Source organism: Sminthopsis crassicaudata, chromosome 5 (genome assembly GCF_048593235.1).
Source record: "Sminthopsis crassicaudata isolate SCR6 chromosome 5, ASM4859323v1, whole genome shotgun sequence".
Taxonomy (NCBI): domain Eukaryota; kingdom Metazoa; phylum Chordata; class Mammalia; order Dasyuromorphia; family Dasyuridae; genus Sminthopsis; species Sminthopsis crassicaudata.
The window spans coordinates 184,996,313-185,140,491 of NC_133621.1; the positions used below are offsets into that span (position 1 = coordinate 184,996,313).

At 35.2% G+C, this 144,179-nt stretch overlaps 1 protein-coding gene across 1 annotated transcript; it reads left to right on the forward strand.

Annotated features, from left to right (window-relative positions):
- The first annotated feature begins 80,760 nt into the window (after positions 1-80,760).
- Positions 80,761-84,517, forward strand: KCNA6 (potassium voltage-gated channel subfamily A member 6). Its single transcript, XM_074268996.1, has one exon. It carries the CDS (start codon positions 80,833-80,835, stop codon positions 82,450-82,452), a length of 1,620 nt encoding a protein of 539 aa, XP_074125097.1. The 5' UTR covers positions 80,761-80,832; the 3' UTR covers positions 82,453-84,517.
- The last annotated feature ends 59,662 nt before the right edge of the window (positions 84,518-144,179 follow it).

The following is a 144,179-nucleotide window of genomic DNA, read 5'->3' on the forward strand; positions in this document are numbered from 1 at the left end:
CTCTTCCTACAACAACCTCCCTTTTGAGGCTACTTAGTTATTTTAAATTGCAAATTATAAGCATCTTTGAGTAATCAAGAGTACATAGCAGGTGATGTCACAATGTTGTAGAGCTCACACAAATACAAAGAAAAATTTTTTGCAGAAAACATGGCTCACTCAACCCCAAGCTTTGTGGGCCAAATATGGACACATAGCCCTTCACAAATATTTCATTTGTTTGAACTCAGATTTCTTTGATAGCTCTTCTATATGATCCCAACTCTAATCATTTCCATTACTACCCAGCTGACTCTTGGTCTTTTCAGGTTGTGAAGCTCCAGATTAAGTATCAGATTCTAACAGGTTCTGAAGAATGGTTTTATGATTCCTCCACATTGTATCTTTGTTTAAACAAAGTTCTTTTATAACTTGAAGACAATTTTGTCTTTGTAGCAATTTCAGCTTTAACCCTGTGTATCTCAAAGTTTCAATTTAGGCAAGTCAAGATAGTTCTAACTAGCATACAATGTAATCAGAGAATGATCTTGCTGTGTCCCAAGAGTTTTTACTCCTCCCATTCTTGAAACAGATAATTTGTTTTACTTATCATCAGATAATGCTTATTTTAGACACCACTTCTCTGGGATTCTGACATTTTAGGGGGACAGCTTTGGGAGAAAGTAGGTTCTGAAGAAAATGAATAGAAAATGATATAGGATAAGGGGTTTCCAGGACATTTCAAATTGGTTCTGAAATGGTTGACATATTGTGAAAACAAGAACTAGAGTAAGAAAGATAGTAAAGCAGATGAAAAATTAATTGTTTAAACAGACGGTAAGAAGTGTAAAAACAGATGTAGATAGTGAAGAAAATGATTAAATCGAGTTAGAGAGGAGACAATAAGTGGAGAAAGGAGGATATTTGAGATTGGAAAGACTGTAAATGCATTTGACTTTTGTGGCACTGAAATGTCCTTTAGTCCTTAGAATAACTGAATATTATTGTCCTCACCTTAGAGTGGCATCTCCCATTGAAGGACCTGTTGGCAGAAAGATAAGGAGTATTACATAGCACTTTAGTGAGAGGAAGATTCTTTATCAATAAGGTTCTTCTCATATGATTTTTATGTCATTTTATATCATTAATATTATAAATTTGAGTTTGAGCCGGTACATATGTACTAACTCAACTTTCCATTCCCCTGCTTATTTTCATTTGAAAAAATATTGATAATCTTTCATCTGGTATTCTGAGGAGATGCTTTATCAACTATCATCTAATGCAAGGGTCAGAACTATAATCAGGGCAGGGTATTGAAATTTAGAGGGTACTGGCAGGTCTTATCCTCTGTTAGCAAGATATGAACATCTGAGATTAGTACTTAGTAAGGATGAGTAATTAAAATAAAAAGCCACTAGATAATATACTTCCTTGTGGTTGTATCCCTGACCTTGTCCCTCCAGAATTCTATATTGGGTGGCAAAGCAGTGGTTCTATGGGATACCAGGGAATTCCTCATCTATATCAACTGATTTCATCTTTTCAAATTGATTTGATAAAGGAAGACTTGTATATATGAACTAATGCTGAGTAAAGAACCAGAAAAGTAATATTCATAAGAATTACAATGATGTAAACCAGGGGTGAGGAATCTTTTTTTCTGCCAAGATATATTTGGATATTTATATTATCATTTACTTATATTATTATTTATTTAAATATATATCATATTGTTAATATAATATAATTCATATTATATAAACAAATATTTATTTTAATATAGAACTATTATTTATATTATATTTATAATATCATTTGCAGACTATATAAAAATTATCAGCCTAAAAACTCAAGTAATGAGAGGTGGTTGTATCTAGCTTTCAGCTCATCATTGTTTTGGCAGGGCCAGACCATATGATTTCATGAGCCTTATGTGGGACACAGGCTGCATATTTCCCATCCCTGATGTAAACAGAAAGAACAATAAAATGAAACTAAAAGTCAGATGATGATAATAACAAAACTTGTACTTAAAGGAGAGTTGAGAAAATGCATCTGTCTCATTGCTTTGCTTAGGTGGGAAACCATAGATGTGGAACATTGAATATAATGGCTGATGTGTTGCCTGCCTTTGCTAAACTGATTCTTTTTAAAAATTTTTGTTACTTTTGTTACAAAATTTTAGTGTTTTTTGTTTGTTTTTTTGTTAGGGGAATGAGAAAGCACACATTTGGAAAAGAATCGAATATAAAAATAAGAAAATATATTATAGCAATGTATTATAGCAATTATATACTGTTTGTATTATTATTTAATATATTTCATATTTGTCTTTCAATTTCATATTGCCTTACTAATTACAATGCAAGATTCCCAAGCTGATCTCCTTCCTTCCTATTTCTTTTCCTTTAATCCACCTTTCGTCACAAGATCATAGATTGGAAGAGACTAATTTCACAGGCCATCTATTCCTGTGACTTTGTTTTATGTATATAAAACAGAGGCCCATGAATGTTAAGTGACATAGCTAACTTCATATAGCTTGTGCTCAAAATAATATTTAAATCTAGGTCTTTTAAATTTGACAGTATTATTTCCCCCATTTTACCATGTTCCTCAACCAGTAGGTATTTTCAAGTATAATGTAGAGCAATGAGCTAGGTGTCTAGGATGACACAAAGTGAAAAGGAATAATATCTAAAACCATTAAAGTTAGTAATATAATTTTACACAATGATTACATTGGAAAGCTCCAAAATATTAGGGACAAATTAAGTAAAACATACATCTAACATAGCTTTAAATGTGAATGAATTAAATAATCCAGTAAGATGAAAAAGTAACAGATTGGATAAATAAACAAAACTTCACAATTTGTTGCTTATAAGAAACACATTTAAAAAAAAACCAAATTGCCTAGAATAAAAATAAAGAACTGGAAAAGAAACACATTATTTATGATATAAAAAAAAAAATCTAGGAATTTTAATCATGCTATCAGACAAACCAAAAACAATCATTTAAAATATTTAAAAAGGATAAACAAGAAAACTGCATTATGCTGAACAACCCCAAATCCATATTATACCTAAATTCATAAAGGAAAAATTAACTTAACTACAAGAAGCCATAAACAATAACAAAGTAATGGTAAGAGATTCCACTATTCCTCAGTTTTCTCTAATAGAAATAAATGAAATAAAAATATAGAACTGAACAAATTGGAGGAAAAATTAGATCCAAAAAAACTTCTGGCACCTTCTAAATGAGATTGTTAATATGTATGGATGTATATGTGTGTGTGTGTTTGTGTGTGTAAACACAAAATTTAAAGAAGTCATAAGCTCTCTGCTCAAGAAGCTTGTAGTCATCCAGGGGAATCAAATATCAGCAGAGATAGCTATAATAAACCATCTTGTGTGATAGTTGCATTAGAAAGCTTCAAAATATTAGAGACCAGAGGAGAAAAATATGAACCTAATTTTCATAACTTTAAATGTGAATAGATTATACAATCCAGCAAAATGAAAAAGTGATAGATTGGGTAAAAAATAAAGCCCCACGATCTGTTGCTTTTGGGACACACATTTAAAAAAAAAGACAAATATAGAATAAAAATGGGGGGTTAGATTTAATGATGATATTGAGACAGCTTCAAAGATTTACCAACAAACTATCCAACTGATTGCTTTATTTTCCTGGCCATAAGCTCCCTAGGGTTTACCAATACTAACAGAATAGAGTCCAGAGAAACCTGGAATTTAAGGATCTCCATAATGTATTATCAATCTGCTTTAAATTGTATGCCTTATTGCTCCCCTATACAAACTCTTTACTCCAATTAGACTAGTTCATTTCCTCTCTAACACAATCAGTGCTTTCATGCCACTCTTTTGCTTTTGCCATTGCATTCTCCTGGCATGCCCTCCCTTCTCAATCACTGCACAGCTCATGTTCTCTATTTCTACCTTCCTCCTTAACCACTCTAGTTTCTGAACACTTAAGAGTAATTATCTATATAATTCATTAAGTAATTGATGTATTTTATGACAGATATCCTATTATTATTTTGAACCATTATTTATATATTTTTTTCTCACTGAAATTTTTGTACATGTGCCCTGTAAAGTAGAGACTATGTCTATATATATATTTTAATCTCACTATAAAAGCTTGCATAAAGAAGACACTCTGATATTTGTTGCTTGGGTTTACTCAGATTCATTTTCTCAAACATGGTGATCATTGGAGAATAATAAATGTCAATGACAATAGTGATAAACATCAATAACCTAGGGGGAAAAAAAAACAACACTTAATCAACATATGCCCAGATGAAGTTTAAAAACTGAACATGAGTACAGAGTGCCACACAGTTCTCTCCCTGATCCCTACACAAGAGGTTCTGTGAGTTACCTTTTTTTTTTTTTTTTGGAATCCGTGGATCCGTGGCTTCTTTCCACTGGGATTGTTACTGGAGCTATGAGCTGGGTTGACTGTCCCTGCCAGCAACAATATGAACTTTGACTCTCTAGAAGCACCCAATGCCACCTTCCTAGGCAGAGGAAGGTGACTCATTCAAACTTACCAGGATAATCAAATGAGACACAAATGAGGAAAATAATTAATGAGTGGGGCAGGGCTATCATTTGGTTGCTAATATGATGTCTTTTAATGTCTAAATAAGAATACTTTTCACACTGAACATTAAGAATGATGGCACTTGAATTTAACACTTTCTTCTTCCCACTAAATATAGGTGAGCTCAGTTTTGCCTATCTGAATAATTAAATGAAAGGGAATTAAAATTAAAACTAAAAAAAAACAAGAAATAAAGTTGTTTTCTGTTTCGGTTTTCAGAGTATTTCAAGGCACTGATATTGTCAAGTAATAAAAAGGAAAAAAAAAGCTTCTAATTTTTAACTAGAATTAATGTTATATTGTTTGCTCACCAGGTATCACTCATCCTATCTTTTTTTTTTTTTTTTTTTTCATTCTTAAGATTTTGTCCTTTGACCGAATGACAGAAAAGAGTAAGGGAGGGGCATTCCCAGATGTACAGCCAGAAGGACTTTGACCTTTGAGATAGTTTATCAGTTTATAATAGTCTTTAGAGGTCTAGCTGCTCTTGTCTATAGTTGAAGTTAAATGTGGGACTGTGTAACATGCCTCCTTCTGATTTTTATCTGTTGTGAATGATTGAATGCTATAGTACATATCTTCTGTCATTTTCCTTTTGGCTTGCCCAACTATACTTCTTCCCATTGCTACATGACAAATATCTTGCTTATTGTTGGAGGACTTGAATACTATCTTTTCTGATCAAGATAAATATAATGTTTGTGATTCAATTATATCAAAAGGAATATGATATCAAGGTACTGGCATGATATATATGGGCATTCTGAAAATGTTTCTGGTTTGTGCCATTTTGCTCAGATTTCACTCATTACAATGCCAATGCACTCAAATGATCAAGTTACTTAGACTGTGTTTTCTGAGAATCAGAGCCTTCTTCCCTTAGTCCCTCCTATCCAGAGGATGATAACTGAATTAGCCTTAAATAATCAATGAAGATCCAGACATCATACCTTTTACCATTTGATCTAGGACCAGTCCTAAACTCCTAGTGCATACTCTTCCACAATTATAATGACTTTCCCTCAATCTAGAAAATGAAATCAACATCTCATTTTGGGGCCTAGGGCTCAGCTATCATTGTTTTTTCTAGGGAATAGTGCTATAGATTACTCTTCTGTCAATCTATTAGTCAAGCAATAAACATTTATTAAGTGTGTATTATATGTCAGGAATTATGCTAAATGCTAAAGGTACAAAAAAAAAAGTCAAAAGATAGTTTCTGCCCTTCAAGGAGCTTACAGTCTAATAGGATAGACAACATAACTACTAGTATATAAAAAGCATACCATATTGAAAAAAATTTAACAGCAAATCCCTTAATCTCTACCTGCTTCAGTTTCTTCAACTGTAAAATGGGGGCAATAATTGTATCTCCTTCAGAGGATTGTTGCGAAGATCAAATGAAGTATTATTTATAAATAATACCTATACTTGGAAAGTTTTTCCTCTTCTTCTCTAAATCTTTGTGATTCAAAGACTCCCAAGACAAAAATTTCCTTCCTGTAAGACTGATTTCTTACATCATGTATCAAAATAAAGTTAAAAAATGGATGTAGGACCTAGATATAAAGATATTATAAGAAAATTCAAAGAACAGAAAACAGTGCTTATTAGACTTATTGACAGGCAAGCAACAATTTATGAATCAACAGTGATAGAAAGCAGGAGATGGTATAAAATGGTTAATAATGATTACACTAATTTTAAAAGGTTTTGTTTAAATAAACAAATGTAGATTAGAGGAACAGAGAATAGTCTACCTCTCAGACCTGTGGAGGAGGAAGGAATTTATGACCAGAGGAGAACTAGAGATCATTATTGATCACAAAATAGAAGATTTTGATTACATCAAACTAAAAAGTTTCTGTACAAACAATACTAATGCAAACAAGATTAGAAGGGAAGTAACAAATTGGGAAAATATTTTTAAAAGTAAAGGTTCTGACAAAGGTCTCATTTCCAAAATATATAGAGAACTGACCCTGATTTATAGGAAACCAAACCATTCTCCAATTGATAAATGGTCAAGGGATATGAACAGACAATTCTCAGATGATGAAATTGAAACTATTTCCACTCATATGAAAGAGTGTTCCAAATCACTACTGATCAGAGAAATGCAAATTAAGACAACTCTGAGATACCACTACACACCTGTCAGATTGGCTAAGATGACAGGAACAAATAATGATGAATGTTGGAGGGGATGTGGGAAAACTGGGACACTGATACATTGTTGGCGGAGTTGTGAAAGAATCCGGCCATTCTGGAGAGCAATTTGGAACTATGCCCAAAAAGTTATCAAACTGTGCATACCCTTTGACCCAGCATTGCTGTTATTGGGATTATATCCCAAAGAAATACTAAGAGCAGAAAGGGACCTGTATGTGCCAAAATGTTTGTGGCAGCTCTTTTTGTTGTAGCTAGAAACTGGAAGTTGAATGGATGCCCATCAATTGGAGAATGGTTGGGTAAATTGTGGTATATGAAGGTTATGGAATATTATTGCCCTGTAAGAAATGACCAACAGGAGGAATACAGAGAGGCTTGGAGAGACTTAAATCAACTGTTGCTGAGTGAAATGAGCAGAACCAGAAGATCACTATACACTTCAACAACAATACTGTATGAGGATGTATTCTGATGGAAGTGGAAATCTTCAACATAAAGAAGATCCAACTCACTTCCAGTTGATCAATGATGGACAGAAATAACTACACCCAGAGAAGGAACACTGGGAAGTGAATGTAAATTGTTAGCACTACTGTCTATCTACCCAGGTTACTTATACCTTCGGAAGCTAATAATTAATATGCAACAAGAAAATGGGATTTACACACATATATTGTATCTAGGTTATACTGTAACACATGTAAAATGTATGGGATTACCTGTCATCGGGGGGAGGGAGTGGAGGGAGGGAAGGGATAATTTGGAAAAATGAATAATAATTAAAAAATAAATAAATAAATAAACAAATGTAGCTAAGATAAGAAGGAAAGCAGAAAATTGAGAAAAAATATTTTTATTTATAGACATTTTCTTTAAGGTTTCACATGTCAAATCTATAAGAATATGTCATTCCTCAATTGATAAATGGTTAAATGATATGAATAGGCATCTGATGAATACAGTTTATAATTATATGAAAAAAATTCTCTAAATCATTATTGATTAGAGAAATGCAAATTAAAATAATCTTGAGATGTCATTTTATACCTATCAGATTGGCTAAAATGTTGGAGGAGACATGGAAAAATTGAGACAGTAATTCACTATTGGTGGACCAGTGAACTAACTCAATCATTTTGGAGAGTGATCTGGAATTATGACCAAAGAATTATTAAACTGCCTATACCTAGCAATACTACTACTAAGTCTATTTCCAAGGATGATTAGGAGAAAAGGAAAAGAATCTATATTTTCTACAATATTTAAGCAGGTCTCTTTCTGGTGCCAAAAAACTGGAAATTGTGGGGTTATCCATCATTTGGGGAAAGGCTAAACAAATTATAATATATGTTTGTGATGAATAATACTATGCTACAAAAAATGACATTAGAAAAACATGGATTAATTTGCTTGAAATAATGACTAGAAGATTGACGAGCAGAACCCAGAGAACATTATTTAGAGTAACAACAATATTGTTTTAAGAATAATTTTGAGTGAATGCCATTTTAACTATATTATATATCTATATATATATCTATATATTATAATCATTATATATATCTAAATTAACTATAAAGGATACTTGAAGGAAGATGCTATCTGCATGCAGAGAAAAAACTGATAGAGCATGCAATAGAATGATTTCATGTATGTATATGTAAACACACACATATTTGTGGCTAAAATTAGCCGTATTTAGGTTGGGACTGGGGGAAGAAAAAAAAGAAAAAAATTTGCACAATAACTTTATTATATATTTAAAAGGAATTTCAAGTTGTATATAATGTTCATATTTTCATGTACAATCATTTTTGTTTTATCATACTGACATGGAAAAGCTTGTTTTATTCTGTAAAATAAAATAAGATATTCTAAAGGGAAAGTATATATCTGAGACAATGTTCTCAGAATTGCAAGATAAATCAATTTATTTTTCTCAATATTTCTTGGAATTAAGTGGCATAGGAGTACTTTTTGCTAAGTGTATATTAGTTGAGAAATTATTTCCAAAGGTTTAATCTGAGATTGTTTTTCTAATTTCTTTCACAAGAAATAACTTTAATACAAAGCAAGCAAATCCTTCTTGGCCCTGCTCTCCCTCTTACCTGCACACCCGAACCTTAACAATAAAAGCATTAAGGAGCAAGAAAAAAAAAATCCTTCCCCAAGAGTAATATTGCCAACACTTTCATTATGGCTCCTGCAACTTCATTCTTTGTAAACAAACTGCTTCTCCCATTAAATATTTTTATATTATATTCTTTAAACTTTCCTGAAACAGTGGAAACATGGCTCCACCTAAAAGATGCTGAATGATTTATCAATCCCTTCTAGTACTGGATGCACATGCACATTCTTTCAGGATCACAGGACATTTGCTCCTCTCTGTTACTTACACACACCCACTTATTCTCTCCATTACTTCCCAATCTTTGTTTAAGCTTCACTACAATTATATCCTGGTGGCTAGTTTCTAATCTCTAGATATTACCCCTCCTTTCTCAGTACTTGGCTCACTGTTTTCTTTTCTACATCATATCCTGCCCTCCTACTTGGAGATTTCATTATAAATATTAATATTCCCTCAAAAATTCTTGCTTCTCATTTCATCAGCTTCAGATCCCATGATTTGCATCTTCACTGTCCTTCAGTGGTTCCCTTGGGAAAGTCATAGTTCTGATGTCATCATCACTCAGAAGTGTTCCAGCTCTATTATCCAAAACTCTAAAATTTCCCTGTCTCCCTATAACTTCCCATCATTTCATGTTTGCCTGTGACTCATTATGACTTCTAAATTCATTCTTAATGTTCACTATCACACTAGTCATTTGATTCCTCTTTCATTGTCTTTATTCTAGTTTTACTTTTTCAATCTCTTCCTAATCTTGAAACTCTAGTTAACAAATTTAACCCAGAATCATTGCTAAATCATTCAGCATGTTCAAGTTCACAGTATTGTCTACCATCAAGTCCCTTTCCCCCTTTTCTTTTTGTTGCCCAGCCCTATTCAAACTCCAGAACCAGATTACATTTTTTCTCAGTCTTTGTTCAACTGTGGTAATAAATGATCAAAGAGTCATAGAGGTTCTGCAACTGCTGTTAATTCTAGGACTGTTTTGACTTACATTTGTCTTTGTATCTAGTATTTAACATAATGTCTGACACTTGGTTCAGGGAAGATTTGGCTTTAAGTCCTCATTTCATCCCTTACAAGGTGTAAAATTTTACATGAGACCCTTGGCTTCTCTTTCAAATGAAGAAATTAGACTAGATGATCTGTAATTTTTCTTCTACCTCTGGCATTCTATAATTCTGGCAGATACTCAGTAAATATTCATTGATTAGTTACTAATATTTATATTATCTCTTTGAATCTCAGCTCTAAAATATTTACCATTGTCTTGGAATAAAGGAGTCTACACTTTCAGGTAAATGAGGAACCAAAGGCACCTATGGAATTTTCTCTGTCATTAAAATTGTAAAATGTATATTCTGCTCACAGGAACAATTTGCTTTAAGTTGGCAGTAAAAGGGGTAGGGAAAGGTGGGGAGGCTGAATAACCACTCTGTATGCCATGCTTAGACAAGCCACCAGATGGCAAGGCAAGCACTAAGTGATCAGCTCAAATAACTATGCAGGTGAGAACAGTGTCTTGTTGCTCTCAGTGCCTCAGGCTCCTTTTATTTTCTCTGCACATGTGTTTTTGAAACCTATATTCTCTATATGGTCCCCAATGTTTTCTTTAAATGCCTTACTAGTCCTTATTTAATCTAAAGGTATGAATTTATCTCCTTAAAATTTATAATTCACTTGGCTCACTTATACTCTGTCCCATAGAATCTTATTTTCTTTTTCAATGTGGTTATGAAAGATTCATCTTTCACACATAGATCAAAATACTTTCACTAAGAGAAATTGAAATATAAGCAGTCTAGATTTAAAGCCAACTATGCTTAAATGAGCCATAGCCAATACAATTAGGGTCTGAAATTTCTATTGACTCCCTCTTTTAAATTTCCACTAGGGAACATGACTTCTCATTTCTCTGTAGTTTGGTCCTTTAGAGTAGAAAAACTCTTAACAAGTTTTTTCCCTGCCCTTTCTCTCTTTTTATCTTCTACCTTGTAGAAAAGATAACTGGGGTTGTGAGAGGCTATACAGTTAAATAATTCTCTAGGTCTAGAGTCTTTGGGTTTTCCCATCTTGTTTACCCTTAGTGTACCAGAATCTTGACTGTAACATCCTGGGGCAGATAAACTCTGAGGGGCATACCTGTTGTAATTGGGAGAAGAGAAGGTGAGTTCTACACTGAAAAAAAAAAAAAAACAACAAAAAAACAAAACTGCAGTATTGGAAAGCTGTTTGGAAATGGGTACATAACTTAATTCAAGGGATAGCAAGCAGATAGTGATACCATTATTTACATAAATAAGAAAGTGACCACAATGTGCAAAACTGCCCATTCAAACATGGTTCTTGCCATGAAAAGCCTTACCTAAAAATGGTTTCTCATGCTTGTTGCAGCTTTACATAAGGTTTGTCACAATCAAAGAAATTGTTTTACCTGAAACTTCCCATGACTTGAAACAAGTTTGTGTGACTATATTTCCACATCACTGGCACTTTTTCCCTTCCATCCATACCAATGAAAATTAAGTTATAACCAATGGATGACAAAGGATATCACTTCAGTGTTCAAGTTGACAGAGTATTTGAACTATGTGAAAGTTTCAGGATTTCACAATAATTATTAAGTCCCTTTAAAAGACAGAACAGGGGGCAGCTAGGTGCTGCAGTGGGTAGAGCACCAGCCCTGAAGTCAGGAGGATCTGAGTTTAAATTTGATTTCAGACACTTAACACTTCCTGGCTGTGTGACTCTGGGCAAGTTACTTAACCCCAATTACCTCAGGAAAAAAAAAAGAGAGAGAGAGAAAAGACAGAACAGTATGGTCAGTGAAGAATAGTGTCTTCTTTATGAAGTGTTTTCTGGCTTCAGATCACAGTATCCTTTGTTGTCTCTGAAATCTTATGCCAATTTTGACACCCAATTGGACATTTCAACACATATTATTTTATGCATTGTATAATTGTTTTATTAGTCTTTTCTTCCCAATTAGATTGTAAACTCTTTAAAGTTAGAGACTATTTCTTATACTTGTATAACCTTCACAAGTGTGGTGCAGTGGTGGGTATAAGTGAGTTCTCAATAAATGTTTGTTGGTTAGACTGTTATTGACAAGTAAAATTCAGATACTATAAGCAAATTAGGAGAGCAAGGGAGTACTTTGCCCATCAGATCTTTGGAGAAGGGAAAAATTTATGGCCAAAGAAGAACTAGAGAACATTATGAAAAATAAAATAGACAACTTTGATTATCTTAAATTAAAAAGCTTTTGCACAAACAAAATCAAAATGACCAAGATTAAAAGAAAAGCAGAAAATAGGGAACATTTTTTATTACAGCCAGTGTTTATGATAAAAGGCCTCATTTATAAACAATACAAAGGACTGAGGTAAATTTATAAGAATACAAGTCAATCATCAATTGATAAATGGTCAAAGGATACGAATAGATAATTTTCAGATAAAGAATTTTAAAAAAAATTTTAAAAATTAATTTTATAATTATAACATTTTTTGACAGTACATATGCATAGGTAATTTTTTTTTTATACAACATTATCCCTTGTACTCCCTTCTGTTTCGAATTTTTCCCCTCCTTCCCTCCAACCCCTCCCCTAGATGACAGGCATTCCCATACATATTAAATATGTTATAGTATATCCTAGGTACAATATATATGTGCAGAACTGAATTTTGTTGTTGTTGATGCAAAGGAAGAATTGGATTCGGAAGGTAAAAATAATCTGGGGAGAAAAACAAAAAATGCTAACAGTTTACACTCATTTCTGGGTGTAGCTGATTCTGTCCATCATTGATCATTTGGAATTGGATTAGCTCTTCTCTATGTTGAAGAGATCCACTTCCATCAGAATGCATCCTCATACAGTATCATTGTTGAAGTGTATAATGATCTCCTAGTTCTGCTCATTTCACTCAGCATCAGTTGATGTAAGTCTCTCCAAACCTCTCTGTATTCATCCTGTTGGTCATTTCTTACAGAACAATAATATTCCATAACATTCATATACCATAATTTACCCAACCATTCTCCAATTGATGGGCATCCGTTTATTTTCCAGTTTCTAGCCACTACAAAAAGGGCTGCCACAAACATTTGGCACAAACAGGTCCCTTTCCCTTCTTTAGTATTTCTTTGGGATATAAGCCCAGTAGTAGCACTGCTGGACAATGTATCAGTGTCCCAGTTTTCCCACATCCCCTCCAACATTCATCATTATTTGTTCCTGTCAAATCTGACAGGTGTGTAGTGGTATCTCAGAGTTGTCTTTATTTGCATTTCTCTGATTAATAGTGATTTGGAACACTCTTTCATATGAGTGGAAATAGTCTCAATTTCATCATCTGAAAATTGTCTGTTCATATCCTTTGACCATTTATCAATTGGAGAATGACTTGATTTCTTATAAATTAGAGTCAGTTCTCTGTATATTTTGGAGATGAGGCCTTTATCAGAACCTTTAACTGTAAAAATGTTTTCCCAATTTGTTACTTCCCTTTTAATCTTGTTTGCATTAGTTTTGTTTGTACAAAAGCTTTTTAATTTGATGTAATCAAAAATTTCTATTTTGTGATCAATAATGATCTCTAGTTCTCCTTTGGTCACAAATTCCTTCTTCCTCCACAAGTCTGAGAGGTAAACTATCCTATATTCCTCTAATTTATTTATGATCTTGTTCAGATAAAGAAATTAAAGCCATCTATAGTCATATGAAAAAATGCTCTAAATCACTATTGATTAGAGAAATGCAAATTAAGACAACTCTAAGATACCATCTCATACCTCTCAGATTGGTTAATATGATGGAAAAAGATAATGATAAATATTGGAGGGGATGTGGAACAATTGGGACATTGCATTGTTGATAGAGTTGTGAAATGATCCAACCATTCTGGAGAGCAATCTGGAACTCTACCCAAAGGACTATAAACTGTGCATATCCTTTAACCCAGCAGTGTCACTACTGGGTATGCATCCCAAGGAAATCAAAAAAAGTGGGAAAAGAACCTACATGAGCAAAAATGTTTATAGCACCTCTTTTTGTGGTGGTAAAGAATTGAAAAATGAGTAGATGCCCATCAATTGGGGTATGGCTGAATAAGTTGTGGCATGAAAGTAATATTATTGTTCTATTAAAAATGAGGAACATTTTAAAAATGAGGCTGATTTTAGAAAGGCCTGGAAAGAGTTAAATGAATTAATTCTGAAGTGAAACAAGCAGAACCGGGAAACATTTCATACAGATTGTGTGATAATCAACTATGATATAATGGACTTGCTTCTTCTCAGAGGTTCGGCAATCCAAGGCATTCGTAATAAATTTTGGATGGAAAATACCATCCAAATAGAGAGAGAAGTATGGAGACTAAATGTAAATCAACACATGCTATGTTCACTTTTTTTCTTTTTCTTTTTCTCTTATGATTTTCCCCTTTTGTTCTGATTTTTCTCTCCCAACATGATTCATAAGGAAATATGTAAAAAATAAATGTACATACATAATTCCCCAAAATGTTATTTCTACATGTAAATGGAGAAAATAAAAATAAAAAAATAAAGTAAAATTCAGGGGACATCTAGGTGTTGCAATAGATAGAGCACTGGTCCTGATACCAGATCACCTGAGTTCAAATTTGATCTCAGACACTTAATATCTGTCTGATCCTGAATACTCATTTCACCCTTATTACCTAAGAAAAGAAAAGAAAAAAAATTTCAGAAAGATAGCACAACGAAACATAAGTATAGGTATTGCTTCAATTTTCAGAGGTAAATTATGGTTATCCCATTACCACCACCAAATATTCTTTCAGTTTTCCTACATCACTTTGTCTGATTCCTGCCTTTGTGCTATTACACCTTACTTTATATTATGCTTATTTTTGTCTATTTCACATCTCTTAGAATAGAAGGTAAGCTCCTTAAGGGTAGGGTGTTTCAGTATTTCTTTGTATACTTAATATAATTCTTTGTAGTTCCATAGTAAGTTCACAGGACCATTGATTTAGAGCTAAAAAGGATTGCAGAGCTAAAAAGATTGAGTCCTCTCATTTTACTGATGGAGAAACTGAGGTATAAAGAACTTCTTTTGCAAAATGAAAAGATTACAGACTCTGAAAGATGCATATATTTTATCTTATATCCATAATATATATATATATGTATATATATATATATATATATATATATATATATATATATATATATATATATATATATATATATATATATATGCATACACACACACACACACACACACACACACACACACACACACTTTGATTGCTGAGTTATTACATGACTGGAAGCAATCAGAGGGTTCATCATCCTGAAATATCATCATTAAATGCTGAGTCACCACATCCCTGGAGTCCCCAGAAGTTTCCAGGGAGAACTCTAGGCACACATTCCATAGGATGACCCCATGGGGTAATTCACCTATTGATGCACAGATATGGGGGAAATCTTATATAAAGCCATGGAGATAGAAGATGGACTGTTATATTTGAAGATAGAAAATAGGCTAATTTATACACATAGAGTATATAAAAGGAGATAATGTGTAAAGGTCTGGAAAGCTAAGACTGAAGACAGATTATAAGCTTTGAATATTAAGAAAAGTATTAGAAGCAAAAGGAAACTATCAGACCTTTCAAAGAAGGGTCTAAAGTCCAATTTGTGTTTTAGGAAAATCCCTTGGGCACTTATGCAAAGAATGAATTATTGATGCCTTCAACTTTCTTGAGATATTTTGACATAAAATAAATCAAACTTTTTTTCTTAAAAATGGCTGTAGAAATTCATTAAAAGGAAAAAGAAAAGTATATGCTAATTGTACTCCTTAAGTAAATAAAAAATACAAAAATAGACCTCAAGAATTTTAGACTAAAGAAAATAGTTATCTCTTAAGGAATAATTATTTTGTTTAATATTTATTTTAAACTTCCTGCTTCAAATCAGTTAACCTTAACAATGACAGCTGTCAAGAAAATCCCAGAATACATTAAATAAAAAATACAGAAGAGGAAACAGTATATTTTCAACATTTTTAATAGTTCTCATGATTACATGCATAATTAAGAACATCTACTTTCTTGCAAAATTTGCTCATTTAAAGTTTGCTTTTTCATCTTTATTCTTCATGTGGCAAAAATCAATTCATCAAATCTTGATTTAACTTTTGTAATTTGTTCATATGTTGAATTTGGGGGCATACACGGTAGAGAACATGTCATGATCATAATAAAGGAGTAAGCCAAAAGAGCACTGAAGAATCTTGTGCTGGAACCTAAGCAGAGAAGAGTGGAAAAATCGTACTGTGTTTTACAGCTTGTGACTTTCACCTTTTTAGCTGCCTTGACAGGACTGTGATATACTCCTTGGACTTATCCATTTTTCAAGGGATATAAAAATTGCATTCAATGCACAAGCAAAAAAATAGAGTTGGAAGTCAGAGAGGAAAGCCAGATTACCTGAGAATGAAATTGAGCTTGAAGTCATCCAGCTTGCTCAGTCTGTACTACCAAAAGAAGTTGTTGTACCAGGGCAAATGAATTAAATTTAATTTTTATTTTTTAATGGCATTTGAGTTTTTATAATTATAATTAAATTAATTTAATGTTTTTATTTTTATGGCATTTTATTTTTCCAAATACACCCAAAAATAGTTTTCAACATTCATCTTTGTGACACCTTGTGTTCCAAATTTTTCTGTCTCTTCCTCCTCCACCTCCTCAAGACAGCAAGCAATCCAATATACGTTAAACATAAGCAATTCTTCTAAATATTTACATATTCATCAATGGCATTTTATTTTGCCAATTACATGTAAAGACAATTTTTTAACATTTATTTTAAATAAGATTTTGAGTTTCAAATTTTCTTTCTTCCTCTTCTAAGACAATAATCAATTTATTAATCATGTTGTTAAAGAAGAAACAGAAAAAGGAAAAAAGACTACAAAAATATTGTGAAAATAATATGCATCAATTTGCATTCAGACACCATCAGTTCTTTTTCTGGATATGGATAGATTTTTCATGCTAAGTCTTTTGGAATTGTCTTACCAAGGCAAATTTGTGAATGGAAAATGCCTTGGGTGCAAGTCTGGATGCTCACTTTCTGGTAGTGGCAAAGGTAACTGAATTTAAGAGCTTCAATTTTGCCTATTGCTTTGGACTACACTAAAGCTTCTGATGTGGCCAGGTGACAATTCAGCACAATTACTGAAATAATCTTTAAACGCAAATCTGACTGCAACACACTTCCATTCAAGAACCTTCTGGGACTCCCCATTGCCTTTGGATAAAATGTGGAATCTCTCAATGAGGCAGATAAGAAGGGCTTATCAGAGGAAGTGGAACAAAAACCAAGACTTGAAAACTTCAGTTTTGTCAACATTCTAAAAGGTTGATTTGATGGAAATACATTCCAGTAATAAGTGACAGCCCAGAAAAGACACAGCAGTGGACAATGTTCTATTAAGTTTAGAGAATTGCAAGAAGGTTATTTTGTCTTCAACATGAAGTGGTATTTGGTGCAATTAATTAATCTGAAAGAAAAAGAAAAATGCGTACCCAAATACCACTTCATGTTGAAGACAAAATAATTAATCTGGAAAGAAAAAGAAAAAAAAAGTCACACCACTGCTGTCTTTTTCTGGGCTGTCACTCATTACTGGAATGTATTTCCATCAAATCAACCTTTTAGAATGTTGACAAAACTCAAGTCTGAAGTTTTTCAAGTCTTGGTTTTTGTTCTACTTCCTCTGATAAGCCCTTCTTATCTGCCTCATTGTTAATTTGCTTTCCTTCTCAAATTATCATGTTTATACTTCTTTATTATATCTCCAGATGAAGGGATTATGGGAATTGAGTTCATCTTATGCTGGTTCTAGTTCAGTTCTCTTTCTATTCAGTTATGGGTCTAGTCCAATTTCTGTCTTGTGAGAACTATTCAGTTGCAGAATGAGAAACTTTATTTTGTATTATTTTGAACCTGACCTTAGTGAGCTGAGAAGTTGGCCATCTGTTTAGAAGCATCTTAACTAGTACTTACATTGTTTGATCAGAAACCCAGTTATATCACCAAGATTGATGTAAAGTTTTCTAGTTATGATGACTTGAGGCAGTCAAATATGACTTTTCTTGAATTGATCCAACTTGTCAACTCGTTTATCATTTCTATGACTCTTTGACTTGGTCTGCATTTTGGGGCAGGAGGAAGAGTGAGACAGCCTATTTTTTCCTCATTTCAGGAAGGGAACTACTTTCCCCATCCAGTGTGAATGCCCTTAATCTTCCTGGCTTGTCCAATTTGTCGATTTTTATATCCTATTCACAAACATTTTGTTGCAAAAAATTTTGTCCTTCTGCATCTCTAGTTCATGTCAGTTTGCTGCAATTTAGTATTATTTAATAAATTGATATGGTTATATCAAACCTTTGTTTTTCAGTCATTTTTCATTATTGTTCAGTGTCCAATAGGTTTCTTATTCTTTTGTGATCCTCACAGACCATGCGTTATTGCTCTCTCTGTCTACCATTATCTCTTTATATTTATCCAATTCTGTGTTTATTATTTCTGTTTATATCTGATTCCTCTCTTGCCCCTTTTTCTTTTTTATATTTAATTCTTCCGAAGATCAGGTGTCGAGAGTGAGTTTTTAGGTACAGATTTTGATGCCATTGTGCCTATTTTGCCCAGCTTTGTAGAATAATCACATATAGCAGAAACTCAATAAATGTTCATTAGATTACATTCCTGTACTTGAGTGCTGCCAACTTTGATGTGAAGACTTTTCTGATTTTCCCCAGTGATTAGTGAACTCTTTCCCAATTAATTTTTTATACTTATGTATGTACATATTATTTTCTCCATTAGAATGTAGGCTCCATGAGTTTAGGAACTGTTTCATTTTTGCCTTCCTTTTAAGCAAAGCTCAAGTACATTGCATGACAAATAATAGTCACTTAATGCTTATTGATAGAATTGGATTGGATATAACAGAACATGAGGCTCTCTACATCATGAATGTTTCTTTTCTTTTCTTTCCTTCTTTCCTTCCTTCCTTTCTTTCTTTCCTTCTTTCCTTCCTTTCTTCCTTCCTTCCTTCCTTCCTTCCTTCCTTCCTTCCTTCCTTCCTTCCTTCCTTCCTTCCTTCCTTCCTTCCTTCCTTCCTTCTTTCCTTCCTTCTTTCTTTCTTTCTTTCTTTCTTTCTTTCTTTCTTTCTTTCTTTCTTTCTTTCTTTCTTTCTTTCTTTCTTTCTTTCTTTCTTTCTTTCTTTCTTTCTTTCTTTCTTTCTTTCTTTCTTTCTTTCTTTCTTTCTTTCTTTCTTTCCTTCCTTTCCTTCCTTCCTTCCTTCCTTCCTTCCTTCCTTCCTTCCTTCCTTCCTTCCTTCCTTTCCTTCTTTCTTTCTTTCTTTCTTTCTTTCTTTCTTTCTTTCTTTCTTTCTTTCTTTCTTTCTTTCTTTCTTTCTTTCTTTCTTTCTTTCTTTCTTTCTTTCTTTCTTTCTTTCTTTCTTTCTTTCCTTCCTTCCTTCCTTCCTTCCTTCCTTCCTTCCTTCCTTCCTTCCTTCCTTTCTTTCTTTCTTTCTTTCTTTCTTTCTTTCTTTCTTTCTTTCTTTCTTTCTTTCTTTCTTTCTTTCTTTCTTTCTTTCTTTCTTTCTTTCTTTCTTTCTTTCTTTCTTTCTTTCTTTCTTTCCTTCCTTCCTTCCTTCCTTCCTTCCTTCCTTCCTTCCTTCCTTCCTTCCTTCCTTCCTTCCTTCCTTCCTTCCTTCCTTCCTTCCTTCCTTCCTTCCTTCCTTCCTTCCTTCCTTCCTTCCTTCCTTCCTTCCTTCCTTCCTTCCTTCCTTTCTTTCTTTCTTTCTTTCTTTCTTTCTTTCTTTCTTTCTTTCTTTCTTTCTTTCTTTCTTTCTTTCTTTCTTTCTTTCTTTCTTTCTTTCTTTCTTTCTTTCTTTTTCTTTTAGTTTATCCTTCTGAAAATGTACTATCCAGAATCAAATAAGCCAGATCATGGTCTGACCCAGACAGAGGATTAAGTGATCATTGCTATTCTGGAGATTGCACCTCATATAACAAAAAGATTGCTGTAGCTTTCTTGTCTGCCATATCATACTGACCCATATTAAGTGTGAATGCTAATAATATACTCTGATTTTTTTTCAGATAAACTGTGGTCTAATCATATCTCCTCCACATTGAATTTGTGAGACTGATTTTTTGAAAAATGTAAGCAAACCAGTCTTATTTGGTGATGTTAATCTCATCTAACATGGAAGCCTTTGTATCCCTTACCATGTGGATGAGATATCCTCCTTTGATTGGCTGTCTTTGTCTAAAAAACTGGTGAGAATGAGCCAGTCAATCTCTTTCTGATGCTCTTTTAAATTACTCTTATTATCTGCTTCAGAGAGTGAAGATGATGCTCACCTGCAGTATAGGTGCCACGAACTGATGTGGTAAGAAGGAAAAGTTCTTCCTTTCCCTGCTCTTTCTCCTGAACTTACAAAGAAAGCTGCTGTTTCCGCTCTGTGTTGCTTGTCCTCCTCAGTTTCTGGTGCTGGAGTTGATCTCCATGGGATCCAGAAGTCACTTTGGAGCCAGGATTGCAGATAGAGTCAGCCTGGACAAGGCACAGTCAGTCAGTGTTGGCAGCCTTGAGAAGCTAGGGAGCCTGAGTCTGAGGAGGGATTTTGATTTGGAATTGCGAATATACTTTGTAAGAATTTAACTTAATTATAAAGATAATTCGTGTAAATTTATATATTTTTATAATTATTCCTTCTGAAGTGAACATTTCAGATTGGCTAATGGTTTAATGGCTAATGGTTAATTGCTAATGTAACTTTCTGGGAGTGTTATGGAATAGTAACAAATCTGGTCTTTAGGTAGTAGAGTAGAATATATTAAGTTTAAGACTTTCCATAGATCCTTATTTTATCCATTAGATTAAGCCACATGTATCAGTACCAGGGCGGTTCAGTGGATAGAATTTTGGACTTAAGAGTCAGATCTGAGTTCAAATCCTGCCTCAGACACTATCTGACCCTAAGAAAATCATTTAACTGTTGCCTACCTCATTCCCTATAAATGGGGCTAATAATAGCACCTAGTTCCCAAAGTCACTGTGTAGATGGAATGCAATATTTGTAAAGAGTTTAATGTAACATGTGGCACATAGTAAGGGCTTAATAAATGCTTGCTAAATGTTATTTTTAAAATATCCTTTTGGAACTTGTCTCTGTCAAACAATATGTTCATTATTCCTTAGAGCCATCTATTTCTATATGTAAGTCATGGTACAAAATGATATAATAGGATCAAGCACACACTTCTCAGGCTATCCTGCTGGAGACCTCCTTTTAAGTTGACATCAAATACAGAATTCTTATTCTTTGTGTCTGATTATTTAGCCAGTTCTGAATCCAAACTAACTGTACTATCATGCTGTACTGTACATGGAATCACGAGATCTGTATTTTAGTCCTGGATCTACTACTTATTATAACCTTAAGGTTTTGGTTTTTCATCTGTAAAATGAAAGGAATTATTTCTATCATATCCTTTTAAGCTAACATTCTGTGATGGATTCCATAATACAGATGGGCATTTGGGCTATTTAGCAGTGCTTTGGGACCATGAATTCCCTGTGACAAAGCCATTATGATCACTACTACCTCCACTGCCATCATCACCAGCAATAATGACAATATACTTCAATACTCCTGAATGGTCTGAGGTGTACTCCAGTCCAGTTGAGGATGAAGCAATAGAGATAAATGCTCTTGGGTTATTGTGCTGATGTTTAACTAAGAGGAAATTGAGAGGGGCAAAGGTAGAGGAGAGGGAAACTTATGAGGAAACAGTTAAATTGTAATTAAACTTTCTGAAAGCATTAAAAAGTTTTGGAAACACCATGGCAAAATGGAAAGAGGACTGCTCTTGGTTCTACCTTTTGCATTGTTCAAGATCACTTAGACTTTTTGAGCTTGTTCCTTCATCTATAAAACTGGGATGATACTTAAATGATTTATCTTACTTGCTTCTGAGAATGAAAGTAGATAATTTATATGAAAACATTTTTCAACTTTAATGCATGCTGTCTCTCCCATACCCACATTACTCACCCACATAATATACCCATATGCTCATACCTATACTCATATACCACCTTCTATTCCATAAACACTGACTCACATCCACTCACATACATTTCCAAGAACACACAAATCATCCCCCTACCTTCCCTACATACACATTCCATTGAAAACACATATCCTCCCACACCCACATTCCATATCTGTTCACAAACTCACACACATGTGCCATATACCCTCATATTCATATATACCCCAATTATACACATTCCATACAAACAACTCCTTATACATCTATATTTATGGACAAAATGAACAACATAAGATATATTTATACATATGCAAACAGTAAAATACATATATTGTTCTGAATATACATAAAACTTTAAGTTAGACATTTAGTGGATCTGACCAAGCATCCAGTGAAGGGAAATTGGATATAAAAAATATCTATTAAATACAAGTTTGTGGGTATACATAATTTAGCAAAATTGAGTAATATGAGACATAATTATAACATGTATTTGATTTATGTGTTTTACTCTGGAATTCCTTTGATTGGTGCATTTTGAAAGGCTGACTGAGCTTGTGGTTTTGGAGAGAATTTGATGGGGAGGGAGGAGAATGGGAACAATGAATAAAATTAGAACAAAATATCAATGGTTTTGACATAGAAACCCCCGATTCCCTGAGTAGATGTGGTGAAAAAGGTGCTAAGGAATAATGAATCTTGAGACTGCTAGCTATTTGTTTTGGATGTTCTTCTGGATTCCCTTTTGTCATGTTCTCTTTAGATGTCATAGATAACAGTATAAGATTAAAGTCTAAAGAGTCTGACAAGTAAGCGATTATCTGGTTTACTCTCATACTTCCCCCACAGTCTTATATCATAATGTCTCTGGTTATCAGAAAACTAAGGGGTGGGTAGCTTTATTAGGCTTTGGGACTATGCTCCATCCTCTCTATGCTTGGTTATCCACAACCACATTCATCAACTACCATACTCTTATGGTGCCGAAGAATGATATTACCATCACCATCATAGTAAAGCATGGAAATGGGGGATAATTTTGTGGGGATACAAGTAGCTTTGGGGATTTCAGGGGTTCTAGAATTCATGAGAGTCTGTAAGAAGGCATAGTTGGAGCTGTTAAAGAAGCTCATAAGTGATAAAGGACAATCTCCTTTGCAGTAGTTGGTCCTAAACTCCTTGGGAGCAATGATCCACTGATGCCAACCCAGCTCTTTAAATTTGATGACCACCTGGTGACGTCGGCAGAGTTGCCCAGAGCTAGGTTCTGGAGTTGGAAGAGTGGCTCTCCTCTTTCTGGGAAAGTGAGGAAAGTGGGGGCATTCCTTGGGGGTTAAAGTCACTACCATTAGAGACGCCTGAATGGACTGCCTCCAGTTGTCACAGTTATCCTGAGAATGTATTGTCCCTGTAGAGTCACTATCCCTTTTTGGAAGCAATTCTAGCATTAATCCCTGGTTACTCTGGGGGTTGGAATTCCATTCCTTAACCACATCCAGCAGGTTAACATGAAGAACACCTTGAGGCCAGGGAAGATAGCTCAATAGGAGCTTTTGGTCTGACTGATGGTCAGGTCCTTTGACTAGAGACACCATTAATTCCAGGTCCTGGCGCAGGTCATTGTAAGTATTTAGCCCCAACTTCAACTGGAGCTGGGCCATCATTAGCTGCTCGTCTTGGGTGATGACTGAAAGGTTGAAAAAAAGAAACTTCTGTGTGCATGATGGAGCTTGATCCACTTCCTTGGGATAAAAAAGGGCACCTGAATAAAGACAAAGGGATAATACATATCAGCATCTGTGAAACTTTATACTCTCATCCCAAGTGAAATAAATCTATGACTTTGAGAACCATTCAGTGGGATTGTATGCCAGATAAGAGAGAAAAAAGATATTGATTTATAGAAAGGAATTAGGAGATTAATCTCTGCCTTTCTTTCAGAGAATTAGTTTTATAGCACCTAACACATTAAGAGTCTAAGTCAATCTTAAACTAAGTCCTCCTGTACAAGAAAAGTAATTAAGTCCTTGAGAACAAGGAAAAGAAAAATACCCCAGAAACTTAAATATGGATTCTGTCCTGGCCCTACTTTGTCTCCTGACCCCCTAGTTCAAAGCTTTATGTTTTCATAATGAAATGAATTTCAAATCTAAAATTCTGCACTGAACCTGTTGTTTGACTGTTTGCTAGATAACTCCATTATGATGTCCTGCTGACACTGCAAATTCACCATGTCCTGAACTGAAATCACCTTTCCTGAAAAAGTTGTCACTATCCCACTTCTCAAATTTTGTTGATGACACTACTATTGTTATCCTCATTCAGCCCAATAACCTCCATCATCTTTGCCTCTTCCATCACCCATACTGCATATATTTAGTCAGTTTTGAAGTTCTATATATTCTATTTTCCCAATAACTTGTGCATCAGTACTCTCCTTTCAACTCCCACTGTAACTATCTTAGATAGGACCTCATCTCATCTATCCTATTGTAAATGATCTTCCTGTTTCCAGTCTATCCATATCCCAATCTACTTTTCCTACTGCTGCCCAACCAATTTTCCTAATGTCAGAAGAAACTCTTCTTTCTTCCCCAAATCTCTTATTTCTGATTCCTATATCCTATATTAGAGAAGGGAAGCAATGCTCATACACAGAAGGGATAAGTATATCCTCATGAAGAAAGTGGCCAGTGAGGTGGATTTTGCAAAAAGAATCCAATAGACAGAAATAGTGTATTTTGGCATGGAGAATTCTCTGTACAACTGCATAGAGGTAGAAGAAGACAGAAGAATAGGGAATCCATTCTCAAATTCAAATAGCATGAAATAAGACTTAAAAGTCAGATGGTTCCTGATCATGAAGGATCTTAATTATTATAGCAAGGAATTTATATTTTATCCTGTAGACAATGATGAACTGCTGAAACTTTTGGCCAGAAGAAGACTTAGATAAAACTTGTTTATTGAGAAAATTACTTTGCTATGAACCAAAAAAATGGACTGGAGAGGGGAATGACTGATAGCAAAGAAATAGATCACATGAGAATTAATAAAGATCTGACAGAGTGATAGTAGTAGACAGAAGAGATCAGAGAGGTGTTGGAGGAAGGATAAACAGGACAGAGAGCATAAGGCAAGTGAGGGAAAAGATATTTGATGCACAATCGGTCCTGGATTTCAAAGTAGATGACTGAGAAAGTAGTGATGATTTCAGAAAAAAATTTTAAAAGGTTTGGAAAGATATTAGTTTAAGTGAAAAGATAATGTATTCAATTTGAGGCATGTTGAATTAAAGGTGTTGTCAGGACATGATGGCACCTGGTACATGGCATCTAGTAGGTGTTTAACAAAGACTTGTTGATTATCCATTAAAGTTCAGAGCTTAAGCTCAGAGGGAAAGCTGGGGCTGGAAAGACAGATTTGAGAATCATCTACATAAAGGTGATAATGAAGATAAAGGAGAGATGAAATTGACAATGGATATAGTATAAAAAGAAAGGAACAGGGACAAGAGGGACAAGGGCTTTAAAGGAGGCCCTTGAATAAGGAAAGGAATTAGGAAAATGAAGCAGCAAACTAGACTAAGAAGGCATATATGCTCATAAACATAGAAAATAGAGGAGAGACCAATATCATAAAAGTAAGAGGAGATTAGTATCCTGAAAGGTGGTAGCCAAGAGTGCTCCAGAAAGATCAAGAAGATGAGCATGGACAAAAAAGTAAAAGGCCACTGGATTTCAGAAGTAGAAGGTCAAAGGAGAGACATAAGAAGATATGTTGAAGTAGAAATAGGGTAAGTAAAAGTTTAAAGTAAAGGTTTAAAATTGGGAAAACTTGAACATGTTTCTAGGTAAAGGTCAAGAAACTGGTAGAGGAAAAGATTGGAAATATATATGAAAACCTTAAGGAGATAGTTAAGTATGGGGAACCCCCCCAATAATTACACAGTTATAATGCATTTTAACATCACTTTTTTCCCATAAAAAAGTGAAGTCAGTCAAGACAAGAAGAATTTTTTAAGCACTAGTGCTATATGCTGAATCCAAAGGCATGGAGATGGGAAATAGAGTTGTATTCAAGGAAAAAGAAGTAGGGCAGTGTATGTAGGTCATAGAGTCTATGCCAGGAAGTAAAAGTGTAAGAAGATGAAACACGTAGGAAATGTCCTGGTTATGAAAATGTAATAAACAATCACCTAATACTGGAGATAATGGAGAACTCCTTGAATTTATTGAGCACATGGCATAGTCATATTTATGGTTCAAAAAATTTTACTGGGCAGCCAACTAGAGAATGGAGTGCAATTGGAAAGACACTTGAGGCAGAAAGAACAGTTCCAAGTCCACTCTAATAACTTAGGAGACAGGTTAAGGCCATAGCTAAGGTTGTGGCTCTATGAGTAGAGGAAAGTGACATATATGAGAGAGAGACTGAAGGTAGAAATGGCAAAATTTGGTAAGATATTGTATATAAAGAGTCAGGGATGACATCAGTGTTATGAGCCTGGATGTAGAAAATTTTTATGGCCATAGGAAAGTTTAGAGTAGGAGGAAGATTTAGGAAAAGGATAATGGTTTTGTTGTGTTACTTGTTGAGTATGAGAACATCCCACAGATAATACAAATAATCTGCTCCTTCTGACCTAGATCAGGACCCCTTCCATATGGGATTGAAGCCTGAACCTCCACACTAGGGATCTCTAGAATCCAGATGCAGGGAAGTCATCTGGGAAAGTTATTTCATTTTTTTTTTTGAAGATTTCATCCAAGAGCCAATCCCAATTGATTGGTAACTGACTGTCTGTAACATGATCTACTTAGCCATCTATATTAACTAGTTGGCTATCAATACCAGATTATACTTTAGTTTTCCATCCCATCCAGATGTCTATACAAGTCATTATATGCCTGTCTCAGAGAATTTATCCTTATTCTGTAGTTTCACAATCTCAGAGCAAAACTTCCCTAGTTAGGAAAGATATCCATTCAAGTGAAAAGATGCATTCAGTTCCGGGGCATAATTTATTAAAGGTATTAGCAGAGCATACTAGTACCTGATACCTAGTAGGTACTTAATAAAGATTTGTTAATTATTCCCTAGTCATTTTTTTCTTTTTTGGCAGAAAAACATATAGACTTTTTTCAAATATATTGGAAGGTTTTAATACTTTAAACATTTCATTTAAAAATTCTTCCACTAATTTCCTATAATTAGTAGACAGTAGTTTGCTAATGATCATACATACTTTTTTCTTCTGCATTTTTCAGCATATATATTGTTTTTGACTTGAAGGCTATTTTCTTTTTTTTAATTGGTATTCCCAGCACTTAGCACAGTGTCTGGCACATAGTTGATACTTAATAAGTGTTTTTAATAAATGACTGACTGTTGCTTAGCAGGTAGGGCTAATCTCTCTCCTACTTGTGCTAACTACTCCTTTCTCTCAAGTATTTATCCTACCTTCCTCCTCATTTCCATAAAAGAAACATAATGAAATTATTATCACTGCATTATCTTTAACTCACTAAGCAAATCTTAGTGAGTGTCCAAAGTGATTGAATTAAAAATGTAGAGCTTTTTTTTTTTTTTTTTTTTTTTTTAAACAACCTTCTTGCATTTATAGTTAATCATCATTTGCATTTTCAATTTCTTCAATTTTTCTTTTTGGCATTCCCAATGAGAAGGAAGTAAAATTCTTCAGGAAAAAAAAAAAAAGAGAGAGAGAGAGAGAGTGTGTGTGTGTGTGTGTGTGTGTGTGTGTGTGTGTGTGCGTGTACATTTGCATTTAGTAGATTGGTAATAATGCTCTTGTTCAAAGGGTAAGTGAATGAATGAATGAAATGAATGAATGAATAAATGAACGAAAAAGAAAAGCAGTGTGGCAAAGAGGTAGCAAGCTGTTTTTGTGGTTGTTTTCCTTTGTTCTCCAAGAGGACCATGACATCAGGAGAGTGATGCCATGACATGCAAGTGAATTGGATTTAAGTGAGAGAGGGCTGTGCAAAGTCACCTGCCTGACTTTCTCCTCCAGAGCCAACTGGTTCCATTGGCAAGATCAGGACCTTGTAATTGTGACCTTGTCAATTCACTTTTCTGTTCTGAGGCTCAGTTTTTTCATCCATAAAAAGGAAGAGACCGAACTAGATGAAGCCCAAGTCCCTTCCAGCCCTAAATCTATGAAGATGTATAGTTTTATAACTCTCATCTTGCCAAGTAACTCCCCAAAAAGAATTCATGAATTCACAGCTCCATCCATTTGTTCATGGTGCTGACAATATTGAGAAATAACACTTGGGTGTGTGTTGGACAGAGATTTGGATTCAGACCTTGCCTCAGACATGGAAAGTCCAAGAGGCAGTCTCTCTGCTTCTATTTTCTCTGATGCAAAACAAGAGGTTAGACTTGGTGGTCCTTAAAATTCCTTCTAGCACTAAATCTATGTCCCCATAATAATTTTAAACTATCTTTGCCAATGTGATAAGTATGTGGGATTATAATAATTTACATTTTTTTCTTATTATTAGAGCATTTAAACAACAATTCAGGGAATTACCCATCATTTGTTTCCTTTGATAATTGATTGTCTCCTGATGAGGACATTTCATACAAATTTATGAAGAAAAGATAGGGATTTAGAAGTTTTTATTAGGAATATTTATGGCAAACCTCTCCCCAACTGATTTTTTCTTTTTAATTTTATAACTACATACTAGTTATTTTAAATACAGTGTTGTTTAAATTTACAAAATCAAATTCATTCATTTTATCTCTTATAATTTTAAAGTAATTTGTTGAGGGTTCTTGTCTATAAGTCAGGGGTATGTGATTATAGGAGAGACAAGGAGAGGGAGTGGGCAATAGGATAGTGTATAGAAAAATCTATGGAGTCATAAAAATCTGGCTTACCTACTACTTCTGACTTGTTTATTTGCTAAATGACCCTGGGAAAGTTACTTGATGATAGGGCAACTAAGTCTGTGATAAGGTGCTGATATACATTGGTAGAGAGTTTTTGAATAACAAATGCTAATTGGTTTTACCAATGAAATCAGGGTCCCATCTCCAAAAAATGGCAGAGAAAGAAAGTGCCATGCATCTGGAGCCAAGAAAATCTGAATTCAAATTAAATTCCTCAAACTTCACTAGTTGTGTGACTCTGGGTTTCTCTGAGGCTTGGGCACTCTTATGTTGATGGATTGCAATCTGCTCTTATTTCAGATCTTTGAATCTGACAAGTTGCTATCTTATATGATTAGAATGAGGAAGTACGAAAAATGTTCGAATCAAGTCTGTTTTGTGCAAGAGAAATCTTGACCATCTCGCTCTCTCTGTGTCTCTCTGTATCACTCTCTGTCTCTGTCTCTGTCTCTGTTTCTAGCAATTGAGGTTAAGTGACTTGCCCAGAGTCACACAGATATGAAGAGTTGAGTGTCTGAGGCACAATTTGAATTCAGGACCTCTAGACTCCAGGGCTGACACTGAGTCATCTAGCTGTCCCAAATCTTGACCATTTGATGGATGATGGGGATGGTGCAGTATACCATAAATGCTCTAATTATAATTAGTTCCAGGAAGGCATATATTTCTTTCTTTCCTTTTTATTCTTTTCATTCACCTTGCCTTCAAAGCTCTTTCTCTGAGATATTATCTACCCAAGAAATGAATAAATGAAAGCTGGAACATCCTGGGAGAACAATCCCCTGAGGAAATAGGCCACCCAAAATGCTCCTTCAAGGTGAGCCCACATATCTGGTTAAAGCTCATAGCTGGTAGGAGAGGCCAGATCTTCTCATTTTCTCAATAGAAGACAAATAATAATAACTAGCATTTAGACAGATTCTTCAAATATAGAGCTTTAAGGCTTTCAAAGTACTTTGATCTCACTTGATCTTTACAACAATCCTGTAAGACAGGTGCTATTATTATTCCCATTTTACAGATGAAGAAACTGAAGATGAAAGTCTTGCTTAGGCTTATATAGCTAGTAAGCATCGGAAGCAGGATTTGAACTCAGATCTTAAATCTTCACTCTATCCCTTGTACTACTTAATGATTTCCTTTCTGCCCCAAAGAAAGGAAAGGTGCTTTCTGGTTTCTGCCTCTAAAGAGCCAAGTGATTCTTCAGTGCAGCAAACTGCATTGGTTGAGGGAGTATTCTAATATTATTGAAACCACACAGGTCTTATCTTTAGAAATGTCTCTTGTTGAAATTCATAACATGCATTTATGCAATCAAAGGGAACTTTTAATGAAAAAAAGCAATGAAGAAATATTGAATGCATTAATACTAAACTCGGTAAAACTAAGACTTTGAGGGGAAGAGAGAGAATTTTTAGTTTAATTCAATGCAATTTACACGAACAACCAGTTTATTATGAACAAAATGTTATGGCAGGTGTTGGGGAAGATAATGAGAAAAATTAATGTAATTTTGCTGTCTTGAAATTTTTAATGTAATAGTGGTCATAATTGCCATAATTCCTCTTCCATTTCCCTAATTATTACTGTTTCAATTCTAAATCATATATAGCGGTCATATGCCATAAAAAACATGATTTACAAATAATTATACCATGCAATAAAACACAGTAAAAGCACAATATAGGTACAAATTAAGTAACTAAGAAAAGATGGTACTTTGAAGGGAGGGAAATGGAAATGAAGGAAGTCTTTGAGTTTTGACAGTTAGAGGTAGAGAACATTCCAGATAGGGAATTGGGGATTAGAAATTAGTTATTAATACAGTTTTTTATAACGTTTATAGTGACTATGGGTTGCTCTTAGAAACAAAGAACAGCCTTCCTTTTTGTTTCTTGGACATTCTAAAAGAGCAAATAAAGAGCATTCTTTCTTACCTTGGTCTTGGAAGAGACGGATTAAGTTCCCAGGGACCCCAAACTCCTTTACATAGCAAAGCTTTTGGTATTGCCCTGTGGCTGCAGCCTTCTGTCTCTCCTGGAAGATCTTCCTCAGGATAAAGGGCACAGGTTGGACTACCCGGGGTGAGGGTACTTTCTCCAGGCCCATAAACTGGAGCAAGGCAGCTTCCTCAACCTGTGATGCTGTTTTTAAGGCCAGGGTCAGCTGAAGACCTAAGATGAAGCAAAAGAAAGGAGACATGATCTTAGCCAGGGATGAGTCAGAAGATAGAGGAGGGGAAAGAGCTCCTGTGGTGGAACTGCAGGAGCTGTTATATCTGCTAGGAACTGGTCATCCTGGTCATTATCTGATTAAGGATAGGGCACCTCAAATGTCTCCCCTCCCAGCTACTTAGGAAGGCTTAGTCCAATTGCCTTCTACCTCTCATACCACCCAAAATATGAAAACTTAAGGTGTATGATGATCATTAAAACAAACAAACAAAAAAGAATAAGGACTTTTCTGATGATATCTAGAAAAACCAGTCCAGTTTTACAGAGTAAAACCACAGAGGCCTAGGAGCAGGAAATCCAGGCCTGAGATATTTACCAGTAGTGACCAAGGGCCAAGTCACTTAATCCATCACTGACTCTGACTACTCTCTAGCATCAATCTATTAAATAATAGTTGGGTTGGATTTGAATTGGAGGAGGGAGTTCCTATCTATTAACATATAGTCAGGTGATACTATAAGTACTCTTCCCTCTCCCCAGTCACTCAAGCCACAGTTTGACTTCTACATGCATTTATAGTAGCATAAGTTATATGCATCTCTTCTACTTGAGTGGACTGAAAACTCTGCAAAGATAGACTTTATCTTTGTGTTCCTAGGGTTTATCATAATACCTAGCCCATGTAGACAGTTATTAAATTTTTATGGAGTTGAAATAGGAAAATTTCAGTTCTTTCTAAAGTGAGCCAAATGTCTTCAGTTACCTATTGTTCATTCTTATCGGAGTCTTAATGAGGGCAATCAGTTCTTAAACCTCTCCCACCTGAGTAAGCTGGTAGTGATAGTGTAGAGTCTGCTTGGGAGTGGCGGGAAGAAATTGAGATCCTAAGGCAGAAGGAACCAGAGAGCTGGAAGTGATAGACTGAATTTGTTGACCTACGAACAAATCTCCAACCATTTCTCCCTAGTTTTGGTTTAGATTTTGACTCATATACAGTCTTCTCTCATATTGCTAATATGTCATGGATCTTTTTGGCAGTCCGGTGAAGTCTCTGTCTCTGTCTCTGTCTGTCTGTCTGTCTATCTGTCTATCTGTCTCTGTCTCTGTGTCTATCTGTCTGTCTATCTGTCTCCCCCTTTTTTTAAGTGCATAAAATAAAATGCACAGGAAACCAATTATATTGAAATATAGTTGTCAGGTTCATGGACCCTAGATTAAGAACCTCTGTTATAGTTATAAACTGGAAATTCACCAGATATGATCTGAATTTTCAGATCTTCATCTATAATGCCTTTATGACTCACAGAGACTGGCTAAAAAAAAAAAAAAAGGGTCAAAATGGCATAGGATAATCAATTTACCAGGTGAGAAAAAGGTGGAAGGAAAAGATGCTACTGGGAACAGAGTTCTGAGTTCTCCTAGGGAATAAAATGATGACCATATATCACTAAAGAAGAAATAAAAATACAAAGATGATTTCTCTAGACCTTTTTTAAGAGCAAGGGAAAGGTATATAGGGTAGCACAAATAAGTTTAATGAATACTAGAGCATAAATATATAAGAAAAGTGATACTTCTATATCTTCAAAAATATCTTGAAAATGTATGGAAGAGAATGAATAATCAGATTAAAATGCTAAAACAACTAGGGAAAAATTTGTTTGATGTTTAATTGTTGGATTAAAAGGTTTAATTGTGCTTACATTAGTTTATTGCAGGAATTCCCTTTTTTTTTTTTTTTTTTTTTGCTGAGGCAATTGGGGTGAAGTGACTTGCCCAGGGTCACATAGATAGGTGTTAAGTGTCTGAGTTCATATTTGAACTCAGGTCCTTCTGGCTTCAAGGCTGGTGCTCTATCCACTGCGCCACCTAGCTGCCCCCTGTAATTCACTTTTTAACAAGGACTTCGTAGACATTGTCTCTTTTGATAATCTGAACACCAACAATGTTGATATAATGTGAGATAAGGAAGGCTTACCGTAGTTTTATTTGATTCTCATTAATAACTGTGGTACCAAGATGTTTTAGGCAGCTAGGTGGTATGGGGATACATCACTGGGCCTGAAGTCAGGAACAGCTGAGTTCAAACACAGCTTCAGCTACTAGCAGACCCCAGGTAAATCCCTTAATCCCCTATTTGTTCCAATTCCTTATCTCTAAAATGTAAATATATAAAATGTAAACTATATTGGAGAAGGAAATGGCAAGCCGCTCCAGTATCTTTGCCAAGAAAACCATATACATAGAGCTGGATACTGCTAAAGAACAATAACAATCAGTATTATTAATTTTAATTTAAAGCTGAGGTCAGAGAGTTTAAGTTACTTGTCCAAAACCCTATAATTAGTCAGGAACAGAGCCCCAATTTAGCTCTAGATCTCCACTACTGTCATTGAATACTTTCCATACTTTATCATTGTAAGATTTCAAAATAGGTATGTAACGTATAAACTATATCAAATTGCTTGCCTTGTCAATGAAGGGAGGGAGAGAATTTGGAACTCAAAAATTAAAAAAAAAATAAAAGAATGTTTAAAATTATTTTTACGTGTAATTGGGGAAAAATAAAATATTAAATAATATCCAAAGAAAATAGACATATGTTTAATCATGGTGCACACCCACAATCCCTTTTATTGGGAAGACTGGGGCTGATTGATGCCTTGAGCTTTGAGAAAGAATCAGAAGAGAATTTATTACATTGTTATAGTAATTTAATAAGTTAATGAATAGAGAGGCAAAATGACATAACAGGCTAGCTTTAGAGGAAGGAAAAGTTAGCTTCAAGCTCTGCCTGTGATACAAACTGTCTCTGTGACCTTAGGGATTTCATTTAATATTTCTGCAGCAGGCAATAATTTTACATTATGATTTATGGGAAAAATATTGATTGGCATTGGTGGAGGGAATCTTCTCATCAGGAGTTCCCTAAACCAGTAAAATCATAGATCCAGATGCAAACTTTGTTGTTGAATCACATTTGACTCTATGGCACCATTTGGGGTTTTCTTGGTAGAGACATTGGAGTGATTTCCCATTTCCTCTTCCAGCTATTTAAAAAGATGTGGAAACTGAGGCAAACAGGGTGAAATGATTTGCCCATCATACAGCTAGGAAGTATTTGAAGTCTGATTTGAACTCAGGAAGATAGGATTTCCAAACTTCAGGGCCAGAACTTTAGCCACTGTGCTACCTAATTGCCAAATAATAAGTAGGGAAAAAATGTGACATTTCTTTTGTCTTCTACCTTAGTTTTTTATAGCTAAGTCCAGAGTTTCAATTCTACTTTAACATAGTCCATTTGGACTTTTTTGTTGTTGTACTTTGCCTTAATCGGTGGTATTTAGTTATCTATATTTGATAAAGTAATTAATGATTGTTACATGTGAAAAAATATGCATGAATATTAGCAAAATATTTCCCATGTATTGCTTAGTTTTTTAGTATCGAGGAGGGCACTTAGCATAGCCACCAATCCTGAAGCTTCTGGTTTTTTTTTCTTTGCCTGGGCAAAGTTACAGAAATATGCTGATTTGGCTACTAAATTGCAAAATTTAGAGCTGATGGAGTCCCAGTTTAGCATCTAGTTCAGGAGTTCTTGATCTTTTTTGGTGTCATAGACACCATAAAGTTTTTATCACTAAAGTTCTTGGCCCTGTTAAATGATTCAACATCAGAAATTGATATAATTTTATCAGTGGAAATGACCTTGAAGAGATGTTCTTTTCCAAAGGGAAAAGAACCTTGAAATTTGCATCTGAAACCTTTCTTAGGTGCTGTATCCTCCATTAGAATCCAACTTCTTGAGAGAAGGGATTGTTTTCCTTTTCTATTTGTATTCTCAGTGATTACTGCAGTGCTTTACACATAGTAATAAATGAGTTATTAATTTACAGATCATTCAGAGTCCCTTTTTTCAGAATGCTTTAAAAAAATTGAATGAAATGGTAAACTTCAATTAGAGCTTAATGAAAAGATGTATTTATTTTTTTTTTTTTCCTAATCAAGCTCATAGAATCCCCTCTCCTCCTCCCAAATAAATCTATGCACATGGGGTAATTGCACACAGGGTCAGTAGACCTCAAGTGAAGAACTACTGATCTAGTCTAACTTTCTCCTTTGAGTGATAAGAAAAGTAAAAAGTAACTTGCCTATGGTTAGATACAATTCATAATACTAAGTAAGAGCCAACATTAAAGAACAGGTTCTCTCTCTTCCAAATCCAGTACTTCTCCCCACTAACCTCAAGACTTCTCTATCCTACTCTTCCTCACCCCCTATGTTTTCATATATGTTTTATTTTTCCCTAATTACATGTCAAAACCTTTTTTAGCATTTAAAAAAATGTTGAATTCCAAATTCTATTCTTCCTTCTCTCTTTCCCCTCTTCCTTCCTTGAGGCTGCAAATAAATCAACATAGTTTAAACATGCAATATGATTCTACTCTTAAAAGAGTCTTTTTTTTTTTTTCTTGCTCTACAATTTGTTCTTTTTATCCCCTAATGATTTAGCTATTGTGCTTCCTGAGGACAGCTTATCCTAAAACTTTTCTAGCTAACTCCAGCCTCAAATCTCATCTTCATTTCAGTCTGCCCATCTTATTTCCCTCTAAGACAAAAGCCCTACCCTGTAAGGGCCTCAAAGTGACTCTGAATCAACAATATAATTGAAAACAGGATGCTGTTTTGGAATTTTGTTTGTTTTAAATGGTGCAGGGGAATGGGGGAAAGAAGAAGATAAGCAAGGATAGGACCATAAGAAGTCCACAAGTCAACAAGCCATCAATATGAAGGCCAAACATCCCAACAATGCCAACAAACATTAAGTGACCAATATGTTCTAGACACTGTGCTAAGTACTGGGAATACATTTTTAAATGGAATTTCTTTTTGTAACACTAACTCTTGGATTTTGTTAGTGATATATAAGAATGCTGATGACTTAAGTAGGTTAATTTTGTATCCTGCAACTTAGCTAAAGCTGTGGATTATTTCTAATAGCTTTTTAGTAGAATCTCTAGAGTTCTCTAAGTATGCCATCATATCATCTGCAAAGAGTGATAATTTGATTTCCTTGTTACCTACTCTAATTCCTTTAATCTCTTTCTTAGCTCTTATTGCCAAAGCTAGCCTTTCTAATACAATATTGAATAGTAATGGTGATAGTGGTCAACCTTGTTTCACTTCTGATCTTATTGGGAATGGTGGGAAATAAATTTTTAAAAAAGAATGGAAGCAAGCAAGAAAAAAAGCAAACAAAACCTAATCCTGACTCTTATGGAGCACCCATCCTAATGGAGAAGACAAGATTTGAATAACTATATACAAATAAGATATATACAGGTTAATTTAGGGGTAGTTTCAGAGGGAAACCTGTAAGATGAAGTATCCCAAATGGCTTCTTTTTCATAAAATGAGACTTGAATTTAGTTCTGAATAAAATGAGGAAAGCTAAGAATCAATGAAGAAGAATATTTCAGACATGGAGCAAGTTAGGAAAAATGCTCAAGTTAGGAGATGGAATGTCTTATATGAACAACATTAAGGATGCCAGTGACATTGGATTGAGAGTATGGAGGACAGTGGGAGAATGAATACTAGAAAGAGTCAGCTGAACAGAGGATTTTATTTTTGATTCTGAAGGCAATAGAAGTCGATTGAATAAAAGAGTTACATAGGGTCAGATCTATGCTTTAGGAAGATCAATTTGATAGCTTGAAGACTTGAAATTATAGCAAATGTATCTTTACATTTAAATGTCTATATTAATATTTATTTTTTTTAAGCAAACACCTATGGAATCCCTTCAGCTTTTAAATGAAAAATTTCCTTGTATATTAAAATAAATTTATACAAAAACAAAAGAATGAACTCTGAATTTTTCATTTTTCCTATTCCCTCTCTGTTAAATCATAAATCTAAGTATATGAACATGAAATTTTATCCAAATGGCTAACTGAAAATTAGTTATGTTATTCTTGAACAAGCTATTTTATTTAACCAAAAATTAGATGGAGGATGATGAAATAGTATTGACAGAACTGTAAACCTATCTTTATATTTATTGAGCCTTAGTTGAATTGAGCCTTTGCTAAGTAATCACTCCATGCAAGATGACTATTTCAAGTATTTTTTTTTTAATTGAAATTTAGTCCCTTTTTCAGTCCCTGAAGGTTACATTAGTAACTTAACTGAATTGACTTTTATACTATAAAGGGTTGGAATGAATTCCTTTCCTCCATTCTCCATATCTACCCAAATCTCCAAGAAGCCTTGCCTGAAAATTCTTTTTTTTTTCTCTTTTCTCACTCTGACCCCAAGCTGAAAATAATCCTTTTCAAATTCCTTATAGCACTTCACCTGGATTTTTCTTTTGGACTTGTAACATTCTTTTATAGCTCATTATCAGCTCATTTTAAGGCTAGGATTTAATTGCTTCGACCAGCCTGGCCACTACCAGGTAACAATTACAATGGCCACTAAGATCCATATGGTTCATCCTCTTCAGTTTTAGGGAGTTTACTTTACATGAAAAATTAGTATCTTATCCCTTTTTAGGAAAATCCAACATTTAGGTAGAGATTGAGTCCTTTGTCTAAATTTATATTTAGTTCTAGTTAACTCCTGGACTCTATGGTTGAGAGAAAATCTAGTTGAAAGAAAACATTTGGGCACTAAAACAACAGATTATTTTATGGTGTCTGAAGAAAGAAAGGAGCTTGGAAGGGAAATTGGGAAAAGGATCATTTTTTTTTTTTTTTTTTTTTAAATGGGGACTTTGTCAGGCTGATGAGATGCTTTTAAGTTCAAGGATACTTGTAATATTTTCTTTCCCTATCACAAATCAATCCTACTTTTGTTCCTTAGGGGTGTGCTGGAATTCTTTCTCTCCTACTTCTACTTGGAAATTTCTGATTGAAGCTACCTAGAAGCTTTAATATAGGATTTAGAGGGTGTATGATGAAATTCCTTAGCCATCTGGAACAAGATTTCTCTATGGAATCACTTCCTTTCATCACATGGTTATCAAAGACTTTAGTCTAAGGACTATGAGTAAGAATGATTGATTGATTGGACATTTTATCTTTTACTTTTTGTGGTATAAGAATGAGTAAGCCAATTTCCCAACTCTTATTTATATACATTACATTTTCCGTTGTGTTATGATTATTTGTATACATATTTTATTGTTTCTTCCCTTCTCCTCTCTTCCATTTGATACCAATGTCCTTGATGTGATGGCCAAATATCCCAAATCATATACTGAGACAGAGGATACATTTTTTTTTTTTTTTTTTTTACTGGTAAATACTTCAATATCAGGTAAAGTGTCCTGAGGCTTTAAAGAGAGATATCATACCCTCTCCTAAACTGTAAGTCATGATTATGATCATCTCATGAGCCTATAGATAATTTATGATGACATTTGCATATAACATAATATTTTAAAAATTTTATTTAAATTAGATTTTTATTAATATCTTCTATTTCTTACATAATCATAGTTTTCCTAAGTATCCCCAAGAACTATATCACATAATTAATAAAATTTTTAGAGAGGAAAAAGCCCCAACACAACTGATCAATACATTGAAGAAGTCTGAAAACATGTACAATGTGTAACACTTAGATTTTCCACTTCCAGGAAGGGGTGGGTTGGATGGTTCTCACATATCTCCTTTTCTGAGTCCTGCTTGATTTGTTAAAATTTGTTACTTTTATTTTTGAGTTTTTTGTGTGCAATTCATTTCATTTACATGCAGTAGTAACTGTGTATATTGTTTTCTTGGTTCTGCTTACTTCATTTTGCAAAAATTCATATAGATAGTTTCATGCTTCTCTACATTTATCACATAATTTTTTTTTTTGTAGCACAGTAGTATCCCATTATATTCAAATATTACAAATTTTTAGCCATTTTCTAATTTATGGATATCAACTTTATTTCTAATTGTTTGCTATTACAAAAAAGTACTGCTATAAATATTTGGAGTATTTGAAGAGTTTCTTCTTATTGATTGCTTACTTGGGGCACAATACCAGAAATGGAGTCTGGTTTAAAGTATATAGATATTTTAGTTACTTTATTTGTGTAACTCCAAATCACTTTCTAAAATGGTTATGCTTTTTTACATTAATTTACCTATTCTGCCACATTGTTGTTGTTCAGTTATTTATTTTGCCTAACTCCAAATTGCTTTCCAAAATGGTTGTTCTATTTCACAGTTTGACCAACAATGAGTTAGTTTATTTATCTTTCCATGTTATTGTTCAGTGATTTTGGTTGTGATCTCATTTTCTTGGCAAAGATATTGGAATGGTTTGCTCTTTGCCTCAATGGCTAGAGAAGCTCATTTAACGGATGAGGAAATTGAGGCAAACAGGGTTAAGTGACCTGCCCAGGGTCACACAGCTAATACGTATCTGAGGTCAGATTTGAATTCATGAAGATGAGTCTTCCTGACTTCAGACCCCACTCTATTCACTGTGCCACTTAGTTGCTTTCCACAATCCCTCTAAATTTATTATGGCCATTAAAAAAAAAAAATCATTTTTGTCAGTTTGCAGGATATAAGGTAAAAATTTCTGGGTTGTTTTGGTTTGTATTTCTTTTGCTATTGGTGATTTGGAACATTCTTTCTTGTGGTTGTAAATACTTTGCAATTCTTTTAACGACTATTTGACTATCGGGAATGGCTATTAGTTTTACAGATATTTATTAATTATTTATGTCTTGAATGCTAAACCTTTATCAGAGAAATTGAATATAAACTCTCCTTTCCCCTTACCCCAACCACTTTTCTTTTTATCCTAGGTGCATTAATTTTGTCTTCACAGAAGCTTTTCAGTTTCAAGTAATCAAAGTTATCTATTTTACTTTTTGCATTTGCTTCTCTCTCTTGGTTAGGAATATATCTCCTATCCACATCTGCAAGAAATATATGATCTATTTCTCTTGCAATTTTAAAATAGTATGATCTTTAATTATTTAAATTACATAAACTTTTAGAATATATTATGGAAGATAGCATAAGATATTAGTCTAAGTCTAATAACTATTGGACTGCTTTTCAATTTTTCTAAAAGCTTTTTAAAAAAAAAAATCAAATAAGTTTTTTTCCTGGGTAATTTATGTTGTCTTTTTACCAAATATTGGGTAATTGAGTTCTATTGTTTCTAATTCTTGCTTGTCTAGTCTGTTTCATTGAACTATCTTTCTATTTTTAAACCAATACCAATAGGTTTGGAGTTTAGAAAAATTATTCCTTCTTTGTCTTTACTTCTTTTTTAAAAATCATTTCCCTTAATATTCTACATCTTTTAGTTTTCTAAAATAATATTGTCATTTTAAAAATCACGTTCTATAAAGTATCACGTTGGTAATTTTATTGATATAGCATTAAAAGTATAAATAATTTTGTTAGTATTGTTGTTTCATCATATAAGGATGATCAAGTCAATGAATATTCTTCCAGCTATTTAAATTGTTCTTAGCACTGAGTGGATGCCCATCAATTGGAGAATGGCTGAATAAATTGTGGTATATGAATATTATGGAATATTATTGTTCTGTAAAAAATGACCAGCAGGATGATTTCAGAAAGGCCTGGAGAGATTTACATGAACTGATGCTGAGTGAAATGAGCAGGACCAGGAGATCATTTTATACTTCAACAACAACACTATATGATGATCAATTCTGATGGATGTGGCCATCTTCAACAATGAGATGAACCAAATCAATTTCAATAGAGCAGTAATGAATTGAACCAGCTACACCCAGCAAAAGATCTCTGGAAGATGACTATAAACCACTACATAGAATTCCCAATCCCTCTAATTTTGTCCGTCTGCATTTCTTATTTCCTTCACAGGAATTGTACACTATTTCAAAGCCTGATTTTTTTTGTACAGCAAAATAATTGTATGAACATGTATACATATTTTGTATTTAACTTACACTTTTCATATTTAACTTGTATTGGTCAACCTGCCATCTGGGCGAGAGGGTGTGGGGAAGGAGGGGAAAAGCAGGAACAAAAGTTTTTGCAATTGTCAATGCTGAAAAATTACCCATGCATATATCTTGTAAATAAAAAGCTATATAAAAAAAATAAATTGTTCCTTGTTTCTTTAAAGAGTACTTTTTTTAAAAAAGCTTTTTATTTACAAAACATATGCATGGGTAATTTTTCAACATTGACCCTTGCAAACCTTTTGTTCCAAATTTTCCCCTCCTTCCCCCCATATCCTTCCCTAGCAGGCAGATAGTCCATGTTAAATATGTTAAAATTATGTTAAATCCAGTATATGTATACATATTTACATAGTTATCTTGCTGCACAAGAAAAATTGAATCAAGAAAGAAGAAAAAAACTGAGAAAGAAAACAAAATGCAAGCAAACAACAACAAAGAGAGTGAGAATGCTATGCTGTGGTCCATACTCAGTTCCCACAGTTCTCTTTTTGGGTATGGATGGCTCTCTTCATCACTGATTTGACACTGGTTTGAATCATCTCATTGTCAAAGAGAGCCACCTCCATCAGAATTGATTGTTGTATAGTCTTCTTATTGCCGTGTATAATGATCTCCTGGTTTTGCTTATTTCACTTAGCATCAGTTCATGAAAGTTTCTCCAGGCCTCTCTGAAATTGTCCTAGTGGTTATTTCTTACAGAACAATAATATTCCATAACATTCCTATACCACAACTTATTCAGCCTTTTTCCAATTGATGGGTATCCATTTAATTTTCAGTTTCACTACAAAGAGGGCTGCAACAAACATTTTTGCACATGTGGATCTCTTTCCCTTTTTTAAGATCTCTTTGGGATATAAGCCCAATAGAAACACGCTGGATCAAAGGCTATGCACAGTTTGATAACTTTTTGTGCATAGTTCCAAATTGCTCTCCAAAATGGTTGGATCCGTTCACAGTTCCTCCAACAATGTATCAGTGTCCCAGTTTTCCCACATCCCCTCCAACATTCGTCATTATCATTTCCTGTCATCTTAGCCTATCTGAGAGGTGTGTAGTAGTATCTCAGAGTTGTTTTAATTTGCCTTTCTCTGATCAATAATTTTTTAGAGCACCTTTTCATATGACTATAAAGAGTTTCAATTTCTTCATCTGAAAATTGTCTGTTCATTTCCTTTGACCATCTGTCAATTAGAAAATGACTTGAACTATTATAAATTTGAGTCAATTCTCTACATATTTTAGAAATGAGGCCTTTATCAGAAACTTTAACTGTAAAAAGTTTTCCCAGTTTATTGCTTCTCTTCTAATCTTGTCTACATTAGTTTTGCTTGTAGAAAAACTTTTCAACTTGCTATAATCAAAATTCTCTATTTTGTGATCAATAATGATGGTGGGTTCTTTGGTCACAAATTCCTTCCTCCTCCACAGATCCAAGAGGTAAACTATCCTATGTTCTTCTAATTTGTTTATAATATCATTCATTTTTTAAAAATTCATGTCCAAACAGTTATTTTGCTGTACAAAAAAAAAAAATAAGACTTTGAAATAGTGTACAATTAGTGAAGGAAATAAAAAATGCAGGTGGACAAAAATAGAGGGATTGGGAATTTTATGTAGTGGTTCATAGTCATCTCCCAGAGTTCTTTCTCTGGGTGTAGCTGGTTCAGTTCATTACTGCTCTATTGGAACTGATTTGGTTCATCTCATTGTTGAAGATGGCCATGTCATCAAAATTGATCATGATATAGTATTGTTGTTGAAGTATATAATGATTTCTTGGTCCTGCTCATTTCACTCAGTTCATGCAAGTCTCTCCAGGCCTTTCTGAAATCATCCTGCTGGTCATTTCTTACAGAACAATAATATTCCATAGTATTCATATACCACAATTTATTCAGCCATTCTCCAATTGATGGGCATCCATGTAGTTTCCAGTTTCTGGCCACCACAAAGAGGGCTGCTGCAACTACAGGTCCCTTTCCCTTCTTTAATATTTCTTTGGGATATAAGCCCAGTAGTAACACTGCTGGATCAAAGAGTATGCACTGTTTGATAACTTTTTGAGCATAGTTCCAAATCATTCTCCAGAATGACTGGATGTATTCATAATTCCACCAACAATGTATCAGTGTCCCTGTTTTCCCACATCCACTCCAATATTGTGCATTATCTTTCCCTGTCATTCTAGCCAATTTGACAGATGTGTAGTGGTATCTCAGAGTTGTCTTAATTTGCATTTCTCTGATTAATAATGACTTGGAGCATCTTTTCATATGGCTAGAAATAGTTTCAATTTCTTCATCTGAGAATTGTCTGTTCATGTTCTTTGACCATATTCTTTATGTCTGAATCACGAACCCATTTCAACCTTATCTTGGGATACAGTGTTAAGTGTGAGTTAATGACTACTTTCTGCCAAAGTAGTTTCCAATTTTCCCAGCAGTTTTTGTCAAATAGTGAATTCTTATCCCAAAATCTGGGGTCTTTGGGTTTGTCAAATACTAGATTGCTATAGTCATTGACTATTTTGTCCTATGAACCTAACCTATTTAACTGATCAATTGATCTATTTCTTAGCCAATATCAAATGGTTTTGATGACCACTGCTTTATAATATAGTTTTAGATCTGGTATAGCTAGGCCATCTTCATTCGCTTTTCTTTTCATTAATTCCTTTGAAATTTAAAGAGTACTTTTTAATTGAATCTATATGTCTTTTTTGTCTTAGATAGATCAAGTCCCAGCTGTTTTACAATGGTTTGGATTGGGATTTCCCTGTTATTGCTTCTGTTTATTGAAATGCTGTTGATTTTTCAGGATTTATTTTGTAGCCTGAAACTTTGCTGAAGCTATTGTCTTTCTTAGTATCTTTACTGATTCCTTAGGATTTCCCAAGTAAACCAGTTTTTCATCAGCAAATAAGTTAGTTTTATTTCTCCTTTGTCTATCTTTATGCCTTTAATTTGTTTATCTTATCTTATTGCTATTGGTAATATTTCTAGAACTATGTCAAATGATAGTGGGGAGAGTAAGCATCCTTGCTTACTTCTATATTTGTTAAATTTTTTTCTAGAGTATCCTTGTTACATGTGATCCTTGCTTTTGGTTTTAGGATAGAGGCTTTTTATGATAGTAAGAAAAATAGGTCCCTCTTTGCCTGTACTCTAGAGTTTTTAACATAAAGGAGTATTGTACTTTGTCAAAGACTTTTTCTGCTTCTATTAAGATGATCAGATGGTTTTTAGATATTTTGGTTTTCAATATAATTAATTATGTTGGTTATTTTTTTAATGTTGATTTATCTTTACATCCCTTGTATAAATCCCATTTTGTCTTATTGAATGATTTCTTGAATAAATCTATTTGATAGGATTTTTTTATTGAAAATATTTGAATCAATGTTTACTCATGATATTGACTGACCTATAGTTTTCTTTTTTTACATTTTATCTTTCCCGGTTTAGACATTAGAAGTATATTGATCTCATAAAACAATTCTGGTAGGAGAAATAGAACATTTTAAATTGAGACAACCAGAAAATTTGGGATCCCAATATGCTTGCCTTTGTAATACATATTAAGGTAAAATCCTGAGGGCAAAGGCACTGTTATATTTCCCTGTTTACCAGAAGTGGGTTACAAATCCTTCTCTCCATCCCACTATTTTCTTTATTGTTGATGTAACTACCAACCACACAAATGCTTGAAATGGAAGCCAATACCAGTAATCAGGAAGGATAGCTTAGATTGTAAGGCATATCAGTATTTGAGATGGAATCTAAAAACAAAAATCCTGCAGAGCTGAAGGGAAGGGCAGCCTGGAATTCAGGAATCACTCAGTGGCTTGATTCTAGGTGAGGTTAAGTTGTAGTTTGCTGTACTCACAGTATCAGACATTAAACTTGTCTACAGGAGCCTTACTTTCCAATTTTTTTTTTTTTTTTTGAATTAACTGTCCTGATTTCTATTGAAACACTGGAATCTATGTAGTAGTATACTCCATTTCACCCCAACCCCCCATTTGTATTGGGTTTCTTTTAAATGCTTTGGGGAAATATGTAAGACAGAAGATTTGAGCAAATTGACTAATCCTATCTTATCTGTGACCTATTGTTCTCCTTTTGCCATGAGGTAAGGTAGGAACATCAAATTTTCCCCATGCCTCCAAGAGAAAGATAATTTATCTTATCTCACCTTAGAAGCATATGATGTAACTCTTTACAAATCTTTGGAATCCGTCTTCCAGATCTAAGATCCTATGAATGTATCTGTGTAGGAACAAAGAAGACCAACAATTCCATCCTTGAAGAGACATAAGTAATTTGTGTTAGTGATGGAAGAAAATGAGACCCAAGACCTGAATTTTGGTTTAGTCAAGAAGCATTTATTAACAACTTACTAAAGTGACAGGAATTGTATTAAATGCTAGTGAAACAAATAAATGCAAAAAGACTCTCTTTGTCCTCAAGGAATTTACATTCTAACAGAAAAATAACATCTAGAAGAAGAAAAGAAGAGGAGAAAAGTTAGGAAGGTGGAAAAAGAAGTGTGGATAATCAGTTTTAGTAGAAAGAGCACATTTTTATCAGAAGAATTGGATTCAAGTATGATTTGCTGTGTGGCTGTGGACAAGTCAGTCACTTTACTCTCTGAATATCAATTTCTCTAGCTGTAGAATGGGGGATCAATCAGTTCATATTTATTAAATATCAATTGTGTCAAATGCTGTGCTTGTTTAGGATTTACAAATACAAAAGTTATCCTAACTATCCTGTTCCTGTCTTCTAGGAATTTACATTTCTCTAGGGGAATAGACCAATTTCATAGAAAAGTATACAGTTGGAAGTCAAATATGGGGAAGTTGATCAGAACAAACCTAATCAATTGATTTCCACCCCTAGCCTAGTTGTTGTAATCACTGAAAGAAAGGGGATTATAATAGAGAAAAGAAGGCATTAAGGTTTGTAAAGAAGGGTTTGGCAGCAAAGTGGTACAGTCAATAGAATGTTGGACCTGGACTCATTTTCATGAGTACAAAGCTGATCTCAGATACCAGCTGTGTGATCTTGGACAAGTCGTTTAATTCTGTTTGCCTTAGTTCTTTGTCTGTTAAAATGAACTTGAGAAGGAAATTTCAAACCATTTCAGTATCTTTGCCAAGAAAAACCCAAATGGAGTCATGAAATAAGACACATTAAACAAAAAGAAGGCTTCACACTGTTAACTCCTATTTACAAGATATCAAGAGGTACTCAATAAAATTGATGGAATTAGAGTACAGATAGCTATTGGCTGGCCAAGGATTTGCTAAGCCACCTCCGTGGCTTTTCAAGACCAAAGTACTTTCCAGAAAACAAGAAAGGGGAATGTTCCATTATAGAAAGAAATATAAAGAAATAAAGACATTTATACGTTGTTGTGGTTTCCCTTTGTTTTTTAAAGAGGATCGATGATATCATAAGATGCTTGAGTTGGATTTTGAATCACAGCTTCACAAAGTTTTCAGTCTGACTCTCTCTTTCAGAATCATAGAACTCCAGTGGTAAGGGAAAAGTTGACTGGTGATGGTCCAGGATGCAGTAGATGACCTTGAGTTTTTGATGTCCAAGAACTTCACAGTGCCTACTTCAGTCACCTTCGTGGCCATTGGAACACACTGTTCTCATTTGCCCAAGTCTTCACACACTTGGGGAATATACTGCCTAATTTAGGGCTTCTTAAACTTTTACCACTCATGGCCCTGAGAAATTTTAATGTGACCCGGGGCATATACAAATCAAACCTTTACTGATAATAAATCATAGTTTTGTGATCTCCACATTCAATTACAAGAATCCATATGGAGTTGTGAACCACACTTTAAGAATCTGGGCCCCAACTCACTAACAGCTTTGAGGCTTGTTGGTTACCCTCAACCTGTTTTAGCTCAACTGATGAGATGTTTTTTCCTGGGTGTGGCCACTATGCGTATGACAGCTTCTTGGAGCTATAGGTGAGAGCTTAGTGCCAGTTGGGACATCAAAGATGGATTAGTAGTGGGGCAACTAGGTGGCGCAGTGGATAGAGCACCAGCCTTGAATTCAGGAGGACCTGAGTTCAAATCTGGTCTCAGACATTTAACACTTCCTAGCTGTGTGATCCTGGGCAAGTCACTTAACCCCAGCCTCAGGGAAGAAAAAAAAAAAAAAAAAAAAGAAGATGGATTATGAAAAGGGCTCAGCCCCCACACCAGAGATGCAAGTCCAACTTAAACATCTCATATACCCCAGTATTATATAATTCAGTAAGGGCATCCTTCCTTTATTTTTCTATAGGAGGATATACCATATTCTTAATTTCAAAAGTCTTACATGGAGACTCAATTCTAACAAATCATATCAAATGTTTTAAAGATTTTATCTCCATTTTTCTTTTTAGCTTAAGCCATAATCACAATATATACAATTATTACTACCTAAGAACATACCCAGGTAATAGTTATAGTAGAATAATTCATCTTCCCTATTAAAAAACTAACATAACCTGGCTCCTCCATACTCCTGCTTTCCAATCATAATCTAGGAAAGGAAAAAAATATTATAACATGAAAAAGAATCTAGTGAATCCCTTCATTGTGAGAGAATTTGCAATCTGAGTTCTGGGATGAGCCTCATTTTAATCTTCCCTGAAGTATATTAGGTATTCCCTCTCCTTAATGGGTTCCCAGAAAAATTATCCCAGGTTCAAAGTACTTGGTGAGTTAGAATCCACTCAAAATCATTGATCATAAAACATGAATAATATGTTTATTTTTTTTATCAGCCAAACAATAGCATTATATCTCTATACAAAAGGAATTTAGTCAAATACCATAAAATATGAAATGTCAAAAAAGATCCCCCCTCCCACCATACAGATACAGATAATAATATATCACAAAAAAGCCATTTAATAAGTAAAGGCACAGATCATATGAAAAGAACATGTATGAGTGGGGAGAACACATGGGGAGCACAGTCAGAGGGAACATATTTGTCCCAGAAACATGCATGAAAGTACATATTTCAAAAGCCTTTTTGTGACCAAGATATATTCATGGAGGCACACATGTCAGCAACACATGTGATTACAGAGAAGTCTTTTCATGCTATAAATAATTTCTTTGGAGATTATACACCAAAGTAGGGTCACTGACTCAAAGAATATGAATAGACATGTAACTACCTTATTAGAATTCCAAATTGTTTTTAAAAATAGTTTTTAATGGATCCTTTACTGATGAAATTGTATATTCTTTTTCCTATAGCTTTGCATACATTGAATCTTTCTTCCTTTTATCATCATTTCAATTTAATGAATTTGAGATAATACTTGTGAATTGCTTTGATACATATCTTATCAGATGACTGCAGATAGTATTTTTAAATTTGTGAACTGTTCATTCATATTCTTTAACTGTTTTTCTTTTGGAAGGAAGGAAGGAAATAAGTATTTATTTCATCTAATATGCACCTAATATATGCCAGGCACTATGCTAAGCACTATTTACAAATATTATCTCATTTGATTATTATAACAACTCTGGGAGCTTGATGTTATTATTATCTCCATTTTAGTTGCAAACAGAGCCTAAATGCTGCATATATTTTGACATGTAGCATTACTAGTCTGATTTTTTCTTCTTAATTTTAGCTGCACTGATTTAATTGGAAATTTTTTAAATTATCAAATTGAACTCACCTTTAAAATATTTATAATATTGTCCTTTTAAATATTCTGTATACTACATCAAATTACAAATTCTCCCCCAAACCACATATGTGAAAGTTATCATCTTCCATTCTCTAACTTTAAAAAAAAAAATAATGTGACATTTTATATGGAGGTGATTTATCTATTTGCAATTTATTGTAAGGTGCTGATTTAAACCTGTTTTCTGTGAAATTGTGATCCTTCCCTCTTCCAGATGGCAAAGTGGATAAGGTGCTGAGCTTGGAGTCAGGAAGACTCATCTTTATAAGTTCAAATCTGGCCTTAGGTATTGACTAGCTGTGTCACTCTGGGCAAGTCACTTAGCCCTGTTTGCCTCAGTTTCCTCATCTACAAAATTAGCTGGAGAAGGAAATGACAAGCTACTTCACAAGAAAATTCCAAATGGGTCATAAAGACTTGGATACAATTGAATAATTATATTAAAAAAAATGTTGCCTTCTTTTTTAATTCATTGCACTGATCTACTTTACCACAATGTATCCAGTTCCAGAAAATGAACCTTATGTTTTACAATGTAATTTCTGATCTAGCAATCCTAACTGTGTATATGTATGTTTCTGCATGTAGATATAACACCAAGTTTATGTATGTATACACATATAGGTGCATATATTTGTGTATGCATATATATATGTCTATTATATATATATATATATATGTATATATATATATATATATATAAAATTTATATTGAGTTGGGATTGGGATTTATTATTTCATTAGTACAGGGTAATTCTGGTTGAGGAGACTCCCTCTACCAATATAGGTTGGCTTTTTTTTTTTTTTTTTTCAGCTTATTGTCTTAGAGAGCCTTTGAGCATCTAGAAATTCAATGCCCAGGGTTACACAGTCAATATGTAAAAGAAGTGGTAGTTGAAGTATTTTCCTGAATCCAGGTGGGCTTTCTATTCATGATGCATGCTTCATCTCATATGAATGTGTGTGTTTGTATTCAAACATACATGAATGTGTATATACGAAAACACACATGTATGAAAGTTTGTATATGACTAAAATTAGCAAAAGAAGAAATAATCTAAGTAACCTAGAAGTTTACTTAAGGGATATAGCTCACAGAGCCAGCCTCAGAGTTGGGAACAACTGAGTTCAAATCTTGTCTCAACCCAAGCTATGGAAAGTTAGCACACCATAGAATCTTTCTCACCTTCTGAAACACAATAACAGAAGCTTCATTCCCTTCACCCTAAATGGAAATGAACAACCAATCATAGAAGCCAAAGATCTAGAGTCATTTTTGGGGACCACAAGACTAATGAGGATGTCTTAATCTATTAAGGAAAGAATTCATCCTCAAATGGAGAAACAAAAAGCTCTGAGGAAAGAGATGGCATAAGCCATTTGAAGCTTTTTGAATGCTTCTGCAGCCAGTTGAAGAATCTCTTATTCACCACATAGCTAGCTGATCCGAACTAGTTACAGAATGTTTATACACAATGCAGTTTCTTCAAGACACTTAGATTTCACATCATCACAACTCTCCCAGAAATAAGCTCCTCACTTTCTTATTCTGAGGAGATTCCATCTTAGGTGCTTTATACTGATCAGACTCAGTTACTTTAATAATTTTCAAGTTCTTTCCTTTTTTTTTTTTTTTTTTTTTTTGGTTGGAGATATTATAAGGGTAGGCCTGGTGATCTTGAGACCACTGTAGCACTTTCCCCTTAAGAGAAGCTATAGCTTATAGAAGCTATGCAGGGAAACCATTGCTATAAAATTAGGCCTAATGATTTTGAGGTCATCATGACAGGCTCCCCTTTAGGAAGGCTGTAAGCTTATAGAACATACTTATGGAAAAATACTGACAAGAACTTTTTTTTTTTCAAGGTTGGTAAAGCTGTATTCTGCAAATAGTATTTTGTTTGCCATCAGCTTGTTTTTCTCTCTGATAACAAATCCCAAAATAATATTTTGCCATGACCCTTGATGCACAATTTGGTCAGCTCCAGGGAAGCTATCCAAAATCATTCTCAGAAGAACATTTTGGAGTTTATCTTTCCCTCCATTGCTGCTTCACTTCTTCCTTTTGAATCTCCCCTCCCCTTCCAATTTCTGCTGGTTGGACCCTGTCTCTGAGATTCCTGATGCAAGGCTGCCCTTACCTCAGTTATATTTTCTATATTAATGTAAAAGTCTGAATTGGATGTTTGGATCTTTTCCTCTTTTTTCTTTTCCCTGTTCCCTATTGCTCACAATAAAGTTTCCATTGAATTGACTCCCACTATTTTACAAGATATTCTCAGCACCCTAACTCTTTAAGATGTGTCTTTCCTTAGACACAAGTACACCAATAAGTACAGGTTGTGAGCCATTGATTTTCAGAATCAATGGGGGGTACTTTACTTTCCTTCCAAAAAGGACACCCTATTCCGGAGGACTATCTCAAGGCAATTGTCACAGTGGATAGGATCTCATAATAGAGAGTTATGAATTTGCTGGTTTTCTTGTTTCAAAATTGCATGCTCAGTTAATTAGTTCTATCATTTTCTCTTTGTTAATGAAAGTATTTAGAAAAATACATTTTTCTATGTTTAAACTTAATCCTATAAATTTTGGTACATTCTCTTATTATTCTAATCCTTTAACACATATTTGTATTTGAAATTTTCCTTTATGTCATTGGAGAGAAAGAGAGAGAAGGCTTAATATAGTCTTTTGGTTAAGCCTAGGACTATTGCCATCAGGACATCCCTTTTGTCCTTCCCTTGGTATGTTGTGGTCCACTCCTTTATAGTAAATATAGTAAACAGTCAGAATGCAGAAAAAACCCAATTTATCTTTATTTAAAGATAAAGCTCATTGCACAAACAACAAAACAAGCAATATTTTCAGAGAGCTGGAAACTTCCAAGGGTAAACAAAACCAGTTTGTCAGGACAGCAATGAAATTTTTTGGGGAAGAAGAAGGTACTTAAATTCACCATGTCCCAATAATGATGGCATCAGGGAGACAGCAAGATACTGCCTGGGCAGTTCACTCTTTAAACAAACTGAAATCAATTATCATACAAGACTCTAACTGTTCATGATTGTATTCAATTTGGGTCAGGAATACTTTTGGTTTATAATTGGTAGGTAAATGTTTCACACCTGCACCCTTTGTTTTTTCTTTTCTCAGAACCTAGAAGTTCCTGAGCTTCCTTCTATCATCTGTGACTTCCACCTTCCATGATCCTTTAGTTCTCCTTCTATGGGAAAACTATTCTTCTCATTGGCCCCTTTGCAAATGAGGGTCAAGAGTTTTTATGATTTGATATTTTTCATCTTAATCAAGTCTGTTTTTTTTTTTTTTTTTTGGCTTTGTTTTTTAATTCATTCAAAAACTCAATTTATGAGTAAATAAAAAAGTGAAACTGCTGAATTTCTTTTTTCTTTCTTCAAATATTATATTACCTTAAAAAATTCATCATAGTCTGTTTTACTTGCAGTAACACAATCATAATTTCTTCATTCACTTACAGACCCTCTCTACTTTCTCACAATTCCTAGGATCTTGTTCAGTCATGTCCATTTAGTCATGTCTTGGAGTTTTCTTGGCAGAGATATTGAAATGAATTTCCATTTCCTTCTTCAGTTCATTTTACAGATGAGAACATGGAAGCAAACAGGGTTAAGTGATTTGCCCAGGGTCACACAGCTCGTAAGTGTTTGAGGATGAATTTAATTTTAAGTCTAAGCCCAGTACTCTATCCACTGAGCTAGCTAGTTGCTCCTTTGCACTCTACATTTTTATACTCCTTTCTCCAATATAATTATTTTTTTAAATTTTTCTTTCTGCATCCCTCATATTTATTTGTTTGTTTAACCTTCATTTGAGAAGCCTGAAATAATAGTTCATTGCTCATCCTAAACTCTTCACTTTAGTCTTCCTTTTATTCTAGTTTTGTCTTCTCTAAGTAAAAGCCAGGAGATTAGCTTTTGTCAAGTTCCTAGCCTTTGTATTTTCCCTGACTTTTGTTAAATGTTATCTTAAAACTCCAATAACCTTAAATACTTCATTGAGTAGATAAACTTTGAAAAATGACTTACTTTTTAGTTATTTTTAAGTTTGGTTTACTTGATTAAGTTTCTGTAGGTTTCTGGATTTACACATCAACTGTCTAGCCAAACGTTATGTTCTTTATTAGAAGAGAATATATTTCTCTATGATTGAAGAAATGCTTTTTCTCATGATAAATTAGGGTGGTGCAAAAGCTGGTTTTTCTTGCTTTTTGGTATATAACATGTTCCACTTCATTTCTCATAATAAATGAGTAATTTTGTGGAAAATCAAATTATTACTCTTTGTTATTTGACATTGTCTTTTTTTTTTTGACATTGAAGCTCTGGGATTTAGTGACTATATTTCTAGATCAGTTAAATTTATGATTCTTTTCTGTTGGTATCCTGTGAATATTACTGATATGAATTCTGTCCTCTGTTTCAAGTACATCCAGGCATTTGTTTCTCTATATTCTCCCGAAATATAGTATTCCTAATCATTGTTTCTTTAGATTTTGAGGGAAAGAGAATAATCTACAGATTACTTTGGGAAATTTGTATTTCTAATTTTGAGCTTTTTATTGAATTCCAGATCTGTCCTTACCACATCTAGTTGTCCTCTGGCATCCTAACCATGACATATTTAAAATGAAACCTAACATTTAATTCTACTTCTTTCCCCACAACCTATTCCTCTTCCCAACTTTTCTATTTCTTTTAATATTACTACCCAGAGAAATGAGTGTGAACCACTACATAGAATTCCCAATCCCTCTATTTTTGTCTGCCTGCATTTTGGATTTCCTTCACAAGTTAATTGTATACTATTTCAAAGTCTGATTCTTCTTGTGCACAAAACAACTGTATGGATATGTATACATATATTGCATTTAACAAATACTTTAACATATTTAATATGTATTGGTCTACCTGCCATTGGGGGAGGGGGTGGGAGGGAAGGAGGGGAAAAATTGAAACAAAAGGTTTTGCAATTGTCAATGCTGAAAAAATATCCATATCCATATATCTTGTAAATAAAAAGCTATAATAAAAAATATTGCTACTCAGAGAATTATCATACATCCATGCTCATTATCCTCAAAGTTCTTTTTAACATTCCTCTCTCCTTTTCTCTCTTCCTCAAGCAACTGCCATTGTCAAGTTCTTTTGTTTCCATTTCTATAATGTTTCATCATTTTCATCTTCATCTTCACATCTTCCTCCTCATCATATCTCTCTGATTTCCACTGCCATCAGCACAATTGAAGTCATCATCTTTTGTATAGTATAAATATAGCCAGACTCCAGAGGGTCTACTTTCTAGTTTCAGTCCCAGTTTTTCAACTAAAGGTACTATGTGATCATGAGTCAAACATTTAATATTTCGGAGTCCACATTTATTCATGTGTAAATTGAAGATTTTTGAAGTAGATATTTAAGTTCCTTCCAATACTATGGTTTTATGTATTATTAAAACAGACTCTCAAGTACTCTTCTTGACTTCCATTTCTTTATGAGCATTAGGACCACTTAACCTAATGGTATTTTATCATAACTATGTTGTTGTTTACTCATGTCATTTATTTCTGATTCTTCATTAGCCTATTTGGTTTTTTTTTGGCAGAAATACTAGATTGGTTTGTCATCTCTTTCTCCAACTCCTTTTATAGATGAGGAAAATAAGGTAACCGGATTAAGTGATTCACATAGGTAATTAAGTGTCTGAGGTCATATTTGAATTCATGAAGATGAGTCTTCCTGACTTCAGACCTCAAACTATTCACTATATTACCTAGCTGCTTTCCATAATCTCTCCTCAATTTATTCTTGCTATTTAAAAAAATTAGACCATTTGTGTGACCTTGGGCAAGTCATTTAATCTCTGTGGGGTCTAAAATGAAAAGGTAGGATAAGATGATGTCTGAGGTTCTTTTCCCCTCTAAATCTATAATCTTATAGTCTTATGTGACTATTTCCCAATTGATGGGCATCTACTTTACAGTACTTTGCCTACTACCTGGAGTTGTCTATTGAGTTTCACGTAGCTCCTTATCATTCACAAGTCATACTGGAGGTTATCCATTTAAATATAAATATAATCACTTTAAAATTCTCCAGTAGGAGTAATTTCTAGATCTATGGACTTAAAGTATGGATAATTTCCATACTCTTTAACTAGTAGTGCTATTGTGATTTTTTTGTTGTTGGGTACCTAGTTGACACAGTGGATATAATACATTATATCCAGTCATGGAACCAGGAAGACTCATCATCTTTCTTTGTTCAAAGTTGCTCTCAAACACTGGCTATGTGACCTTGATCAAGTCACTCTTTGCCTCGGGTTCCTCATCTGTAAAATGAATCGGAAAAGGAAATAGCCAATCATTTCAGTATCTTTGCCAAGAAAACTCTAACTGGGGTTATAAGCAGTCAGCTAGGACTTAACAACAACTCTATGACTACAGCAACCAAATGTACCTGTTTCCTTCCCATTCCTCCAAACTATATGGAGACATTCTGTCACATGAGAGTAGACACAATATTATTCAACATTTTACATATCCCTCCCAAAATACTTCCTTATGCTGCTAAAAATAGTTGTAAAATTCCTTGGTATAAGGTTCTTTTAGACTAGGATTATAAATGTCTTTAAATTTTAACTCATTTATAATTTTTCCCTCCCCAAGCATGCATCTTTTCAGTTTTTATTTTCACATTACTTAAACTGAAGGATGTTCTGAAAATCAGAATTATATTTTACAACCAGCTGTGAAAACTGTCTACCTAAGAAGAAATGAGTTCTCTCTCTCTCTTTAAACAACCATTTGATCTTCACTGAGAAGCTATAAGGTACATATTATGCACCTACGGGTCACTGATTGTATCTACCAATGCTATGGATAGATCCATTTAATGGATTGTAGACTACAGCACCAAGTAGTTTTTACTTGTGGATAACCAGCCACATCATAGACATACATTGTAGACAATTTTTTTGTCAATTCAAGAATTTCTTTCAGACAGCTCAATAACCTAGACTTAAGAGAATGTAAATCAATTCCAGATCTCATTAATTAATTCCTCATTCCATATTGAACTGCCTCGAGTTAAAACTGGAAAGAAAATGTGTTATGGACTGGAACTTCCCCACATGTTTCAGGCTGTGCCTTCAAGGAACCCATATGCATTTGGCCCATGTTTGATTTAAATGAGGAAAGCAAAAGAGACATGAATTGTACTGACACTTGAGATTTTTGTATGCCTTAGATTTAATGCTGCTAGTGGAACTGGGGAGGTGATCAAGTGCTGCCAAAAATCTAGGAAAGGGCCCAAGACAAAAGGTTCATGCTCAGTTGGCCAGAAGTACTAGATACTAGTGTCGGCTATCAGAGATACAGAATGTTGAACTGGAAGCTTAGAAGCCTGAGCTGGGTCCTAGATCAGGAACACTGGATTGCTAGAAGGATCAACAGTGGATATGGTCTGGAGATCTGTGTAAAAGGATCCAATTTATGAAGAATAGAGAGGATTTGAGTTATCCCCATAAAAACATAGTGTTTTTATGCTCCGATGCTAAGGGTTAATCTCAGTATCCAGTTTGTACTATTTAGCTATATCTAAAGTTGCTTGAAACAACTAGAAAATAAGAAATGTACACAAATGTATAATACAAATTTGAATATGATAAATTTATATAAAAACTATACAGGGCTAAGAGATTAGTTAACAAAAATTGCTTCAAATATGAAAAATTCTTGGAGATAGAATTTGAGCTAAACCCCTAAGCCCCAAAGAGTAAACAGATTCCAATAAGTGGAATCTGGGTACAAAAAGATATTACAGATCTAGGGAACTATATGTATATACATGTAGGAAAACATGAGACATAATCAGGTATAACATCCATTTTTGTTTGAAAATAAATTACATGAAGAGGATCATATAAGATAAGCATAGAAAATTAAGACTGGTATAAGAATGAATGATCCCCAAGAAATCCACTTTATTTCATAGATTGTAGAGTGCTGTGGAGTGTACAGGAATAGTATAGTAATTATATTAGCATACTCACCTGAGATCTTTGTAGGATTCAAGAGATGAGAGACATTTAGTAAAGATGGGAGTAGGGATTACGCCTATGATTTTAGTGGAAAAGTGGATTCCTAAGAACAGTGTCAGAACATTGAGAGATCAAATGACTTATTCAGTCATACCACTAGTATATATCAGAGATAGGCGTTGAACCCAGGTCTGGGTTTCAAGCTCTCTGTGTCACATTGCTTCTCTTTTTGACTAATTTATTACAATAGTCTATGCAAGTTAGTTAGAGACTAATCTAAGCTGGAAGCAGTCAGGAGATATTGAATGGGGAGAATTGACCGGATTTGTTGACTAATTGTATTTGAGAGGTAAAGAAGTCAAAGGTCATTTCAGAAGTTGGGAATACAGGTAATTTAGGAGAATGGTGCCATCTATAGATGAGAAGTCAGAAAAAAGGAGGATGGTTCTGTGGAGAAATGAACATTATGTTTAATTTTAGATGTTGATAGGAGCCATCAAATATATGGCTCTGTAGGTCAACTATGAAGACTCACTTTTATGTCCCTTTAACATTCTGTCATGGCAGTATTTTCTTTTCTTTTCTTTTTTTTTTAATTTTTAAAAATTTTTACAAAAATTTTATGCATAGGTAATTTTCCAGCATTGACAATTGCAAAACCTTTTGTTTCAATTTTTCCCTTTCTTCTCCCCACCCCTTCCCCCAGATGGCAGGTTAACCAATGCATATTAAATATGTGAAAGTATAAGTTAAATACAATATATGTATAAATGTTTTGGCAGTATTTTCAAGATGAAAATTTTTCCTTGGTTTGTTTGCTTTTTGTTTTTCTCTTATATGAGCAAGAGAGCATTCTGGATCAGGTGCCTCCATTCTCCCCATAATAGTCAGGCTAGAGTTCTTCTAAATGCTCAGAAGACAGTAGGAGTAATCTTTAGTTTATTCTTTAGAATTAGTCTATAGGTCATTAGGAGAAAGATTCAAAGTAATTATTAAAAATAGAAAAGCAAAACAAAACAACACAGCAAACCAGACTGGCTTGGTAACTTGCTTTTAATGATATCTACCAGAAATGAGATTTAATAATTAGTTTACTAGATCCATAATGACTACATGTCTTTTCATTTACTTTTGAGCCTAAATTTCCATAAATGTTATTTAGAATCAATAAACCATACGCAAATTTACTTCTAGGGCTACCTAGACAACACTACACTAAAGCCTCAGGGGTTAGAGATATTTGCCATTCCCATCTTTTACCTCCCCTTACATTTTTCCTTATGTTCATTGCTCTGGGCTGGCCTATATCCTCAATTTTATTTCTACCTTAGATTCCTGAAGAGAAATTCTACTTTTGATTCTAGTTTAAGAGTTAGTAAATAAAGTGGGTGTAAAGGAAGTAAATAAAAAGCCCTTAGAATTCAAGGATAGCTTTATGGTGCAGTAGATATGCACTGACCCTGAAATCAGAAGGACCTTAGTTCAAGAAATCCAGCTTAACACTTACTAACTTTGTGAATCTGCACAAATCATTTAACCCCATTTGCCTGGGTTTCCATTTAAATTGGAAAAGGAAATGGCAAACCATTTCCATGTGTTTGCCAAGAAAACTTCAAATGGGATCATGAAGAGGATATTAATGAAAGCAATTTTCTTTTCCATTCAGAAAAATGGATGTTAACTATAATAAAATTTATATTTATATGCTTATATATAACAATTTGTTTATAATGAAAAATTACAAAATAATTATAATCAATTGAGAGACCAGTATGCAAGCTGACTTTATACATTTGCAACAGGATCTTCAGTATCTATTTTACTTTTCAAGTCCCCTGAATACAGCCTAATCAAGTAGGTCTTCTCATTTCTAGTGATTTTGTTCTCAATGTAGACTGGTTTGCTACTATCTTTGCTAAATCCCAATAGCTGATAACCTGGTATTCAATTGCTTAAGAAGGAAGGAAGTTGCTAGCTGCCTTTCAGTATCTCACAAGGCCCAGTACCTGAAAAAAAAAGACACAAATGGAATCCCAAGAGGTCATATACTTAAGAGGTTGCTTGGTGGGGAGAAAAACATCCCATTACTGGAACTCAGAGAGTTGTGTTCAAGGCTGGCAGGAAGAAGGCTGAAGGGGTGGGGTTGCCCTTTTAGTATAAATATCCACAGAGTTCCTGTTCACCAATCAATTAAAGGTGTCCTCATACTGCAGCCAGGAAGCAGTCAAAGGATAGTTGAACCTGCTCTGAAATGTGTGTGTGTGTGTGGGGGGGGGGAAGGGTCCCCACTTCACATATCACTAAGAATATGCTACATATAGAATGCCAAGAAAATACTTATTTTTCCTAACGAGTTCTAGTCCTCAGGTTCTGGAGGGTCTCTTGCCTTCTCAGGAAAACTATAGCTCCCAGAGGTTTCTGCACAAATATTTATTTATTTATTTTCCTGCTGGAATAATCTAGTCTTGACTCTGGGACTTTTTGAGAGAAGGAATTATTTCATTTTATTTGTCTTTATATAACTAGTGACTGACATTGCACCTAGTACTTTCTGTAGTGGCTGTGTGTGTGTGGGATATCTTAAAAATGCTTGTTAATTGATGGAGGTTTTTTTGGGGGGGTGGGAAAGGAGAATACAAATTTTCTTTTTAATCTTCTTTTTCTCTTTTTTAGTCTCTTAGAAACAACTCGTGGTACAGTGGATAGAGCATTGGGCTAGGAATCAGAAAAACTTGAGCTCAAATTTCAACTCAGATTTTACTAGCTACATGACCTGGGTTAGTCATTTAGCCTTTATTTGCCTCAATTTCCTCATCTCTAAAATGGGGGATATAAATAACAATAACATCTACTTCCCAGGGTTGTTGTGAGGATTAAATGAGATAACATTTGTTTAAAAAAAATCATTTAGCATAGTGCCTGGAACATAATATATAATACAGAAATTAGCATTTATATAAACTTCCTTCCCCCTTCCTCTCCTCCTTCCTTCCTTTTTCTTTCTCTTCTTCCTCCCCCTCCTCCCCTTCTCTCCCTCCTCCTCTTCTTTCTCATCATCATCATCTTCTTCTTCCTCTCCTCTTCCTCCTATTCCTCCTCCTTTTCCTTCTCCTCTTCCTCTTTCTCTCTCTCTCTTTCTTCTTCCAGATGGATTTTGTTATTATTTTTTTCAAGCTTTATAAAATAATTCTACTGTCTTTTGATTTGTATGTTCATATATATATATATATATGTATATATATATATATTATAAATACACTCCCAAAGACTTTATAGGTTTTGTAAATATTTCTGAGTGGAATTTATTTTTCTAGCATTCCATTTTTGGTTTTGAGGTTAAAATGGATAAATGCTAATAATTTATGTGGATTTAATTTATATCCTGTAATTTTGCTGAAGCTATAAATTATTACAATTAATTTTAGTTGACTGAGGTTTTTAAGTTTATTATTATATTATTTGTGAAAAGTAATCATTTTCTTTCTTCTTTTGCCCATACTTATTCCTTCCATTTATTTTTCTTGTGTTATTACTATATCTGAAATTTCTAGCTTTATATTCAATAGAAGTGACAACAATGGACAGCCTTATTTCAACCCTGATCTTGTTGCAAATGGCTCAAATGTATCCTTACCATATGTCATACTGGCTTTTGGTTTTAGATATTTACTATCAGAGGCAGTTAGCTGACTCAGTGTACAGAGTGCTGGGCCTGGGGTCAGGAAGATCTAAATTTAAATTGGGCCTCATCTAATGAGTGATCCCGGGCAAATAATTTAACCTCTTATTATCTTAATACACTACAGAAGGAAATGGTAAACCATTCCAAATTCCATGAATTGTTCATTGAGTCACAAAGTGTCAGACATGAATGATTGAGTAACAGATTTACCATGTTAAGGAAAGTCCCATTTATACTATGTTTTCTTTTTTTTTTTTTTTAATACAAATGGATGTTGTATTTTGTCAAAAGCTTTTTGATGTTAGTGATAATAATATGGTTAATTATATTTATAGTTTTCCCTAACATTAAACCAACTCTAATTAAGTGAGATATAGTATCTATATTGACCAAGGAACTTTGTCAGATTTCTCTTCAATTTTTCATTCAGTTCATTTTAGGAAGCATATGGATAGGCTGGAGATACTAATAAAGAGTCTTGAAATAATATAATAAGAGGTTTTATTGAAATATTTAAATAAGTGAGGATGTTTCACTGAGAGAAGATATAGAATGAGGATAGAATGGGGGAGGTAATAAATATGATAGCTGTCCTCCAGTATTTCAGGAGTGTCACATGGAAAAGGAATTAGCTTTGTGCTATTTGACTTGTGACAGAAGTCGGAGCAATGATTCAAATTACAGTGATAATGGTTTTAGTTTGATATAAGAAAAACGAAGGGGAAATGTTCCTTTCAGATGTGTTTTTGGAAGCTCTATTAGAGCATATTCTTTTCCCATAAGTTGCCTGTCACTCCATTCCATGGATTCAAGGTACCCCAGTATATGAATACTGAACAAAACTCCTATTTACTGAACTAATACGATGTGTTAGAGTTTGGCAGCTAGTCCAGGAGTTAGGAGTTCAGTAAGAAATTCAGACTGTGCACAACCTTAATAGTATCTCTGTTCTTTTTTTGTTAACACTGTATTCTCTGAGCCATGAAGTTCCTTAGTTAATGAGCATTTTTTTTTTTTTTTTCCTGCGGAGGGGTGAATGTCTGGATTTTGGGAAATTAAAAGAAAAATGTGTGGCAGAGTTTAGCCAAGGACTTGAGGAAAGTCAAATAACTTTGTAAAGTCAGACATAGAGAAAGTCAGAATTTCTTTCATTTCCCACCCCCTTTTTCTTTGTACCCCTCAATCAAATATGCTCAAAGATTCTGAAGAAAAAATATAGGAGAAGTAACAGGTAATATAAGAAACAGGATTTTCCTTATATAGAAAGAGAAAGCTAAGAAATCAGTTTTAGTGCTGCAACTTCCAAGAATCATTTGAGCTCCTGTCACCCCCAGAAGCTATTCTTCACTAGGCTGCTCCCCCTTTAGTATATACATCTTAGTGGATATGCATCTTTATGTGCAGACTGTGAGACTTGCAGTATCTTCCATCCTGAATCCATCTGAGGCCTTGTGCATCTGTAAACAATATTATCAATAGACAGCATTTAGGACATTGAATTTTAGTGTGTATGCCTTGTCATTTCCTCTCTAGCCTGCTGACTTACATAAAATTACTTAATTAGAAATGCATGTACTGCTGAATGATATCATTAAATTTATAAGAAAGACTGATTAATTTCTCTCTTTTAATGAAAAATCATAAGAACTCAGAATAGAAATAATTGGGATGTTAAAAGGGTATAAAAGGCTCCTTTAAAAAGGTAGGGGAGACCGTAATTTTTCTTATTTAACAAAAAATCTTAAGAACTGAGAATAGAACTAATTTAGTTAAGAGAGGTGGGGAAGGTATAGCTTTTTGAAGAAGTAGGTTTGGGAGAAGCTTAAATTTTCTAGAATGGTAAATTTATAATACATAGGATCTAAAAATTATAGGATCTTAGAGTGAAATGGAATCAAGAAGGCCATATTATAATCCAACCCTTAGAAGAGAATCTCTTTCTTTTAATACTCTGTTGCATGTGTTAGCTCTGTCTAGTGATTGGATTCATTGAAATCTTCCTAATATTCTTGAATGATCTCAAAGATCCCAAATCTTGGGATAAGAATTCATTATTTGACAAAAACTGCTGGGAAAACTGGAAATTAGTATGGCAGAAACTAGGCATGGACCCCCATTTAACACCACATACTAAGATAAGATCAAAATGGGTCCAAGATTTAGGCATAAAGAACGAAATCATAAATAAATTGGAGGAACATGGGATGGTTTACCTCTCAGACTTGTGGAGGAGGAAGGAGTTTGTGTCCAAGGGGGAACTAGAGACCATTATTGATCACAAAATAGAAAATTTTGATTACACCAAATTAAAAAGTTTCTGCACAAACAAAACTAATGCAAATAAGATTAGAAGGGAAGTAACAAATTGGGAAAACATTTTTACAGTTAAAGGTTCTGATAAAGGCCTCATCTCCAAAATATACAGATAATTGACTTTAATTTATAAGAAATCAAGCCATTTTCTAATTGATAAATGGTCAAAGGATATGAACAGACAATTTTCAGATGATGAAATTAAAACTATTTCCACTCATATGAAAGAGTGTTCCAAATCACTATTGATCAGAGAAATGCAAATTAAGACAACTCTGAGATATCATTACACACCTGTCAGATTGGCTAACATGACAGGAACTAATAACAATGAATGTTGGAGGGGCTGTGGGAAAACTGGGATGCATTGTTGGTGGAGTTGTGAAAGAATCCAACCATTCTGAAGAGCAATCTGGAATTATGCCCAAAAAGTTATCAAAATGTGCATACCCTTTGACCCAGCAGTGCTACTACTGGGCTTATATCCCAAGGAAATACAAAAGAAGGGAAAGGGATCTGTATGTGCCAAAATGTTTGTGGCAGCCCTTTTCATAGTGGCTAGAAACTGGAAAATGAATGGATGTCCATCCATTGGAGAATGGTTGGGTAAATTATGGTATATGAATTTTATGGAATATTATTATTCTGTAAGAAATGACCAACAGGAGAAATACAGAGAGGCTTGGAGAGACTTACATCAACTGATGCTGAGTGAAACGAGCAGAACTAGGGGATCATTATACACTTCAACAATGATACTGTATGAGGATGTATTCTGATGGAAGTGGATATCTTCAACATAGAGAAGAGCTAATCCAATTCCAATTGATCAATGATGGACAGAATCAGCTACACCCAGAAAAGGAACACTGGGAAATGAGTGTAAACTGAGAGCATTAGTTTTTTGTTTTTGTTTTGTTTTGTTTTGTTTTTCTTCCCAGATTATTTTTATCTTGCGAATACAATCCTTCCTTTGCAACAACAACAACAAAATTCGGTTCTGCACATATATATTGTACCTAGGATATACTATAAGATATTTAATATATATGGGAATGCCTGCCATCTAGGGGAGGGGTTGGAGGGAAGGAGGGTAAAAACTCGGAACAGAAGGGAGTACAAGGGATAATTTTGTAAAAAAAAAATTACCTATGCATATGTACTATCAAAGAAAATGTTATAATTATAAAAATTAATAAAAAAATAAATTAAAAAATATTCTTGAATGATAATACCTCATTCTCTGGTATCAATTCCAGACACTAATAACTATCAGAAAAGATAATTGAAACAAGGGAGGTCTCCTGTTCTCACTTTATTACACACCCACTGGAGAACAAGGATATAAGGACCTTCCATGCTATTTCTTTTCAGCTCTCCCTTCAACATTAATCCATTCTCTCATTCTGCAGTCCCATCCTTCAAACTATGCAAGAAATGATCAAATTCATTGAAAAGAAAAGGTTGTTGTTATATGTCCATGACATTAAGAAGGTGATACTATGACATGCACGGGAATTGGATTTAAGTGAGGGAGGACTATGCAAAGTCACCTGCCTTACTTTCTCCTCCAAAGCCATCTAGGTTCAGTGGCAAGAAAAAGGAAAGAAAAGAGAAAGAGAATTTGGAATCAGTTGGTTAAAGCAATGCTAATTTCCTGATATAACACCCATTCTCACCCAGATGACATGGGAGAGGGATATCTCTGTTTGTTGTGCTCCTGACTAAGAGAATTCTCAGTATAACACTGGGTACCTATATAAAGGACCTGAATTGATTTCAGAGAGATTTTAGGAGAGGACCTGAAAAAGGTAAGATGTAGACTGAAGCCCTGAAGCCCTAGAAGAAACAGACCCATTATTCAGACCCGTGACTTCCAGTATTTGGAGCTTTGGATACTGCTGAAAATGGACCTCACTATGGTGAAATTGCTTTTCTCGCTTTCACTAAGGTGCTTTATATTATTACCAGAAGTTTGCTTTTTTTTTTTTTTTTTTTTTTTTTTTTTACTATAATATTTATTTGGTCTTTTCTATTATGTGTAACTTCCCTGACTTCTGCTAACTGTTTTGCTTGGATAAATGATTTACTTGCTATTCATTCTTCATAGTGGTCTTTTGTGTAATGAGTGCTTGTTGAGACAGGGTCAACAGGGCTAAGCTGATAGGTGTAAACTAAACTAACAAGTCCCTTTTCCTTTTTTGACAGTGATTTAGAGAGCAGCTTTTCTTCTATTTCTACCAAGTAGAAATAATAGTAGGACAACGTACTTTTTGGAGATTAGAAGAGAGCTTGTCCAGCCTTTGTCATCCTGGTTCAAACCTATTTCTATTCTTAGTTAGATGGTTGGAGAAGTCTAACACTTCTATCATTTTCCCCAAAAGTGGAAAGGCAAGATAAGCAAGATCAGACTGAATCTGAGCTTATATTTTTATGCATCTTCATATATCTATATTTATACACATATTTAAATAATTTCATATGCATATCTATTTTATGCTAACTGACATTGTCTCCTGGGCAGGAATAGTAGTCTTAAACTATTCTGGGAACTTCCAATCCTCCTATTTTGCTCCTAGAAGGTGGTTCGGTTTACAACAACAATTTAGGGCTCATATGTAGACCAGAGACCTATTAATCTGAGAGACATACACAAAAAGACTCTCAAGTGATCTGCAAAGGTGATAAGATGAAATTTGTGTTAAATTAACTTCCTGATTTGGCAATGTCATTTCCCAGACACTATTCCCAAAACATGTTAAACAATAAAGAGTTGCTTCCCCATACATACCACAGACAACTAGACACAGATTCTTTTCTTCTATTCCTGACTGTCTACTACTATCCTTATATTATTTTTGACTCTGGAGATAGTCAAAAGCTCCCACTGTTCACTGCTAGGTTGGCACTGGCAAGCTCAAAAAGGAAAGTTGCAACAATATTTTCATTATTTGCACTTGGAGTCAGACTTGTGGACATTTGGCAGCACATACTCATTCCAGGCAAAGGATTGGCACAAATGATGTAACTGAGGAAGAAATTTTTTTTTTCCTAAAGTCAAATGTAGGGGGAAAATACATTTGACTATTTCTTTTCTGAAATAGCAGAAACAAGAGAGAAAAAAATATTCCAAACCAAAGATCTTGTAAAGAAATGAGGTTTCTTTTGATTTGAAAAAATATTTTGGCTTTAAATAGTATCATACCACTAAGGTTTTTATTAATATAAATTAATTTGCAGGCTGGATGTGTATATGGATTCTAAAACCATAATTAGAGATTTCCTGAAGCAATATTAAAGAATGCTGTGCCTGGGAGTAAAGGTTTAATTAAATACATGATTCAGATATACTAAGGGCCATAGTAAATATTTGGGAGCTTGTCTCAAGGGACATGCTGAGAAAGGAATCATTGGTTTACACTGTGCATGTGTATTTGCCTTCAAGAGTTGGTATGGGGGAGGGCATATAGTACTCTATTTTTGCTTGTTGGATGCCCACATAGCCTGAGTTCCCCTCAGGCACACATTTTCATGGCAACCTAAACCAGGAATCCAAGAATGATTAAAAAAAGATTTTATTTAAAGATTGCTAAATGCTCTATACACAGTATTTTATTTGAATCTTACAACAAACCCTCTGAGGAAAGAACTAGAATTCTTCTTCCTATTTTATGGATAAGGAAATGGAAACTTAAGATAGGTGGCAACTTGCTCATAGACATAAAGCTAAATGACAGAGTTGATTTTAAGTATGTATGAGTTTTATATATATGTATAGATTCCTATAAAATAGACATATAAATCACTACTCTTTCTCTTTCCACATATGTACAGATGAGGAAAATAATTCCATTTCCCCTAATTTCAAACTTTTTAAAAATCTCATGTGCCCCAGAAAATCTTCCAAGACTAGGTTAATTGTTTCAAATTCCTCATATATGATTTTTCCTTCTCTTTATTCTCCATCCCATTACCACCATCACTGTGCTTCACAGTCTTGATTTATTCTTCCAACATGCATATTCTCTTATAATCTGAGAAGTAAAAAATAGTTGAGATGAAGGGTTGGGAGGAAGAAGGAAAATGGAGTTTTAAAAGGTATAGTTCTGGGTGTGTGTGTGTGTGTGTGTGTGTGTGTGTGTGTGTGTGTGTGTGTATAGGAAGAAGGCCATGTTGAAGTTGAATGAATTCTATAATTTTCCTAGGAATTGAGGTCAGCCTAACTGGCCTAGATTTTGCAAATTCCATTCATTTCATGTGCTTTTTTTTTTTTTTTTAATGGAATGCTTATAGCAGTGCAGAAGAGTCCTGGGATTCAGCTACTAAGAAGGTGGCTTTGAGTTGGGTGACAGGCTTCCTGCTGAAGTCCTCTTAGAGATACAACTTATGTTGCAATGGCACAACACCTTCTGTCTCTGGTTTCATTACTGTAAGCCAGATTTGTTCAAAGCAATAGAATAAAGATTATGCATGGTCTTATATGTAGCAAGCTGTTGTTTTGTCAACTCTGTCTCTCTTCCTTTACCTCTTTGGGCCATAGCCCTACCTAGTAGCAAAGCTTAGCAGAAGTCTATCCACTAGAAGGTTTGGTCTGCCATATTTAAATTTAGTTGTGTTTGAAATTGTCAGAGCTACAGTGTTGGAAAAGCAGTAAGAAATCAGCTTTATGGGGTGAGCTGTTGATGATTTCTTGTTCCCTTAAATAATGAAAATAATTAATACAATTTAATAAACCTTTTAAAAATGGAATGTTTATCTTGTTTTAACCTGTGGTATCTAGGATATGGTAGTAGAGTGTTCTAGAGACAAGCAAACTCTAGCTACTACTAGTATATCATCCTTCTATGACAAGCTCGGGATGTCTCCCTAAACTCTTCATTTATTTCTTTTTTTCCTCTCTAGGTCTTTTGTATGCTTCCTTTTTAGTATGCTTCATTTTATAGTAGCTCACAAATATTCCATTTTTAAAAAATAAATTGAAGGTTTGTGGCAATTGTGCATCAAATACATCTACTTGTTCCATTTTTTTCAATAGCATTTGCTTACATCATGTCTGCCATATTTTGGTAATTTTCACTATTGTTTTATCTATTATGGTGATCTGTGATCAGTGATCTTTGATGGTATGAATGTAATTGTTTTGAGGTGCCAAAAACCTTGCTCCCATAAAATGGTGAACTTAATTGAGTCATGTGTGTGTTCTGACTACTCCATCAATCTGCTGTCTCTCTCCCTTTCCTTTATTCTCCCTATTCCCTGAGATTCAACAATATTGAAATTAGCATAATTAAGAACCCTACAATGGCCTCTAACTGTTCAAATGAAAAGAAACATCAATCTATGGAGGAAACTTCATTGTTGTCCTGTTTTTAGAAATTGCCACAGCCATCCCAACCTTCAGCAGCTAAGACCTTGATCAGTCAGCAGCCATCAATACTGAGGCTAATGAATGAAATAAAAAGACATTCGGTGCTCATTATATGCAAAGCACAGTATTAAGCTCAGGACATCCAAATAGAAATGCAGAGACAGTTCCTGCTTTCAAGGGACTCATATTCTAATGGAGGAGATAATATATATGAAGTTCAGCTGCAAGTCAGATGGAAAGAGCCAATAGTTTTTAAAGATGCAGCAACAAAGGAGATGCTAAGGCATCTTCTTTAATGTAATTTCCTCTGATAAAACCATGTCCTTTTAAAAAATATTGAATCATTTGAAAATGCTGAGGACTTTGGATCATATATTTTTAATTAGAAGAGACTTCTTGGAAGTCAGATAATTGAGACAGAAGAAGGAGGGGAGGGAGGGAAAAGAGAGAGAGACATAGAGACTGACAGACAGAGGCAAAGAGAGATACACACAGAGAGACAGAGAGGAGAGAGAGAGAGAGAGATGAGAGAGAGAGAGAGAGAGCAGAGAGAGATGAAGAGTGAGAGAGAGAGAGAGAGAGAGAGAACGATAGAGAGAGAGAGAGAGAGAAGAGAGGAGAGATGAGGGAGAGGAGAGAGGGGAGAGAGGGAGGGAGAGAGAGGGAGAGAGAGGGAGGGAGAGGAGACGAGAGAGGGAGAAGAGGAGAGAGGAGAGGAGACACAGAGAGAGGGAGACTAGGAGAAGAGAGAGAGAGACACAGAAGAGACACGAGACACAGGAGAGAGAGAAGACGAGAGAAGAGAGGAGAGAGGAGAGAAGAGAGAGAGAGAAGAAGAGAGAGAGAGGAGAGAGAGAGAGAGAACAGAGAAGAAGAGAGAGAGGACAGAGAGATGTGAGACGAGCAGACAGAGAGAGAGAGACGAGATCGAAGAGAGAATGAGGAGAGAGAGAGACAGAGAGAGAGAGAGAGAGACAGAAAGAGACAGAGAGAGAGAGAGAGAGGAGAGAGAGAAAGAGAGACAGAGAGACAGAGAGAGAGAGAGACAGAAAGAGACAGAGAGAGAGAGAGAGAAGAGAGAAAGAGAGGACAGAAGGAAGAGAAGAGAGACACGAAGAGACAGAGAGAGAGACAGAGAGAGAGAGAGGAATGGAGAATTGAGAGAGAGAGAGAGAAGAGAGAGAGAGAGAGAGAGAGTCTGACCGAGATCCGGAGAGAGATCAGAGTCGGAGGAAAGAGGAAGGAAAAAGAGAGTTTGCCAATCCTTGCCGATCTGCCAAGCAATTCTCAGCCCAGCAAGCTCGAGATTTGTACAAAAGTTCAGTAACCTTCTAGGCCAGAGGGACAACCAGTATAAATGCAAAAAGTGGGGAATGAAGCATCATTTGTGACGAGCAATAAATAGCTCAGCATAGTTGGATTATAACTTGAATGGAAAAGGCATGAAGTTTAAGAAAACTGGATAGAAAAGAAGGAGCTGGGTTTTGGATGGGCTTTAAATGACAGAGGACTTTACATTTGATCTTGGACAAAGCCACTGGAATTTATTGAGAGAGAGAGTAGCATTAACATGAACTAACTTGCTGTAGGAAAATCACTTTGCAGCTCAGGGAGAATAGGATAAGGCTATTGTAGTAATCTGGGAAAGAAGCAAGGAGAGTTTAAACTATCATGGTGATTAATGCAAAAGAGAGAATATTCATGTGAAAATTATGAATGTAGAAATGACAGAATTTGGCACTGTGCTGGATCTGTGGGGTGTATGAGAGTGAGGAATCAAGTATAATGCCAAGGCTTCAAGCCAGGGTAACTGGTGGGATGTTGGTGATCTTGACATTAATGGGGAAGTTGGAAAGAGTGGATAGTTGGGGAGGGGGAAGATAGAGATTTCTATTTTTGGCAGTTTGAGTTTCAGATGCCTATATTCAAGATATCTAAAATATATTTGGTGCTGTGAGGCTCAGAAGAAAGACCAGAATTCTGTGTGTGTGGCAATGTACCCATGCAAATATGTATGCATACATATATGTGCACATATAAATTTGGGAATATGACACATAAAGATAATATTTGAATCCATTGTGTTTATTCCATTGGATGAAATCACTAGGTGAAATAGTATAGAAAGAGAAGAGAGCCCAAGATAAAGTCTTCAGAGAAACTATAGTTAGAGGATTTGACATGAATGAAGAAACAGTTAAGGACATTAAAGAGGAATGATCAGATAGGTTGAAGAAGACAATAGTGTCATGAAAATCTAGAGAAGAGAGTATTCAGGAGGAGATAATCAATAGTGTCAAATGCTATAGAGCAGACAAGGAGGATGGAGACTGAAAGAAAAACACTGCATTTGACAATGAACTTTAGAGAGGATAGTTTCTGTTGAAGGATGAGGCTGAAAAATTTCAGAATTTTATAGCTACATTTCTGGATGAAATTTATTTGGGATTCTTCCCCCACTAGCCTCTATATTTGCACAATCTTCTCTGTCTTGTTTTCAAATTAATTGTATGATTTCCTGAAATAGACTATTCAGCCTATTTATACATTTGACTCAGAGCTAAATAGTTACCAGGTTGTTAATTGAAGCTCTAGCCTCTGGTTATATTACTTTCATTTTTAGGTTTGTCAAATATTCCAATTTTTATTCTTTGATTTTATTTATTTTAGCTGACTTTGTTTTCCTTTGATCAAGATTACTCTATTATCTAAAATGTATACATTTTACCTCTTAAAAAAGAAACTCCAGGGGCAGCTAGGTGGGGGCAATGGATAAAAGCACCAGCCCTGAAGTCAGGAGGATCTGAGTTCAAATTTGACTTCAGACACTTAACACTTGCTAGCTATGTGACCCTGGAAAAGTCACTTAAATCCAATTGCCTTAGCCAAAAAAAAAAAAAAAAAAAAAGAAACTCCAGTGAATTTTACAGTATCTTTTAATCTCTTATTTTTGCATTTGTTTCATTTAATGATTTTATTTTCATCTTTATAGTTGCAAGATTTTTCATAATTTTTCATCACTGAATCATTCTAAGAAGTCTTGCATTGCAAACTTTATGGAATATTATTTTCAGGATTAAAACCTAACAATAATTCATCCTTTTTTTGTCAAATTATATATTTTTTTGTTTAATCTCTTTCTTCTATGTGAATTTTTTTGTGGTTTTTTTTTTTTTTTTGTTTTGATTTTAAAAATTTTTTTTGACACATTTATTGCTCTTTGTGAGGTGACAAAAGAGGTTTTTGGGTTCATAAAAAACATTTACTTTGTCAATGAGTAGGAACAAGAGATCATCATATACTTCAACAACAATACTATATGATGATCAAGTCTGATGGACCTGGCCCTCTTCATCAATGAGATGAACCAAATCAGTTCCAATAGTGCAGTAATGAATAAAACCAGCTACACCCAACGAAAGAACTCTGGGAAGTGACCATGAACCACTACATAGAATTCCCAATCCCTCTATTTTTGTCCGCTTGCATTTTTTATTTCATTCTCAGATTAATTGTACATTATTTCAAAGTCTGATTCTTCTTGTGCAGTGAAACAACTGTTTGGACATGAATACATATATTGTATTTAACTTATACTTTAACATATTTAACATGTATTGATCTACCTGCCATCTAAGGGTGGGGGAAAAGAGGGGAAAAGTTGGAATAAAAGGTTTTGCAATTGTCAATGCTGAAAAATTACCCATTAATATATCTTGTAAATAAAAAGCTATGATAAAAAAATAAGAAAAAAAAAAAAGAAAAGAACCACATCCATCAAAGTTGAACCTTGTTGCTGTGTACAATGTTCTCTTGTTTCTCCTCACTTCACTTAGCATCAGTTCCTATAAGGGTCTCCAGGTCTTTTCTGAAATACTCCTGCTGATTGTTTCTTATAGAACAATAATATTCTATAACATTATTTACCAAAATTTATTTAGCCATTCTTTGACTGATGTGCATCTAATTAGTTTTCAGTTCCTTGCCACTACAAAAAGGGCTGCTACAAACATTTTTGCACATGTGGGTCCTTTTCCTTTTTTTTTTTTTTATGATCTCTTCGGGATAGAAACCAGGTGGAGACATTACTGGATCAAAGGGTATGCACAGTTTCATAGGCCTTTGGGCATAGTTAAATCTTCTTTTAAATCAGGTTCCTTAGTGTTCAGAAAGAGAAACTTGGTCATGATATCCTACTTGATATCAGATCATTTCAAAGGGGAGCAGAAGTAAACAAAGCTGGTCATTACCATCATTTTCTGCCAGTTTGGTTCTTTTCCTTTGAAAGTATTGTAATTATCCTTAAGTTGTGATTGGCTTGGAGGACTAAGGATTGGGCCACTGATGTTGCTTCTTGATCACTTGAGCATCACAAGGAGCTCCATCTCAGCCTTGAAACTTCGACTGTCAGACTTAGTAGCAGTGCTCTTCTGCTTAGAAGCCATGCTCTACTGAATGAACCCAATGTTCTTTATTTTTTTTCTTTATTGCTTTTTCTGGTTATACATGCATATTAACATTTTAAATATATATGTCTTTATGAATTATCTTAGGAAAGAAAAATTAGAACAAATGGGAAAAACCATAAGAGGGAAAAAAAAACCAAACAGAAAAAAAGAAGCGAACATTCAATCTCCATAGTTATTTTTCTGGATGCCAATGGTGTTTTCTATACAAAATATATTAGGATTGCTTTGGATCAATCCAGTGTTCTTGATGAATACTCTTGTTGAATATCTTTTCTTACCTATGGCTAAGTAGATTTTCTTATGTTAACTGCTCAATGTTCCATGACAGTTATTTCTTTTCAATCTTGAATCTTAGCTACCAGGTCTAAATCATGCTTTTCATACAGATGTACCTAGATGCCCTTTGAGTGAATTTTAAATTGTGAGAGCTATAGCATAGGCTTCCAGAGGAATAGTAGGGTTAATTAGACCAAGAGTAATGGGTTTGTTGTTGTCCACTTGTTTCAATCATGTTTCACTCTTTGTGACTCCATTTAGCGTTTTCTTGGTAAGATAGTGGGATAGTTTGTTCCTTCTTCAGCTCATTTTACAGATGAAGAACTGAGGTAAATGGGGTAAATGTGTTGCTCAGGATAATACACTTATTAAGTGTCTGAGTCCAAGATTTGAACTCATAAAAGTAAATCCTCAGGCCCAGCACTCTGTGCATTGAGATGACATCCAGATGCTGGGATCAAGAGAAAGGTAGTTCAAATTTCACTTCTATGTACAAACTGTATATAGTCTAATAGTTCTTCAACTCTCTGAGCTTCAGTTTCCTTCTCTGTAAAATGTAGGAGTTGAATTAGATAATCTAGGGACTCAACTTAAGTGCTGTGATTTTAGGAAGGCTTTTCTAGGTTGGCTTTCACTCAGTAAGAAATTTAAGTTGGATTCTCCAAAGAAAAATTATAATATTATATTCCTTTACTTTCTTTCTCTTACCCTTCTACAAGTCTTGGATTGATTTGAAGACGTAAGATAAAAACAGAAATGGAGACACAGACAATAGAAATAAGGAAAAAAGGGAGACAGATACAAGTAGAGAGACAGAAACAGGGAAAGAGACAGAGAGATAGAGATACTTAACAGATACTGAAATTCTAAATCCTAGCCTTATGCTTTCAGCATCATCTCTCTCCTTTCCCCACCTCCCCCCTTTGTGAGGAGTCCAATCTGCATCTGTCAATTGTGCCCGGGAGGAAATGAGCATCCACTCAGTCATTTCTTGCCTTCCTGAATTACTTAGGGAGTAGTGAGAGGTGGGCATGAATATTTTATTTTAAAAGCCATGAGAAATCCCACATTTTGCTTCTTTGAGTAAATTAGAAATTGTAGTTAAAAAAAGAAAAAGCTGTTACCATCATTGTGTGAGAGCACTCATGTTATTTAGGCCTAGCTAGTTAGTTATATCAGTAAAGCAAGAGAATTAGAATCTTAAATCACAGCTGTTACTCCACAGGGCAGGAAACATCAGCTCAGAGGCAGAGCTATATCTGTCTTTGTTGGACTCTACATAGGAACATTTGGTTTTTGCTCACAGGGTATCCGTGGAAGGATAATCTGAGTCTTCCCTTTATGGCATGTGGAAACCTTTTTCCTTCTCTATGAAATTTTGCAGTTTTTCCTATACTTATATCCCAGGCCTTCTTCCATTCCTTATTAATCATACATTATCTCAGGGAGTATTCCTGGAGGTTTCCTCTTTTTCTGGGCGCATTGCTTCCCTTCCACTACTTGCATCTTAATCCTGGGCCCTCCCTTGGTTGTTTTTCCATTCCTAATTTTCCTACTACCAGATTTCATAATGGAGTGGCTTAGGGAATTTTTTCACAAAAGCTTTTGTTTAAGATATCTTGTCAAGTCACCTTTTCCTTCAGCACTGTGAAAACATTTTCAGATCATATCATATGGGGATCACTAGACAAGGTATGCTTTGATGAAGACATGTTAAAGCTCTTTAGTATCTACAATAATAAATGATGACAGTAATTAATAAATATTGATAGCTTACAGAATAAGGGAATCATGATGAAGACATGTTAGAGCTCTTCAATATCCATAATAATAAGTAACAACAGTAACTAATAAGTAATGATAGCTTACAGAGTAAGGGAGTCATCACCTGGATGGAGACTCCTTGATTCTTTTTAATCTACAGAAGAAAAATCTTTTCTTAAAAACAGATAAACAAAAATTCTACGAAGAAGCGAAAGTCAGTGGTAGTGACAATACTGTGATGGTTCTCTGGGTTAAAATTTTTTAAAAGCAGTCTATGCATTATCTTCATATATGTAGAAAATATTTATATGCACATGTTTACATGTACATATCTATCTATCTACCTATATATATATATATATATATATGAGAGGCAGCATGACAGTCAGAAAAGTTTCTCTTTAAATTCTGATTCTGACACATATTGTTTGTATGGTTCTGAGTAAGTCACCAACTCAGTGTCCTGAGTGATTCTTTAAGGATTTACAATTATAGATTCTAATGCTAAAGCTAGATTATGAGAGGTGAGAATAATGGAAAGTTGAAAAAGATTTTCAATTCCAAAGTGAAAAGTTTGTAATTTATCTTAACAGCAATAGGGAGCCACCAGAGCGTCTTAAGAATGGTCAGGCATACTTTAAGAATGCTACTTTGATACCTGTGTAGAGAATAGGTTGGAGAAGGGAGAGATTGGAAGCAAGAAGAACAATCAGAAAGTTATTTCAGTAATCCAGATGAAGTGTGACAGAATAAGAGCCCAAAATAGAATGTAGCAGATCAGCTTCTCTTAGAATATACTGAAGTCAGATGTCAATTTTAGGCCTAGCCACTGGCATCATTATCATTTCAGTATTTGTTAATCTTTATTTCTATAGTCATCTTCATCTTTTTTTCTCCCAGAAACTTTTACCTCTTATAGAAGTAATAGTTGAAGGTCAGCCTAGGAAAATGAATCTCCAGAGAGAGCCAAGAATAAAAGTCTCTATAAATCTCTTAAACCACAATGTTATAGTTGGAGAAAGTTATGTCAAGATCAGAATATTGTGAAGATAAATCAGCAAACTTAAATGCACATATGTGGTTAAAGAAAGGGAAGAACTGAAGATAAACTTAAGGTCATTAACTTGTGACTGCAAAGATTGTAATACTTTAGACTAAAATATGGAAGTTAGTAAGAGGGCTGAGTTTGAGGAGGGGGAGGATATGAACTATGTTTTGGGCATGTTGAATTTGTAATATTTATTGGGTAACTAGGCAGAAATGTCCAGTAGAAAGCTGATAAGGCAATATAAAAGCTCAGAAGAGAGATGATAATTGGACATGTGAATTTTGGAGTCATCTTCATAAAGATGATAGTTGAATCTATGGGAGCTGATGAAAAGAGAAGAAAAGACAAGAAGAACGAGAAAGGAAGACAAGGGAAGGGAAAGAGAAGGAAAGAAGAAAGCAGAGAGAAAAGAAGAAAACATGAAAGAAGAGAAGAGGAGAGAAGGGAAGAAGAAAGGAAAAGAGAAGAGAAGAAAAGGGAGGAGAGAAGAAGAGAAGAGATGAAAAGAGAGGATGAGAAGGGGGAAAAGAGAAGACAAAGTCCTGGAGTTAAAGGCTGGAATGAGAGATTATGGAAAGGAGCAACTAGAGAAAGAGAAGAAAATCTAGGAAAGAACAGTAGCATGAATACTCAGGAGAATATTATGAGGAGGAATTGGGAAACAAATAGCAGTAATAAATACCACAGCAGAGAGACCAAAAAAAAAGGGGGGGGGTGAAATCAGAGAAAAATCCATCATATTTAGCTAAGAGATCATTGTTAACCTTGGTGGAAAATATTTCAGTTTTGTGGAATTGGAAGCCAGATTTCAGGTTAGGAACATTACTCATTTTCTTTTCCTCTTCTTCCTCCTTAAAGCTTTTCTTCTTCCTCCTCTGTAATAATATACACTTTTTCTTTCTTTTACTAAGCTAAAAAAGAACTTTTGTGGGGAGGAGGAGAGGTGCTGTCTTCAAACCTTAATACATTTTTGGGAAAGATTAGTGTTTGTCACTTACTTCCCCTGTGATTCTAAGCCAATCACTTTACTTTTCCATATCTCTATTTACTCATCAGTGAAATGAAATGAAGAGTTTTAGAGACAAGAGATTATGTGGTATAGTAGTTAATATGTGGGATTTGGGGGAAAAAAACCCCAAATAAACCTGGATTCATATCCTTTCTTCCTCACTTACAAGATGGGTCATCAGCAAGTACTTATATTTATTTTCTGAGCTCAAATTTTCTCATCTGTAAAATGGGAATAAAAGTTATAGTATCTACCTCAAAAGGTTGTAGTGAGGGTCAAATAATATAATGTATGTAAAGCACTTTGCATACTTTACAGTGTTATGTAAATGTTAGCAGTTTTATGATTATCTCTAAATGTAGAAAGATGGTGCATATGTAACACACACAAATAACAGTTATCATGTTTTCTTTTAGAAGGGATATTTTCCCCATGTCTTTCAAACATTGCTTTTAAAGAATTCCTGAACAGTGAGTGAGCAGTCTTATGAATAAAACATAGCACCAATAAAAAAATGGATATATAAATGAATAATTTATTATCAGTTGTGGAAAAAAGGAATACTGGCCAAACAAATTTGCCAGCCAGGGGATGATTCTTTATCTTTGTTTATCAATAATTGCATTTCTGAGGAGGTAACCATGGATGCAAAGAGTATATTTGTTGCCTTTTTTATTTACAATAATATTGCTTTAAGGACAACTTTAGTCAGTCATTTTGACTATTAGACATTCCCAGATAAACTACAAAGGACCTATGAAGGAAGACAAATCTAGAGAAAGAATTGAAAAATAGAACTACGTATAGAATGATTTGACATGTGTGTGTGTGTGATTACATACATATTTGTGTCTAATGGTAACCCTCTAGGGTGGGGGAAGGGAAAAAAGGGAAAAATTTATATGATAACTTTATTATATATTTAAAAGGAATAGCAAATTGTACAGAATGGATTTACAGTTTCACATATAATCATCTATTAAATATTATGTTATGGAAATGCTTGTTTTATTCTATAAACTTTATTTTTCTGAGGCTGGGGTTAAGTGACTTGCCCAGGGTCACACAGCTAGGAAGTGTTAAGTGTCTGAGACCATATTTGAACTGGGGTCCTCCTGAATTCAAGGCTGGTGCTCTATCCACTGTGCCACCTAGCTGCCCCTATTCTATAAATTAAAAAAAAATGGATCTGCTTCAGGATTTATTCATGTGGCATCTACTTTGTTTAATTATCTTATCAGATATATAGGAAAATGACCAATAAATTTCGTGTCTATTCTTTACTGAGACATACAAAATAAAGAAATTAGAAAACATCTGGGGAGTGAAAAGGGAAGAAAGGAGGGGCTGTTGTAGCAATGTAGACTTCTTGAGAGACAAGTTGGTTGTGGTTATTATGAGTTCTAATCCTACTCTCTTCCTACATTCAATTAACAGAACCTAATTTCCCTGTCATTTCCTGTAATTCAGCTCCTCTCAATTCTTTGGTAGGAAGGAACACAGAAGTATGTCACTGAATCTCTTGCTTTTAAAACACTTTGCTAACTCAAAGGGCTCTTAAATGTAATTGATGGTTACAAAACACCTTTCTCCATCATTAGGATTCATAAATGTTTAACATTCAAAATGCACTAGACAAATTCATTTTTGGCACTTTATACACATTAACCAAGCAACATGAAGCCAAAGTGAAGCGCTAGGAAGCAAAGAGCACTTGACCATCCAAAGGGAAAGTCAAGTATACAAAGGATAACTCATTTATATATTGCTTCTATTAAGTACAAAGCACAATATATATTTAAACCCATTTGATCCCCCAAATCACTGTTGATTCTATGAGCATTATAGGTTAGAAAAAAGAAGTTTAGTTACACAGGTACTGTAGCAAATATCAGGGGCAGAACTGGAAGCCAGGTTGTTTATTTCAATTAGAAAACTTGTTTCTATTTCATTCTTGTGACAAAAGACAATACGCATACAATCTTTTCCAGAAAGTTTTGATAATCTGTTGGTACCTTCTCCTTGCCAGTTTTGGGGAAGGTACAACAGGTTGTTTCATGTCCAACTCTTTCTGATCCAAATTGGGGACTTCTTGGCAAAGATACTGAAATGGTTTACTATTTCCTTTTAACCCCTCTTAACAACATCTGGGGAGTGAAAAGGGAAGAAAGAATGGGCTGTTGTCGCAATGTAGACTTCTTGAGAGACAAGTTGGTTGTGGTTATTATGAGTTCTAATCCTATTCCCTTCCTATATTCAATTAACATAACCTAATTTCTCATCTCTATAGTCATCTTTTGCCTGGAAGGCAACTTATTACGGACTATACCACTTTTAAAAACTCTCAAGGTAGCTAGATGGTGCAGTGGTTAGAACACCAGGAGGAGCATTTGAGTTCAAATCCAGCCCCAGACATTTGTATTAGTTGCCTCCTCTGGAGAAGAAAATGGCAATCCACTTCAGTATTTTTGTCAAGAAAACCCCAAATTGGGTCAGGAAAGAATCAAATACAACTGGGAAAAAAAAAAAAAAAGACTGAACAACTACAGAAATTTAATTTAAAGGAATGTTACCTAGGAACCCCCTCCTCCCCTTAGTCCTGTTTCCCCAGCATCCATCTGGCTCGTCTCTCCCTTCAGGTGGAGAGTCCACAGAAATATTCCAAATCAGAGTGCATTTAAGGAATAGGTGTTATTTTCCAAAATGTATTCTAACATTTGAATCTATGGGAGCTGATGAAAAGAGAAGGAAAGACAAGAGGAATGAGAAAGGAAGACGAGGGAAGAGAAAGAGAAGGAAAGAAGAAAGCAGAGGAGATTGGAAGGAATGGGAAATCACTATTGACTTTTTTCTTCTTCCGAAGAGAAGCTGCTATTCAGATGTGACAATTTCTAAGCTTTCTCAGATCTGATTCAAGGCAAACATCTGGTGGGAGCTGTCCCATCGCCATCACTACTTTTCGGAGCAAACTGCCTGTGGCTTAGGCCCTCCCCGCCCACCGGTGCCTTAGTCGGATGGATTCTGGGGCGATTTTGTAAAGGGTCCCAAGAGGGAAAGAAGAGGTTGTAGATTGAGGGGTAGAGGTGTGACATTGGGCGATTATTTAGATAAGGAGAAAGGGGCGTGTCGGGTTACCGGAGAATTTCGACTATTGAAGGAGGTGTGTCTGTTTGTCCTTGAGTCCTTCTACTCAGCCCCAACTAGTGGGCAGTCCGTGGCTAGCTCGGGGGTGTGCTGTGGGAGTGGGATGGGAGGGGGCAGAAGGCGGGGCCTAACGCGTCACTTCGGGATTGTAGTGAGAGGAAGGGCAGAGCCATGCTGCAGCAGCTGCAGTGACAGCAGCGGAAGCTAGAGCATTGGGGAGTACTGCCCTGCTCTCCGGGGCTCCAGAGAAGGGTTAGTCCTTTCGGACGGACCAGTCCACTCGGAGCCCATGGGAAGAGCGCGAGGAGAGGCGGCGTTGTTAGGGGCGACCTCAGCCAGACGTGAGGCTTGCGGTAGGCTAAGCGCGGAGGCAGAAGCCACAGCTGGTGGAGAGGAGAGCGCATCTAGCGCTTCTTGCGCTTCTGGACTGAGCTGTGTGGATTCTAAAACAACGCCCAGTGGGCGCTGGGCAGTGCTGAACCAACCTGAGAGGGACCTAATAGCCCCCGAGCCCAGATCCAAGAAATCCTGAGACGCGAAGCCAGCAATTCGAACCGGGCATCCGATTCCAGACTCGCGGGGTGTGGAGTCAGGTACCTCCACTGGAGGAGCCCACATCTGCTTTCAGTCTTGTAGGAAAGACAGCGCGTAGACAGCTGGGTCAGGATCAAAGAGGAAGGGGATCGGGAGCCGCACCCAAGGAAAAAAGAAGCTGGAGCTCCATTCGGCCACATCTGGTAAGCCAGACCCGCGTACGGGCAGCGGGCGCCTTGTGGAAGGGCGCACGGCGTAGTAGGCGGCATGCGGGAGGAGACAAGCTTGGCTCAGGCGGCTCACAGGGAGGTCCGGGGACCCGAGGAGGAGCAACAGGGTGGGGGAGACTTCTCCGGCTCCGCTGGAGGTGGCGGTGGCTGCTGCAGTAGTGAGCGCCTGGTGATCAACATCTCGGGGTTGAGATTCGAGACACAATTGCGCACCCTATCTCTGTTTCCTGACACACTTTTGGGAGACCCGGGTCGCCGAGTCCGCTTCTTTGACCCCTTGCGCAATGAATACTTCTTTGATCGCAACCGGCCCAGCTTCGACGCCATCCTCTACTACTACCAGTCCGGAGGCCGGCTGCGGAGGCCGGTCAATGTGCCTCTGGATATCTTCCTGGAGGAGATCCGCTTCTACCAGCTGGGTGAGGAGGCCCTAGAGGCTTTCCGGGAAGATGAGGGCTGCCTTCCAGAGGGTGGTGAGCATCAGAAGCCCTTACCTTCTCAGCCCTTCAAGCGTCAGGTCTGGCTCCTCTTTGAATATCCTGAGAGCTCAGGGCCAGCTAGGGGTATCGCCATTGTCTCCGTACTGGTCATTCTCATCTCTATAGTCATCTTTTGCCTGGAAACACTGCCTCAGTTCCGGCCAGACCCCCGAAGTAGAAGTGATGGTGGTAGGATAAATTCAGGGGGCCCGGCCCCCAGAGGAAGCCAGGAAGAAGATGAGGGAGACCACTCAGTATACAAACTATTAAATCCCAGTGTCGTTGTCCAGGGAGGAGTTGTGTCGGGACCTGGACCATCATCCCAACTGATTCCTCTTGGGGTTCCTACAGAGTCTGCCTCTTTCTTCACAGACCCCTTTTTTCTGGTAGAGACCCTCTGCATTGTGTGGTTCACGTTTGAACTGCTGGTTCGTTTCTCTGCCTGCCCTAGCAAGCCGGCTTTCTTCCGCAACATCATGAACATCATAGATTTAGTGGCCATCTTCCCTTACTTTATCACGTTGGGCACAGAGTTGGTACAACAGCAGGAACAGCAGCCCGGAGGAGGCAGCAGCCAAAATGGGCAGCAGGCGATGTCCCTGGCAATCCTGAGAGTCATACGTCTGGTCCGAGTATTCCGCATCTTCAAACTTTCCCGACACTCTAAAGGTCTCCAAATCCTAGGCAAAACATTGCAGGCCTCCATGAGGGAACTTGGGCTCCTCATCTTCTTTCTTTTCATTGGAGTTATCCTCTTCTCTAGTGCTGTCTACTTTGCTGAGGCAGATGATGATGATTCACTATTTTCCAGCATCCCTGATGCTTTCTGGTGGGCTGTGGTCACTATGACCACAGTTGGCTATGGGGACATGTATCCCATGACGGTAGGGGGCAAGATCGTGGGATCTCTTTGTGCCATTGCAGGTGTCCTCACCATTGCCCTACCTGTACCGGTAATTGTGTCCAACTTCAACTATTTTTACCATCGTGAAACAGAGCAGGAGGAACAAGGCCAATATACACATGTCACATGTGGGCAGCCAATACCAGATCTGAAAGGAGTGGGTGGGGGACTTGGCAAACCAGATTTCTCTGAGGTTGTCCCAGAACGGAGACCCAGCTACCTTTCTACCCCACACAGGGTTTACGCAGAAAAAAGGATGCTGACAGAAGTTTGATTATTGAGAAGAAGTTGAGGATTGAAGGGAAGGGTGTAATAAAGAACTGCAGTAGTTTTAGATAGTCACTCCCTATCTAGCGCCAAGGTCTTCATCATTCCCTCTAACCAGAGTGACCAAATGGCTGAACTGTGAAACGCTATTTCCTGGACCCCTAACTCCAGTGACCACAAGGATGTCTCTTGATATTTAAGATACATGGTATACTTCCATGGGTGTCATCTGATCATTCTTACTTTTCTAACAATTACATGGAATATCATTTCTCCTTATACTCCCCAAAGACTGATTTCCCCTGCTTTGTCTGTAGTCTCAAAAGAATTAGTAGTCCTGGGACTACTTTGGGACTCCAAATCCTAGTTTTCATCTGCTGAATTTCTATCTAAAGGTGGAGGGTCAGGAACAACTCACTCAATCTACTATTTTCACATGGTGCCCTTTGTCATCTATCTATTCAGAAGACTCTGATTTTAGCATCATGGATCTAATATATCTAATCATCTCTAAGTGTAGCAAGGATGAAAATTTTCAGGATTTAACTCGACCATTTAGAAGATGTATATACAGGGCAATCTAAAAACTAATGGGATGATTGTGTGTGTGTGTGTGTGTGTGTGTGTATGTGTGTGTGTGTGTGTGTGTGTATGTATAATGTGTGTGTTTTGGGATAAAAATGAACCTGTCTTTTGTTTTAATACAATCCCGATCATGTTTCTCTATTTCCAGGAGAACTGGTTCTCAAAGCCAAGTATTAGTTATATGCAAGTGCCTTCCCATGCAAGGGGAATAGGGACCAGGGAATCATCAAGTCCAGAAAATCATTTAAATGGAGTCTCCTATAACCGTTCATCCAGTTCTATTGCCTCTGAAGGGCTGTGATGTCTTGGTACATAGTACAGTTTTCTCTATTGCCCTAACTGCTACACAGTATCAGCTTTCAACTGCCAGCTAGACCTGAAATGCTCCCAAATCCTCCATAGTTGTCAGACAGACTCAAGTATTTTTCCTTTATCCTGGGCATTTAAACTTGGGGATGCCTCTGATACTTTGCTAAAGCAAACATTTGACTTAAGCCCCGCCCAGACTGGCAGATGCAAAGATATTGCAAAGTGACCCAAGAAAAAATTTCTGAGTCTATACAAATATTTTCTGTTTTCATGGGCAATAGGAAATAACACTTGTTAAGAATAGCATTGATTCTTTGTGGACAGTCCTATTGTTAGAATCCTTTTGTTCAGTTAGATGAGCATTTGTGAATCCTCTGAGCTACATTTTTTAATAGAGGTAGATAGTATAGAAAGAATGCTGAATTTGGCTTCTGAGATCCTGGATTCAAAATCTCTTGCCACTTATTACTTATGTAACCAAAACTTTGCCTCAATTTTCTTATCTATAAAACATGGTGCTGGATTTGATGATTTCTAATGTCCCCTTCCTGCTCTAAATCTGTGACCCCATAACTGTCATTCACTTCTGTTTTAAGATTGTGGTCCTTCAGGCACCTGGGCACTCTCTTTTTCTTTTTATATATAATGAGACATTAGTCACATCTGTTCAGTGTGAAATTCAGAAACCTGAAGGATTGTCAGCTAAGTTTTGATTTTTCTTTCTAAGGCTGAGACTGCTTGGCAGAGATTTCTTTTTCCTCTGGGTGTATCTAAAGATTGATGTCCTCTTAAGGACAATTCCAATGAGTTACCTACTAGATTAGAAGTTGACTAATCCCAGTTTCAACTCTTAGTTCTGTTTTAACTTCCTTGGGAGACTTGGGGCAAATCACTTTCCCTATCTGTACCTCAGTGTCCCCATCTCTTAAATGGGGAGTATAATCCTTCTCTCTCCCTACCTCATGCAACATCTCAATGAACTTTTCTGGTCAGATTGGCGGTGATGCTATGCAAGCATATGATTTTGTTAAAAGTCTTTGACATCTTAATCTTTGCCTTTTCTCTCAGTCTTAATCAAAAAACAATTTCCTTTTCTTCCCTCACTCATGAGTCCCTAGATTTAGATATAAAGCTAAAGGGAAGAAGAATGCAAAAAAAAAAAAAAAAAAGCATATTTGGGTTTTCAAACTTCTTAAATCCCTCCTCAGTTCTTGAGGCTGGAGCAGTCTTTACTTTTTCATGTCCTCAGGAGAAGAAAGGGGATCATCTAGTATCTTGGCTCTCATAAGTTTGAACTGGAGTAAAACAATTTCATAATTCAGGAACATGCTGTTGAGATAAACGTTGTTTTTCTGAGACCCTTCAGTCATGTCTGCTAGCCATTTAGAGAAAGGAGCATTACAGATATAGGAGCAAAGGAATATTCCTGACCATGGATAAATATATAAGTGTATGTATATATAATCCTACTCATAATCTATTACAAAACATTTCCTTTTCAAGACAGTGCACAGATGAAGTTAAGAATTTGTGGAAAACTGCTATTTCAAGGGATTCCTGTTGTCATAACAACCTTTCAGCCTGTTTTCAGGTCTTCTGACTGGGAGAGCAAAGGGAAAGAAGAGACTGCAGTTTTGGTTTCTCAAATAGAGAGACCTCAGTACATTCTTTTAGGTGCTACTGGTGACCAGGGCAGGGCATATGGTCAATCCCTGACATGGATCAAATAAATCATCAAACTTCCTTTGATCCTTCATTCACCTTGTTTTGCCATCCCTGACCTTCCAGCTTCCTCAGTCACTTCTGTTTAGTCTTCACTCACCTGTGTGCTTGTCACCTGTCCAAGAAGCCATTGTTAACATAGACTCCAGAAAGACACAGGGAGGTCCTTGGAAGGAGGAACCTTACTTGGAAAGGAGACTGGTGAGAGGCTTTCTGATAGGATGATTATAGCTCTTTCCACTCAGAAAAACTGCTCTCAGACCTAATTGATAGAAACAAGTAAATCCTCCTCCCCTTCAAAGAAATTCCCAGCTGCTAAAGAGAATTCTTTTTAAACATGACATTAAAGAAAAGTTTCATATACTAAAACCTTTGGAGGCCATGGCTCAAACTTAGTCTTTGTAAGGTTTATTAAATGTATTCATCTGATACTTTTGTCTGCTTACTGAGTCTTTGTTGCTACAGCTGTTGCTGTAGCAGTGGGACAACTCCATTGGGAAGACATGATGCTCAAGCCATCTGGTCCCTGAGCATGGACTCAACCAATGCCCTAATGGAAATTCTGGGGACTTCCAACAGAGATATCAAGACATCTCTGTAGAGAGACTTGAGTTCTTCCTGTTTCATCCCATAGGAGAGGAGGAACTGAGAGCTGCTGTTTCATTTAAGGTAGGTGTTACCACAACAAAAACAATCTGGTTCTTTAGGTAACATTTGAAGCCCTGAGGGGAGGGAAAGCTGTGCTTAATATGATTTATTTCTTAGGCATCATCTGTCCTTTATAGCTGGGATCAGCTGTAGCATTTCTGCTGAGACACTAGGTTTTATCTCTTGGGTAAATGTAAATGGGTTTGCTGGGGAATATCCTATAATATATAGTCATTCTTATGCTCTAAAGACAGTATACCGTCTTTCTATGTACACATTTGCCTTCTGGTCATACTAGAATGTTAGATAATAAGATTGAAAGGGAGAAAAAAAAAGAGAAAATGACAAAGAGAAAAAGTGGAGGCATTGAAAGAAAAGGCACTAAAGATAGAGGAAGAGAAAAATAGATACTGAGATGATCTATTGGATAAAAGCCATTGTACTAGGTACAATGGAAAAAGCATACACATGTTTACATTTCTATATAAATATATATATATATGCATCTACATAGACAAGATGTATAATATATATTATACTTGTATCCCTTTTGCTTCACCTCTCCCCAACATTCTTTTGCTTAATCATGCTGAATGAAACCTTGTTATAAACAGTATTTTCTATCCCCATATGCCCCATGTAATTGCTAGGTCAAATTCTCAGGGAACAACAGGGATGAGCAGCCTGATAGCCCTATCCTCTTGGTGAGAAAGAAAGAAAATGTAATCCAAACCTTTGTGATGGTTATTTAAAGGAGAGGATGAAACACACTTTTAAAATTATAGGCTCTTCTTTTTATACCAGAACACTACTGTGACATCTCTAGTTAGTGGCAAAAATAAGGACTAGATCTTATATCTGTCAAGTATTTTTTGGATAAAACCAAGGGATTTGGCTATTTGGATATTGGCCCAGTCCTAGCTCTGTCTATCCTGATATACTATGTATAAAATATATGATATTAGATGACAGAACAAAATAAGAACCACTTTATTTTTGTTTTGCTTTTAATTTCTTTACCAAGTATATTTTTCATGTTGGAAAATATATCTATTTATATATAAAAACTGAAATCCAAGATGTGATATAGTATAAATACACCTAGCTATCTTCAATATTGTCAACAGAACAGAATATACTACTTCCTGAGTACTGAACAGCTAAGCAAATGTTAGGAATTTTTTATTGAGACTTTTAAGAAGTGTTGAGTTGCTGTTGAACTAGAGATGAGTAAATGTCTTTCTCTTATTTTAAAAATATCTTTTGCAAGATAGATTTTCCAATCTATAGGTTTTAGTGTGGCTCCATGTAGAGTTATGATTGATTGTTAATGAAGTAGTGGAACACAGAATTAAAGGTGAGTACTTAGGTAAACAGTGATCACTATAAAAGGACTGTGGGCCATTAAAAACCGATAATACAAGACTAATCTAATTGACTATTTTTGACAGTTATTAGACTGGCAGTTATTAAACAGGTATTAGACTGATGTTTCTAGATGTCAGCAAGATATTTGATGAAATCTCACAATATCTTCATGATCAATATGGAGAGAAGTGTGATAGATAGTCTGGTTAGATGGATTAGGAATTAATTAAGTGACTGGACCCAAATAATGATTAATGGATTAATGACAACTGGTCATTTTTGAGGAAGATAGGCCGAAAAATCACCATTACTTAGTAATTCAGCAAAAATTTAGTAATTTCTTAAAATGTGCCAGGCATTTTGAATATAATTACTGCCTATATAACAGCAAGAATGAAGAGATAGAGAAATATTATGAAGAATCTGACAAAATCCCTATATCATTTCAACATATTTTTTGATACTCGGTGATGTCAGTATGAAAGTAGATACAGTGAAGCTTCTGTTTCTTTGTTAGAAAAACTAGGTTGTAAACCCTCCAGCTCTAGGTTATTGATCCTAAGCTTCAGCATGATGTTTTCCAATAAACTATTGATACTGAAGTATGGGAAATGCCATATATCTTGACCTTAATTATCATTATTTCCCATAAAAGTTTAGCCATGTAAGACAAACATTATCTGAGGTATTCTTTCCTATTCCTCCAATAAATAATTACTCTAGCAAATACTTTTCTAAGTAGGAGATGCCAGCCCAAGATGGCACTGTTTTAGAATTTCAACTCATTTGTGAAACGTTACAGAAAAGAATGTCAGAAGGTTTTGAGCAGTGAGTTGCCTAATAAAACAGTGAAAAGCACTATCTTCTAATGGCTTGGAATGACACTCAAATCATCCTAAGAATATTCATAGATAAAACTGATAGGGCAATAAAAGGAAATAGAAAAAAAAAAGTTGTCAAAATTTGGAAGTCACAAAAGCCTGTGCAAAAGTTGGCTATATCATAGAAGCAGATGAGCAGAATGAAAGAAGAACTATGCTGACCTCTCACTTAGTCTCATCACATCTAGAATATTATGTTTTGTTTTGGGAACCACATTACAAGAAGGACTGTGTTTAATCTAGAACATATTCAGAGAAAGGATGATTTGGATTGTGGAGTTTCTGGACATTGTCATAGAAGTTTTTTAAAATTATTATTTAAAGAGGCTAGTTTATAGGAATTGGAAATATTTAGCCTGAAGAAGATAAGGCTTAGGAGAAAAATAAATAGGTATATTTAAAAAATTGAAGCATTATCATTGTTATTGTTCAATCATGACTCTTTGTAACCCCATTTGAAGTTTTCTTGGCAAAGATACTAAAGTAGTTTTCTATTTCCTTCTCAAATTTATTTTGTAGATGAGGAGACTGAAGCAAACAGGATTAAGTGACTTTCCTAGGGTCCCACAGCTAGTAAGTGTCTAACATCAGATGTAAACTCATGAAGAGGAATCTTTCTGATTCTAGGCCTAGCACTCTTTCCACTGTACTACCTAGCTACTCCTTATTATTATTTATTTATTATTATATGGAATGCTTATTACACTTGTTTTGCTTAGGCCCATATGGCAGAACTTGGAACAATAGTTGTAAGTTGCAGAGAGGTATACTCTATAATAAGAAGTTTACTAACAATTAGACTTGCCCCTAAATAGAATGAACAACACAAGATACTGAATTTCCCATTAGTAGCAATATTCTAGTAGATATTAAGCAACTACTTGCCAGTGTTATTGTAAAGGGAATTTTTGATCAGATATGGATTGGGCTAGGTAAGCTGTGAGATCTATTCTACTTTTGAGTCTATCTATCATTGACAAAAATAAACAGAAAGGACCTATGTCTGAAATCTAATCACCTTCTCCTGGGGTCTGGGGTCAGGAAGTAGATAATACCTAAGAGTGAGTTCCAAAGGGCTCATGTAGGACAATGGGTAAATATTATTAGGTAGGATTTTGAAGGGAAGGTTAGAGAGTCTAAGAGAGATGGAGTAAGGGGAAAGTCACTGTCATGGATGTGGAGTAGAGAAGAGCAGTGAGGTGTTTAGGAGTAAGTAAGACTTTAATGTATATCATGGAATATCAGAGTTCCCATCCATCTAGGTCAATGGGTGAGAAGTGAGTGCACTTTCTGTAGCTTTTTGAGTCAAGGGGACAATTCTACTCTTCTACTCTCTGCTTCTCCCCATGATGTGAATGACTCCCATCTTTCTCTGTGTCCAGTGACAATCTGAATTTTGTATTGAATTCCTAATTTTTGTTTATTTCACCTGGACTATGGAAGATGGAAGATGAGATGATTGTGACTTCTGAGATTCCACTGATTACATTTAAGTGATTACTAATGTGATCTTTTGTACAGAGATTGCTCCAGTATGCTATGGAGGGAGGGAAAAGGAATCATGAGTAAGGAAATCATGCTCTGAGATTATATGAGGCCCCAGGTGATAACATGGCAATGCAGATTGCCAACCATCGCTGTCCTTGGTTCTGATACAGAACTGCACATACACAACTGCTGCAATGTGGCACCTTTGCCACATGGGGAAATCCTAAGGAAGAGTTGGCTTTATAGAAAATATGATTAGTTCTGGTTTAGCTATGTTTAATTTGATCTTGTGAGATCTTCAAATGTCCTGCAAGAAGTTGAAAATGCAGTTTTTAGAACATAAGAGGTCAAGAGTAGAAATATATATTTCAGAGTAAAATTCAGATGTAAAATTCAATATAGTACATTGGGAAGAGTGCCAGGTTTTAATTCCAGTTTTGCCACTTATCTTTTGGTCTTTGGAAGGTCATACCACATTCCAGGGTCCTAGTTTCCTCATTTTTAAAATGAGAGGACTATGTTAGATAATTTCTAAAGCTTACCAGTAAATTACGATACTATGATCCATAGAGATGATAGCTGAGAGGTAGCTTGATTTAGCAGGAAATTTATTGTATTTAGACTTATATACCAGAGAGAGAAATCCTAATCCTGCTATTTGCTACCTTTTAGATTTTTTTCAAATATGGGTCTCATATTTGGGATCCTCCCTGGCCTAAAGACCCCAAAAGTTAATAGAGAAAGAAGTTGAAGAGAGAAAAGGATTAAGAGAGAATTTTAGGGAACATATACTTTAAGGAGTCAAGAACAGGAAGAATGATTAAAGGACAAGACAGGAAAAAAGCCCCAGATTCTACTGGTGAATTTTTTTTGGGGGTAGGGTGGGGTGGGGTAAGACATAGTTCTGTGCAATTGGAGAGCAATGTAAGAAACTGAAATAGGGTTGGTAGAACATCCATGAAATCAAGAAGGGGCAGGAAAATATTAACTTAGCCTTTGTATGTCATTTTCAGGTTTGTAAAAGTATTATAAATGCTTACATTAATAAATTTGCATATTTACATATTTATACCCCATATATCGCTATCTCATGAGATGTCTCCTATGTTCCTCCTCTTATCTCCCACAGCTTTATAAGATGCATGCTATTATTAATCTCCATAGAAGCAGGTAGGTGGTACAATGGAAAGAAAGCTAGAAGATTTGAGTTCAAATTCAGTCTCAAACATTCATTAGCTGTGTGATCCCGAACAAGTCACCTAACCGCTGTTTGCCTCAATTTTCTCAACTATAAAAATGAGAATAAATAATAGCACTGGGTTACTATGAGGATGAAATGAGAAATACTTGTTAAAAATGCTTAGCAGGGTGGCTAGTCCTGAAGTCAGGAAAACCTGTATTCAAATCTGACTTGTATAACCCTGAACAAGTCAATTAACTCCATTGACCATGAAGCAAAACAACTGAACAATAAACCCTTATTGTCAGAAAGTTTCCCCTCAAATTTCACATTATTTACATTAAATTTAACTACCCATTCTTCTTCCATGAGAAGTTTAGTAATGCGAAGGTGGATAGCAGAGGAAGGAAGAAAAAAACCTACCTAAGAACAAATATTCAATTTCATTGTTGATTTTTTTTTTCTGGTGAAGCACAATTTATTCATTCTAATTTATTTCTCATCCTATCTGCTGAGCCTTCTATAGAAATCACAGAATATTTCAAATGTGAAGTCAAACCCCAAGACTGCTATCCCAGAGCTGCCATTTCATTCTCTCCTGAGCTACTGTTTCTCATTACAAACTCTTCTGCTCTCCAAACTTTCTTGACCAAAAGAACCTGAACCAGGCCAAGGATTCTCTCATACATTTCTCCTGCTTTCTCCTCCTACCCTTCTATCTCCAGTAGTAGCCTGAGATATTCTAAATTCTCTTCTGGTAGGACAAGTCTGTGGTACCAAAATCTTGAATAGTACGTCTCATTAATTTTACAAATCAGGCTATTAGAGGTCTCAGTTTTCTTATCTGTAAAACAAAGAGATTGGATTAGGTAATATGTAATTTTAGTTCTAGCTATGATTCTATGATCCTTTGAACTAGAAAGTGGAGGTATTAAGAAGGAATGGAGAAATATACATATGGAGGGGAAGGGAAAGAGACAGAGAGAGAAATATAGTGACAAAGAAACAGAAATATTCAAAGAGAGACAAAGATATAGCAGAGAGATGGAGACAGAAATAGGAAGAGAGAGATAGTAAGAAACAAAGAAAGAGATAGACAAATGGAGAGACAGATAGAAAAAGGCAAAGAGAGACAGAGACAGAGAGATACATAATCATAGAAACACACAATTCCATTTTTGTACCCTCCCTCCCCACTGCAATCCAAGTTAATTATAATATTCTGTCATTCAAATCCAAGACATTTTGCTATTTCTCTCTCTCCCCCTCTCTGTCTCTGTCTCTGTTTCCCCATTCCTCTTTTGTACGTACCCTTGTATGGTTGAACAGTCTGTCTTGGACAAAATCCCAGTGACTGTAGATTTGCAGTTTCTCTGTGGTAGAACCTCTGTGGCAATGGTTCTCATTGCAGATTCTCTGTGCCTAGGGTGATTGGTAGGTAGAGAGGGAGGCGGGGTTTTCCCCAAATAGGCAATACAGACAGCAGAATTCCACCTTGGGAAAAAAGACCTTTTAAAAAAGGCCTTATGATATTCCCTCCATTAGTGCCCCTCCTTCCATTTTCTTCCTCTATTTAGAGGCAGTGTGGCAAAGTGGATGGAATTCTGGGCTTCAAGTCATGATGACCAGATTTCAAATCCAGTTTCAGCATATGAATTAAGTCGTGTCCCTGAGCCTTAGTATTCTCATTTGCAAAATGGAGACAATAATAATAATACCTACCTCAAAGGGATGTTGGGATGGAATGGGATATTGTGTGAAATACTTTTCAAACCTATATGAATGCCAGTTATTACTTGGTCACTGAGATAATGTGATTTTCTATATTGCTGCAACTGATATGTTTTCCTTCTCTCTTATTGGTATGGTCTGATTTATGAAATTAAATTTAGCTTGGTATCCTGGGGGACATTCTGATTTGACAGGTTTTCCTTGTAGAGAAGTGATGTTCCACAGTAGTAAAATGACCCCTATCATCAGACTTCCACAGTAATTATCTTGCAGAATAAAAGTGTTTTGTTTTTGCTCAGGGGAACTGACCAAATCTTTCCTTCAAGGTCAAAAGGAATTATAGTGCTAAAATGTAGAGCAGGCACTAATAACAGTGAGGTTTCCTATGAACCACAGGACTGGTGATATAAAAGCTTTCAAAAATGGTAGATTTTCATGTGGTTTTTCAATATGTGCTCTTTAACAGGTTAATAAAGTGTATATATATGTGTGTGTGTGTGTGTGTGTGTGTGTGTGTGTGTGTGTGTGTGTGTAATGCTTACCAATGCAGACAGGATGAAGCATGTATATGATTTTTGGCCAATTGTTAAATTTTGGGGCCTCAGTTTTCTCATCTGTAATAGGAGGAAGTTGGATGTCTTGACCTCAAGAGACCCTTTCAGCCCTATATGGAACCAAGATGTAAAATATCTTTGCAGGCCACAGTGTTGGTCTCCACAAATAATGATAAATGGAAAATCTTGTATTTCTGTTTCTGATTTTCTCTGGGCTTGAACTGTAAAAATTGAGGGGTATAGGAAGGTATAAGAAGACAGAGAAAAACAGTCTCATGGGAGGAGAAGAAGCAGGTCGTATGCACAAATAAAGAAATATATAATATATATAACACAAATAGAAAACAATTAGGGAGGCAAGGATACCAATGGCTGAGGAAATAAGATATGAGAGAGAGAGAGAGAGAGAGAGAGAGAGAGAGAGAGAGAGAGAGAGAGAGAGAGAGAGAGAGAGAGAGAGAGAGAGAGAGAGAGAGAGAGAGAGAGAGAGAGAGAGAGAGAGAGAGAGAGAGAGAGAGAGAGAGAGAGAGAGAGAGAGATGGATGGTGGATGAATTTCTACAGATTGTCTATCCAGTTGTGTAGCAGAATGTGGACAGTTGGAATTCTTCATTCACTTGGCTTTTCCTGTGTGAATAGTTGGGCTGAATTCTCCTCAGTGATTTTGGAACTCAGCAAGCTTTTATGTTCCAATTTTTCCTCCCTCCTCCAAGATAGCAAGTAATCTGATATAGGTTAAAGATGTATAATCCTTTTAAACATATTTCTGTATTTGCCATGTTGTACAAGAAAAATCAGACCAAAAGGGAAAAAAAAAACTACAAGAAAGTAAAAAACAAAAGTGAAAGTATTATGCTTCAATCTACATTCAATCTCCATAGTTCTTTCTCTAGGTGACATTTTCCATCTTGAATCTTTTGGAATTGTCTTGAATCACCACCAAGTCCAGGATATATTCTTCTCTCCTTTATTCCGTTCTCTTTTCCTGCCCTCTCTCTTTCCTTTTCTTTATCAGCAGGGAACCTTTGATTTGCTAGTTCACTCTCCCACCCTACAGTGGACCAAAGGCTAGACCTAGAATCAGGAAAACTTGAGTTCAAATCTTCTCAGTCACTTACTAACTGTGTGATCCTGTGTAAATTATTTAACCCATATCTACTTCAGTTTTCTCATTTGTAAAATGGGGATGAAAATAATAATAACTTCTTTCTAGGATTGTTATGAGGATAAAATGAAATAATATTTGAAAAGTGTTTTGCAAAACTTAAAGCACTATATAAGATGCTATTATTATAGTGGTACCAGATGGTGTAGACATCTGACTGACTTTAGCCCTATTGCAGCTTTATAGCTCAAATAATTCACTAACCAATTATAGGCATACCCCACTACACCTGGTAACATATGTTTTTCCTACTCATATTTTATGAATTTCATGAAAATTGAGATCTTTTCTCTTTAGTGATAATGCATTTTGACCAATTGTACTTAACAATTCACAGGTTTTTCTTCAAAACAAAAATGTATATTTATTGAGCACGCAGAATTAAAAACACACACATATGTATATGTATACATATATGTGTATATATATATATATATATAGAGAGAGAGAGAGAGAGAGAGAGAGACAGAGAGAGAGAGAGAGAGAGACAGAGAGAGAGACAGAGAGAGAGAGAGACAGAGAGAATATGAGGAAATTTTTACCCTACATAGAGATACACAAATCATTATTCTTCTAAATGAGAGTTTATCTGAAATAAAATTAGTTGCATTAAAAAATTAGCTTTAACTTCCAATAGTAAGTCACATACACCTCAATCAGAAGAAACATTCATGGAAGGAAAAAAAGATGAATAAAGAGGTAAGATTCTCAGCAGGAAAAAACAATGTGAATATAAAGATAGAATTATTCAATAGCACAGGACTCTTTGACTTGCAGTGATAATACTGCTGGGAAAATAGGACAGAACAATAGATATCATTCCCAGGGTCCTATTGGACCATTCTTACCATAATGCACTGTAATGCATTTTGGGACTTCTTTGCGGGCAGAAAAAAAAAGAATTTCTGAGCCTCTCAACCCTCAAGGAAAGAACTCTCAATAAAGAGCAAGTACCCTCTGAGCTCCTCTCCAGTCAGAGAGAGTAAAGAAAGCAAAATTAAATAAAGCTGTTCTTTCAAAAAAATTGTGAAAGAAGTGAAAATTCAAAAGAAGAGATGAAAAGAATTGCTGCTCTCTAATACATTCACATATGTCTGTCAGTTTCTAGATATCATTTGTCTATTAAATATAATTTATTATACATGTATCATTCATCTATCACCTGTCATCTACTGATGCTTCATTTCTCCTTCTCCCTCTTCTCCCTCTCCCTCTCCCTCCAATCTCTCTCTCCCTCTCTCCTTCCCTCCCTCTCCCTCTCTCCTTCCCTCCTTCTCTCTCTCTTTCTCTCTCTCTCTCTCCTCTCTCTCCCCCCTTCCTTCCTCTCTTTCTCTCCCTCTCCCTCTCTTTCTCCCTTCCCTCACTTACTCCCTCTCTCTCCCCTTCTCTCTGTCTTTTTCCTTATCTTTCTCTTCCCCCTCTTTCTATTTCCTTCCTCCTCTCTTTACCCCTCTCTCCTATCTATCTACCTATCTATGTGTCAATGTATCTATTTATATATCATCCATGTATCAATGTGTTTATGTAAATTTATCTACACATCATCTTATCTGTAGATCTATGTACTTATCTTTTGAAATTGTCTTTATCACATTTTCATTATCGTATTATCTTCTCAAACTTAACATACACAAATATTTATGACCTCTTTTTTACTATCTCATGGCTAGAATGCATATAGAATTCTTCCCTATCTTCCTACCTTTATTTCAGTTTGTGTAGTTTTGCAAACATTTGCTTCTTCTTTATATGAAAATATCATATAGCTGCACAGAAGATCTTCATGAAACATTTAATTATCTTCCTCAAAAACACTCTAATTTACTGTGGAGCTAGGAGGAAAGGGAACACTTCTCAGAACCTACTATAATTGTATTATGTCAAGTTTTGATCTAGGGGTTACAGATAGATGGTGTATCATTTTCTGGTTCTACTTTTTTTTATTCTTAGGTAAAATTTGGTTGCAGAATCATCACTTTCTGCTAAGAAGTTTAATAATTAACCTTGTGGTATACCAGATGAGGGACTGCCCCTTTCAAGGGAGGCAAAACAATGAGGGCTTCAGAAAAGACCTGCCAACACTATTTTGGGGCTCTTTTCCAGTTCTTCTCTATTAACTCGTGACAGACAATTATAAGTAGTCACAAATATTGCCTCAGTATTTATTTTATGAGTACGGTATCTCTTCTGGGACTACCTCCTTCAACTCATACTCACAAATTGGATCTCTAGGGGGTCATTACTCATGGGGCTATGCTTCTAAAATGATAACTCTCAAGACACATCAGTGGTTTACCTTTAGAAGATAGCTAGTAAACACAATTAGCTCAAAGGAAAAGCATTCATCATGTTTAGAATTCTTCTCATAAATCTGAGGCTCCCTTTTCCACAACTGCACCCAATATCAGCGATAAGAACAGCTTTGGAATAAGCAACTTATGATTCTGGCACTGCAGAGTTCCAGTGTTCTCTCTCTTCTCATGGTGTTCTTTTATTGCTTTCCCTGGGAAGTCACTCCTCTGGGCTTCTTGGGCCTGTTCATCTCTGTAACTCAAATCCCATTGGCCAGGGCTGGCTTTCTTCTCAATACTCAAAAATAATACTCAACACTCAAACACTTCTCAATACTTTGACTTCTGAAAAAAATTGGACATTACTATCTCCAGAGGTAAACTACTCTACTTTTGGACAACTGTATCTTTAGGAGGACATCTAGGTGATGTATCAACTATATACAGTGCCAGTGTTCTATGGTGCCTCTGACTTGTCCGGTAGTTGTGATGCAAAGTATTATGGCCAACAGGGTCGTGAAATGGGGGAGAAAGCTCTTTTTTTTCAAGTTTTGGTTCTTTTCCCGTTAAAGATCTTTTTTTCCACTGCTGCCAGTTGTCTCCTGCTTCTCCTGACTGCTCTTGCTTAGAGAGAGCATCTCTTGTTTTTTAAAGCACCAGTAGGGGTTGGTCAATCATTGACTAATTAATGGCTAGCTGCCTTCTACTTCCATCAGTTTTGATGGAGAATTTTATACTTCATATAGAGTTAACAAAGTATACACAACCTGTTCAAGACTTTGATACTTTCTAGTGTATGCTATCTTTTCCTAATCTTATTAATTGTATCATGTGAGCTGGGGGAAATAATCAACCTTACCCTTAACATTTTCCAATGAGCAGACTAGAACAGGCACTAGGGCAAGCTTAATAGGAAAGAAAAGGTAGGAAACTACCTAGAATGTAAAAGGCAAGATGAGTTCAACAAAAATACTTTTTCATATTTCTCTAAAAGCACAAATTTATTTAATAGTAAAAAACTCCATTTCTCCTTGCATATAGCTGCTTATTTCGTGATATGAAAAGCCACATATGGATAAATATGCCATTAATCATAATAATTATAATAATAATAATATTTTTCAAACATTTTTACATATGCTAAATCAATAAGGTCATCACAATAATCTTATGAGCTAGCACTGAAGGTATTATTTTCTCACTTTTCTAGATTAAAGAAATGAAAATGAAAGTGACATTTTTGAGTTTTGGCGACATTAATGTCTGAGGTAGAAGTTAAATTCTGGTCCTAATCATTCTATTATCCAGTATTCTATCCACTAGATTATATTGTTTATCCTACAGTTAGGACTTTTGATGCATAATAGTAGAAAGGAGACACATTTTTCAGTGTAGGGAAGAATAGTTTTTAAATTTTGTTTTGCGTATATATGAATTATGCATGCATAAAAGTCTGCAAAACCCCCCACACTGGGGTGATTAAAATATCCTTCTTTCTAGAGATCCCAAGTTGGGGTGACAAAATATACTATGTTTTCTAGCGCCCCCATGCTGGAGTGATTAAAATATACTGTGCTATTGGAGAATTGAGGAGGCAGGACTCCTGAGGATGGTGGAAAAATGGAGTCCCTTTCTTCCAAGGACTTTCCCCTTTTATACCCTCATACCCTTAAGTAACAAAAACACTGGACTTGCGCCAAGTATATACTAAGCACGTGGGACCACATAAACAGTTTGCTATTGTATGTAGTTTGCCACCTGGTATCACTTTACTTCAATCACAACACATGTTGTCACTGCCCTCTGACTTCTCAGGAAGGCCCAGAGCCCTTAGGGTAGATGGGGAACTGAACCAGACATTGTCATCAGGCTCCCTCTGGGTTAAAGGGTCTTATACCTTACCCAGAGTTCCCCCACTGTCTGTGACCCTCTACACTCCATAAATGTTTTCTCTTCTTCCTCTGAGCTCTTATAATGATTATTTTCTGTGCTATTCAGCATAGAATGTGAATTCCTTCATATTCAAATAAAACGCCCCCCAATTATTGAGTACTTAATATGAGCTAAATGTGAAGTTTAGATACATAGGCAGCATCATATTGCTCTCCTCTGGCTCTTCTACCTACCTAGGTACTCCTCAGTTTCTTTGCTGGATCATTATCTGTATCCCATCTTACACAGACTGCATTGATAAAAACAAAAATAGATTTTTATTTTTCAAAATACATGCAAAGATAGTTTTCACCCTTGCAAAAACCTTGTAATCTGAATTTTTCTTCCTTCCTCCTCCCCTAGACAGCTTCATCCAATATAGGTTAAATATGTACAATTCTTCTAAAGATATTTCCACATTTATCATGGAAAATTAGATCAAAAGGGAGGAAATGAGGGGGAAAAAAGCAAGGAGTAACAACAAAAAAGATGAAAATTCTGTGTTGTGATCCATGTTTGGTCCCCATAGTCTTCTCTTTGGATTCTGCAATTTTAATAATTGATAATAGAATCTAAGAATGATCCTCAGATTAGTACCTGAATAATAATGCCTCTATAACATCATCCAATGTACATTTAGTCCTTTCTTGAAAAAAATAATAGAGGTCTCCCCATCTCCAGAGGTAATTTACTCCACTCTTGGACAATTCTAATTATTAGGAGGACATCTAGATGGATAGAGCACCAGTCTTAGAGTTAGGAAAATTCATCTTCATGAGTTCAAATCTGTCTTCAGACATTTACTAGCTGTGTCACCATGGGAAAATCATCTGTTTCCTTATCTGTAAAATGGGCAGCAGAAGGAAATAGCAAATCATTCCATTTTTGTGAAGAAAATCCCATATGTGGTCATGAAAGAGTGAACATGAGTGAAATGACTCAATAGCAACAATTATTAGGAAGTTGTCTTCATAATCTTGAGGGAGGCTCAGTATTGAAGGGAGTAGGCAGCAATTTGCCTTATGTGCTATTATATCTCTTTATTTAAATTTTTTTAATTTAATTTTTTATTAAAGCTTTTTATTTACAAAATATATGCATGGTTACTTTTTCAATATTGACCCTTGCAAAGCCTTCCCCCCCACCTCCTCCCCTAGATGGCAGGTAGTCCAATACATGTTAAATATATTAAAATATATGTCAAATCCAATATACGTATACATATTTATACAGTTATCTTGCTATGTGCTACTGTATCTCAAGTGGGATATGGTTTAAGGCCTTAGTCTTAGAATTGGGAAGAAGGAAAGAGGTCCTATCATGGGAAGAGGTTGGTTACCAATTCTGGGCTTTAAGAGTAGTGGGGTCTGTCCAGACCAATAATTGATTCTTCTAAAGAAGAAACTGCTATGTTTGGAGGTGGAGTCTCACCGGAAGGAAGTACAGGATAAGAGGAGAGCTAATAGGGAGAAAGCAAACAGGCAAAACAAGGAATAGTCAACTAATTCCATTTCAGATTGTATTTATTAGGCCCAGCATCCAAAAAGAGGAAGGCTTTAGTTCCATGGTGCACTTCCATGGCTTTATCACATCATGGTATTCATATCTTCAAAGAGAAGCTCAGTGACTACTTATTTGTCAGGAGCAATTAGGATATAAATAGGATTAGAGCTTCCTTGAAGTTCTTTTTTTAATTTCTTTTAAGTTTATTTATTTAAACCTTAAATAGAAAACAGAAAAAATAAACTTTGCCATGAGCACAGCAGAACCTAAGAGAAGATTCAAAATATAAAGCAATAATTTTACATTTCAAGAAAGCCTATATAATAATTACTACACATTGTGTTCAGAGCTGTCCATCTTTTCTTTGCTTCCTTGTAGATTTTCCTTTGTTCTTTGCTGTTTACTTTTTACTTTAATCTTTTTTCCTCCTTTCTCCCTCCTGTTTCCTCCATGAAGGCTACAATTAAGCATGGATAAATTTATATATACAAATAAAAATATACACACATGCACAAACACACACATATGTATAAATCAATTGATCCCCAAATCACTTTAATTTTAGTTTGGTGTATATCAGATGTGGAGATTTGGGGGGATAAGTTTACCTGTTTAAAAGATGTTTTCTTAGAGCTAATCTAAAGACATAATCACATCAGTGTAGGGATCATGTAGCATGGTTAATGCCCATTATGTGGGAGATACAAATTATAAGACACAATCTTTATCTCAGAGGTTTGGTAACCAGCTAAGGAAAGAAAAAAAATTCTCTTTCCCTCTTTCCTTCTCCTTATTATGGGTAATAAGTGAGCTGAATGAAAATGAGGATGGCACTTAAGTGGTGATCCAGATTGTTACCTGGAAGGTTGGTAGTGTCCATAGTAATAGGGGAGCTCAGAAAGGGGGAGGTTTTAGATACAAAGATAATGAATTCTGTTTGGACATGTTGAACCTGGCATATTCATGAGATATCCTGTTAATGGCAGGTAGGACAGGAAGTGTTAAAAGGGGCCTTAGCTAATGAAATCCTTGCCAATATTTCTTTGCTTCTCATTGCTGATCCTAACTGACTTTTCTTTTATATTTATGCTTTTAGGCAAGGTAAATGTATATATCATGGCCCCAAGGAAGGAAACACCCACATTCCTATATGAGCTCCCGAGGAGAGACAAGAAGACTTTGGATGACAAAGTTGATTCTTTGCAGCACATTTCTCCTGTGGTTTTCTGTTAACAGAGTCAATTCTGCAAGAAAGAGAAACATGATGGTGGTGAGAAATGTGGTATGTGGGGGAGGGGTGTGAAGACTGGTATATATGAAAAGAAACTAAAGAGTGAAAATGTCAGGATCATAGAACTAGGGCTGAAAGAAACTTAAAAAAATATATATTTTGTAATCTCCCCTCCCATTTTATGGATAAGGAGCCTGGGGACTTGAGAGGAAAATGACTTGACCAAAATCACAGTTACCATTCAGACTCAGATTTTGTGACTCCAAATCTTGCTGTTATGCTGCAAAGTCTTAGTATTGAGGGGTTCTTAGAAAATGCTGGACTATATACAGATTCATTTAGTTAAAGGATAGTGCAATGATTAAAAAGGTTTGAGAGACATCATTTCTGAGTAATTTAATCATTTTATTAATAAGGCCAGTATTAAAAAAGGATAGTCAATTTAGGGTTAGGGTTAGACCTCTCTCTTAGATATGGGAGTCACAGTTTATATGCCCCTTGAAGAAGTGTAGGTGTTCCTGAGGGGTTGAGAGTGACATTATGCCACTCTTAGACAGACTTATCTCTATATCCAGATCAGCCCCAACCTTGATCAATCTATTCAAAGAATGAATGTCCCACTTAAGCCTGAGCAGAACACAATGGCTACTCAATTTGAATGAAATTTGAACAAGAAAGTTAGTTTAATTTCTTTATCAAGAATGTCCTTCATTCTGACTGAACTTTTTAAAAATCAGGACTGTAGAAAAAGGGAAGAATTTTGAATATTCCCCAAATCACTGGTTATTAATAATCATTCCTCTCAATATTTGTGACTCTAACCAGTAGATATATTGTCAAAACACTGTAATCTTTAAATTATTATAGAAATAATATATATTCACAGTTGAGTTTTTTAGATGGGCTAGAATAGTGGTATTTACAGAGAAGGTCAGATAGAAATTTTTTGGTAGAAGACTACTGGGTAGTTTTCAAGGTTGACTGGCCTTTGCTGCTCCCTGCTGCCTGGAACAAATAAAGCAATTTATACCACAGAGCAACCAGTGGACCAAATGTTTGATGCCTTCTGGAGTAATCCAGAGATTCATTCATGAAGTTTTAGGAGATTTAGATTAAAAGATGCTCTACTTTTTCTTAAGATATCTGTTGTCCATGATGATTAGGATCCAAAAGAAGGATGTAATCCAGCGGCTTGGGATGGATGTATCTCTCCAGTTTTAACTTCTCTACCTCCTAAAAACATCACGAAGAGGAAGTAACTCCAGACCTCACACTAACTACATATTTAGATGTCTTCCAAACTGTTTACACTAAGGTCCTCCTGGTTTGCAAACCAAATGACTCTTATTCCATTGGACAAGACTGTTACTTTTATGTTCAACTGTTGATTATTTGCACTTATGAAAGCAGGCAATAGGATGATAAGTAATCCCTAACAACAAATAAGTAATTTCCGTTGGACTTTGGATGTTTTTATTGCAGTATATTTGCCTTCCAAATTAGGTTTGCTGAGCTATAATTTATATTAATTTATATTCCCTGATCATTTTAAAAGCTGTATAACAATGGAAAAGACATTTAAAGCTCTCCTTGCACCTCCATTTCCTTATCTATAAAATGAGGATAATGAAGTTTATACTACTTACCTCATCATATTGTTGTGAGGAAAACTAACAGTATTTGTAGAGGTGGAGAACTTTGATTTGGAACACTGTGGAACATCCTGTCAGAACAAAACCATTCTGGTTGATGCTTTCGTTAATTTTGAAATACTGCTTTTTTTTTTCTCCTATGATCTTTGTTATGAGGGATAACTCATTGAAGAGGGGACAGATATAATTGGAAATGAAGGTATTGTAAAAATAAAAGATATCAATAAAAAGAAAAATAAAAGTATAAGAAAATGGTCTGGAAGTATGTTAGATGGCAAGCAAAAGAAAGTCTGAGGTTTGTGGTTGTTTTTGTCTAGTCATTTTTCAGTCATCTCTTACTCCTCATGATCCCTTGTGTGGTTTTCTTGCCAAAGATACTGGAGCATTTTGCCATATCCTTCTCTAGATCATTTTACAGATGAGAAAACTGAGGCAAATATGATTAACTGACTTGTGCAGAGTCATATAACTAATAAGTGTCTGAGGCCAGATTTGAAGTCAGGAAGAGGAATCTTCTGATTCTAGCCTTAGGACTTTATTCACTATGCCACAAATCTGAGACTAATTACTAGATGATAAACTGGTCAAAGAAAGAATAACCACTTTTGTATCCCCCAATGCATCTAATAGTATATCGTATAGAGCCACCAAAGGTTTGCAAAGTGTTTTATATAAATTATCTTGGGACAGTTAGATGGAACAATGGGTAGAGCACCAGCCCCTGAAGCCAGGAGGCCTGAGTTCAAATCTGACACCAGACATTTAGTAACTATGTGACTCTGGGCAAATCACTTAACCCCAAATGCCTCCCTTCCCCCTACAAAAAATCCAAACTAAAACACAACAACCCATTATCTTGTTTGATCCTTCCAACTACCCTTTGAATGGAATTTCCATTTTACAGATGAGAACACTGGAGCTTAGAAAGATGAAAAGACTTATATATGGTTCCCTAGCAAATAAGTGTCTCTGACAATATCTGAATCTAGATCTTGTTGTCCACTACTGCAAAGGAGTTTTTTTTTTTAATTTAATAGTCTTATTTTTCCAAATACATGCAAAGATAGTTTTCAATATTTACATTAGTAAAATCTTGTGTTCTAATTTTTTCTCCCTCTTTTCCTCTTTTCCTCTCCCTCCTTCCCAAGACAGCAAGGAATCCTATGTAGGTTAAACATGCACAGGTATTTTTTAATGCCAAGCACAGAATTTCAGACATGGGTATTAAGTAAAAATACAATTAAGCATTCAATTCAATCTTGAAGTTGAATGACTTCACTTTCCGGGCTCATCTATAAGGAAGACAATTTGATATAGATATGTGGCTATGTGGCTATCTGAGGGTTAATTACTTATCTTTTTTATTTAGGAAAACTATTATTAAGTACCTCTCAATTTTTTTTTCTCCTGTTAGATAAAAACAACTCTTCTAAAGACCAATTTTCCAAAATGAATTTCATTTTATGGCAAATGTATGGGTGAATCAGTGTAAAACATATAAATATATGTATTATACTCTAATGCTAAACTATAACAGTGTATTATACTATTATACAGTAATAGTAATAACTGGCATTTATATGCTGCTTTAAGGTAAGCAAAGCACTTTACAAATATCTTATTGTGTCCTCACAGCAATCTATGAGGTAGATACTATTATGATCTCCATTTTGCAGCAGAGATATTTCCTATCCTATTTCCTTCATTTTTATAAATAAGTAAACTGAAGCCTGGATGGGTTAAGTTACTTGTCCTAAGTTAAATACCTTAAAAGTGGCAGTCAGGATTTGCATCAGGTCTTATATCAAATGCAGCACCATTAGGGTGATTGCACAGAATATTATTGTACTCCCTTCTTTTACTGAGGAAGTAAAGTGCTTTATCCAGCTTCACACAGCTAGTAAATGTCTTAAGTCCAGATTTGAACTCTAATTTCTGACTCTAGGTCCAACTCTCTGTCTAGTATCTTACCAGCTGCCTCTCTATATTAGACATGATGAAAGTAGCATAGTGGAGATAGGAGATGATACGGTCTAGGATACTGTAGTTCTTGTTTGTTCCCCTGGGCATCCTGCCAATAAAAGGCAAATCTGGTAGTTTCTGGTAGAAGTACATGCTTCCATCTGGTTATACAGTATCTCTTATATCTCTGACTTATTCCTATCTCAGAATAAACACAACAGAATTGAACTCCTCTTTCCCTATTCCTCCTTTCATTCAATTTAACAGTGAGGTGAGTTTTTCTTGTGGTGTCTGTCTCACTCATCTGTTTTCCTAATTCCATATCCCTAAGAAAAGACTTCAGAATTTCTGTTATTAGTTCTCCTCTCTTCTTTTCTCTTCATCTGCTGTTTTCATTCATCTGCCATCCTCAAAGTAGAGAAAGATAGTTTCTAGTTAATGGAAAGAAGGCAGGGATATTTTATTTCTCTTCCAAAAAGAAATCTTTCATCCACTGAATTAAGTAGTCAAAAGATAATGGAGTATAGAAAGACAATTTAGTAATTTGGAAACCTCTATCTGTCTTTCCCTGCCACTTAGACAGTGGGTCTGTCACTAAGTCTGGTCCTTGCATCACCATCCCTGGGTAAAGACAAACTAAAAGAGGAAATAAGAGGCAGCAGCAACGTAAGACAGGGAATATAAGCATAAGATAAAAAAGAGATTGCATTTGTGGCTTACTGCTGGAGAGCAAGAACAGGGCCAAAAATCAGATTCGGAAATGAGAAAAATAATAATGATAATTGCTTCTGTTTCCATATCATGTTAAGGCTTACAAATCACTTTATTCATAACAAGCCTGGTTGGGGGGGGGTTAGGTATTATTATCTTTATTTTAAGCTGAGAAAACATATTCTGAAAGGTACAATTTCTCATTCATGATCGTATTATCTGATGCCAGGATTTAAGTTATGTCTTCTGATTTCAAAATATGCAATTGTAGTTAGGCAGATTTATCATAACTCCAAATAGGGCGACAGAAAGATCTTTTCTAGTCTGCTTAGATGATAAAGGAAAAAAATGAACATAGAGGGGGTGATCAGCAGTCAGATGTAAACTATAAAGTCTAGATTTCCTTATGGTCTATGAGCTGGCTTGATGTTCTTGGCACTAAAGCTCTCTAACTTATTTTTGCCCCTACTCAGATTTAAATTTTTTCTAATTAACTTGCTTCTACTTTATTTCATGACTCAACTGCTGGCAAACCAAAGACTAACAATAAAATATTGAAACATAAAATATTGATTCAGAGCAGAAATGAGCAGTAAAGCAACAGAAAATAATCAAAGATTGTTTTAATCACACTAGAAAAATCACCAAACTAATATACTTATCTTTTAACCCAGTGATACCAATAGTAGGCATATAACTCCAGGTATGTTAAAAAAAACCCCCCAGAAGGAATGACCCTATACAGTGCAAAGAATATATGAAATCTCCCCTCCCCTTCCCTTTCCCTTTCCCTTTCCTCTTCCCCTTCCCTTTCTCTTTCCCCTTCCTCTTCCCTCTCATTATAGCAAAGAAATGGAGAAAAAGTGGGTGTCCATCGATTGGAGAATAGTTGAATAAATTGTGGTATATGAGCATAGACTTCGACCTTGAAGGAACCTTGGAGGTTATGTTATTTCTTTCCTTTTTTTCCTATCCTATTTCCTTCATTTTTACAAATAAGTAAACTGAGGCCTGGATGGGAAAAGTTACTTGTCCTAAGTTAAATACCTTAAAAGTGACAGAGCCAGGATTTGCATCAGGCCTTACATCAAATGCAGCACCATTAGGGTGATTACATAGAATATTATTGTATTCCCTTCCATCAAAATTATTCTTACCCCCCTCCCAACCTTCTTTCCCTCCACAAATCACTCTAGAGTGCCAGTCAATCTTGACTTTACCATTCTGAGGGAAGTCAAATCAACAAGAATTATTGTTGATCAGGTGCTAGGCTTAATGCTGAGAATATGGTTGTTTTCTTTTGTTTTTAAAGAGGACCAATGAGATTTTTATTTGCAAAAAGAAAGATGGTCCGTGCTTTCAAGGAATATATAATTTAATGGGGGAAAACAACATAAAAAAGTGAGCTGAAAAGTTAGGATTGCAGTGGCCAAATCCAAAGAGTCAGAATCAGAATCAGGAGAGGAATGAAGGCTATCTGGCAAAATAGCCGTTCTGGGAAGAACTGGAGAAGGGAGTCATGGAAGAGAAGAAGATTCCCCAGTGAGAAGAGTTGCAGAGTTAAGAGAGTGATAGGGCAATTGAGGAAAGATGAGAAAAGTCAGGAGAACTCATAAAAGTTAGAAACAAAAAATGTGACTCTAAACTCTTGGAGGACAAATCTCATATTTCAAGTGCAGAGTGAGGCACACTTAGCAAACATGACTACTATGTTGATTGTTTTGTTTGACAATACTTTGTAACAAGAAAAGGTTTTATAGAAGTGGAGGAAGTCATCATGAAGAGTGATATTTTTAAAAAGCATCAATAAAACATTTAAAAGAAATGATTAATCATAGTCTGCATTTTCTGTGAGTATTGTAAAGCATACTCTTTTCCTTTCATCTAGGTAATTTGGTTTTCTAATCTTTATAAAGTTTTGATTTTAAAAGGGAAGGCATTGGCAAGATTTTTTGTTTGTTTATTTGCCTAATACTTGTAATCTGGGATTGAAATCACCTGTTTCTATACTATTGCCCCTCTTCTTTCCCCCTTTGTTATCTTGTTCAGTAGTTTCAGTCATGTTAGATTCTTTGTGATCCCATTAGGGGTTTTCTTAGCAAAGATATTAGAGTGGTTTGCCATTTCCTACTCCAACTCATTTTAGAAATGAGGAACAGGGTTAAGTTATTTGCCCAAGATCACACAGTTATTAAGTGTCTGTGGCTAGGTTTGAACTTATGAAGATAATTCTTCCTGAATGCAGGCGAAACATTCTATCCACCATACCACACAGCTGTTCTCTTTTCCCTTAACCTCACTCCAATCCCTAATTTTTACTCTTTCTGCCTTTCTTTTTTAAAAATCTCACTCTTTTATTCACCTTTTTTCCTTGCTTCTGCTATTTTCATTTTGAGTTTAGCTTATTTCTATATTACTCTATGTGTGTGTTTGTGTTTTGAGGAAGGGATGTATACAATTATCTTCAGTCTTCCTTTGTCTGATTATAATGAAAATAAGGTTTAATGGAATGCTGTGTTTCTTCACACCTTCCTCCATGTTTAAAAATTCCTTATGTTATGAACTTCCATTATGTGATAGTGATTTTCCTTGCTTTTTTCCTTTCTTCACCCAGTCTAGTTTTTTTTTCCTCTCCCATTTCTGTCTTCTCCTAAGATCATAAAAATAGAACAAAACCTCCCACAGGACCTCTGGATGATATTTTCTTTACTCTATGGCACTTGAAAATATTAGAATTCTGAGAAGACATTTGTTTCTTATCTTCCCATTAAAATGTAAGCAATGTCTTTTCACATAGTCTTGTCCAATTGAACAGATGTGTCCACCTTTCTGTGTTTCTCTTGGTTCTTGGATTTCCATTTCAAAATGTCCATTGACTTCTGGCCTTTTCATTAAGCAAGACTGGAAACCCTCTGTTTCATTAAAAGTTATCCTTTTCCTCCCATAACATTATATTTGATTTTGCCAGATAGGTGGTTGTTGGTTGTAAGGTTTTATGTTTTGTCTCTGGAATATCATATTCCAAATTCTTCTCATTTTTTTATGGTGGGAACTGCCAAATCTTGTATGACTTTAATTGTATTTCTTTGATATTTGATCTCTTTCCCTCCCCTCCCCCACCCCACAAAAAAAGGGTGAGAATGACTGCTTGTAGCTGCTTGTAATTTTTTTTTTTTTGATATGTAAGTTCTGAATTTTGACTATGATGTTTCTGGGAATTTTCATTTTGGGCTTATTTCTGGAAGTGATAGGTTTTATTTTAATTTTGCTTCCTGGTTTTGAGAGTTTGGGATAGTGTTAGTTTGTGATCTCAAGACATGTAGTATCCAAGCTTATTTTTTTTGTATGCATATTATTATTTTTTTAATAGTCTAGAAAGTTAGATTAAGAAAATAAGACAAGTTAAGATTGTCTCCTTAATCTATTTTTTCTATCATATTTCTTATATTTTCTTCTTTCCCCCCCAAACTCTTGATTTTGTTTTACTATTTCTTGTTGAAACATTTGAGGTGTTTTCTGTATAGATCATTCTAATTGTTAGAGTACTCAATTTTAGATTAATATCTATATTGCTCCTCATAATTATTTCCTTTCTAGTTATTTCATTTTTATAACTTTTGTCTCATTTCTTCCAGATACTCTTTTTAGTCCTTGTGACCAGAACTTTTTTTTTTTTCCTGAAGGTTTTCTAAGATTGTGATGTTATTCTATTCTTTTGGATTTACTTCTAGAGAATCTTTCATTCCAAGATAGATCCTCCCTCCCTCCCTCCCTCCCTCCCTTCCTCCTTCCCTACTTCCTTCCTTCCCTTCCTTCCTCCCTTCTTCCTTTCCTCCTTCCCTCTCTTCTTCCCTTTCTTTCTTTCTTCCTTCCTTCCTCCCTCCCTTCCTCCCTCCCTTCCTTCCTTCCTTCAAATCAGGCCTCAGACATTATGTGTTATCATGGACAAGTCACTGTTTTGCCTCAGTTTCCTCAGCTGTAAAATGAGCTGGAGAAGGAAATGGTTAACCACTCCAGTATCTTGCCAAGAAAACCCTACAAGGAGTTCATGATGAGTTGGGAATGACTGAAAATTACTGAAAAACTGTATACATACAAAGATATATACATGTATCTATCTATCTATCTATCTATCTATCTATCTATCTATCTATCTATCTATCTATCTATTTATCTATGAGAGTATATGTATGTATCTGGTACAGGTAACCTAAAAAGGTAAACATGTTAGTCTAGAATTAAATCAGAGCAGGAAAAAATGTTGAATTCCTTTCAGGAAATTTCAAAATTTCAAGAAATTTTGGTGAAGCAACAGTTCATCTTTTTAATACTATACCAGTATTCTATTATTGTCCCTACATGAATACAGGTCATGGAACCTTAGTTTTGAAGAAAAGAGAAATTAGTATCACACAGAGGACAATAGAGAGAGAAGCAAAGGGAGTGTGAGCAGACTACATAAGGAGAGAGAGCACAGTGCAGTGGCTAGGAGAACAGAATCATGACTATCTGCATTCAAGTAACACTCACTCAATGGATACATACAATGTGAACCTAGTCAAGTCCTTAAATTTCTTGGTGCCTTAACTTCCTCACTGGGAATTCTCTGTCTGGAAATTACTGGTCTGGTAAACAAATAAAACACATAATAAATGAGCACCTTCAAAGATATAAAATAAAATGCGTAATTTGGGAAATGTATGATTGGAAAAGGTGGATTGATCACATGGCCAGAAGAAGGGATGAGAGCTTTTACATAGATTGAGCACTCCACTTTTATCCTTTCATAATATCTCTTCAAAGTCCTTCAAGCTCTCCCCACAACTGCAATTCACAGGTTGGTTCCTAGGAAGTTGATACTCAAGATCTGAGAAGCTCTCCATGTCTATACTTCCCAAACCATAATTCATGAGCCCCCACCAATGTGTTTACTTTCAGCTAGAGTACACAAATAGCTCAAAGCAAAGACATTTGCTGAAATAGCATTGTTAGAACAGCAACTACAAAACATCTATCTACTCCACAAACTTGGGATGGAATATTGATGGGAAGATACACACAGAGAATTCACAAGTCCAGAAGCACACACAGAAGTCATGTAAAGTCACATCTGTAGCACTGTAGAATTGTTTTGTCTTTGTTCTCGCTTGGTAGGAATTTCTTGGGCCTACTCTTTCCCACAGTTTATCTCAATATTAATTATTCATTTTGTGTAGGCTTTCTTCTGGGCATGTCTACTCCTTGCTAAGATGATCTGCTACAAGACACCATTCATTGTTCATGGTGGCTGGAGGTTGGGAAAAAAAAAAATTCCTTCCCTACTCCACCATACACTGTTGGATTCCAGAAGGAGTGCAAGTCAAAAAGAATCATAGATTAAAATCTGGAAGGTATCTTAATAGCCATAAAATCCAAACTTGTAAATTTTACAAATAAAGAAACTAAGGCAGAAGAGAAGTTAACTGACTTTTAGAGTCACATAATAAGTGTCCATGCTTAGAGTTGAACCCATATTTTTGTGATTATAAGTCCAGTATCCCATCCGAGCTCCTAAAGTGTAAATACTCACATTTACAACTGAATATTTAATAAGCAGCTAGCAAATGACTCCAGCATATCTCTGCTCCTGATTGAAGTACTGTTGTTTTATTACTAGTTGCCCTTAGCCATCCTTGCTTCCTCAAGGATATCTTACTCATGTGGAGTAAAATAACTGTAAGTGACTTACCTTAAGAGTTATTTGGTACATTTCTGGTTCTTTTGGGAAGGTGTTGTCTTCTTTCTTTACCATTCAAATCCCCCAGACACGATTTTAAAAAAACTTTTTATTTTCAAAAAATATGCATGCATTATTTTTTAACATTGACAGTTGCATAGCCTTGTGTTCCAAATTTTCCCCTCCTCCCCCCACCCTCTCTCCTAGATAGTAAGCAATCCAATATATGCTATACAATATTCAATATATGTAAACATATTTATACAATTATCTTTTTTTATAATATTATCCCTTGTATTCATTTTTCCAAATTATCCCCCCCCTCCACTCCCTCCCCCCGATGACAGGTAATCCCATACATTTTACATGTGTTACAATATAACCTAGATACAATATATGTGTGTAAATACCATTTTCTTGTTGCACATTAAGTATTAGATTCCGAAGGTATAAGTAACCTGGGTAGATAGACAGTAGTGCTAATAATTTACATTCACTTCCCAGTGTTCCTTCTCTGGGTGTAGTTGTTTCTGTCCATCATTGATCAACTGGAAGTGAGTTGGATCCTCTTTATGTTGAAGATTTCCACTTCCATCAGAATACCTCTTCATACAGCATTGAAGTGTACAGCGATCTTCTGGTTCTGTTCATTTCACTCAGCATCAGTTGATGTAAGTCTCTCCAAGCCTCTCTGTATTCATCCTGCTGGTCATTTCTTACAGAGCAATAATATTCCATAATCTTCATATACCATAATTTACCCAACCATTCTCCAATTGATGGACATCCATTCAACTTCCAGTTTCTAGCTACAACAAAAAGAGCTGCCACAAACATTTTGGCACATATAGGTCTCTTTCCGCTCTTTAGTATTTCTTTGGGATATAATCCCAGTAGCAGCAATGCTGGGTCAAAGGGTATGCACAGTTTGATAACTTTTTGGGCATAGTTCCAAATTGCTCTCCAGAATGGTTGGATTCTTTCACAACTCCACTAATAATGTATTAGTGTTCCAGTTTTCCCACATCCCCTCCAACATTCATCATTATTTATTCCTGTCATCTTAGCCAATCTGACAGGTGTGTAGTGGTATCTCAGAGTTGCCCCAGACACGATTTGAACACAAGAAGTCCCAATTAAGAAGTTGTGAAGAATATTTAACTTTATTTTCTTAATCAGAAGTTATTTAAAGCTTTTAGGGGTAACTAGATGATGCAGTGGATGGAGGGCTGGACTTGGAGTCAGGAAGACCAGAGTTCCAATCTAATAGCTATATGACCCTGGGCAAATTCTTTAGCCCTATTTGTCTCAGTTTCTTCATTTGTAAAATGACCTGTACAATGAAATGGCTAACTACCTTCTTATCTGTGCCAAGAAAACTCCAAATGGGGTCATGAAGACCCTGAGCTTTCATGACTTGGATATAATGGAACAACAAACAGTAAGTTTAACTTGTAATTTAGTACCAAACCACTTCTCTTTTCCATACATCCTTTTCACATATCCATTCAGACAGTATTTTCCCAGAGGGACTTTGGAGGGTTCAAAAACTACTTTTCCCCCCATATATCTATTTGTTCATCATTTGCCAATTGCTCCCCACAATTTTTATGACTAGAGTCTCATCATATGAATTTCATCAATAAATCACTAGAAATTCATGTTAAGAGAAGTTTGTAGCCAGGAGGTGCTGTTAAATTTTTTTGTTTGTTTAATAATGGCTCCCAGAAATAAATAATCAATAGATATTATACATTTTAATTCTGTTTTATTCTGTATTATTAATATTTTAAATCTAGGCAATTAATACAACAATAAATTAATCCCTAATTTGTAGCATTTACTGAATGTTAATGATCACACTGGAAATTTAATAATGGTGGCCTAGCATATCTTTGGATAGTTGGTAGACCCTCAGCAAAACCTTGACATAATGATAAAGACACATGTTCCTCTTCTGCTGTCACTGGAGTAATTAAGAAAATCTTCTTTGAAGTGCCATTATGTCTGTTACACAATCTAACGATTGGAAGAAACATTAAAGTGCCATGGCTATAGGAATATGTATATTTATTATTGAAAGAGCTCCTGAAAAGATTCTGGGCTATTCTTCAATAATGCATTCTAATGTTCCTTTTGAATATTCAATCCCACTTCATTATTCCTGTTTGTAGAGCTGTAACTGGTATGGGGCTACCAGGATTTTGTCTCAAGATATCAACATAAAAGGGAGTGAACTCTTTTACCATGATGGTGGAAGGGAAGAGGTAAGAGACTCTGGATAATGTTATAAGATTTCAGTGTAGATCACAACTCATCCATTCATTTTATCCTGTGCAACTCACCCGTCACTACCTGAAATAAAAAGAGGTCCTGGAAGACAGGACCTCTATTCATCAGCCACAGCCCTAGAATATCCCCCCCCCTAAAAAATCTGAGATTGGTAATGCTGAGAGGAGGGACACCTGTACAACTGCTACTATGGGTGCATGGGTCTGAATTAGGCCCTTCAAGGGCTTATGCTCAAAGAAGAAAAAGTTGGGAGCTGATACAGCTTTGGGAGAAGGAGTCTGAAAGAATGATGCTGAAATAGGTGTAGGACAGGTCTGGCTGTGTTAGAGATAGACTATTATGGGGTGGGTTGTATATGATCCACCTTAATGCCCTCTGATTGTTTAATCACAAACCCCTAGGAGGGATGTCAAAACCCCCAAAGGCCATGGCCCTTACTTTGTAAACCCCTGTGATCCACATCATTCACTGAGCCAGGATGGATCAGCTGAAAAACTTGAAACTAGACCTTCCCAACTCCGAGGATGCATTCAGTTACTACACTTGCACCTTTTTACTCACACTGTTCTGCATGTCGCAGGAGACATTTCAGTGATGTCTGCTAGTCCAAGTGAGCTTTGAATGAATGTGATAGCACTTTATGTGAGGGAACCACATGTTATACAGAATCAAGAGTTCAACTAAGGAAATTTTCATGGGATTTCAGACACAATACCGTCAATAATTTGTCCTTGGGAGAAGGTATTAAAATAAACCATTAATTACGAAGATGAAGACTAATTTTCTTTATTACTAAAATACTTACCAGACAGAGAATTGTAAAGATTTATCAGCTACTCTATGCACATTATATGTATGTCACATATGCATGTAGACATATTTAAAATTATAGTTCTATACTATTACATAGACAATGAAGTCCAGAACAAGCCCAGATAACAATGAGACTGTAAACAGTTTTGTTGTTCACTCATTCATCCATTCACTTATTCATTCATTTCTAGAAGAAAGATACTAATGCCTTATGTCATGGCACATGCTTGTAGTCCCAGATACCTGAGATTCAAAGGCTGGTGAACTCTTAAAGGTCAGAAATTCTGAGTAAATATTAGGGTTAAAGTACCTTGGATGTTTGTACTCTTCCGACACTAATATGATAATCTTCAGGGAGCAGAAGCCACAAAGCTATTTAAGATGGGGCAAACTGATCTAGGTTAGAAAAATGAAACTGGTTGGTCTCTATGCTAAAATGGAATAGAGCCAGTGAATGGTCACTACACTTATATCCTAGATGAAATTTAAAAAATCTAATTTTTTTTTAAAAAGAAAAAAATAAAGTTCACTGGATATTGATTTATAGTTGGAAGAGAGCTTAGAAATCTTGTAGACCAATTGCTTTTTTTGTTTTTTTGTTTTGATTTAGGGTTTTTTTTTCATGATTTCAGTGGTATAGGGGATTCCAAAGGAGGAACTCCTTCAACCATTGTATGAATGTGAGTACCATATGCAATGAGAATACTCTAGAAACTTTCTGCATGGAAAAAAAACCCCCAACAAAATTGGTGAACCTTTATTCAATGTTATCAAAAAGTAAAAGCAGAGAATTAAATCAACAAAATAGTAAAATAATAAGGGAAACACAACAGAACTAAAAGAAATAAACAGCATTATCAGTTATGTGTGCACTTATATCTAACAAAACTAAGAATTAAAAAGAAATACAAAATTGCCTTGAAAAATTTGAAATAGTAAAGGTAATAAAAAGCCAAAGAGAAATCAAATAATAAACTGTCAGAAAATGAAAAAAATCGTTATAAAGGAATTATCAAAGAAAAAAACTCTCCTGGTTTTAATGGACTTACAAGAGAATTACATCAAAGATAATTTTAAAGATAATACATACTTTCTTAAAAACTGAGAAAGAAAGTACTCTATCAAACTCCTTTCATGGGACAAATGTAATCCTCAAACCTAAATCAGGGAAGAAGAAAGCAAAGAAAGGGAGCAATAAACCAACATCATTAATGAATATCCTGCCCAAAAGGCTATAGAAATTAATCCAAGGAATCATTCAGTATGATCAAGATGGATCTATACCAGGAATAAAACAATGTTCCAACATTAAGAAGATAATCAGGGGCAGAATGGATAGAGCACCTCCCTGAAGTCAGGAGGACCTGAATTCATATCTGATGTCAGACACTTAATAGTTTTGTGAACACATCATTTAATCCTGATTGCCTCAAAAAGAGAGAGAGAAAGGGAGAGAGAGAGAGAAAGAGAAAAAGAAAGAGACAGAAACAGAGAGACAAAGACAAAGAGAGACAGGGACAGAGACACAGAGACGAAACAGAGATGGGGAGAGATACAGAGAGACAGAGAGAAAAAGAAAATATATAACCCATCATATTTGAAAAACTCAGAACTACTCCACCTTTCACTCTGTCCCTTGCACCATCTAGCTATCCATAAAATACTTATTGCAGCACTTTTTTACTTTTAGGGGATTAAATGAGGTATTTGGATCCCTTGAAGTTAGGAGAACATCAATGAGGATTTGAGTCAGTGGCAGAGAAACAAGATACTCTTCAGCTCCCTAAAGATATTAAGAGAACTTTGGGGGTAGGGTGAAAATTCAGATCTTATGCCGGCTCCAGAGAGCAGGTTGTTAAATTTTTAATGTGAGCACTTACAACTTGGAAATTGGTTTTATTGGTTGTTTAGACTTAAGAAAGTTATGAAGGAAATGTTGATAATGCAGATTATACTTAAAAGTGTGGAGAAGAATTTTTGGAGAGTCAGTTGTTAAACATATCAGGATAAAGCTGAGTAAAATATGATCTAGTTGGTCTTTAGGCAGTGGAAGACCAAAGAAACACTGTTTATACTTCTTACCTGATCCTTTCAACAGCCTTATGAAGTAGGTACTACTATTATTCCCATAAAGGAAATAGATTCAGGTTAAGTGATTTGCTCATTGTTACATAGGCAAGTAGCACTGATAACATTAGAATTCATATTCTTTGACAAGTCCAGTGTTTTTTCCACTGTGCTAGTTGCTGTTAATTTCTGAATAGTTACACCCCCAAGCAGCTGGAATAGTCCGTTTTCCTACTTCTTGGTAATGAGAGTGTAGCAGTAACTGAACATGCAGCTTTGAAACTTTAATATATTGGCTAATTACCATCCTAGCCAACTCAGCCTTCTTATTACGTGTGAGAATGTTATCTCCCCACCAGAGTAAATTCTCAGAAATCTTAGACTGAAGAGGAAAAGTTATGGGAACAAGGATGAATAAACACAACTTTTTGATGTAACACATAAACCAGAATCTTAATCTTTGACTAATATGATGATGACCTTCAAAACTATCTCTCTCTTTGATTTGAATTGTTCCTACTCAGTGTTGCCTTTGAGAAACATCAGTAAAGTATCAGTAGCCCATGTTAGATATATTTTATCTCTGGTCTTTACAAATGTGAGTAAAAAAGAATTTACAGCTTCTGTAGGAGCTCTTAAGGTAGGGGTTCTTAAAAACATATGCATATATACATATACATATATACACACATGTGTATATATATTATGCATATTACATATGTGATAACTATATTTTAATATAATAGATTTCTTCTACAACACTATGTATTTTATTTTATGGATTTAAAAACATTATTCTGAGTTCATACCCACCAGACTATCAAAAAGAGTCCATGATACAAATTAGCAAAGGTTAAAAGCTCTTGACTTCAGATAAAAATTCATAAAAAGGTTTTGGAAGTCTTTGTTCTACCCTACAGAAATTGCAAATCCAACAATAAGGAACAATAGTGGTGCATAAGCTATTAATACAATTATCCTGCCTTTTCACTAAGTCTCATCTTTTTCCAGGGATCTAAAGTCCTCCAGACTCATAGCAAGACTTTTTGGTGTAGAATCTCCTCAGAAAGGGAACAAAATATGAGATTACTAGGGAAGCAAATGATCAACAGTTCAGTGTATCCTTAGTATTAGAGTATGAACTAAACTTATGGTATTATCCTAAGATGATTGGAATCCTCACTGGGGAAAACCCCCCCAAAAAAACCAAAAACAAAACAGTTGCAATTAAAGTAGAATCAACCTCCATCTACATCAGCCCTTCATTATATATAAATAACTATATATATATATATATAACTATATATATACATATATATATGTATGTATATATATACACATATACACATATATACATATATATATATATATAGTTATATATATATATAAAACTTCATTATATATAAATAACTAACAATACCAGTAAAGGGTAAAGTTAGGTCTTTAGTTTGCCTTTTTTTTTTTTTTTTTTTTGTATTCCCAACACTTAGCACAGCATATGGAATAATGTTGATTATGTCATGATTTAGACACGCCTATTTAGCTTCAAGAATACCTGCACAATCCTCTTCTCCCTCTAGATGGCTGACTCTGCTCAGGAACTTTCATATTGGGGCTGCCTTAGAATTCCCCTCCTCTCTTTAGGTCCTGGATGGAACTCTCCAGCGCCTGACTTGGGCACAACTTGTCTACTCACTTTACTAAACTAACTCTCCAAGTATCCTTATTGCTCTGAATATTCAACATGGGGACATTTCCAGTTATACAACCTTGTGACATTTCAGGGATGTCTGCTGAAGAATAAAATCTTTTTTGAATGAATGGGGAAGATGCTCTGTGTCTTATCATATTTACACATAGTGAAAGGAGTCTAGCAGTGGCTCACAGCACCACTATAACATTGATTTGCTCAGCCATAGTAAAAAACAATACATTTGTGGGTAGAGGATATTTTTGTTTCTCCTCAATAGTTATACTATCTGACATTTATGTAGTACTTAAAGGTTTGCAAATATTATCTCATTTATAAATATCTCACTTTACAAATATTAGCTCATTTTATCCTCATGAAACCTTGGGAGTAAGAGAAATGATTATTAATAACCAATGATTTGGGGAGAGTCAGATTTGCCATTTTTCTATTATCCCTATTTCAATACTTCAATCTCTAAAGATTAAATTAACCTTCTTTTCTATCTGATCCCACCCAACCTTAAGGAATCTCTCATCTGAGATGAATTTCATTTAATCAAGCTTGGGTGGAGATAGATCCTTTTGTCTAGCTTGCCCAAGGCTGGGCTTGATCTGTGTCTTAGGAGAGTCACATATATAAAAGTCACATCATGTCACATGCAACATGGCTTCCCTTTCAACTACCCACTGGAGCAAGCTCATTTCTTTTTTGTGAAGTTCACCTCTTTTTAACCATTAACCCATCAGAGTTGTTGCCATCCTCAGGTGACTCCTCTTCCAAAAGGGCATGCAAACCAGTTGCCATGATTATCATTGTTAGGTCTAAGAGAGAGAAACAGCCAAATGATCATCCTTTTATTAAAATGCTGGCATTATTAATAAGATAGTTAAATGACCCAAACATGTCTTTTAAACATTTTTCAATGCCAAAGGAAGTGGATATTTTCATTTTGCAGATAAGGAAATTAAGGCATATAGAGATTAGACAATTGTCTAAGGTAACTTAGACTAGTAACTTGTAAATATCTATAACCACATTAAAATTCTTTTTTTTCTGACTTTGGGCCCATTGTTTCATCTACTACCTCACCTTGTTGCCTTTTTCTTAGAGGTAACTAACTACCAAGAAGAATTCTAAGAAGACCTAGAAGTCAATTCTATGTATATAGATAATTATTCAAGTGCCAATATGTCACTAAGATGTACTCTAAGTCTAGGGACAGTAGGAGATTTTTTATTTCTCTAACTAGTCGATTCCTCCAGATAATCTTAGAACTTTTTATTTGGTATTCACCTTATATATTAGTCACTGATTTTCTTTATAAGTAATTGATTTATAAGGCTCAAAAAATGACTAGTTATTTACAGATTACAGATAGCAAATAGACCCAGCATTAAGCAACCTTTCCAGAGGTCTATATGGTGTCATTAATTTATAGTATTTCATTGGATAAGGTTTCAGTAAGAAATTCTCAGGATTATTTCTCCATGTCTTAAGCCTTCCTTGCCTTGTAGTATGGCATGGTACCTATAGTCAAAATTGCCTTGTCAAAGTTAAAGTAGATTTAATCAAAAGAGAAAAAATAAGAAAACACATTATATGTCAGCCAAATTTATCAATATCATTTTAGATTATTTAGAATTGCTAGACAGTATAAAGTTGGAATATTGCTTACGTGTAAGAGATGATAGTTGGTGGATTTAAGAAAATATAGAAAGAGTTGGACTTATGAAGAAAGATATTGTCCACTTTCAGAGAAATAGCATAGTGCAGTCTTAGGTTGACATGTATGTGTATATGATTATATGCATCTTTGTACAATATGCACACATGTATATATGTATATATGTGTGCGCACACATATATGTATACACATGTATCAATGAGCATTATAGATAAATATTTTCATGCTTAATACTAGCTTTCTTGAAGAAGGGCACAGGGAAGGGGGGGAAGAATAAAGCAAAAAGTGCATAACAGAGAACAAAAGAAAAGCTATAAGGAAGCAAAGAAAAGATGGACTATTCTGAATACAATGTATAATACTTATTATAAAGGCTTTCTTAAGACAGAAGTTATTGCTTTAAATTTTGAATTCTTGGAATTCTGTTCTGCTAAGCATATGGCAATGTTTTTTCTCTTTTTCTATTTTGTATCTATTTTAAATAAATAAAAAAATTTATGCCTAGCCCCTCACATCTCCTTCAACATCTGCGTCATCAATATCATTTTGACTTGGTAAATTCTATCATCCGGAGCATGTATCCTCCCACCATGTATTCAAGTGTTACACTTACTACCTTGTGTTGCACAACAACATATTGTAGCTCAGTGTAGTAGAATTATTAAAAAAAAAAACCCCAACAAACTTTCATTCTTGAACCCAAATTAGATGAAATGAAGGTAAAAGCTGAAGAATTAACTTGAACCTGATGAAAGAAAAACCAAAGAACATGAAAGCATTAAAAATCTTCAGTTGGACTAAAATGTGCATATTCCTTAACTGAGAGATTCCACTGTCAGACACATATTTGAGAAGGGCAATAAAATGAAAGACCCCACAGACAAACAGGACTTTTGCCAAAATCAAAAATAAAAAAGAATTAAGAGAAAATAGAATATATAAAGAAGATAACCAGAAATAAAATTGAAAATTAAATAGAGGTGGAGTCAAGATGATGAAGTAAAGATAGGAACTTGCTTAAGCTCTCAAATTCCCTCCAAACAACTTTAAAATAACACCTTAAAAATGAATTCTAGAATGGCAAAACCAACAAAAGGGCAGGGTAAAACAATTTTCCAGTCTAAGACAACTTAGAAGTTCAGCAGGAAAGGTCTATATCCCTGGTAAGAGCGGAGCACAGTCCAGCACAGGTAAGCCCCAGCAAACCAGCAGCAAGTCTTAGGCATGTTTTCTGGAGTTCTTAGTTCACAGATAAAAAAGGGGTTATAAAACTAGTCTTTGCTGGTCCTGGGTGCAAGACCCTATTACATTGCTGGCACATAGTTCCAAGTCCCAGTCTCAGGGCAAGGAAGAGCAATAGCACTAGAGTGTAGGGGAATAGTTTCCCTGGTCACATTCCAGGCAGAAACGGCTGCTTGTGGTTGCTCATAAACCAGAGCACAGGCTAGGAAAGCAGTAATTACACCTCTCCTTAGATCATACTATCTTGAAAGAACTGACCACTAAAACTATCCTCAAAAACAGTAGCACAAAAACCCTGAAGCTTGGGACAAGATTCACTTCATCCAAGGAGAAGAGTCCAACTTTATCATAAAATTAAAAGTCAAGAAATAGTCTGGAAAAATGAACAAACGAGGAACCTAATCAAAGAAAGTTATTATGGTGACAGAGAAGAGAAAAACATAAACTCAGAAGAAGATACCAAAGTCAAAAAAATCTATATTCAAAGCAGTCTCAAAGAAAAAATGTGAATTGGTGTCAGGTCCAAAAAGAACTTCTAAAAGAGTTAATTTTTTAAAAAATCAAATAAGAGTGGTAGGTGAAAGGTAGAAGGGCAGCTATGTGATGGAATACTGGGATTGGAATCTGAAAGACTCATTTTCATGACCTCAAATCCAGCTTCACATACTTACTATCTATATGGTCCTTTAAGTCACTTAACCTTATTTGCCTCAGTTCCTCATCTGTAAATTGTCCTGGAGAAGGAAATAGCAAACCATTCAAATATTTTGCCAAGGAAACTCCAAAATGAGATCATGAAGAATCAAACAAAATTGAAATGACTGAATAACAAAAACAACAAAAAGGAAAAGTTGGAAAAAGAAATGAGAGTAGTGCAAGATAATCATGAAAAAAAGAGTTAACAATTTGGAAAAGGAGGCACAAATACTAAAGAAAATAATATCTTGAAAAACAAAGTAAGCCAAATGGTAAACGCGACACAAAAAATCTACTGAAAAGAAGTTCTTAAAAATAGAATTAAACAAACAGGAAAAAAAGTACAAAAATTAATTGAAGAAAAGAACTTCTTAAAAAGTAGAATTGGCCAAATGGGAAAAGAAGTACAAAAACTGACTGAAGAAAATAATTAATCTCATTGAAGGGTAGAGCCAAGATGGTGGAGTAAAGGCAGGAATTTGTCCAAACTCTCTCCTAAATTGCACCAAATTTCTTTAAATAATGTCTAACCAAATTTTAGAGCATCAGAACACCTCAAAACATGGAGTAGAATATTTTTGAGCAGAAGGCAAATTAGAAGCTCAGCAGAAGGTCTGTGACACCAGGGAGGGAATCCAGCGTGCAGTCCTAATGCAGAGCACATTGGCACAGCTCTGAACCTGGACCCAGCCCCAAACCTGGTCAGGGCCTGATATCTGAATTAGTGGTGGTGCTGATGGTTTCTTGACCTTTCAGCCCTCAGACACCAGGGAGGACTTGGAAGGTCAGTGGAGAGGTCTGTGGCAACAGGGTGGAAGTCTGGTGTGTAGTCCCAGCATAGTCCAAGTCAGCAGAACCATCAGCACTCTAGATCTTATAGCTACAGTGGGGTAGAAACACACCTAATAGCTTCAGGGCAGAAAAGAGAGCTTGTGGTTAGATTCCTAGAAGGATTTCTGAAAACAGCTGCACAAAATCCCTGAATCTTAGGACAATGTACCCTCACAGGACCCTACTTTACAAAACAGCTAAAAGCAGAATGATAGGCTAGGAAAATGAAGAGGAAAAAAGTTTCTGCCCATTGAAAGTTATTACAGTGATAAGGAGGACCAAAACACACACTCAAAAGATGATAAACTCAAAGCTCCTATATCCAAGCCTCCAAGAAAAATAAAAATTGGGTTCAGGCCATAGAAGTGCTCAAAATGAACTTTGAAAATCAAGTAAGAGAGACAGAAGAAAAATTAGGGAAAGAATTGAGAGAGGTGCAAAATGAAATACAAAAAGCTAGTGAGGAGAAGAGTGCTTTAAAAAGCAAAAATGGCCAATTGGGAAAGGAAGTACAAAAGCTCACTGAGAAAAACAATTCATTAAAACATAGAAAGAGCAAATGGAAGCTAATGACTTTATGAGAAATCAAGATACAATAAAGCAAAACAAAAAAAAAAAAAGAAAGAAAAAATAAGAAAAAATGTGTGAAATATTTCATTGGAAAAATAACTGATCTGGAAATAGAGCCAGGAAAGATCATTTTAAAATTATTGGTTGTCCTGAAAGTCATGATCAAAAAAAAGGTCCTGGACATCATTTTTCAAGAAATTAATATTTGTCCTGAAAGTCATGATCAAAAAAAGGTCCTGGACATCATTTTTCAAGAAATTATTATTATTATTATTATTATTATTATTTTACCTATTTTCTTTCTTTCTTTCTTTCTTTCTTTCTTTCTTTCTTTCTTTCTCTCTTTCTTTCTCTCTTTCTTTCTCTCTTTCTTTCTCTCTTTCTTTCTCTCTTTCTCTCTCTCTTTCTCTCTCTCTCTCTCTCTCTCTCTCTCTCTTTCTCTCTCTCTTTCTCTCTCTCTTTCTTTCTTTCTTTCTTTCTTTCTTTCTTTCTTTCTTTCTTTCTTTCTTTCTTTCTTTCTTTCTTTCTTTCTTTCTTTCTTTCTTTCTTTCTTTCTTTCTTTCTTTCTTTCTTTCTTTCTTTCTTTCTTTCTTTCTTTCTTTCTTTCTTTCTTTCTTTCTTTCTTTCTCTCTTTCTTCTTCTTTTCCCCCCCCTGAGGCTGGAGTTAAGTGACTTGCCCAGGGTCACACAGCTAGGAAGTGTCAAGTGTCTGAGACCAGATTTGAACTCGGGTCCTCCTGAATTCAAGGCTGGTGCTCTATCCACTGCGCCACCTAGCTGCCCCTCAAGAAATTATTAAGGAAAAGTGTCCTGATATTCTAGAACCAAACGGTAAAATAGAAATTTAAAGAATCCACCAATCACCTCCTGAAAGAGATCCCAAAGCAAAAACTTCCAAGAATATTATAGTCAAATTCTGGAACTTCCAGGTCAAGGAGAAAATATTGCAAGCATCCAGAAAGAAACAATTCAAGTATAATGGAGCCATAGTCAGGATAACACAAGATCTAGCTGCTTCTACATTAAATGACTGGAGGGCTTGGAATATGATATTCTGGAGAGCAATGGAGTTAGGATTACAACCAAGAATCACCTACTCAGCAAAACTGAGTATAATTCATCAGAGGAAAAGATGGTCATTCAATGAAACAGAGGATTTTCAAGCATTCATGATGAAAATACCAGAACTGAATAGAAAATTTGATTTTCAGATACAAGACTGAAGAATCATAAGGGGGTAATCAGGAAAGTGATATCATCAGGAACTTAATAAGGTGTATCTGTTTACATTCTTACATAGAAAGATGATACTTGTAACTCATTAGGACATTCTAATTATTATAGACAGAAGGCATGAATGTGAGTTGATTTATGAAAGGATACATTTTTTAAAGATGAAATTAAGAGATGAAAGAGGAATATACTGGGAGAAAGGGAAAGGAAGAAGTGAAATGATGCAAATTGTCTGCCATAAAAATAAAAGCCAGATAAAGCTTTTACAGTGGAAGTGAAGAGGGGGAAAGAAAGGGAGGAATGAGTAAACTTACTTTCATCAGAATTGGCTCAAATAGGAGATAACATACATAGTCAATAGGGGAATAGAAATCTATCTCACCCTGCAGGAAAATAGGAGAGGGATATGGTAAAGGGGGGGGGGGAAGATGATAAAAGAGAGGGCATATTGGGGAAGGGAGTGGTTGGTAGAAAAACACTTTTGAAGAGGGACAGGGTGAAAGGAGATAAAGAATAAATGGAGGGAGGAATGCAATTAGCAATAGTAATTGTAAAAACAAAAAGTTTTAACCAAATTTCTCTGATGGAATATTATTGTTTTCTGGGAAATGGTGATCAGAATGTTCTCAGGAAAAGAAATCTGGAAAATCCTCCATTAACAAAGTGAAATATACTGTATACAAAGTAATAGCAATGTTCTGGGATGAACAGTCATAAATGACTGTTATTCTCAGTAGTACATTTATCTACAACTATTCTGAAGGACTTATCAGGAAAAATTTTATCCTTCCCCAGAGAAGGAACTGATTGTGTCTGAATATAAATTAAAGCATCCTCTATTTCTCTCTCTACGTCTCTCTTTATTTTTAACTTAGTTTTTCTTGAGGGTTTTTATTTTCATTAGGGTGGGAGATTTTTGTTTTCTTTCACAACTTGACTTTTATGGAAATGTTTTGCATAATTGCATATGTGGTTATTTAACTGTGGGTAGGGGTAAGGGAGAGAACCTAGAACTCAGAAATCTTTAAAAAATTGTTTTGAATGTAACTGGGGAAATATAAAATTAATTAATTAATTAAAAATAAAAAAGGAATAATTCATGAAAAATTAGAATTGGGGAAGTGGAAGCTAATGATTCCATGAAACATCAAGAAAAAATAAAATATCATATATACATAATATATAATATAATATAAAATATATATATTCTAACATGTTTAACATATATTGGATTACTTGCCATCTAGGGGAGGAGGTGGAGGAAGGAGGGGAAAATTTGGAACACAAGGCTTTGCAGGTGTCAATGTTGAAAAATTATCCATGCATATGTTTTGAAAATAATACTTTAATAAAAAAAGAAAAAAATCAAATCAAATCAAAAGAAAGAAAAAAAAGGAAAAATGTAAAATAAATCATTGGAAAAATAATCTACCTAGAAAATAAATCAAGGAGAGATAAATTAAGAATTATTGGATTGCCTAAAAGACCTAAAAAAGAGCCCAGACATCATATTTCAAGAAATTATCAAGGAAAATTGTCTTGCTATCTTAGAACCAGAGAGTAAAATAGAAATTGAAAGAATTCAACAATCACATCCTGAAAGAAATCTCAAAATTAAAACCCCAAAGAATATTATAGTCAAATTCTAAAGCTTCCAGGTTGAAGGAATAAATATTGTAAACACTCAGAAAGAAACAATTTACATATTGTGGAGACAAGATATCACAAGGTTTAGCAACTTCTACATGAAACAAGTGGAGAGCTTGGAATATAATATTCTGGAAGGCAAGGGACATAGGTATGCAATCCAGAATCTTATCTAATAAAACTAATATCTTTTAGGGGGAAAAATAAGTGTTTAACAAAATAGAGAACTTTTAAGTATTCCTGAAGAAAACACTAGAGCTAAACAGAAAAATTGATTTCCAAATGCAAAATTCAAGAAGCATAAAAAAGTAAACAGGAAAGAGAAATCATAGGGGATTCAGTAAACTTATACTTGTTTACATTCCTACATTGGAAGATGAAACTTGTAACTTTTAAGAACTTTATTATTTACAATCAGTTAGAAGAAGTAAATATAGACAGAGTTGACTGAAATGGAGTGAGAGCTAAAAAAATAAAATTTAGGAGTAAAAAATAGTAATGCACTGGGAAGAATAGGAAGGGAGAGATAGAATGGTGTAAATTATCTCACATAAAAGAGATACTAAAGGGTTTTTACCGGCAAGGGGAAGATGGTGGTCGTAGTAGTGGTGGTGACAGAAAATGCTTGAACCTTATTTTCATTGTTTTTGGTTTAAAAGAGAAATAATATACATGTTTAGTTGGGTATAAAGATCTTACTCTATTGGAAAATTGGAAGTAAAAGGGAAAAGGGGGTGGTGGTTTGTAATGTTGTGTTTCTCTAAATCTTAATCATTCTCTGGGAGGAGGTTTTCTTGGGGAGCTTCTGGAGGTAACCTTCCTTTCAGTTCAGTAATCCCCAAATGCAGCCAGGAGTCCAGATCCTCTATTGTGTCCTTCAAAATCCTGAATCTTCAGTCTCTAGCTCCCTCTGAATCCAAAGCCTCCAGCCAGCATGAAGGTAGACCTGGGAATGAAATCTTGACTTCACCTCCAAGAGTGTGGGATTGTGGGTTTCCCAGAAGTCAATCCTAATTCTGAATCTCCCAGAAGTCCATGAGAGGCTTTAGACTTGTGAATCTCCTGGACTTGCGATTCCACTGAATCCTGGCTCTGAATCTCCTCGACATTCCCTGAAGTTCTTCCCTTGACTGACTCCTGACTCTCAGAGAGTGGGCTTTTATATCCTCCCAGAGAATGAGCTTGTGAGTACTCCCTGGGCTTGTGGGAGCTCCTTAAAGGACCAATGAGTGAGCGCCTTTAAAAGTGTAAAATCCTTTAAAGATGTGAACCAAGTACATTCCCCTGTAAGAATACTAACATCTCTCCCTTTCTTTTGATTTAGAACATAGAGTGATCATGACCTTGAAACAGGTATACATAAATCCATCAATATGGGAGGTATTACACATAATTACATAAATTACATAAACACATAGTAACAGAAGAGCATTAGGCTTGGAATCAAGAAGACTCACCTTCCTGAGTTCAAATTCAGCCTTAGACACTTATCAGCTGTGCAAATCATTTAATGCTGTTTGTTTCAGTTCCTTAACTGCATAATGAATTGGGAAAAAGAAATGGCACTACTCTAGTATCTTTGCCAAGAAAACTCCAAATGGGGTCACAAAGAGTCAGACATGATTGAGCAATAAAAAAGATGCCTACCGTCTCCACTATTATCTGCCACAGTACTTGAAATTCTAGCGATAGCAATAAAACAAGAAAGAAAGATCAAGAAAATACACAGAGATGAAGAGGACACCTTTATCTCTTTTCTTGTAGCTTATTTGCAAAATTCCAGAGAATCGATGGAATAATAATGGCTTTAATAAAATAGCAGCATTCAAAGAACTTCTTAAAAATAACATATAGTATGTTCTATATATCCTACATATAGAATCTCTAATTCTATAGAAAAAGTGGAAGAAGAAACAAGAAAAGAATATCCACTTTAGATAATTAATAAATATTTGGGAACAAATATAAAAACATACATAGGATTTCCATAACTACACCAGAAAGTAATTTTCATAGAAACAAAAGACCTAAATAATTGTAAGGATCTTCATTGTTCATTCAATATAATAAAAATGATACTACACAAATTATACTGCAGTGCAATACTAATCACCTTACCAAAGAAATGCTTTATAGAATTCGATTGAACACAATTCGCCTTGCAGAATAAAAAGTCAATAATAATCACATCTAAGATTTACATAACATAGTAAGATTGAAAAGTGCTTTACAAATACAACAATTGCTTCTTTTCTGACTAGAAACTCTGAGGGGCTTCCCTTCCCTGATTAATTCTTTTGTGAAGGCAAAGTAGACAATTTCTGCCGCACTTCTTACTTAGCTTTTAACCACTGAATGATGTCTCAGACAAATAATTTTGGGAAATATCTGTTTAAAAGGGCTACATTTTCCCATTTCATTCTGGGTCAGTACCAGTTATCCTGACCTAAGTCTTGCCACTGTATTCAGTTGATTCTGGAGGAGAGAATGAGACTGGTGACTTTACACTGCTCTGTCTCACTCAAATCCAATTCACTTGCAAATCAAGATATCACTTTCCTCATGTCATTGTTCCTCTTTGAGAACAAAGGATGAAAAACATCAATAATCAAACTAATATTGCTAGGTAGTGCCTTAGTGCACAGAGCACTGATCTTGGGGTCAGAAAGACCTGAGTTTAAATCTGACCTCAGACACTGACCTCCTTGGATTATTATATTTGTAAAGAACTTAGTATGGTGCCTGGTATATAGTAAGCACTATATAAATTCAGGTGTTTTTTTTTTTTTTTTTTCCATTTTATCTCTATAACAACTTTGGAAGGTAGATGCTATTATTATCATTCCATTTTACAGATGAGAAAATTGAGATAGATTTAAATTTTAAGTAATTTTCTTAGGCGTGTCCAGCTGGCAAAATATCTGATTTAAAGTATGGAATCAGGTCATCCTGACTTTAGGTCCAGTGGTCTTTCTGCTGTGCAAGTAGCTGGGAATAAATAATCAATAGAAAGGAAAAGGAGAGCTTGATGCTTTCAGACTTCAATTTTCAGGAACTGAAGCAATTACTACCCAAACTATTTAGAATTTGATTAAAAAATAAGAAAGAGACAGGGAAAGGAATAACCATTTATATAGCACCTATTATGTGTTAGGTACAATAAGTATTTTACAAATATTATCTCATTTGATCCTCCCAACAATTCTGTGAAGTGGGTGCTGTTATTCTCACCATGTTATAATTGAGGAAGAAAGCAGAGATATCTCAGTGTCACATAGATAGTGTCTGAGGTTGGTTTAAACCAGGTTTTCCTTTTTTCAGGCCAGGTGCTCTTTCCATTGCACCACCTGGCTGCCTCAAAGAAAGTAGATCAATGGAATTGACTGGATAAAAAAGACCTAAAAACAAATGAACACAGCATTTTAGTGTTTGAAAAATTAAAGGGCACAGACTACCAGGGTAGGAGCTGATTATCAACAAAAACTTCTTGAAAAACTAGAGAGCAGTTGGATAAAAGATACGTTTAGATTAGCAGTTTGCTATACTATATTATAGTATAGTTATACTATAAAAAATTCCAAATGAATAAGTGACCTAAATATTAAAAATTATACTATAAAAACATAGAAAAGTTATAGATTTTTATTTTTCACTACTGTCAATGGAGGTAAATTATATATACATAATTTATGTGTAATATAAAATTTTATATTTTTATATTTCAGTATAGTTGGTAGATGTAAAATTTGGAACTAATTCCAGGACAGAAAAATCTAAAACACAAAACAGAAAATCTTGATTGCATACATCTAGAAACTTTTGCATAAATAATGTTAATGCAACTAGCAGAAGAAAAAGTATTGGACAAATATTATATTCAATATTTTAAAAGGTACTTAACATTCAAAACAAATCACTTTTCCCTCAATACATATCATACATTTATTTCATTATAATGTACAAATCAAAGGTTATATCAGTTTTCCAAAGGACAACCAAAAACTAGTACTAAGCACCTTACAGTGTTTACAAGCATTAATTATCTGAAAAAAGCCAATTAAAACACCCACCAAACTGAGAAAGATGAGAAAACTCAGTGTTGGATGAGCTGTAGGAAGACAGATGTAGTAATTCTGAGCTGGTGGAAACCTAAAACATGCCAATAATTCTAGAAAAATATTTTAGAGTCATTCCTAAAAAGTTATGAAATGGTTCATTCTTGACCCATAGATTTTACTACTGAGACTATGTTATGGTCATTATAGATTGTAAGTAAAGAGCAAGAAATGTTCTTAGAAGCACAGATGCTCAGTCGTTTTTCAATTATGTCCTATCCTTTGTGACCCTATTTGGGGTTTTCTTGGTTAAAAAAAAAACTGGAATGGTTTTCCATTTCCTTCTCCAGATAATTTTTACAGATGAGGAAACTGAGGCAAATAGGATTAAGTGACTTGCCCAGGGTCACACAGCTAGTAAGTATTTGAGGTCACATTTGAACTCAAGACGATGAGTCTTTCTGACTCCAGGCCTGATACTCTATCCACTATGCAAAGAAATGATGTGGCCCCCAAGAAATGGAAGGTTGTTTGTTTGGGGCTTTTGCTTCTTCTTAGTCACTGTCTTGTTCTGTCTTGGCCACTGGATTTTCTTCTTCTCTTTGTCTGTCTTTATGAAAAATATTTTATTTCCCTCTAGTATCTTCCTATTATCATTTAAGCTGGGCCATACCCCATGAAGAAAGTAGTTTCAGCTGACTGATAGCATGGGCTGTGGATCGAAAAGTAATTGGATAATAAGAGAAATGAGCTAAGAAATGGGTAGTTGAGAAGTGAAGAAGAGTGGAGCTATACAGGGATCATTTCATGCATGCATACACATAGCATTGAACAAAATAGATGATTTCCAAGATAATTTCCATGAACCTGCAACTTACAAATTTTATGAACCTATTGATGATTAGAATTTCCTTTCCTGTTTCCTTCATTATCTTGTTCTAAGAGGAAAAACACAGCTAAAATTTTAGAGTATAAGTCAGTAAAAGATTCAATGCAGATTTTTGTTTTCAACTTTGACAGGTTCACAGAATTTTCTCTATAAATCAAATGGATTTTGATGTCATTTCTAAGCAGTGTATATATACATATTTATATATCTATGCATAGGTATATATATGTGCAAAATAAAATGGCAAAAAAGCAAGGACAGTTATGCAAAAAGCAAGGATGTTAAATTATTACTATGCACAAAGAGCAAACAATTTTCAAATATGGTTTTGAGAGATTGGATACAAAGCATTAATTGCTTGCTGTGTGTTAGTAAAAAAAAATCTCTGCTGTCTAAGAATTTACATCCTAACAAAGGAAACATGTACATTTATAAGTATACTTAGAATAAATACAATATAGTTTTAATGTTTGCAGTTGGGGGTGACCAGGAAAGATTTTTTAGAGAAGTTGATGTCTTTGAGTTGCATCTTGAAGGGATTCTTTGAAGCAAGGAAAGAGAAGGAATGTGGTTCCAGCATGAGTAATAGGCAGTGCAAAGGCAAAAAGATGGGAAGTGAAACACTTTGTGTGAGGAACAGAGGTCAGTTTGACTCATTTGTAGTATGTGGGAAGGAGAATATATAAATAGGACTAGAAATGTATAATGATGCATTGGCTAGGTGGCAAAAACTTTGAAAGGCAAAGGACTTTATTTTTTGAAAAAGATCTTTGTTTTATTTATTTTTAATGTTCATTAATTTTTTGAGTTCCAAATTTTATTCTTCACTTCTATTCCTCTCCCACCCATGGAAAGGAAAGCAGTGAGATAATTTATACATGTGAAGACTTGCAAAACATATTTCTATAGTAGCCATCTTGCAAAAAAAAAATCCCAACAAAAATAATGTGAAAAATATGCTTCAATCTGGATTTCGAGTTTATCAGTTCCTTCTGGAGGTGGACAACATTTTTCATCACAAGTCCTTTGGAGTGTATTGTATAATTATATTGATTAGGTTAGCTAAGTCTCTTACATCATTGTTACAATATTGATAGTAATGTATATAAGATTTTCCTGGATCTGATCACTTCACTTTACATTAGTTCATGTAAATTTTTCCAGGTTTTTCTGAAACAATTCTCTTTATCATTTCTTATAGTATTCCACCATAATCATACAAAACAACTTATTAAGCAGTTTCTCAACTAATGGGCATTCTTTTAATGTTCAATTTTTTGTCACTGCAAAAAGAGCTGATATAAATATTTTTGTACATAGAGTTCTTGCCATTTTTCTTTGCTTTCTTTGGGATCCAGAACAACAGTGATATTGCTGGAACAAAAAGTATGCAATTTTCTAGTTTTTTGGACATAGTTCCAAATTATCTTCCATAATGGTTGGACCAATTCATAGCTCCACCAACAGTGAATTACTATATCTATTTTTCTACATCTTCTTTAGTATTTGTCATTTTTCTATTCTGTTATGTTAGTTAATCTAGTAGGTGTGTGGTGATACCTCAGAATTATTTTAATTTCTCTCATTAGTGATTTGGAACATTTTTTCTGTGATTATTGATAGTTCTGTTTTCTCCTTCTGAAAACTTCGTATCCTTTGACCATTTATCATTTGGGGAATGACTGTTTAACATAAAGTTGGCTCAGTTCCCTATATTTTTCAGAAATGAGGCCTTTATTAAAGAAATTGACTGTAAAAATTTTCCCTCCACCAGATTTCCTTATTTCCTCCTAATTTGGGGTACAATATGGGATATTTATGCAAAACCTTTTTAGATTCAGGTAATGAAAATTATCCATCTTACTTCCAGTGACTTTATCTCTTCTTTGGTCATAAACTTTTCCTTTATCCAAAGATCTGACAGGTAAAATTTTACATGATCCCCTAGTTTGCTTATGATAACACTTTATTTTTAACCTTAACTTGATTTATTGCATGAGATGGTAGTCTATGTCTAATTTCTGTCAAAATGCATTCTATTTCCTCCCCCCCCCAATTTTTGTGAAATAGTAAGTTTTTGCCTCCAAGGCTTGAATCTTTGGATTTATCAGATACTAAATTACTATATTACTTACTACTGTATATTGTATGCCTATTCTATGCAATCTATCCAACCATTCTTTTTCTTATCCAGTACCATACTGTTTTGATGATTACTGATTTTTTTTTTTTAATTTAGTTTGAAAGCTAACACTACTAGGCCATCTTTATTCACATTTCCCCCCCATTTATTACCATTCTTGACCTTTTGTTTTTCCACTTGCAGAGACCTTTGCTCTTGATTCCAGAGGCAATGGAAGTTGTTGTAGCTTACTGAGTTGGGAATGACACATTTATATTTGTGTTAATTGTGTGGATGATGAAATAAAGTGGGAAGTCACCTGAGGAAGAGAGACTGATTAATCGTCTAATGAATTGTGATAGTGCAGGAGAGAGATAATAAGGACCTGAGTTAAGATAGTGGTTTTCTAAGTAGAGAGAAGGCAGATGTAAGAGATGCTATAGAGAGGAGGTGTGAAGGGCAAGACATGACAATTGATTAGAGATGTGTACTGAGGGAGAGTGAGAATTTGAGGATAATGCAGGTTTTGCACTTGGGAGAGCAGAAGGATGATGGTACCTTATATAGAAATAGCAAAATGGGCTAAAGGGGTAGGTTTTAGGGGAAAATAATGAGTTCTATTTCAGATATATTGAGTTTGAAATATCTTTGGGACATCCAGATAGAGATGTCCAGTAAGTCTGTAACATCTGTAAGTTTTCTTTGTAGAAAATGATTAAATTCATGGGAGCTGGTGAAATCCCAGAGAAGGCTGAGAGAGAAGATAAGAGAGTCTAAGTCAGAGCTTGGGATATACTGTTAGGGAAAGTGATATGAATGACAAACCAAGAAGGAAGACTGAGGTATGGAAAACCAGAAGAAAGTAGTGTCACAAAAATCCACATAAGAGAGTGAAATTGGTGGTCCCCAGTGTCAAATGAGCAGATGTAGCATAGAGGTTAAGACAGGTCATATTGCAATAGTATTAAGATACTGGCGATAAGAATATATTATGAAAAAAATTGAAAACAGTCCAGGGTGGGGATAAAACCTAAATGCTAATGCAGTGTCAGAGAGCAAAATGTCAGGCATTTACTTGTCTTTCAGAATGGCTCATATAATAGTAATAATGACAAACAATATTTATATGGCACCTACTATGTTCCAGGTACTGGGATAAGTGCTTTAACCTATTTTCCAATGAGGAAATTGAGGCAGATGGAGATTTTAAGTGACTTGCCCAGGAACACACATAGCGAGCCATTGATGAGATAATATTTGAATTTAAGCCTTCTTTGCTCCAGGCTCAGTGCTCTATCCACTAAACCATCTAGCTGCTTCACTAGTGTAAAGATGGAGTCATTTATATTCAAAGGGAAAACATAGAGGCTCTTTTACTTCGCCTCCACAATTCCTCAGCTCAGCTCCCTATATTTACCTGATTATCTCTTATGCATGTCTGCTTTTACTGCCACAAAGCAGTCTGACAACCAAAGGTTAGGGAGGGAAGACAAAGCTTTGGCTACTGTTTGTTACTCTGTTTTTCCTCCCCATACATCCTTCCCCCACTATATCACTAAGTCTGACATGCAGCAAGAGGAAAAGCAATTTCTGGGATTAGGTTCTATTATTTTGCTACTGCTTCTTTTTCCCCCTTGCCTAGATGCTGAGTGCTATTTTTAGAAGAGCTTTTTACCCCAGGGAATGTATAGTCTATTTTAAAAAAATCTTCACAGAGGAGCAAACCATGCATTTACTCCTTGGAGGTGGGGGATTACTGCAAGATATTTGGAGAGGAGGTGAAGAGGGGAAATAAGAGGGGGCATCAGCATAATAGAGGACTCCAGAAAACATCATGAGGGACAAGATCCCCAGAAAATGACATAATGAGGTTGCAATCTTATTCTATGTTTCCATCTAACTAAATACTCATCTTCCCCTCATGTTGTTCAGGGTGGTCAGGACTAGAGTAGCTTAGTACTCTATCATCCCCAGTGTCTGCAAACCAGGTTTCCTGCAAATATTGCTGCTGATTTTATTAGACAGAAACACTCCCTATCATTCCCTGCTATGGCTGGGATTCCTTATTATTATTCTCCTTCAGCACCTCCTCTCTCCTCTCCTCTTCCCTATTCTCTGCAGATGTTTTCTTCTCCAGTGGAATATAAGCTCCTTGAGGGAAAGAATTGTTTCATTTTTGCTTTGGGTCCCCAGTTTCTGACACATAACAAATGCTTAATAAATGTTTATTGATTCACTGATTATTTGAAAAAAATCTTATTTTCCAAGTATGAATTCAAACCTTTAAACCCCAATGAAGACATAGGACATAGTAGTTCATCACTGCCCACATTTCCACAATGCGTTACTGGGAGCAACCCCACAAGTAAGTTGTTAGATCATTATTCCACAAAATATGGAGTAAGAAAAAACCTACTAACTGTTTATGATCTAGGACTTTTTGACCCCAAATCTAGTGTCCCTTCTGCTACTAAGCTTGCCAGGGGTGGCGAGGGAGGATTTTATTTTGAAACAGATTTAATATAAAAACAAAAGACTTGCATTAAAAAATCCTTAGATTATCCCTAAAATTCCTCCTGTGATTCTTAGATGGTGTCTTGCTCCCAGACTATGCATCTTGACAATTCTAAGCAGAAAATATTAGATGATAATAGCTTAACGTGTTTTCCTTGTCAGAGGTATTTGAATTTAAATGGGGAACTATTTAGGTCTCAAAGGAACACATTCCAAATGATAACATTTTAAGCATCATGATAAAAAGCAAGGAAAATAATTGCAGGCAGTAGATCTGTACCAAATATCTCCATACTTTATTATCTATCTACATTAACTTGCAAGGCACTCCCTGCTTAACAAGTGTGACAGGATTCAAATCATAATTTGCCATTATCATTTATCATTATAATTTGTAGTTAGAGGTTTAGGTTTTGAATCTCAAATCTGACACTACTTTTGTGACACTGGGGAAATCCCTTAATTTTTCTGGTGCCCCCCCTCTCTCTTTCTCTCTCTCTCTCTCTCCTACTCTCTCAATCTCTCTCGTCTGATAGTATCTATCTATCTATAGTCTGATACACACACACACACACACAGACCACACACACACACCATCCACACACACACACATATATATATACACATATATCCAGCTTCACTTTCTCTTTCAGTGCCATCTGGGTCCAGATTCTATATAGATCAGTATGAACGGAGGCTAGGAGCTAGAGATGAAGATGGAAGGAACTCCAGATTTGGGAGCCAGTCAGGAAATAGGATATCTTGTGCAAGGGAACAAAAAAAAAGAGACCAATGTCACTAGATTTCAGAATATGTGGAAGGGTATACAATATAAGAATGGAAAGGTAGGGAGAAGTCATATTATGAAAAGATTTAAAAGCCAAGCAGAGGATTTCAAACTTGATTCTTGAAGTAATTGGGAACCACTGAAGTTAACTTGAGTAGGAGGGAGTTTAATAAACTTTGCTTTCTAAGTGTTGAGATCATTTGTCCCCTGTTTCTAAAAGGGTAAAAAAGTGTTGTTAAAATGAAAATGTAATAAACTTGTAAATGTTACAATCTTTTAAAATAATTTTTGTATCCTCTAAATTTTAGTGCCTTGGGGCAAAGGTCCTGGTTAGTAGTTATGGCTCTCTGTCCAATAAGAATAAATCTTTGCTTCAACTTATAAGAATGCTTCATCACTAGTAACCTGGGACTTGAATACACACGCACACACATCATTTTACAAATATCACCATGAAGTTTTCCTAATAAAAATAAATGCAAAAGGCAGTCACTCAGAGATTCTAGTTCAGTCGATTTGCTTTAAAGTGTATCTTATTTGCTTTTTTCTATTTTGTCTTTTGTACCAAAGCAAAGGCTACTACTAGAGCAGGGCCCATTAGGTGACTGCCCAAAAGTATTAGGTATATGTGCAGTGGCTGGAGCTTGTAGCAGGGAGTTGACCAGACATCTGGGAAGAGAAGAAAAAAACCTAAACAAAGCAAAGATTCCCTAAGTCAGAGCAAGCCATAGATCAGAAACGTGGATGAGTAAACAGGAGAGTCAGTGATTGGACACTATTTTTAAGAGAACTATAAATATAGACTGGTGCAAAGTTCTGACCCAGCTAAAGCTTTCTTATATACCTAATTTAGGAGCAAAACTAGCCAGATCTAGTGAAAATGTGAGTAGCACCAAAGGCAGGTTAAGTGTCTACAATATGTTGGAAGCAGCCCTTGTCCAAGACTTAGGAAGTGCTAGTTTAGTTCAGATGGTAGACATCTGGATCCTAGTGACTAGGTAGACAGCTAGATTGGGGCAAGTAATATGGGGAAAACCTAGGAGTAAGCAATAATGGAAAACCTGAATTTATTGATGGAGTCAATAACCATATGCTTAATTACAGAACAACTTAGGCCAAGAAAGAGGTTCTTAACTTTTTTGGTGTCATGGATCTTTTTTTAATAGTTTGGTAAAGTCTGAAATTTTTGTGGTCTGTTGCCTACATTCATGTTTAATGAAGAAAATGTTTAATTTCAATTAGAGATTAGTGAAAATAAAGGTTATTAGCACTTGAGGCAGAAATTGAGTTCTTTAGGACAACTTTTTAAAAAATAATACCTTTTCATTTTAAAAATACATGCAAAGATAGTTTTCAACATTCACCCTTGCAAAACTTTGTGTTCCAAATTTTTTCCCCTCTCTTCCTCCATCACCCTTCTCTAGACAGCATGTAATTAAATACAGATTAAAGACATGCAATTCTTCTACACAGAAAATGGGAAAAATGGTGAGAAAGAAAAAAAAGCAAGCAAATAACAACAAAAGATAAAAATACTATGTTACTATGATGAAATTCAAATTCAGCCCTATGGTCTTCTTTTTCATGTAGATGGCTCTCTCCATCTGAAGTCTATTGGAACTGGCCTAAATCATCTTGTTGAAAAGAACCACATCCATCAGAGTCGATCATCACATAATCTTGCTGCTTTGTACAATGTTCTCCTGGTTCTGCTCACTTCACTTAGCATCAGGTCATGTAAATCTCTCCAGACCTTTCTGAAATCATCCTGCTGATCGATTCTTATAGAACAATAATATTCCATAATATTCATATATCATAACTTATTCAGTCATTCTCCACCTGATGGGCATCTACTCAGTTTCCAGTTCCCAGCCACTATAAAAAGAGCTGCCACAAACATTTTTGCACATGTGGAGGACACCTTTCCTCTTGCTATAGAATAGAAGACAAGAAAGTCCAAGGGAGAAGGGCTTTGACGTGTGTGAGGTGGTGATAGGTCCTTTGAGGATCTAGTACACAACACTTGTCCATCTGTGTGCCCTGGACAGAAAGCTCTAGAGGCTTTCACAAGGGAGACATTATCACAGTTGTGAATAGAGCTGAGCTGTAAATGCAGAGCTTTTATCTCTTCTACCCTTCTCTGCAAATGCCCAATCACAAGAAGCAGGCTGACATGTTGACAAAGAACAGCAACTTCTTGTTTACCAAACTTGCCATCTGCACCAGCAAGACAACATCCAAGATTCGAATGCATGTGAATATGTGAAGTTGGTCTCCCTGGCTCCCACCTTACACCTACTCTTAAAAGCTCAGTTGCTTTCCCACCATCATTCTTTTCGGACATCCTGGACTTTAGACTTGAAAGGAAGTTTAAAGATTATCTAGCTTAGTCTAACTCTCTAATTTTACAGAAAGAGACAGGCCTGAAGAACTCAAAGGATTTGTCCAAAACTATGAAACTAAGTGACAGGTCCAGTACTCAAACCTCTACCCTCTGATTCTGAATACACTGATCTTTAAGAATTTTTATTTTGAGAAGAGAATGTTGAGATGAATCATAAAATCACAGTAAGTTTTGTGTAATGGAAAGGACAGTAGACTCAGGGTCAGAAAGTCCTGGCTCAGAAACTATTAGCACAGCATTTAATCTTGGTGAAATTTACTTTCTTATTCTATTTTGTGTGGAATAATGATTTCACAACCTATCCTCTAGGGTTGCTTTGAGGAACATATTGTGTGTCATAATGATTTCACAATCTACCTTGTGGGGTTGCTCTGAGGAACATATTGTGTGAATCTAAAAAGACTTCATGTAGAAATGTGGGCAATGGTGAGGCACTATGCCCTATCTTTCCACTGGAGTCTGAAGATTTATACTCATACTAGGACAATCAGATTTTTCAATTAATCAATTAATCAACATTTATTAAGCACTTGATAAAATGCAAAGATGAAACAGTTCCTTCCCTCAGGAAGCTTGCTTTCCATTAAGAGAGAATGTGTGCAAAAAAAAAGTATTTTTTTTTTAAAGAAGGGAGTACTTGTATCAGGGGGAAGAGAGAGGACCTCATATACTGAATTACTTTTCCATCTAGGAGAAGGGGTGGGGGAGGGGGAGGAAATTGGAACACAAGGTTTTGCAAGGGTCAATGATGAAAAATTATTTTTGCATATGTTTTGAAAATAAAAATCTTCAACAAAAATAATAATAAAAAAGAGGATGGTTTCAAGGAAATCATGGATTCTAGGAAGCAGAAATGAGGAGGGAAGGCATGATAACTTGAAGAACAATCTGTGTTTATGATTGGGCAAATTTGTCTATTATAATAGACAAATCATTGTCCTCCTTCACAAGGGGACACATGTATCCCTGTTCCCAAACATTCTTTCATTTTCACTAGCCAAGTTTCCTTGGACTTCTAATCTCTTCCTCCCACATTCCATGATAAAGAAGACGATTTTAAAAGAAAGAAGTCTTTTGTATTAGAGTTGAGACTCTGGAATCTTTGCTTTGCAGATATGTGGTCCAGCCTGAAGAGGTCAGTGCAGAACTAGGAATGTAGTGTCCGAGAAAGACTTTTTTCTAAGTAAAGAGGATGGTAAAATTTTGAACCAATGATGTCATTATTCATAGTCATCAATCAATAAATACTTGAATACTTAAAATGAATGGTGTTTGGTTAGAAAAGTATGAATTAGAAATCTTGTTTGGACTCTGTTCTTCCTCTCCATGGTCTAATGAAACAATTATTTTTTTCTTTTTGTTGATCATAAGCCTGAATTCACCTGAAGTTTAGAAGCCTTTATCATTTTTCAAATTTGATTATCAGATAAGTTAGAAAGACTCTTAGAAGAGAGAAATATGCATACCTTGTTTCAAGTCTAGTACAGTAAAAACCATTGTAATGTTGTTTTTGCTGTTGTGTTAAGTCATTTTTAGTAGCTCCCAACTCTTTGTGACCCCATTTGGGATTTTCTTGGCTAGAAATACTGGCGAGTTTGCCATTTCCTTCTCCAGCTCATTTTACAGATGAGGAAACTGAGGAAGCAGGGTTAAGTAACTTTCCCAAGCTAGTAAGAATCTGAAGCCAGATTTAAGCTCAGAAGATGAGTTTTCTTGACTCTAGGCCCTGAACTCTTTCCACTCTATGTAAAACTAAGCAAAAAGATTGTTGAAAATTCCCTTTTCAAGAAAAAAGAAATTATTCAAGAATGTTTGTGAAAGCATACAGCACCACTGCTGGACCCAGTAGGGCTAGAATCTTTACCTTTCTTAAAGGGTCCACATTAATAGAAAAGGATGAAGAAATTGAGAAAGAGCTATCAATCTGTCAATCCTTTCTGTGTCCGGAAAATGATTTTGAAAATCATATGAAAATCATTTTCTTTTCCCCGATCTCTCTGTCTCTTTATACCTTCACTCTGAATAAAAAACACTTAAAGCTCAAGTTTGGTTAATGTTTAGGGCCTTCCCAAAGAGGAGCCAAAAGGTCTCCAATGTATAATGTAGATCAGGGACAGGATAAGGATAGCCTTTTATTTCCTCTCCACAAAAAATATTTCAAACACAAGAGACTTATAAGTCTATATTGACAAAGAAGACTTTAACTTGAAGTAATAACTTATAACTACCACAATATTCTTCCAGGGCATTGATACTTAAAACATTAAAAAAGGAAGCACTTAGATGTACTGTTGATGAATCATTTCACCTTCAGCCTGGCTTTAAACTATTCAAACAACTTCATTAAAGTTCATGTATTTTGGCAAGCTAGGACAGGGGGTGTTCTCATTTTCTTCTCAATGGTTATAATGGTTATTTACTGAAGCAGTTGCTGAGGGCACTGATCAAAGTGCATCTAGGCGAGACTGAGGGACTCAGAAACTCCCAAGACAGTCATTTCCATAAAATATAGCTCTTCCCAATGTAGTTACCCAGGAAAGAAATACCAAGAAATAGAGAAATACAGGCCCTGAGATTCAGGCTATGCCTCATGTAAGGAACACCTATATTCAAGACCACTATAACTTCAAGGATAAAATAGGAAGTTTCAAAAGATATTACTTTATTTTTTCCCTGTTTTCTCTGCCACTCCAACCCAAAGAAAAGTACATAGGTCTTGGAATACATATATACTTATGCATATACATAGATATCTGCAAACATATGTATATATATATAAAACTGTGATATATTTATTTCCATATCATCTGTTTCTCTAAGGTAGATAATATTTTCCTTCATAAGTTCAAATCTTTTCATGTTTTTCTTAATTAACCCATTTTCTACACCATAGCAAATATTCCAACTCAATTACATCCTGAGAGGCTGTCTGTGAAAGTTTCCTGCTCCCCCAATTTTGTGTATTACTTCTATTCTTGGTTATAGAGATTTTATTTATATAAGAAAATTTTAATTTAAAGTAATCTAAACTAACCATTTTAGACTTCACCAATGCTCTTGTCTTATAATATAGTTTAAGATCTGATACTACTGAATCTGTTTCCTTTATATCTTTTTTCTCTGGTTTCTTTGAAGTTCCTGAACTTCCAAATTAATTTGTTTTTATTTTTTTCCTAATTTAGTAAGCTTTTTTTTTTTTTTTTTTTTTTTTTTTTTTTTTTTTTTTTAGTAATGTAATTGGAATGGGAGGAGATAAATAGATTAGTTAGGTAAAATTGTATTTTTTAAAATCATCTTAACTTTATCTATGCATGAACAATAAATATTACTTCAATTATTTAGATGTGATTTTATTTGTATGAAAAGTGTTTTATACAATGTTCATATAGTTCTTCTGTCTGGTAGGCTTCCTCTCTGCTATTTTATACTGTCTAGTTATTTTAATGAGTCCAAAACAGTATTATTGATTCTAAAACAGTATAAATGGTTCAAAATAGAATAATATTGCTGACACAGTGTAGTTTCCCTAGTTTTCTCTTTTGATTATGTCTATTTTGTCTTTAACTTTGTCTAAGATCATGATTACTATCCCTGCTTTCCTCCTATAATAAGTTCTACTCTTGCCCTTTATTTTATTTGTATCTCTCATTTTTATTCTGTTTCCTGAAAGCAACATATTATTGAACTTAGGTTTTTAATCTGCTCTCCATTTCCATTTTATGGGTAAATTCATCCCATTAATGTTCTCAGCTATAGTTACTTGTTGTATATTTTTCTCCCTCCTATTTTTTCCTCAATCTCCTTCTCACCTTAACCCTAACCCTAACCCTATTCCTCCTCCCTCCTTTATTTTACTTCTTTCTGCCCTTCTATTCTTTAATTTACCTACCCCTCTAAGAATCTCTCCCCCTGCTTTATCCTCTTGTCTTCTTATTTCTTTCCAAATTTGGAAGACTTTTATACCCTTCTAGATATATATGTTGTTCCTTCTTGAATACATTCCCAATGAGAGTAAGGTTTCATCATTATGTACCATCTTCCTCCACCAGCTCCTTCTTTATCAATTATGTCTCATTTGTATGAGAAATTACTCCTTTTTATCTCTTCCTACATAGTTTTATTTTGAATCACCCATTATAGCTTGTACTTTTCTTTAAAACTCCTCAAATGATGGTGATATTCAAGTAAGAAATGTTAATAACTTCTCATATAAGAAGTAAACAATTTGGCCTTATTGGTCCTTTATAATTGACCTTTAATGTTTACCTTACATTTGTCCTGGATGTTTATTTGTCAGATTTTCTCTTAAATTTTGCTTTTTTATAACACATATCCAAAAGTCTTTCAGTTTGTTAAATTTTTTTTTTTTTTTTTTCAGTTTAAGATTATACTTAACTTTGCTGGGAGAGTTATCATTAGTTGTATCCCAGCTCTTCTACTCTGTGGAATATAGTATTCCAAGACCTATGTTCCTTCATTGTGATAGCTCCTAGGTCTTATGTAATCCTTATTTTAGGTCCATAATATTTAAATTTTTTTCTTGTTGCTTCCAAATATTTTCTCATTGGCCTGGGAATTTTGAAACTTAGCTATGCTATTCCAGTAAGTTTTCCTCTTGGAATATCTTTCGAATGGTTATTAGTGGATTCTTTCTCCCTCTCTGCCCCCATTTTTGCTTTGCCTTCTTATTCTAAAACTTCAGGGCATTTTTCCTTGATAATTTCTTGTAATGTTGTGTCAAGATTCTTTTTTTTTATACATAATTTTCAGGTAGTTCTACTATTTTTACATTTTTTCCCCTCAATCTGTTCTTCAGATCAATTGCTTTTCTGATGAGATATTTTACATTCTCTTCTATTTTTTCACTCTTTTAATTTTGTTTTATTATTTCTTGATATCTTAGAATATCATTAGCTTCCTTTACCCAATTCTAGTTGTCAAAGAATTAAGAATTATTTTCTCCCTTAAGTTTTTGATTCTCTATTTCAATTGGTTAACTTGCTTTTTCCCCCCCTGAGGCAATTGGGGTTAAGTGACTTGCCCAGGGTCACACAGCCAGGAAGTGTTAAGTGTCAGGAGTCACATTTGAACTCAGGTCCTCCTGACTTTGGGGCTGGTGCTCTATCTACTATACCACCTACCTACCCTGGTTGACTTTCTTATCATTTTTTTCTTGAATTGCTCTGTTTTCCCCAATTTTTCCTTGATTTTTCTTATTTGATTTTAAAAGTCCTCTTAAAAGTTTTTCTAAAAACTCTTTTCATACTTGGCACTATTTGATGTTTCTCATTGAAAAAGGAGTGGCTATTTTAACTTCATTATCTTCCTCTGAAGATGAATGGAGATTTTCTCTATCCCCATAGTTGTTATTTATTGTTGTTGTTTTTTCTCCTCTGATTATTGATTCTTATTATTTTCAAAATTTTGTTTTTAGCAGCTATTAGGACAATCAAACTCTAACCCTGAGATATGAAGAATGATTTCCCAAGTCTCAGATCCTTCTCACTGTTATTTTCTAAGGTCTATCTTGGGGCTCAACCTTGGGCTCTCCTCTCCATTCCTAA

Coding starts and splice junctions, on each gene's coding strand:
- KCNA6 (XM_074268996.1), top strand. CDS start 80,833: ATGCGGGAGGAGACAAGCTTGGCTCAGGCGGCTCACAGGGAGGTCCGG.